We start from the raw sequence: 119,134 nt of genomic DNA on the forward strand, positions 1-119,134 counted from the left end.
ACAACGTTCCACACGCACTCTATCACACATTCGTGGTGGTTTTACGGGATTGTAAGGTTTGAATTTATGGACATTTTATTGTACAGTATAAAAGTTGTACTATGTTTGATCCCAATTAAAGATGTTCCTTGAGGTTCCTAATATGTTCCTTGAGGTTTACTTATAATTGTAAATAAAGTTTTCTGTGCACAAAAAAAATCACATATATATGCAGAAAAAAATTATTTTAAACTTCATTTTGAGCCTCTGTCTGAAATGATCCATTTTTAAGGTGCGGCTCCTTTAAGGCTTGTCAGTAAACGGCCACTGTTATGATTGGCTAACGTCTTTGCATAGGAAACAGTATCAACGCCCACTCACTATTATATACGAGTAAGTGTTTTGAAAACATTATCCATATAAAACCATAATTTACAGACGAAGCATTATGAAATCATTTACTTATAGTTTGTGATGCTCTCAGATCCAGTAGACATTATCCAGTAGAGTTGGCTGCTTCGTCTTTCAACAGAAGTTTCTTTGCGAACTCTCCATTACAGTGTGCCTCACTGACAAAACAAAATGCTCCAAACAAACATATAATCCTCCAATGTGATCCAGTGTACGCAAATGTCAGCTGTTAAGCAACTGAATGCCAGTGGGCAGGGCCTATGGTGAGATGATGTATAACTATTCGTCGACGTCTTGCTCTGGAGGTGGTCATATGCAAATGTATTTTCCCGTGTGTAATAGATGTGCTGATTGACTGGGATGTTAAGCCACGCCCATTTGGTATGCACATGAGTTCTCTGTATGTGAACACTCAGTAAAAGCAAGTGAACATGCAAAGCGTGTGTCTGTCGTTCATCTCTACGATCCAGCCTCAGATCCAAATATATTACAGTGGCGACGAGGATTAAGAGTATATTTAGAGACTGTTAGTTGATGAGAAACACCGTTGCACTTGTCGTAAAAGAAACTAAAAAGAAAGGAACAAGGCACGAGTGAAAAGTTGCTAACAACGTAGCTAACATGGCAGCGATACAGTTTGGCCGTGTAGAAGAGTACAAGGAATCGAAGGAGGATTTCGAGTCGTACATTGAGCGTTTTGAACAGTGGCTGCTGGCAAATGACATTGCAAGTGAGAAAAAGGTTAGTGTATTTCTCTCCGTGATCGGGGCAGAGACATATGGATTGTTAAAGAATCTAGTCACACCAACGAAGCCGAGTGCAATGTCATATAACGATCTGAAAGCAGCGTTGCTAGCGCATTACAGACCGCAACCACTAGAGATCGTGGAGCGTTTTAAATTTCAGAAACGCAACCAAAAGGAAGGTGAATCCGTGGCGGATTACATCGTGTCTTTGAGACAGCTATCAGTGAGCTTTGAATTTGGACAATATTTGAGTGATGCGCTCAGAGACAGATTTGTAAGTGGACTAAACTCGGAGTCGATGCAACGCAAATTGCTGAGTCAGAAGGATCTGATGTTTAACCAGCTTGCGAAATTGCGTCATCTATGGAGCTGGCCTCGAGAAACACGCTGGAAATTGCGGGTAAGACCAAGGATTTACAGTCAGTGAATGCCGTGAACAAAGCTAAACTTTTTCAAAAGAAAGGAAAAGGAAAGTTTAAAGGGAGAGATGATTCTGAAAAAGGAAAATACCAGAAGAGCGAACAGAGAAAAGAAGAAAGCAATAAATGCTACAGATGTGCTGGGAAACACTCTGCTAGAGACTGCAGGTTTAAGAATGAGAAGTGTCATGTGTGTAACAAAATTGGACACATTGCAAGGGCCTGTAGGAATAAGAGAACAGCCGGACAGACACAGTATGTGGAGGCAGAGTGTTCTAATGAAAGAAAAGAGGATGAATCAGAGTTATTTGGAGTGTATACAGTGTACACGACCTCAAACGGAAAGAAAGGAATTGTGGTAAATGTGAATTTGGATGGAAAGTGCATGGACATGCAGCTGGACACGGGGGCAGCGGTGAAAACCAGAACCTAGAGGAGGAAACATATCCGCTGCCCAACACAAAAGATTTGTTCGCTAAGTTGGCAGGCGGAACATTGTTTAGCAAATTGGACTTGGCGCATGCATATCAGCAATTAAAATTGGACCAGCACTCAGAAAAATACCTCACCATCAATACTCACTGTGGCCTGTACAAGTACCATCGTCTCAGTTATGAAGTGGCTACTGCTCCTTCTATTTTCCAGGCTGTCATGGATCAAATCCTGCAAGGGCTAGATCATGTCACCTGTTTCCTGGATGACATCCTTATCACTGCCAGTACAAAAGAGGAGCATGTTAGGAGACTGGATGAAGTGCTTTCCAGATTAGAGAGTTATGGACTTAGAGTAAAACTTTCCAAGTGTCAGTTCATGCAAGGCAGTGTTGAGTATTTAGGCCACCGTATCGACAAAGAGGGTCTACATCCAACTGAGGAAAAGATTGCAGCGATTGTTAACGCCCCAAAACCAAACAATGTCACAGAGCTACGGTCGTTTTTAGGCCTGTTGAACTACTATGGTCGGTTTTTGAAGAATCTCTCCAGCCGGCTGCAGCCTTTACACAATTTGCTAAAACAGAAGCAACCTTGGAGCTGGACTTCAGCGTGTGACACAGCTTTTGAGGAAGCTAAACAGCTGCTGCTCAGTAGTACAGTGCTGGTACATTATGATGGGACCCGACCCCTGAAATTAGCATGCGATGCCTCACCTTATGGGGTGGGCGCTGTGATCTCGCACATTATGGACAATGGTGAAGAGCGCCCAATAGCTTTTGCATCCCGCACACTGACTGAAACCGAGAAAAAGTATGCCCAAATAGAACGTGAAGCCTTGTCCATCATCTACGGGGTTAAAAAGTTCCACAAATATATCTATGGACGGAAGTTCACACTCATAACCGACCACAAGCCTCTGCTGGCGATACTTGGACCGAAGGCAGCAATACCAACCTTGGCAGCCCTTAGAATGCAGCGCTGGGCTTTAGTGCTGATGGCTTATAATTATGACATTGAGTACCACAAATCAGCTGACCACATGAATGCTGATGCAATGTCCAGACTACCAACTATGGGCAAAGACTGTATCGGGGAAGAAGGAAGTGTGTTCTACTTTTCCCAGGTGGATGAGCTCCCTGTGTCTGCTAAGGACATAGCACAAGCAACACGGAACGATCCAACACTATGCAAAGTGTGGAATTACATTGTGAATGGCTGGCCAAACTATGTGTCAGAGGAGAGTCTGAAACCATACTTCACACGCCGACATGAATTGTCAGAGGACCAAGGGTGTGTGTTGTGGGGTATGCGTGTCATAATTCCACCCAAATACAGATCCAGATTACTAGACGAGCTACACCATGAGCATCCGGGAATTTGCCGTATGAAGGCCCTAGCTCGCAGCTACCTGTGGTAGCCGGGATTAGATGGCTGCATTGAAGAAAGAGTGCAGAGCTGTAGCTGTTGCATGTCAGTTCAAAAGTCACCTGCAGTGGCACCCCTTCACCCGTGGAGATGGCCTGAGCGGCCATGGCAGAGAATGCACATTGATTTCGCAGAAAAAGACAAGCAGTTTTTTCTAGTAGTGATCGACAGCCATTCAAAATGGCTAGAGGTAGTGCCAATGTCATCAATCACCTCCTCGCTCACCATTGATGCACTCCGAGGTTTGTTCGCGGCTTATGGATTACTAGAGGAGGTGGTCTCTGATAATGGGCCGCAGCTGGTGTCTGCCGATTGAGGAAGAGCCAGTACGAGTCCGAAACTTCAGAGGAGGGCAGGAGAAATGGTTGAGCGCAACTGTGATCGAGCGGAAGGGTCCTGTAAGTTATCTAGTACAGGAAGGTCAAAGAAGGCGCACTGTGCATGTGGACCATATTCTGCCGGGAAATGTTGCAGAAGGATCTCCTTTGCATGGCGTGTTAAAGATCCCAAATCCAGTTGTCAATGTTGATGACATTGGAGCCATGAACATTCCTTCTGTCAGTGACAACCCTATGCCAGTTTTTGAGCCAGAGATTACTGGAAATACAGAGAAGTACTGCTCCAAAAAGATTAGATTTATAAGTATTTGTTTTCTACTACTAGTGGTTTTCAGTGCAATAGTTTTTTGATGTTGAAGGATGTAATGTGTAATATCGTTACCTGAAAATTTGTATGTATATATATATATATATATATATAAAAGTTTCTTTCTAAACTGTTTTGAAAAAAAAAAAAGATGTTTGAATCTTAAGAGGAAGGAGTGTAATAGATGTGCTGATTGACTGGGATGTTAAGCCACACCCATTTGGTATGCACATGAGTTCTCCGTATGTGAACACTCAGTAAAAGCAAGTGAACATGCAAAGCGTGTGTCTGTCGTTCATCTCTACGATCCAGCCTCAGATCCAAATATATTACACCGTGTGACGCCACAGATCACAGATATCCAAACAAGCCATTTTTGGAGTTTCATCAAATGCTTATAATGAGGAGGACATTTTAAACTATGAAACTTGTAGGATGTTTTAATGGTACAAAGACCAAGATCAAGGCAAATTTTGATTTCTCATGTCGTGACCTCTTTAAATCTGTCAATTAGAACCACTGAACTGGGTAACAGGGCTTTCGATGGGGGAAAAAAAAAACAGGAACATCGTCTCTGGCCCTGTGACGAGGTCTTTAAGAGTCCACCCATAGAGATTTTGTCCCAGGCCCGGTGAATTGAAGCAATAGTTCGTGTTCCCAGTCTGTTTTTTATTGGCAGTCCATCCGTGAGCGTAACTGATGACACCACAGTGAGTCACATGCTCAGTTACTCACTGTTCCACTCCTACACTGAAAAAAAATATTTGGTGTATAAATAATTTTCACTCAAAAATTTCTAGTAAATTTCACAATCAATAAATGGCAATTAACAGAACAGAAATAGTATTTTCTTGTAAAACAATAATCCTTTATGTTATTTAAAACTTCGGAATATTTTTTTGTACAGTGTAGAGCGTGCAAGGCACGTCCAAGTTTTGGGTGCTGGATCTCCAACTAAAAAGAACAGGGACAAAACTCTTTCATTGTCTCCCAGAGCATTAGTTCCAGTGAAATCTGGTACACAACACCGTAACAAACTTTACCCATGACTAAAACTGGCTTCCAAATCAGTTGGATGACTGTAATGAGGGAAGAAATCGAGCTCCACGCCGTGGATGAATTGAAAAGATAAATCGCAGATGCGACAAAGCCCTCTTTGGATGTTTTATTTGGAGTGCTAGTGTAATCTGTACCATTATGTCAGTGAAAGAGTTTAGTTCTTCCCTTTTTCATCCTTAGCATGGAAACAGATGTGAGAAATATGCTTTACGGGGAACAGGTTTAGATGAAGCATCAAAGAGGTTTTAAGCCATCAGATAAATCCTGAAAACATAGCGAACTGCTCAAAACTCAAGTCAGATTTGATCAATTTTCGTCCATACGATTTCAATTGTCCCATAGAAGCTGCTAGAATAGATTCAAGCTTTGATTGCAACATCAAACGTTCAGTGTGTGCACTCGTGGGGAAACGTACACTGCAGGCTGTATACCGCAAGTAGAGCTTGGCAATGAGTTCATAATAACAAAAGTGTTACTCAGACAATTGCAGGTTTACACCTAAAACAATGAAGAGTATTTCTGGCAGGTATGTTTAGAATGATGTTGATTTTCTCTTATGAAGACAAATCAGTAGCCTAGAAAAAAAGCTTTTAATAAACATGAGGGTGGGTCTGTAATAGCTTGAGAAATCTGTTAGCATTTCAGTGGCAGTTGCTTGGCTGGCACAGGACTCCCTAGAGGGAATCTGACATCTTTGCTCACAGACACAGTTATTTTGAAGCATGACATTGACTGCATGTACATGTGCACCAATAATGCATTTATTTTTTACAATACTCAGATTAAGGACTTAATCGCTGTAAGATGTTTACATGACATGACTCTGCACTCCTGTTTACATGCAATTTTCATTATTCTGATTATTTGCTAAGAAGTGTGATAAGTTTTACTGTCATTCTTCAATGCGCAGCACGAATGATGACCTCACATACTGTAGGTGTGTTACTGGCCACTGTTTTAATCCACTTACTTTAATGCGAAACACATTTCTATGGACATATATGGATATTATTCGGCACTGTGATGAACATAGTAATGCAGCTGTAACTGAGTCTGCCTACGCTCCATCTTCACACGTCTCTGGAGGAAGATAAGACTGCACGGCGAGTTCTGATGACAGAGTTCAGTGATTCGGAGTGGAGGAAAAACTTCGGAGTAATGTCACGGAGTTCATTCATGATGTTGTGTGAACAACACGTCATCCGTGTACATCTGAGCACATGCGCACCTTGTTCAGAGTGGTAATAATGCAATTAAGGAGTTTACATGCCTGTTTATTGCGATGAAAATCGGCTATGCCATATTTAATAGGGCTGGGTAAAAAATATCGATTTTAATCAATTCTCATTTTTACGAACCGATATCGATTCTTAAATCCCAAGAATCGATTAGTCTAGTCTGTTTTCAGTTGATGAATGAACAGAACATGTAGCGTGCCTCCCATCCAATAAATCGCAATAATCTTTGTGCTTTGTTCATTTTGATATGAAGCAAAGTCTAAGATTTCAAATGACAAATCTTATTATGAGATTCAAAAAATAAATACTGTTTTGGCGCTGTTTAATGTGGCGTGACAGATCGCCGTAGCGCCTCAATTAAAGAGAAGCGGCAGCACAGATCGCATGTGGACATCCTCTCCTCCGCTTTATTACCAGTTACAGTGCAAAATAAACATGAATAAACATCTGAAGGTATGTTAAAATATACAGTACAACTTACAGAAATCCGTATCATGTCTCGTGTAATAGCTCAATCAGTGTTTCAACCTCGGACAGACAACAATAAAACAGCTTGTAAACAATGTCACGTAACGTCACATTTACCTCAGAAAAACATATTCAGTGACCATAAACTCATTAGTCAGCTAGAAAAATGAGTCATTTTCTAGAAAGTCAGCTATCTGAAAAATATATGCACCGTTACATATTCATTGTAATTTTTAATGTTCTTCAATATTTAATGCATGTTTGAATAAATCAGTTATGACAGCCACAATTTAAATGTTTATATTTCAAAAAAATGAATTGGAGTAGAAATATGATTATGTAATTCTAAACTTTAGTTATTATAAAAAAATCATTGAGTGTAATTTAAGCGTTTGTATATAAATAAGTTAATTATAAATAAGTTAATTTTAACAATATTATAGCAATATTATAGTACCAACTGACTCCCATGTGTAGTAGACAGCATTATAAAATAATCGAATCGAAATCGTAATCGAATCGAATCGCAAGCATGTGAATAGAAATCGAATCGAATCGTAAAAAATTGTGTCAATACCCAGCCCTAATATTTAATTTGATTATGGTTACTATACGATTATGAGCTTAATTGCATTAGTTTAATTAAATTAGGTAAAGTTTAATCACAATATTACCAAAATTCCATTATAATCACATTATGCATGTAAACGTACAATGTAAAAAAAAATCTGTTGAATTTACGGTAGAAAAACAGCAGCCGTGGTTGCCAGAAATTTTCCGTAAAAATACAGTCGAAACATTTTAGGTTTTACAGATTTAACTTAAATTTACAGTTAAATTTACAGTTAAATTTATAAACATGAAATTTTAAAAATGCAATTAACATTAATTTAACAACATTAGACCCTAATGTACATAACTGATTAGTAGAAATTAGTTATTTCAATGAAAATACATCAAATGTGAAGTGTCACGCAGGGAATTCTAGGAATGTCAATTTTTTCACTGAAAATAATACATTGACTTGTTCTTTTTCAGTTCCAAAAGCTGTAAATTTAATGATATTTTACTGTAAAATTACATTAAATGTACCGTTGGATCTATTACAGTTATTCACTGTATATAGTATGGAAACTTTCTGTTAACCAATTAACTGTTTTTTGTTTTTTTTTACTGTAGCATTTTTACAGTATTTTACCGTTAAAATCACGATCAGCTGATTGGTGCAGGCACAAGTGTGAGCTGTGAAGTCAAAGGCAGCAGAATACTAATCACTTCATATCTGCAGTTTTTGGTTACGGGTGACAAACAAATTTGGAATTCCCCAACACAATTTGTAATAATGGACCTCTACATTACAGTACAATGTGTTCACCTGTTCATCCTTTCAAAAAGCTCTTTTTTTTCGATCCTGTCAAGCATTATGTGGAAGTCCAGCTGTTTTTGAAAAACCTAATAAAAATGTAACTTTCTATGTCCACCACATCACAGATTGACCATAACATTCTGCATAGTTTGCTTTTGGATTTTTGGATTACTTCACTAGAACACTGAGTGTTAACACATTTTGACATTGATACATCTGGACAGATGTTTTAATGTGCTTCTAGATGTATCGCTTGGAATTTTTAATTGCACCATGGAGGGATCCTGGCTCGCTCCGCACAAAGTACAAATCAAATGAGTTCAAAAAGGTTTAAGATATATTTCAGCACTCCGTTTACAGGAGCGAAGTGAAAAATGAAATAAACAGCTGCTGACGGCTAGGGTGTGAAAAAGTAACTCTCTATAGAAAAGGTCTTTTCCTGATCATGCTAAACTATTTAGACCAAATATTAATCAGCCGGCCAGCTTTAACTTCAAAATAATATACTGCCCTCTTAGAATGAAATGTAGAGCGCAGCTCAACTGCATCCGCACTTTGCTGAGTGTGAACCACCAAATTCACTGATGGAGACTGAAAGTATCAGAGAGTAGTGGCACAGAGAATTCCATGGAAAATCCCTTCTCAACTCCAGTATGCAGTGAAAACATACAAGCATGAGAGGGAAAGTAAACAATGCGGAAAACGTGAACCCTTCCACATGGGAAGTGAGGTAATATTTTTGTCTGCCTGCCCTTTTTGAAAGGACTCTTGTCTGTGCTGCCATGGCTTTACTCTCAATACACAATGCTGAAAGGCCACAGACACATGGAACCTTTGATCTATCAATGTAACTAGATTTGCATTACCTAACACACAGCCTATACTAAATGTTTTTGGGTAGTTGTAAACTTTAAAGTTTTCAAGAAATTTAAGACTAATCTCCCACTCACTCTGCATTCAGAATGTAACCAACAGTGTTGATTAAATGTAATCAGTCTCCTCTTCCTTGCCTCTATTTAACCAAATAGCTACCTTTACTGTGCAAAAAAATGATGTAGCATTAGTAGTCTGCACGTTTTCAAGAAAAAGAAAAAGAAAAAAGTTGAGTCAAAGAAATAAAATAGGTAAAACTCTATTTGGATAGTCCAATTTAGGCATATTATATTAACTGTGAGTAAATTTGCACCTACATGTCAACTATTGAGTTTGAGTAGACGGTCTGCTTAATATCTGCTAACACTTTATTTTGATGCTCCCAACGGATATTCTCCTGACTATAAGTAACTTTACAACTGTATGTCAACTTATTCTACTAACCCTGACAGTCTACTAATACTCTAATGAGAGCTAGTGGACATGTAGTTGCAAAGTTACTTATAGTTACTAGAACATCTGAAGTAGATCATCAAAATAAAGTGTTACCATAATTAATGTTAATTTCCCAGTAGGAATAGATAGGAATGCAATGTTAGTAGCATTAATGTCTAAATGAATCTTAAATCATGCTCATGACAGTGTACTGTATATATTATAAATAACTGTATGCTATAATATACAGTACACTATGTGTATACATTAATGCACAGTAGCCCAATAAAGCTTAAATAATTGATTAATTGCAGATACATAGAGTCAAGGATTAAACAAACCGGATGAAACAAACCGAATATCAATATATTGCTACTGCTTGTAATTCTTTTTATAAAACAGATTTGATAAAACGTTGTAAAATGCAAATCAACACATGCCTGTTACCACATATCTTTATTATTAGACTTGTTGTATAGCAACATTAACAGCATACAGATAGACTAACACATTTGTTAGTAAAAAAAAGTTGTTATTTAGGAGTAGCATTGCTTTTTGAATTATTAAAATTAATAAATTCAATTATGTATTGAAGATTAGTATCTTTTATTATATTGCAGTTGACGCTGTTTTATAAAAGCATTAAACCACTCAAGGCTGTGTGTTACAGTGATTATACCACATTTGTAGGGTTATTTGCCTTTGATTGAATCACTTTAACACACAGCCTGGCTCATTGCTTTAGGTGAACACAGTGCAATCCAGAAACACTCTGGCAGTCATTGGGAATCAGAGGATCAAAGGAGATGGCGAATGCATTCGAGTACAGGTGTTCCTTTTTACACAGATTGAATAAGACTTCTGGGGTCAAATGTAGTCTTCTCTCGCCTCCTTCACACCAAAACAAGCATGCGCACACACACATACAAATAACATTTGACTCAGAACACATCCTCTGTATTCTGAGCCGTGACCTTGTCCTGGTAACTAGCGTGTAAAAAATGTGACCCAGATGGTTGACTTGCTCAGGGACGTCTGATTGAGCTGTAATAAGGCTCTACAGCCCACCCACTAAACCCAAATTGGGAAAAGGGTATGTGGAAAGATGAAGAAAGTAAACTGGAAAACATTTTGATTAGATCGAGTTTCAGCAGCGTCGTGGGCCGACTGCAAGCGGACACTTTCAAAATAAACTATGAGGCCAGAGAAAAGAAAAGAAAAATGTTCTAGCTTACGATAGGATAAAGTAATGGGAGAAGAATTTCACAAATAAATATGACAACGTTGATACTTTATGATAGTGATTGACATTTTATTTATTTGTGTCAGCAGTTTGTTTGTTTTCATTAATTGTCCACAAACAGAACAAGAAAAGTAATTTTTTACTGTGTAAAATCACAAGCAAAATAAAACAAACTTTTCCCTGCCTTAAGGTATTTCACATATTTCAACTAATGTCACATGGGTTTAAAAAAATCATGTGTTTTCCATTCATTTAAACAAAACTGCGCACGTGTGGAGATTGTGTTCTCTTGGGGTGTAGTGTCCTAAATATTTACCTAACTAGATAAAACACACCCCTAATCATTTTAATATGTGTCTCTTTCCATGTACGGGACAACAGAACTGCATTTTAGCAGCGTCCGGTGTGTAGTCCACTGTGGTTTCATTTCAAGCATACCAACGTTTATTACAATGTAACATGGATATGATTGACAATCACCCCAACACAAAACAACAAGCATATGAAGTTCATTACTACAATGAACTCAAAAAGTAGAAACAGCGTTGCAATTTGAGCAAGAATCGAACCGTATGAGGCACAGATTTGTGGTGCGGTGGGTATCCCCTGGTTTTATGGTTCAAAAAATGTAAAATCCAAACTCTGTGAACAATTTCAACAAGCATGTTTACACGCACAGCATTTTCTGATTAAGTTCCATAGTCTGGTTAAGTCTTTAATCTGGGGAAAAAAGTAAAAGAATCTGCTCTAAAAATGACCTGGATCTGTGATTTTTCACAGACATGCACAGATTTAAATGAACAATGGATATTCTGCTAACACTTTTCAATAGGGACTCGTTTGATAACATTAATGCATTAGCTAACAATGAGCAATATATTCGGTAACACTTTTATTTCGATAGTCCACTTTAGACATATTCTGCTAGCTCTAAGTAACTTTGCAACTACATGTTAACTAGCAGCCAGGCTTAATATCTGCTAACACTTTATTTTGATGCTCTTATTTGCAACTTATTCTACTAACCCAAACTCTAACACCCAATAACCAAACAGTCTACTACAGTCTACTAATACTCTGAGAGTTAGGTGAAAAGTTACTTAGTTTGTAGAATGTCTAAAGTAGACCATTTAAAGAAAGTGTAACCACATTTTTTTTTTCATTATCTTTGTTAATGTTAGCATAAATATTATTGTTCATTGTTTGTTCATGTTAGTTCACAGTGCATTAATTAATGTTAACAAATACAACGTTTGATTTTAATAATGTATTAGTAAATGTTGAAATTGACATTAACTTAAATAAATGCTGTAGAAGTATTGTTCATTGTAAGTTCATGTCAATTGTCACCAGAATATCCTTTGTTTATTTAAATCTGCATGTACAAACAAAAGTAATTATTACACTAGTTATTGATATTCATTGACATGTTTACATGACACGAAATTTTAATTCACATAAGCTTATGCCAGCTCTTGGTTAGAATACTAGAGACCATAATATTGTCTTAATCGGGTTAGGGCAATTGGGAGTGAATTATTTAAACTGCATTTATCAGCATGGGCATGGAATGTACATATGCTTGATTTTGGCGTAGGAGATCTGCTACACTGCTGGGCAAATACAAGAATTTGTTCAGCTCAGTTAAATAACACGCATAAAGGGCATGCTGCTGCTGAATATATTAAACCCCCATAGCAGATCTCTACAGGTGGTGCTGGGGAGGAGGAGGGCTAAACAGAAGTTTCATAATCGCGCAGCGGGTTAATCGCAGGCTAGGGAACAACTATATGGTTTTATGGATTAGGAAGTATGTCTAGTTGGCTAATGCCATGGCATTAGAGGAACCAATCAGCGTTAGGATAGAGTTTCATGACTAAACTATGGATTTACATATATACATCATGTAAACATTGTCATTTAGATTGAGTGTGAAGATCAGTGTCCAAAGACCTGAAGAGCCCCAGACTGATCAATCATGTGCATATGTGTGCTGCGCTCTGCAGGGAACGGGACAGTAAATTCATCTGTACTCACTATGGCAAATTATCTTTTTCCCCTTTCATGTGGCTACAGGGCTTATACTAAGAGAGAGCCTGCTCACTGCTGGCACAGAATTCCCTAAAATAGCAGCATTCATACTGGGCCTGGTGTTGTAGAAAGGAAGACATTTAGTGGAATTGGACGGAATCCATGATATTAAACAGTAGATGGGATTGTGAAGCAGCAGGAGTAATCATGCAGGGCAGCAGGCCGCAGGAATGCAAATCATCCACACCGCTAGAAGTGAAGTTAGCAGGTGGCCTCCGCTATTCATTGGATGTCAACACTCTTTTTAGATCGGGACCACATAACATCTGGGTACCCTGACCACTGGTTTGAATTAAGTCAAATACAGTCACCCAGTTTTCTGGCATTCAACAAAAATATACTTCATAAAAATCTTGTGATCAGATAAGGTCAGTAGATTTGCATGCAAACATCTGTCTAAACTAATCCATTTGTTTGCCAATATTTTTCGAAACAAGGGCACATTTAAGCCTAAATGCAGTAATATAGCAAAACAAAAAGAAAAAGAAAAAAATAGTCAATAATAAAGTTTTGGTAACACTTTAGGATCCAATTCTCACTATTAATTAGTTTCTTATTAGCATGCATGTTGGATAATGGCTATTTATTAGCACATATTAATGCCTTATTCTGCATGACAATATTCTACATCCCTTAATCCTACCCAATACCTAAACTTAACAACTACCTTACTAACTATTAATAGGCAGTAATTAGGAGCTCACTGAGGCAAAAGTCATAGTTAATAGCTAGAGAATAGTGAGAATTGGACACTCATCTAAAGTATGACGAAAGTCCCCCAACCCCAGCAAATTCATGTAAATCATGCAAAAAACATGATGTTGAGTCAACTGTGGTAGAGACAGACACAGAAAAATATATTTGAAAATAGATTTAATGACATACAAACATGGTTCTAAAATAATAAATGCAATATTTTCCAAAAAATATATATTACTCAGAGTACTAATACAAGTGTATATAAGGAGGAAGAATATTTGCTCAGAAAAATCAACCTTAATTTTGTATATCCATCCACTGATATCTAAAGCAAACTAATATAAATCAGCAATTGTGGTCTGCAATGCTTTGGGATATTTGAGAAAATAACTCAGTGCTTTTACAACAACACTCATTTTATTAACAAAGAATTATTATTATTATTATTATTTGTTTATTTTTTGCTAAATCCAATATGGCTGTTCTTTTTTTTTTTTTTACCAACATCAAAAAAAAAAAAAAAAAAAAAAAAAAATGTAAATAGGTGACTAGGGTTTAAGGCCTTTACATTTCTTTTGTAAAATAGCAGCAGTTCTGTTTTGGAGTGGTTGCTTATGAACTTATAACATGTAATCGAAAGAAAGTAAATTATATTTGATCATCTAGTCTACGACTCTCTCTAACTGGTCTAACTCATAAACATATTCTCGGAGAAAGAGCAATCAGCCATGGATCTGTGGTAAAGTGGTAACTTTTAACTGATCTACATCACACATATAAAAACGTTATTACAAAACAAAGCCAAATAAATAAGAGGAATTATGAGCTAATATATACATAATACTGTACATCAAATGTCAAAAACTATTTCTTTTGATATGTTATTTATTCCAGCAATATGACAGAGGATGCTCCTCTGCCCTCAATGACAACCACAGGACCTCACCACCATATTCCTGTACTTCTTCAGAATTACATTTGAGCTGTCATCAAAATACAGCACTGATATGGCATTCAGTTTGGTTGGTGCACAGCAAGGCTTTGGCACATTATCAGGAAACATTAGATGGACCTGTGATGGAAAAAAATCAAAGAAATTTATGATATGTTGGATGAAAACCAGTGGTTTTTGACTGGACAAAAAAGGTGGTTTATCATACATTAAGTAAATAAAAATATCCTTCAAACCTAACACACACATTTATTAATCTTAGTTCATGTTAATTTCAACATTTACTAATACATTATTTAAAAAAAAATGTGTATATGTTATATTATTTAAGGTGTCTAAGCTAATATAAACTAATAATGAACAGTTGTATTTTTATTAACTAGAGCTAACAAATATGAATAAATACTGTAACAAATGTATTGCTCATTGTTAGTTAATGTTAGTGTAACAGTTATATTATTTGTGTGGACTCTTATGTTGTTTTTCCTTTGGTTCCTATCTTTCCTTCCTGTGTTTAGATCCTGTTCCCTTTGTTCCCATTGCTGGTTTCTATAGTTAGTCATTAGTTAATTGATTACGATCATCTGAATCATTTGGTTTCTGTTTTTTGGGGAAGGAGCAAATTTATTATGGCTCTCTGGTCTTACCACACATGAAAAATCTAACATGGAGAGAAGTCATTTTCCTTTGTTTGGAGTGTGCCTACCCATTGTTGATTGTCCTCGACCATGACTACCCAAAAACAGAGCCCATCCAACCCCTCCACATGCCCACCAAAGACTCAGAGCCAAAGCCAGCTAAGCCTGACCAGCTGTGTCCATCAAGGAGCTCAAGCCTGAGCATTTTTCATCCTGGAGCCCGAACCTGCACTTTCTAAGTGCATGAACAACAAACCAGAGCCCACCGCAGACCCAAAGCCCAAGCCTGCTAAGTCTGATCAGATGTGTCCGGTGATTATCTATGTTCACCCCTGAGAGCGTGCTGGTGGAGTTGGACATCGTGGAGCAGAGTTCTATTCATCCTCCCAGCCCTGAAAACGATTCCTCTCTGTGTGAACTCCTGGATTCCCTGATCCCCTCCTACTTTTAATCCCTGTCTCCGCCGCTGGTCCTGCTGTTCCTTTTGTCGCAGTTGGTCCTGCCTAGCCTCCCACTCCTCTGCCAATTCCATCCAGTTCCTCAGCCCCACCTCTGCTGGCTCACTTCAGTCATCAGCTCCTCCTTCGGTGGCCCCGTCCAGCTACTTGGATTTGCCTTGGGTTTCCCAGTCTCCAAGTCCACTATGGTGTGAGGATCCCCTAGCTCCACCTCAGGCCTCTGAGAACAGGACTCCACCTAGGCCTGTCGATGCATCGTCTCCACCTTGGCTCCACACTTTCTCAGCTCCACGGTGGTTCGTCATCTCTCAGGCTCCACCTTGGTCAGTCGTCAGCCTGGTTGCGCCAAGAACATCCGGGCATTTAGCACACCTCATCTCTACATCCCTTTGGTTCCACCGGGCACCTCCTTCCCTCTGGCTCCTTTGTCCTTAAACCCACCCGCACCGCCCCGGTCTGCTGAGCCTCCGTCTTGCAAGGCTGCGATTCCACCTTGGCCCTCCAGTCTAATGGTGTCACCCTGGGTCTTTGTCTCCTCGGGTCTGCCTGGGTCTCCACCTCTCACAGCTCTCACAGTCGGAAGTATCCTTGATTCCGCCTGGATTCACCTCAAAGGCTTCACCCTGGCTCCTCCCTCCAGCATCTACTCTCTGGCTCTTCCCTCCATCGTCTCCTCCTTGGTCTCTCCCTTTACCGACTCCTCCAAGTCTCTGTCCACCGCCAAACCCCCTGCCCTACCTCCACTGTTGGCCTGTCTGTTACGCTTGAAGATGCACCTTCCGGGAGGGGGGGTACTGTAATGTGTCATGTGTGGACTCTTATGATTTTTCTTTGGTTCTTGTGTTTAGATCCTCTTCCCTTTGTTCCTGTTGCTAGTTGGTTTCTATGGCTACTCATTGATTAATTGATTATGAGTTTTGCTTGGTTCCTTATTTAGCCAGGTTTTAAGCCCTCAGTTTGGTTCTTCTCCTGGTCCAATATTGTCTTTACATGTGTAAAGCTGTTACGCTTATTTTTGCCTTCTGGAATGACTTTGTCTGTGTTTTTTTTTGTTAATGAACTAACTGTCACAGATTTAGTTGATCTATTAACCGACATTATTTAGAGAAACCTTATTGTAAATCTTTACCTTTATACCTTATTTGCATTTATTTGCACAAAACTTGGCTCATATTTAGGTCTTATTTTTTAGAACCACTACTACAAACAGTTCTTAAATGATGAAACAATGGACACTTACCAAGGTCTGCACAATCGCATGGTTTGTCGCATTCATATGTGCGTTCAGTGGAAATGAACATTCTCCATCACAATAAAAGGCTGCATAGCCCTCTGGAGCAATAATCCAATCCTAAAATGAGACAGAGACAGTGATGTATTTTCTGGTTGAATGGAGCAATCCCATTGTGCAGTCAAGTCAAGTCAAGTCACCTTTATTTATATAGCGCTTTTTTTACAGTCCTGTAATTGATGTCTTGCGAGTCGTCACATGCGCTTACCTGCCATCCTAAGTCGCGGAAGCTCACGTAAAGTTCATGCTTCTTGCAGGCTTGCCTCTGTTCACTGGTGTTCTGATCTAGATAACAGCAACAAAAACGGACGTTGAGCCTTCAAACACTGAAGTAGTCGTGTTGTTTAGTCTAGGAGTGTGTGTGGGCTCAATGTGCTCTATGTTTGCAGCTGGCAGGATGATTTTGTATATAGACTCTGAATGCCATAAATACTCAGTGATTTGATTGAGCCCTACATTCAGAAAACATCAGGTAAGCTCAACAGGCATTCTTCAAGTGAGTCATCTATGAAGGACAGAAATGTGGATTAAAACAACTGCTATGTATTACATGCAAATTAAAGATGCAGTAGGTGACTTTTTAATAGAATAGTTTGCAGAAAATATCCCTCTAAAATCACAGATATCATTGAACCCTAAGAAATCACACCTGTCTGTGGAGGCCACAGGCTTTGTAAATAGCAAAAAATTCACAGCAGTATGATATTGTTGAGCTTCTTCAAGATTGTTGAGTGAAATATAGAGCCACAGGCTTTGGTTGTTCAGTTTTCATCACTATATCTGGAACATGCTACCAAATAACATTAGACAGTGTCCAACTTTTGTTACATCTGTAAATATGGTTGAGGAGATGAGGCAAAACATGTAGTCATTGAACATCTTGCATTCTAGTAACCTGTTATATTGTTGAGCACTTTTTAATTTAGCAGTTTTTTTTATTTTTTATTATTATTATTATTTACACCCATGTCTTTTAGATGTAATATCATTTATCATAGTGCAACTTACTTTTGTACTTTTGTACAACTTACTATTGTTTTTTTTTTTTACTACTTGCAATGTTTTTAAATATCATGAGTGATGTTTTAAATTTTATGTCAATGAATGTTTTAACTATGCCGAATGTTCCCTCTTTTCCTGCCTGGGACTGCAGATGAGATTTAGCTCTGATTCTGGGGCAGTCACATACTGTCCATTGTCATTTATATTAAAAAAATAAAAATTGTTAGAGACGCTAACCAGCTGCATTCAGACGACCTTGATGTGCTCTCTACCTGTCAGTCATTTTGAGCATTTTGGTTTGCTGACTTTGTCAGACTTTTGACTATCAGCATAATGTCTGCATTTGCAGCTTATTCAGGCCAAGTACTGCCCACTTAGAAACCATCTGACTTTTACCATGATTTATCTGAAAGACTTGATAGCACTATATTCAACTGGTGTGGAAAAACAAATCAAATAATGGTGCAAAATTGTCCACAGACAGTTATACAGAATGCACCAAATAAATAAATAAATAAATAAATACAGGAACATGTATGGTGAATAAGAATGATTTAGAAGCACCTAACCCTGGTTGTAGGCCTAAACCTAACATAAACTGTAAACTTGTTCCTCAAATATGATTTCTTTCACTGAAATCTGGTTGATTGGAATGTTGTTCCAGGATCAACAAAGAAGCTAACAATCAGACAAGAGTTTGTGAGATCGAAAAACTGCTTTCCAGTATTTTGTGTACGATGTATCAGATGCAAGTGAGTGAACTGTAGCTGGTTTGTTTGGTGGAAGTTAGAGAAATGTCTAACTTTGCTTACAGCACCCGTAAGGAGCAACTCTGGATGTTTTGAACTTTTGAAAACTGCACTGTACCTCCACTTTTGAGAGCTGGTGAAGATTTCTGTTGTGCTTTGCTTTTGTTTCTATTGTTGCTCTTCTTCTTGCCTCCTGTTGCTCTTACAGAACGGAGCAGAACCTCACTGGCTTTGAAAAAAGCCACCAGGAATGGCTGTTTGGACTGAGGTCCGTTCCTTCCGATGATGCCAGCAGATTTCATGTTGATGCTTCTACCTGAAAATCAAACAGATGCATGCATCCGATTACAGAGATCAACGCTAGACAAACAGCCATGATTAAGACACGAAAACCTCGTCCTGGGTGGCAAAATCACCACAACTATGTATGACAGTTTCTATGGTCCACACAGATACTGTAGTGATTGTCTGCATGTCAAACTGAGAGGGAGAGGGCTGAAAACTGATCCTAAAGCACTGACAAACTTTATGGCATCAGGTTCCCATTTAAGAAAGAGGAAAAACTGGGTGTAGTCGTGACTCAAAGATGATACTTTTGTGGAGTCTCACATTGGTAAACGTGTCTGTTTTTAAGCTAATGTAATGACTCTGTGAATGGAAATGAAACCAGCTGCATTTCATGGTCCTTATTTCCAGTAAAAAGGGAATGCAACAATAATTGAAAACAACAAAGCGCTGTCTGCAGGAAAGAACACTAAAATATGACAGCGCTATTAAAGTGACCAGTGAAGGTTATTATTTAATAAATTCCCCAACAAATGAATAACATAGAATAACATGAACCTGGCAGACATCCATTGTAAAGTACCACTAAATACAAAACACATCTCACTTTCACAGTTCCACATATTCAAACTTGTGGTGTGTTTCCTGTACAACGATGCAACTCCGTTTAACCTCCATAGTATGATTCATCGTTGGGGAAATCAACTAGTCCTAAAACCATAGTAACTAAATTGTCGCATATCCGTCATTCAAACCACACTGGTTCAACAATATACAACTGTTGTTAATGACTAATAACAACTCCTAAATAATCGGTTTGAAATTTAATTCATGCCAGATTATTGCTGTAAATAATGAACATCTGAGGACTACTTTGTTACTTTTGTTCTTCATTGTTTTGCTTTATTTCCAGATGTTTGATTCAATTGCAGGTCCCAACTCTTCATAAATGACATTATAATTCTCTTGACAACTAAAAGACGTAGAATGAAGTTTATATATGGAATGAAAGATATAGATTGTACTGCATGTTAGCTTGCTTATTATGCCCAAGAGTATGATCTATTTAAGTCCACGTCATACTAACAAGAAACTATGTTTCTTGCCACAGGTCGAGAGCTGCAGTTCCAAAAATAAAGATTCTATTTCGGCATCTATGGTTCCATAACGGAACTTTACCATCCATAGAACCGTTCCACCGCACAAAAAATTGAAAAAAGTGGAAAAAGGTTCTTCAGATTATTAAGATGTTCTTCACACTAAGAAAAAAGGTTGACTGAAAGGTTCTTTGAGGAACCAAAAATGGTTCTTCTATGGCATTGTCATGAAAACCCCCTTTTGGAAACTTTAATTTTAAGAGTGTACACAACTTTGCGATGATCTTTGCAAATGTTGGAAATATGGTTTCGGAAGACACCAAATCATCAAACTATATTAGTAATGATGGAACTTGCGATCATAGTTGGCTAACAATGCTTTTGGAAAACACAGCCCTGGTTTAGAGACACTCATGAACAATAGCACCATTGAGCTCAAAGCCGGATCGGCCCATCTTCACACAGTTTGAAGGTGTGCGAGCGTAAATTTAGCGGATAGGAAGATGTTTGATTAACTTACATTTTGGTCTGTTCCTTACGGAGTCTCTAAAGGGACATGGTGATGGAAAAAATGAGATGGGTGGAAAAAAATATTTCAATGCTTTTGCGTTCCCTCGCAAAATCTTTTTTGCGAGCGAACACAAAGTTTCTCGGGGGAACGCAAAACATTTGCGAGAGAATGCAAAAGCATTGACACAATATTTCCTCCCATCTCATAGTTTTTTCCATCACCATGTCCCTTTAGGGTCCCCGTAGTTCCTCACACAAAAACCTGAACTGAACCTAAGAGCTTAGAACCCAAGAGGCGACACTTTGATACTTTTTGTGTAACAGCCACTAGATGGCGCTCCGGTAGCGCGGCCGCCATTATGGGCTGAAAATACTAACTGGACCATAGAATCCTTCACATCTTACGCACCCAAAATCGGCGAATTTCACTGCCAAATCAGAAGCGCATTAGAACAGTTTTTTAAATTAAGTCACCAGTAAATTGTATGGCTCCTACAGTAAATGTTTTATTGTCTCATATATGTTTTATTTTACCAGTTGTGGAATCCAACCATTCAACCATCTGAAGTAACGTAGTTAGCCTACTTTATTGAGTATTTCCATTTTATGCAACTTTACACATTTATTAATAGTAAATTAATAATTAATAAATTTAAGATCATCATGTTTGCAGCAAACAATATATTTTAGACCTAGTGGAATAATAGTAATAGTATCTAGGTCTGAATTGAAATAGGCTATATTGTACGTTTTAATGGATCACGCTACAAACATAATGATCTTATAATACATGATGCATTGCTGTGTCCGTTATCGCATCAACTTTTGCTTTAACGGACATTAGACAACACTGCAAAATCAAGCTGTTATATTCATACATTTATTGTCCAACATTCCCAATTTTTCTGATGCATGTCCTTAATTTAATTTCATATGTGGGTAATAATTCAGTGTTTATAAGCCTTTTAAAGAATTTGAACCCAAACTGACTGGGTTTCTAGAGAGCAAAGGTTTTATGAAAAAAGTGGAAGACTTAAACACAAAGTGTGTAAAATAAACTGTTAAAAGGATTTGATGATCACTAGTGATAGTATTTTATTCTGTGTTGTCATCATTCAGGTTGGATTTCAGCTTTAATGTACGTTTTATTTAACAAAGCAGCTGATATTGCCATAGAAACTAGTGGACTGCCGACTCGCTTTCACCCCAAAATGGTGGAAACGCAGAGCCGCTGCTGGGCGCCGGTGTTTCAATGGAACGTTCTATTGAGTGTCGCTTCTTGTTAGTGTATATTCTTTGACTGAACTGAGCTGGATGATAACACTATTGTCTTCTGTAGAGCTGCTTTATAGCTAAATCAAATTTGTTTCATATTTAATGAATTTTGCAACATCGGCACTGTTATTGAACTGAATTGAATCAACATTGAATTAACTCGAGCTGAATAATGATACTATTGTCTTTTTAAGAGCTACTTTACAACAACACACTTTGACCATGTGACAATTTCACAAGCATGTCTATTAGTCGAAGGCTCAGATTTCTCAAACATAATATGTGGAGTGGCTCCAGTTTCCAGTGCCATCCTCATGTGAACAGTGGACTGACGTGCATCTGAGCAGCACAGCGCTCTTGATTAAAGCGCTGATGTCACTCTCTTACCGTCAGTGGTCTCCACGCAGAGCTGAAGGCCCATGTTCTGCTGCGGGTTCAGGAGCCAGTGATTACTGGTGGCTGTGATGTCAAACACCAGCCACCCCCCATCAGTAGCGCGGATCTTTTTCGAGTCCAAGAGAAACGTTTCAGCATCCCTAATGAGAAAATAAGAATGCACTATGACAATGTGATTTACATTATATTTTTGAATATAATATTTCACTGTCCCACACAAATAGATGAATGTTAAACTGTAACGACATGTTTAACATCCGAGACGAATGAGTTGGATTTTGCTAATTGCAGTCAATCTGCATCTTAATTAGCACTGTTGATTATAACATACAAAAACAAATATTGAAATGAGCGCAACCAAATTCTCTCTCAACTCTTCCTTTTCATCTCGACCACAATTTTGTCAACAAGCCATTCCTGTTCATCTACTTAACTGATGTTCCAAAACAGCACATGGGCCACACAGTGAGACAGCGGCCCTGATCTCACAGACAGAAAAATGATCAGACACAGTGGCACGTCCCAGCATGCCACAGTGAGGGCGAGCGCGCCACACCACAGTCTTCTGCGTCCCTGTGACATCTCAGTATTCTCATTTTCTTTTCAACTTCAGCGTGAGCAACTGAATACAACTGACATAAAGTAGACTCTCTGTGTGTCATACACACTGTTCAGAGAAATACAAAACAGGTCTTGACGGATGTTATTAGAACTTTCCAAAAAGGACCATGGTATCCTTTGAAGTACCTTGGAGTACCATGTGAATTCCATGGCTAATGGTAAATCATTCAGTTCCATGGTGTATATCAAAGTACCGTGATGTTATTCCAGTGATTCTTTTAGTACTTCAGGAAGAGCAATCCCAACCCATAATAATTTGTCCTCAACCAAATATTCTAAGCCAAAACGTATGGTATTTTTTTCTATATTTCATTTAATTAGAGCAGAATCTGTTGTGTCAAAAACCTTGTTTATCTTCAATGACACTTGTGAACAACCAGTCTGTAATAGAGTGCATTATTGCCCATCCAGCACTGGTTCCCGAAGAATTCATTTCTCCCATAGGGATTTCAAAAAAGTCTTCATTAATGCGCTATAAGCCACGAACCAATCCAACCATCTACGAGGTGAATCATAACATTACAAACTTTGATTTGAAGGAAAAATCGGACAAAAACTTTTTTGATCCACTGCAAATGTTGACTATATATATTTTTATATATAATCAAATATCTAAGCATTTTGAGAGCGTATGACTATTATGTCATTTGCATTGCTTCACAGGACTGGATAGAGCTAATGAGATCTTTTGGCGTGTTTTGCTTGTTCTGACTTTGATTGGTTGAATTTTCTGTATAGCATCATGGGTAATGTAGTTTATCATCACAAATTCTGCTGTTAAACATGGTTATTTTAAAATTAAATTGAAATAAATTCACACAAGATAAAATGATCTGGTTCATTTGAGTCATTCACTTGTGAATTGGGCTACATCGAACTGCAAACAACCAGTGAGGACAATAGAGCAGAAACATGTGTTATCTATTTATTGTGTCATGGCACAAATTAAATTCAGATTTTCCATTGCCATGATGCTTGTAGATACAGTAGCATCACATCACAAAACTGAACCAGATCTGAATAAGAATTGGTTCTCTATTTCCAATCCCATTACGGTTTCACAGTACCTCCACAATACTGTTTTGTAAAGGTGTCGTTTACTGCCATGCCATTAACACTCACTGTGGGCATGTTTTGGCAGGCTATATGAAGTGGGTGCTAACCTGTGAAACACTAAATTCTATTAAATCACAGTTCGGACACAGGAGTAGGACGTGGATGCCTCATAAACACAGCCATGAGTTCCAGGGCCTCTGATGGCAGAATCCATTTTAAACCCCTGTTTCATTGCCCCAGGAGAGCCATATCTCCTGTTAAATGTTTCAGCTGCATTCATTCATGGTGAGAAAAGGCCCTGTCTATGATGTGCCCATGTATGACTCAAGATAAGTCACGGGTCTCCATCTAGATTAGAGGGCCATTAGAAGCGTGAAGAGGCAGGTGGGCACACTCACTTTTAGGAAGCTCTGGAAGTCTCTTGACGCAGAGGCCCTCTATTAAGGCCAGATGGCCCTGTCTCGGGTGCAAGCGCTCTGACAAGCTGCCGAGATATGCAAGGAGTGATAACTGATGGACTTTCAAGACTTTCATAAGTGCTGGAACTTGCAAATGAGCTGTTAATGGAAAGCTTTATCCATGGCCATTACCAGCAAGTATATCTGGTGAGACTGAGGAAGAACAGGTTTGCTTTGGTTCGGGTGGGCTCTGGTTAAGAGAAATTATTCCTAGCGGACAAGAGGTGGAACAGAGCTGACCTGATGTCATGATGTCATGGTCTTTTAGTTGAGCCCAGCTGGCTATACCCTAAAAAAATCAGCAAGACTGAGGTAGTTTTCTTAGGAAAACTGTTCCCATACTTCATTCCACAATGGCTATGCAATCTTTATTATCTGCATTAACTGAACAGGTTGGACCTCCCGTACTTTCGAGAAGGACCTTATTGAGTTACATTGACACAAGCAAAGCAACACTGAAAACAATATGAAAGCTTTATGAATTCTTTTTTATCAACACTTGAATGTGGGTAAGTTATTCATTAAAAAAACAACATTTTGAACATTTAAATTTTTTGTCAAAGACTTCGTCTGGATGGGATTCAGAGAGATGATCAAAACACAGATGGAGTAGATCAAGTCCATCAACACCCTCAAAGCTTTACAGTCATTTCCTCTTCATGGTTTCCCCTTCAGCCATGGTTCAACATTTCATTCAGTAACGTTAGGCAGTGTTGATTTATATGTTGTTTAAAGGGGTGGTTGATTATGATTTCACTTTTTTCACTTTAGTTAGTGTGTAATGTTGCTGTTAGAGCATAAACAACATCTGCAAAGTTACGACACTCAAAGTTCAATGCAAAGGGAGATATTTTCTTTTACAGAAATCTCTATTTAAGGACTACAACAAACGGCTGGTAGGGACTACAACAAGCTTGTTCCCGGGTTGGTGACATCACAAATGACAAAATTTACATAAACCCCGCCCCCAAGAACACACAACAAAGGGGGTGAGGCCATGTTGGGATTTGCACAAAAGATTAACATGACGGCACATGCTAGTGGATGAGTTGAATCAACTCCACAGCAACTACATAAATTTATCCACTAACCATTCAGAAACGTCCAGTTTCATTCTAAAAGTTGTAACTTCTTCCTGAGTCTCTCCATCAGTGTCGACTCCGGTTTGAACAATGTAAGGCTGAACACCGTTACTGACAATCCTCATTTTGGCTGCGTGAGATTCACCAGCTTTGTTGTTGTTGAGCAACCAAAGCACGAGCTGTTAAAGCTCCGCCCTCTTAACACATAAAAACTGTGTGTTTTTGCTCACACCCAAATAGGGGCAAATTTGACAAGCTATAATAAATGATCTGTGGGGGATTTTGAGCTGAAACTTCACAGACACATTCTGGGGACACCAGAGACATCTTGTAAAAGGGGCATTATAGGTCCCCTTTAATGTTGATGATCGTGTTATTTTACATGTGCATCAGTAATTTTGACCTGTGTTTTGATCCGGAGATTCTGTACTCTTTCAGAAGATGCATAATAGCGCCCATATAACAGTGAAAACATGGAGAAAAATCCAGAAAATTCCATCGGGGGGGGGGGGCAACAAAAATATTTTTTATGGGTTAAATCAGGTAGAAATCACACTATTGCAGGTTACCACTTTTTACAGTCCAGTTTGGATGTCTATAATATAATCAGTAACACTTTACAATAAGGTTCCATTTGTTAACATCAGTTAATGCACTAACATTAACAATGAGCAATACATTTGTTACAGTATGTATTAATCTTTGTTAACAGTTCATTGTTGGTTCACGTTAGCTCCATTAAATACTATTAACAAATACAACTTTTGATTTTAAGAATGTAAATATTAATATTAATTAAATTATTAATATTAAAATGTTAATATTAATAATGTAAATATTAGTAAATGTTGCAATTAACATTAACTAAGATTAATACATTCTTTAAAAGTATTTTCCATTGTTAGTACATTTTAACTAATGTTAACAAATGAATATAATCTTGCTTCCCATACCTTTTGAACAATGAATTTCCATGACAACTGTTTATGAATTATGATTAATGGATATTTTTTTCTTTTTTTTCCAAAATCATTTTGCAGAGGTTGAGCAATTTCTAGTCAATGTAATATTTTAGAGTTGAGATCTTAACACTTAGGAAAACTAAATCATACAGAAGTTTTCTTCTGATATTTCACAAGTTCATATAATACTTGAGTATAATAAAGACAAACAGAATTGGCTTGCTGTTCAAAATAGAGCTCAAGTTGAAGACTCGACTGGACTGTGTAATAACAGCATGTGTAATGAAGAGATAGATTTAAGGCAGGAGACGGGTGGTGGAGGGATGCTGGAAGAATCATCATGGATGAGCTGCGCAGATGTTTATATACTCTTGCGTAATGATTGACAGGATCAGATGAACAAACTCCTCCCCAACCTTGGTTTTAAAACTCCATAAAGTAAATCTTCTTTGTGGAATACTCAGAATGATAAAGATACTAGTCTGGCATCTGGATATTTTACATTCATCAAAAGCAATGCTGTTAGTTACATATTAATAGATCCTGTAGTAAATATGATATGAAAGCACTGTGTTCCTGAAAAATGTTACATAAGATAATCCTTGGAACAAGTACCAAAATATGTTATATTAATATCAGCCAAATGTATTTAACTTTATCCGCATATTTTCTGTAACTGTATGATGGATAATCCAATGCAGTGTGTGCCATTGTCAGTTTTTCAATGGTGACAAATTACAATCTTAAAACATCCTGACGCATGCAGTTTAATCGTCACAAGGGAAACCTCCAGACAGACTCCAGACTCACTCGTGTAAACAGGATGTCCTTTTATTTTCCGCTTGATTGCCTGCCTAAAGTGTTTCACAGACCAGGCGCAGCTTTAAGAGACTGTCCTACAGGTTTAATTGGAAGTCAGGTTTCATTTAAACTCACCGTGTTCCTCTAGGGCAAAAACAGCTGCTGATGCTTTGTTCAGCTTTAAAAGTGTTTTATCAGCACAATCTCATTACTATGCATAGATAATCTTACAATCAAGTGTGACTTATTTTATATAGATGTACTGACAGTATTTCATTTTATGAATGTAATTTAGAGACGTACAAATGTTTACAAATCCTCTGAGATTCACAGAAAATATTCCAATTAATTTAGTCCCATTTAGATTTAGTTCATAAATAAATTTGCCATCAAAAGGGTCTCTCTCTGATAAAGTAACTCCAACATTTGATAAAAGTCTCGCTTGGTCAAAGGTTTAGGGACAATTTCAGACAAGTACAGATTTGTACATTACAGTTTAATATGAAATGTATGCTACAATAACAATAAAGTCATCAAAACAATGAAACTGTCACAGGCTGGTTGCAGTAATGAGATGCAGGATCTATTTGTTTCACAACTTCAGTCAAAACAACAAACACAGGAGCACAGGAAAACACAGGAGAAAAGCAAACCAATGAAACAGCTACATGGACAAAGAATGACTCAAATAGAGACTATATATTATAGAAGCTTGTTTCTGCCACTGAATAAATAAGGTAATTGCGACTTTTTATCTCACAATTCTGACTTTTTTCTCACAATTAATTTTGACTTTATAACTCGCAATTGCAAGTTTATTTCACGGAATTCTGAGAAAAGAAGTCAGAATTGCAAAAAAAAAAGAAAAAGAAAAAAAAGAATTGCGAGATATATACTTGCAATTGTGAGAAAAAAAGTCAGAACTGTGAGTTAAAAAAGTCGAAATTATCTTTTAAATAGTTTTATTTTGTATTTTTGTTATTCTGTGGAGGAAACAAGCTCCCAAAATATATACACACAAGCTGACTGAGGAGAAAACAAGAGACAGGTGGGACTAATCAATCAAACAACGGGTAACTATGACAACAAATGAGAAGCAGGAACAAAGGCACATGGAAAACAAGACAATACAAACATAGACCTAACACATACTTACTATTTGAGCTTCTTCAAAGAAGCCACTCTTTGCCTATTTTCTAGCTCTGCAAACTATTCATTCTCTCAACCAGCTTCATGAGGTTTATTCTGGGATGCTTTTTAAACAGATTTGAAGTAGTTCATATGTGCTGGACACTTATTGGCTGCTTTTCCTTCACTATCTGCTCCAACTCATCCAGACATTTTTGAATAAAATGTTGTTGGGAAATTCACTTAGAATTAATTATAGCCAAAAGGGGGCCAAAATCTGTGCTGAAAGCAGTCATTCGCAATTGCAATTATTTGGAATCGGCTCCATGAAAAGCCAAAAGTGCTCGACTGTAGGTGAAAATGCACACAAATTTCTATTTTAATTTAGTTCTGTAAAGAAATCCAGGCATTCTACAAAACTAATGTTAAGAACGGGATCATGAGAAACATTAATTCGCTCTAACTTTTAGTGTAAAATGGGGAAAAGTCTCACCTGTTTGGATACTCTTTGATGACTTGGTATATGGTGACCTTGAGTGTGATGTTCTCGTATCTGACGGGACTTTGATCCTTATAAATCCTGAACTCAGCGGCGGTCACTGCCTCGCCTTCCGGAATCTGAGTCAGGTCGAAGCGAAACTCCCTGTAGTGTCGTCTGTGATGGGAGAAGTCCTTATCCCTCTCGACTGCACGGAAACACAAAGCACACAATGAGAAGCTGCACAGGACTCATTTGTTTCGCGCTGCAGGACGGAGGAAGACTATCGCACACATGTTAAGTGTCAGGAGCTGCTTTCTTTAAAAAGTCATTCATCAAAATGGTCAACATTCCACGCCTAGTCCAAACATTTGGACGACCAACAAAAGCAATATCCAGTCCATTAAATCAGCCATCTAAGCACAGGTAGCAGCCGCTGCACAGGCCCTTCCCTGTGTCCTCCATCCATGATGAATGGGCTGTCAGGTTAGAAAAACAGCCCTTCGCTAATACACACTGCGTTAGCAGAGAAAAGCTGACAGGACACAAATTTCATGTTTTTGTGAACAAGTTTTCTAGTCAGATATTCTGACCTCCCAAGATTCTTATTTCTAATCTGCAGAAAATACCATGTGGGTGAGAGGTTATCACTGTCAGAAATGTAGTACTACCTCTTAAACATGTCCTAAATGGTAGAAACCTTAACAAGAAAACGTATTTGATATATAGGAAGTACCTAGGAGATAAGGCTTTCTCAATATATCTAGAAACTGCTGTGCCAGATGGCTATCAAACTTTGCATTCAATGTGTTTTAACCCTTGAACAGGCCTCAGTAAAGCACCATTCATACCGTATTCAATCTGATTGTGGCATCTCTACAATTCTGAATCACAAAATAGTTACTACTAGTTATCAGTGCAGTTTTCAAGATTACATCATTTTCATTCCAGGTTGTAATCAGCAGTGAAACAAATCATTACATGAACATTTAGCACGTTTGCTGAGCAGATACCAAAAAAAAAAAAAAGTGGTAACACTTTAGTATAGGGAACATGTATTCACTATTAACTACGACTTTTCCCTCAATAAACTCCTAATTTACTGCTTATTAATAGTTAGTAAGTTAGTTGTTAAGTTTAGGTATTGGGTAGGATTAAGAATGTAGAATATGGTCATGCAGAATAAGGCATTAATATGTTCTTATTAATTACTAATAAGCAGCTAATATTCTAGTAATATGCATGCTAATAAGCAACTAGTTAAAATACCCTAAAATAAAGTGTTACCAAAAAAGTATCTCTAAAAGTAAAAGTAAAAGTATCTCTCCCAACTAATGCTGTAAACTACACAGGGAACTCTCTCATTTTGTACATTACTATAATATTGGAGGTTAAAATTAATGACTGAGCCCAAACTATTATATTCCACTGCTATTTATTTTCAGATATAATAATTACACTCAAATAAAAACTGAAATGTTTGTATACAACTCATAAGCACTTGTCTTCATGGCAAAATTTATTCAAACATATATGGATAATTAATGGTAAATAATCTCCTCTCTAGTGTTTTTATGGCTAACTAACGAACTGCGAACATCGGATAACTTTCCTGAGGTAAATGTAACATTAAATGACACGTATCTCAAGCTGTTTTATTGACGTCTTTCTGCGGTTGAAACACTGATTGAGCAATTAGACATGATACACTTCAGTAAGTTGTACTGTATCTTTCAACATACCTTTTGATATTCATACATGTTTTTTCATGCTGTAACTTAAAAATGGAAGAAAAGACTCACACTGCCACTTGAACTGAGGGTCTGTATACAGTGATCTGTCACGTCACATTTAAGAGTGTCAAAATGCCATTTATTGTTTGAATTTCATGATAAAATGGACAGAATTTGAAAGCTGAGACTTTTTTTCTTATCACAAAGCTCTCTGTGATTATTGGATGGTAGACACTTCAAATAATGTTTGGTGTAGGAAAAAAACGCAGACCTGGCAACCCTGGCTTGAACTACAGGTGATTCAAATAGATCCTGCTTTTATGAAGCTATTTTTTAACTGTTAATGCATTATTGTCACGGTAACTTGCCCTAAATTCAACACAAAAGAGATTTTCTTCACACACAGTATGAGTTGCAGTCTGACATGTTTTTCCACCCCCTTTTGATTGACAGGATATAATCGGCCCTGATTCATCGGCTGTTTTTAAATAATCGTGAATATAATTGCTTTTATCGGCAGATACCAATTAGTGGCCGATACATCGGTGCATCCCTAGAAAAAAGAAATAGTTTCTGCACCATAAATTGCCTTCTTATGATTCATTTTTACAATATACATTATTAATATGTTCCTACATAAGCCTGTTTTTAATATTGAAAGATGTATGTTTGAGGGGGGAAAGGCAGTTTAATTAAAAGACAGAACAGATTGATTGAAAAATGTACTTTTAACATTAAAGGACATCTCAGTTTGGTAGAGATGAAACTGAACACTGATAGTTGTTATTACTAAACTTTAACATGCAAAGGAACAAAAGGGTTAAAGAAGAACGGTCTTCTTGTAGAGCTGATTCCATGTAGTCTGCGGTCCATATCTTTGAAGCCTCAACTAAAGAGTTACATTCATAGTGATGTACAGCACTGCTCATGAATCGCCGTGTGAAGCGGCAGAGCTGAAGTGTGTTTGCATTGTGGTGCCGGTGAAATAGCGCAGCTCGGCCTCTCTGATAGTTTATCTACAGTGAAAGTCTGTAGTTACTTAACACGGTGAGGTCAGAGGGCAGGCCACGGTTACAGCAGCTGGCCAGACTCAACTTCAGCATCCTGGCGGCTAATTAAGAACAGAGGATGAGGATATAGTGCTTTCCGGGCAATAGAGAGATATTGTTTAATTAATTCAGTGCAAGAGATCATTTAAAGTAAAAGTGTATTTTGAGTGCATGGCAGTGATCCAGCTTATGATCCAGCTTATTTTTATTGTAATTTGTGTACTTTCTGATCATTCTATCTTAGACAAGCTCCTTTTTTTAACCCATGAACTACAACATCAACACCTTTTGTATTGAAATGCAAGGCAACAATTTATCCAGAATCCGTTTAGCGCTTGAGTCTGATTGTACCTGGAAAGAGCTGCAGACGCTGTGCATGAGTGGAAACACATGGAGCACAGTTCAGGTGATGATGAAGACTCTATACCTTTACACACACGTTTATTTACTCTGAGGCCCAAACTGTGTTTATACTGAACTCCCTTTTGTATTTATCTGTCAAATCCATAAAAACAACAAATTCATACAAGGTTTTTGTGATTCATTCTTGTGTAGGATTCTATCCTGTCAATAAACAGAACAATGACCTTTAATGGAAGAACGAGCCAAAACATGGCTAAACCAGCGTCTAACGCATAAATTAGATCTGCAAAGCAAGAAAGGAAAAAAAAAAGCCACTAGCTACTGGCACCAGATTAGCAGATTTCGAGCAAAAGCGGCCCTTTCTTCAAGCTCTTTCCTCTGCTTAACAACAGGAAGTAATTAAGGCAAATTATCCTCAGGTCAGACAGTCACTTGATAAGTTTACATGAACTGTGAGGTGAGAGGTCACAGCCACTGAAGTTGCACAGTTCAGCGTATACTTATCATCTTATCACAGCATTCTTCAAATAACAGCAAAAAGCAGTTATTACTAACGACAGGATATTAACAAACCCCGCATGTAAACGCCTTTCGTAATTTGCTTCACTTCACTACGGTATGTGCGTGCATGTGTATTCTGATATAATGACACTCTTTATAGCCACATTTTTATTTTCTCTCCAGAACCTGCAATTGCCTCAGAGTTTCCAGTAACCATACAGTCCTATATATACACCGTTTATAGAGTTTTCAAGGACAGCGTAGATGTGGAGGACTATATTCCAGTAATATGGGGGGAAAAAAACACCTGCTATTTTAACATTCATAGGAATTCATTCAATAACATTCCCTGGAATCACAAGAAGGCTCTAGATTTGAGATCAAACGAGATATTAATAGCTAAGAAATAGATGATTTCAAGAACCTATTGTGAAAGTGTTTAACAACAGAAGACTAACTTGCTATAATAGTATAATAAAAATGTACAATCCCTTAAGTGCATGACATCATCAAATGAAGTCATATTGATTGCATTTTTATAGCATTATTGTTGAAAGATAAAGCAATCTAGCATTTTTTATTTTTCCAATAAGCTGTTTTCACTTCAACATCCCGCAAATGAAGTTTTTTTCCCCCTCCAATTTCGTTTTTGTTTAAGAAAACCTAAGAAGTTTGTTTACTCAGCTCAGCCCTTAGACTCCCATGTGTCTGCTAAATCCAACAGGTTATAATTTTACATTTTATAAACCTGAAGCACTAAATCTGTAATACTGTGACAAACAAAAAACGGTAGCTGGCAATTATCAATAATGAGCATTTTAAATCAGGCGCTAGGCTGTAATTGCATTCCTTCTTTGAACGAGCACATATTTAAGGTTTAACCTTCGTTTTCTGGGGTCTGAGAGACAAAAAGCATCAGACTGGTATTTCTTTTTCTCTAATTTCCTTAATTTTATAAAAAACAAAACTTCACATCCAGCCTGCATGGAAAAAAAAAAAAAAAAAAAAAAAAAAAAACCTGTGAGACCCCAGATATAATAAAACAAATAAATGCAATGAATTTGAACATTCTCTGACTGGCAGAAACACTGTAGAAATGTACTCCTGCTGAATGTTTATTTGGATTTGTTTTACTTTATTTTTCTACAATGCGACTCCAAATAAAAGCAGTGTCACTGGATAACAATCGCCTTTCTGATAAATGCATACAATTATAGAATTAAGTATAAAACTATGGGAATACATAAGCTATTAATTTTTTTGAAAAAATAGATTTTTTTTTTTTTTTTTGGTAACACTTCAGTATAGGGAACACATATTCACTATTAACTACGACTTTTCCCTCAATAAACTCCTAATTTACTAGTTATTGATAGTTAGTAAGTTTAGGTATTGGGTAGGATTAAGGGATATTATTCTGATGATTCAGAATAAAGCATTAATATGCGCTTTATAAGTACTAATAAACAGCCAATATTCTAGTAATATGCATGCTAATAAGCAACTAGTTAAAAGACCCTAAAATAAAGTGTTACCATTTTTTTTAATTAGGTCAGAGCACCAAATTACAAGTAGCCAATTTGAACTGATATATAGTAAAATAAATAAATAAATAAATAAAAATAAGCTACTAGTATTATTTTATACATATACTGACATTCAGCGTTGAGGTGAATTAAACAGAACACATAAAGAGCTACCTACCTAGATTGACAAAACTCATCACCATATCCGCGTCATTCAGAAAGTTGGTGTCGTGCGCGGTGGCCAAAGGCGGACTCTGACTGGTCAACGGCGCCGCGCGGTACGGCTGCTGCGGGGCGCGCGAGTATCCATGTGGAACTCCAGAGGCGCTTTTACGCGCTTTCCCAGCGAGCGCCTTCCCGAGTATCGCGTCCTCCTCGTCGGTCGTCATCGCGTTGTACAGGTCCAGCATGAAGAGCGGTGCCGACGACGCTTGTTTGCCCGGGGAGAAGGGCCGGGGACGGTGGGGCAAGCCCAGGATGGAGAGGATTTCTCTCTGGATCTCTCGCCGCTCGTGGTTACGCAACCGCCTGTAAATAAAGCTCGAATGCACATGGTTGTCTCCTAAACCGCACTGAACGCCGTGAAGAAAACCGAGACAGCTCCACAGAAGTCCAAATGTTGGCGCTCTCATCTTTATCTCTCAGGATGATGCTTTCACCAAGCGAGTGCTGCTGGGTTGATGATGGCGCTCTCCATGGTGCACCATTAATAACTTTCTTTCAGTTTCTTTATTAACCTAATCAAGTCTTTATCCCGTATGTTTTGGAATTAACTCCTTCTTAGACTTCAAAGTGATGCTTCAGTGTGCCACATCCTCACAACTGCCATTCAGTTGCATTTCGAACTGTTTAACATCAATCAAATAATGTTAAAAGAGAGACAAAGAAACAACTTACAACCTGTGCGTTTTCTGAAAACAGCACCAGCAGCCTAGGAGCGGGAGCGCGCAGCCTCAGGAGTCAGTGCATGAACTAGCTCAAGTTGTGCGTGCACCAACACAAGACTGCATCCCTGGAAAAGTGTTGAAAGCAGTAGTCCGTCCCACACTCTGGAGGGTTTGCATCAACCTCTAGCGGTCGTATATAAAACATGACCTGAGGCATGAATGCAAGCTCACCGTGAAATGAGAGACACTTGATATATGAGACCTTTCGTGATTACTCAAAGGAAAAGTCCAGGCGGGCAAACACCTGTCAGCTTTATTTCAGCGCTGCTCGCTCTGCTGACTTATATTCGAGCTCACAACTATTGAGTGCGCTTCTGCGGTGCGCAGTGCCATTATCTGTAAAATTGTGAGACTTCTGCGAGTTTGCAAACTAAAATCTCGCAAACGCTAGGCTTTAATATATAGGCTACATAACTAGTACTGAAGTATTATGATCGGATTATATAGGCCTACATTATACCCACGTATTCATTTCTTTACAAAACTAAAACTTTTTTTTTTCTTACTTTGAGCATATAGGCCTACATATGCAATCTAAGCTAAGGCTGGCTGCATGTTTTGGTGACTGTATACTTTCCATACTTCTTTTGAAAAATGGAAAGAATTCAGTTGATAATGTTATGGCGTAGCCTACTGTACTTGATAACTTACTGTCTAAACAACTTTTGACTGGTAGTGTAAAAATCCAGTGAATATCAGCTCCTCGTAAGGGCACTTAAATATCTGAAGGTGAATCTTCTGAGGTTCAGATGAAGACCGAGAGGTAAGTCTTGTCAGGGAACATCCTAGATGTTAGAAAGAGTAACAGCGCCATCTAGGACTGGATCTGAGGCTGAGCGCAATTACAAGAGAGCAGCGTTTTGAACAGTAAAGGTTTTTAGCAGCATTTTAGCTTTAAAGTCCCCCTGAAATCAAAATTGAAGTTTTTTAGCTTTTAGTATGAATATGTTAGCCTTAAGGTTATGAATAAGCTGGTGTGCTCCACAACAATGACAAAATTCGCATTTAGGAGATATAAGCATTCAAAACTTACATCTTCTCACTTCTGCTAAAATGGATCATGGATTTTCATGACATTACTGCGAACTTCAGCTTCTCATCAGATCTCCTGTCCAATCAAATGCTTTCTAGAATCTGAAGTCCCACCCCCTACATAATAAATAGACACTGAAGCTGTGGCTAAAATTGGTCACTTGTTCACACATTTACTGTTTTCTGCATGGTGAATGGCACGTAGTGCACTATATAGAGGATATGGAACAATTCAGACGGTGTAAATATGCTTTCCATTGAGGCGAATGAAGTCTAGTTTCACGTTAGTGTCACGTGAACCGCTGCAGTGTGAGCACAGTCTGCTCCGGTCCAGAGACACGAGAGCACAGAGAGGATCATATGTGCTATATTTTAAAGCGTTATGGAGGAGATTAGGAAGGTAAACAGTTAGAGATTAGAAGGAAACTGAGGTTTTACAAAACGCTATTGGCTATTTTAAAAAAGTCGAGGAGCTGTTTGATATGTCCTGCCGTCTTCCTGTTTTAGTTGAAATTACTTCAACACATTGAATAATGCTGCGCGTTCCAAGGCACTTCAGTGGGCCTTTAATGCTGAATGTATGAGGTCATATATCTTCTAACCATAAAAACATACCCTGTGTCATGTATTATTTCACATAAACAGATCAAACATATTTGGAATAATTTGATTAGATTACCTGTTACCTATTAATTCACCATAAACATATTTCATGCTATTATATATTAGTAGCGTAGAATGTTAAAAAAATATGTCAGTTACAAATAAAAAAGTGATCAGGGCAGAGATAGAAATCCAACAGCGTTTTTTTTTTTTTTTTATTTGCTCCTCACATTTAGATTTTCAGGGTTTCAATTATGACCCTGTCATGGGACACTATAAGAATTGGGCTAATCACCTGCTGGAAACTATATAGTACACATTCCCCACATCATAAATAATATTATATTTATAACAAAACATTAAGAAACAACAGCAACACAAAATAATAAAAAAAAACTTTTAATTAATATTATTAAAAGTCATTCAAACACATGACTGTTATAAAAAAATAATCACTGCAAAAATAAGGAAGCACTCTCACAGGAGAAGCTGTAACTGATATCAGTTCTTATAAATAACAAAAAATTATACATTTATGTGAAAGTGTGATTTATTACACACCCTTTATCAACCAAGGGAAAAAACGACAATTTGCTGTAGAGGAAGGTGGGTTAAAATGTATGTGATAAATTTGTTCAATTTACCATTTAATATAGATATTATCTAACCACACTCACATTTGCAATCTGAAGACTATGGAAAGCCTGGAAAATATAGGAGAATTATAAAATTGTAATCCCAGGCCTGGAAAAGGTGTGGAAATGAATAAAATCTTAAACATTCATGAAAAAGTCCTGGACATTTCTATAGTGAATATATACTTTTTCTGCTCTAAAATATAAAAAAAAAAAAAAAAAAATTAAAATAGATTTTTTAAATGTTTCCTGTAATCACAAATGCCTGGAAAAGTCATGAAAATTCATTGGTCACAAGATGTGGGAACCCTAGTAGCAATATCTAAAGGGACGAGAATGATCATGGATGTCTGAGAGATGTCAATATTGTGACGAAGGCAAGAAGCGTTGCAGAAGAACTCCCATAACTTGCAAGCTGCAAAAGAAACATCCGACAACAAAGAAACACAAATGCGAAATGGACAGTAAATCTGGCATCATAAATACAACGAGATGATTGGCTGGTGATGGTTGAACGCCACTTGGGGGAGCAAGAGAGTGAGGAAACGAGTAAACGTCTAGGTAGAATTTCCACTGCGAGAGTTGCAGAGCTCCTCACACTGGATGCTTTTCACAAGTGTTTGGCTGATGCGTTTCATTCCTCGTGAATAAATCATGGCACATCTCAGCTTATGACAGTAAAACAAGTGTTGAATCGAGTCGTGGACAATCGCTGGTGTTAATGTAGGCAGCGTCATCTTATTATTTACACTTTAAGAGGTACTTCATGTGTCCATGAGTGTGAGACACTCTTGATCATCCTGAGATTGGAAAGATTCGCTGTTACTGTTTTCTTTCATTCACCGAGCAGCACCGCATCCAGACTGTCTTGCATTCTAGCCAAAGCTCTTTCAATAGTTTGGCCCTTTACTGAAAGGATCTCTTCGCAACATCGCGCTGTAGCACATGGACGGATGGCACTCGCCTGGCTGGCCGGGATCACCAGGGTGCCCTCTCTTCCCCTCCTCGCCGGTGTGACCAGGTGGGCCCGGCTTTCCTGGCTGACCTGGTTTTCCCACCCCTGCCGGACCCATTGGACCTGGAGCCAAAGTGAGATTCTGCATCAAAGTGATATTCTGACAGTTTCTATGATAAATATAAGCATTCAAGCTCTTGCGTGTTCATCTTAATCTACTGTCCACCATGTAAATAATTATGCCCTGATTATTTAATACAGATGTCATTTCATTAATCAAATTTAGTTTGATGTACTATGAAGTAGGGGTTTGATGATATATTGTGGATATTGTCATGGATGTTAAAAATTAATCACAAGATGCATTTTTAGTGATTTGATCACAAGTGGTCAGCCGAGGCGCATTACAGTTTCCACCTGGTACTAACATCTATTTCAAATGTGTCTCCTGTGACCTCTTGTTTTTTGGATTTCGTTGCAATCTACATCATTGGTCGCGGGAGCTCAGAGTGTGCAGCACAAATACTACTGAATGAATGACCTAAGTTACGCACATGCATGTTAATATCATGTGAAAACTATTGAACTACTATACTGTATATAATGCTGAATATATTGTGGGGAATTGTGGCTTTGTTTAAAGTATCATGAGAGTATCGCATTGTGAGATCAATATTGTGTTTTGAACTGAATCATGACACAAGTGTATTGTTACACCTCTACTATGAAGACATATTGTAACCTTCCTTTGCGAAGAGACTTCTACTGAAAGATGATGCAGTTCTGATTTATTAGACCCGTTGTTGCTCATTTCATGGCAGTTAAGGCCAGACTGGGTGGAAAATTATCTTTGTAAAACTGTATTTACTGGGGAAAAAAACTTTACTAACATTCTATAATGTGATCTCAGGGTGAAAATAAAATTAAAAAAAATTTATACAGTATGACTCATTTAATTCACACATGAATGTCCAAGTTAATAATTAGTGTTAGTAGTGGTGCTGCATCTGCTCACCTGGTGGTCCTGGGAGACCTGGGTCTCCAATTCCTGACCGTCCTTGATTTCCTTTATCACCCTTTTCTCCTGGATCACCTGAACATAGCCAGAAAAAAATCAGTGTGTGTGCTTCAAAACAAACAAACTAAATTAATATATGTAAATATATGCTGATACAGATTTTACTTTGGAAGCTTATTAAAGGGATAGTTCACCCAAAAATGAAAATTTTGTCATCATTTACTCACCCTCATGTTTTTTTCAAACCTGTACTTTCGTTCATCTTGGAAACACATTTTCGTGTTGCCCGTTATGCAGCCCGTTTGAGCTTCAGCAAGAACCAATGAGGTTCATTCTCGTGTTACGCAGCACGTTTGAGCTTCAGCAAGAACCAATGAGGTTCGTTCTCGTGTTACGCAGCACGTTTGGGCTTCAGCGAGAACCAATGAGGTTCATTCTCGTGTTACGCAGCACGTTTGAGCTTCAGCAAGAACCAATGAGGTTCATTCTCGTGTTACGCAGCACGTTTGAGCTTCAGCAAGAACCAATGAGGTTCGTTCTCGTGTTACGCAGCACGTTTGAGCTTCAGCAAGAACCAATGAGGTTCGTTCTCGTGTTACGCAGCACGTTTGAGCTTCAGCAAGAACCAATGAGGTTCGTTCTCGTGTTACGCAGCACGTTTGGGCTTCAGCGAGAACCAATGAGGTTCGTTCTCGTGTTACGCAGCACGTTTGGGCTTCAGCGAGAACCAATGAGGTTCATTCTCGTGTTACGCAGCACGTTTGAGCTTCAGCAAGAACCAATGAGGTTCGTTCTCGTGTTACGAAGCATGTTTGAGCTTCAGCAAGAACCAATGAGGTTCATTCTCATGTTACGCAGCCCGTTTGAGCTTAAGCAAGAACCAATGAGGTTCGTTCTCGTGTGTTATGCTGCATGTTTGAGCTTCTGCTCTTCATGAACTTTTTGAAGCGTCAAATTTCTAGTTGCGTGGACTGTCAATGGAGGGACAAATCTCTCAGATTTTATTAAAATATCTTAATTTATATTTTGAAGATGAACAAAAGTCTTATACGTTTGGAACGACAAGAGCATGAGTAATTAATGACTGTTTTTCTTTTTTGGGTGAACTAACAAGGAACAGGTGCAGTGAATCAATTAACCAATGGATAACCATAGCAACCAATGAACAGGGACAAAGGAAACATGAACTAATGAACATGAACCGACTAGAATGTTTTGTGGGCATTCAGGGAACTGTCCTCAGTTGGTTTAAATCATATTTAACGAATGGAAGTTTCTCTGTTAGATTGGGTAATTTTTCTTCCGTTCCAGCTCAACTCTCCTGTGGAGTGCCGCAGGGTTCAATTCTCGCACCCATTCTTTTTCTCTGTATTTACTTCCTCTGGGCTCCATTTTCAGAAAGCATGGTTTATCATTTCACTGCTATGCAGATGATACCCAAATTTATTTACCTCTAAAACGCAACATACATGCTACTCCGAAATCTCTTTTTGCATGCCTAGATGAAGTGAAAGTGTGGTCCTTTCAAAATTTCTTATTTCTGAATGAATCAAAGATCGAGGTTATAGTCTTTGGCCCCCATGAAAGCTCTGGGAGCAGAAGCATTTACCTGGACTACCTTGCTCCTTTTACCTCATCCTGCATTAAAAACGTAGGTGTTTTTTGGGATCAGAACATCAAATTGAAAAACAAATAAATGCGGTGATTAGTTCTTGCTTTTTTTAGCTACGTCATCTCTCTAAGATTAAATCCTCTCTTTCTGAGAAAACCTTAGAGATTAGTATCCATGCACTCATTACGTCTCGCTTGGATTACTTCAACTCTCTTTACTATGGCATGTCCAAATCCTCTATCGCTCGTCTCCAATTAGTGCAAAATACCGCTGCAAAATTCCTTAAAAGAAAACGCAAATCTGATCACGTTACTCCAATTTGAAATCGCTGCATTGGTTACCTTTGCATTTTAGAACTGAATTTAAAATTCTTCTATATGTTTTTAAATCCTTAAATAACCAGGCACCGAGCTATTTGTCTGAGCTACTCTATCCATACAATCCCACACGAAATCTAAGGTCCAGTGATAAGAGACTTCTCTCTGTCCCCAGATCGCGATTAAAGCATAGCAGAGATAGAGCCTTTGCTATTGCTGGCCCTAGGCTGTGGAACAGCCTTCCGGATTATATCAGATCGGCACAGTCTTTAACTGTTTTTAATCTTCTATTAAAACCTATTTTTTCCCTTGGCTTTCAATTCATTGTGAGCTTTTGTCATGAATGTGTGGTTTGCTCTGTTTCTCTTTGCCTTGTTTTCTTCAGCACTTTGGTCAGCCATGTTTGCTGTTTTTAAATGTGCTATATAAATAAAATAACCTTGAACCTTGAACTAACGCAGGTAAACTTAGGGGCCATTTACCCAAAACCATTTTCAACTAAAAACAAAACTTTTTATGCTTTTTATGCCTGCCTCCTGCCTGAAAATGCAAATTTTTTTGAAAATGATACCATTATTGTTTCTGTGTAAACTACAAAAAAAAAAAAAAAACAGTGAAAACAGTGGCACATGCGTATTACTTGTTACATTTTCCCGGATCCCATGAATGAGGATCATTTTGACAAACGTTGTCATCTATACACGAAAAATGCAAAGGAAAAGCTTTTCTGTTTTTAGCACATCGTTGTCGAGTAAACGTACCCTTAGAAGTACAAACTAAAAGTTCACATGACACAGCACATGACACATCTAGAGAAAACACAATCCCCCCTCTGTAATTAACACGGAGATGTTACTCCTGTTTGAATCGGTACGTAAAATCACAGACATGGAGTGATAAGAACTGTGACTCAAATGTCGTTCAGAAAACTCTCGTCCGGCTAAAGGGAAATTTGTTCTTGTCGTTTTTGCTTGTAGTAGATATTCATGCAGCTACTATAATGAATGATTCTGATTGCCTCAGAATTAAAGGTTACATTGAAGTTAGTTCAATACAATGTTATTCAATTGAAATATTACTACTATTTGATATTGTGTCTACACCAGACATGAGTGGCACACTGCGACGATACTAGATTGCTCCCTTTATATCAGTGCAGCTGTCTACATTGATACAACACACCTTTAGCTGACGGACACCCAGTTTCTACAGCTGCTACAGCCACTTTATGAAATCAAATTATTTTATTAACAAATTTCAAAATATATGAAAACATGACTGGATTTTATTATATATTTTAATAAGTTATTTTACAATAAAACCAGCTCGTCATGTTAGTCTGTCTACAAATAATCTTTTTTCTAATGATGTATGCAGTTGTAGCAATACAAATGGTATAACAATTATATAAACCAGCTGATATAAATACATTTTTTTATACTAATGGATATCTGTGAACATTCTGAGATAATGTACAGCCCTGTAGACAGTGTGATATGTGTGTAGCATGTCTGTACCTTTCATGCCAGCAACACCAGGCCGCCCAGGTAAACCCCGCTGCCCTTGCAGGCCGTTAGAACCAGATAAACCTGGGAATCCTCGAGAGCCATGAGGGCCTGGTGGTCCTGGAGGCCCTGGGGGTCCCACACGTGTGTAGCAGTGCTCACAGCTTCTGTGATGATTGTGCTGGCTACTCAATAGAAGAGCAGGAATCTCAGCTGTAACCCAAAAAAATAATAATAATAAGGCCTCTGCCTCAACTTATGAACATTACATTCAGTACATTCAGGGATTAAAATGAACTTTTCACTCACCAGCCAATTTGGCTACTACATTTACTTACCAGCCATTCAGAACTTCTACTAGCCAAAACAGAAATATCAGAAATAAATGGTATCAAAATGACTGCTTGAATTTAAATATATTTATTATTAAATCAGATTCTGAATCATTGAATATATTTTAATTTTATTACAGTAAATCCCTGTTTGCGGATACCATAAAAATAAAATAGAAATATATATATATATATATATATATATATATATATATATATATATATATATATATATAAATAACAATAAAAAAATACTCACATCGAAGGATGTCTCTGCAAATCTGTTGAATGTGTTGCTCAGAAAACTCTCTGCCCTGCAAAAACACACGCCATCACAGGAACAAGAGTTTCTGTTCAACTGTCCATGCAATATTATATCCTCCATTGACTAGATTATCTTACTGGAGAGGAAGGCATACAGTGCAACACTTAACAGTACAGTTATTTGGAAACATTATACGTACAGGCCGTCCCTCGGGTCCAGGTGGTCCCGGGGGGCCTATTTCTCCGCTCTGTCCTCTGGGCCCTGAGGGTCCCATCTGTCCTCGCTGTCCAGGAAGCCCCTGGTGGCCATTCGAACCACTCTGCCCGGGCTCTCCTGCTGTCCCTTTCTGACATGCACACAAACACAACTCAACACACTCACAGTAGAGCTAATGGTGATTGTACATTCAGATCAAAGATGTGCCCACCTCTCCTTTCTGCCCAGCTGGCCCAGGTAAACCCTGTGTAGAGAGAAGTCACATATAGGAATTGTGTTATTAACAGCTCCATAACAATAAAGCAACAACAATAGCTTTTACAAAGCAACCTTTATGATATGGTAAAAGTATGTGATGCTAGTTCTTGTTAGAACTGCCAGGAAGTTAGTCTATGATTAAACATCTCTATATATATTTAAAATGCCGCAAGTTCACTAGATGGCCATCTATAGATAACCATATAAACAAGTGCATTTCTAAATGGACTGTCTGTCTATCTATCTATCTATGTTTAGTGTGCACTCTGTAAAGCACTCTGTTACTATCAAGAAAAACTACTCCACCTTGTGGTTAATTCTACAATTTCAGATACAGAAATTAATGTTACTTATTATTAAAGCGTTTATTGAAAGAAAAAAAAAAAAAAAATCTCTCCATCCAGTTGTGTAATTCCTAAATGTGTAAAATTGAATGTGCTGTAGGTTTTATTAAAAAAAAGTTGCTGGTCAAAGGTACATTTTGCTATAAATATATGTGTGCATATTTTATATATATACAGGTGCTGGTCATATAATTAGAATATCATCAAAAAGTTGATTTATTTCACTAATTCCATTCAAAAAGTGAAACTTGTATATTATATTCATTCATTACACACAGACTGATATATTTCAAATGTTTATTTCTTTTAATTTTGATGATTATAACTGACAACTAAGGAAAATCCCAAATTCAGTATCTCAGAAAATTAGAATATTACTAATGACCAATACAAAGAAAGCATTTTTAGAAATCTTGGCCAACTGAAAAGTATGAACATGAAAAGTATGAGCATGTACAGCACTCAATACTTAGTTGGGGCTCCTTTTGCCTGAATTACTGCAGCAATGCGGCGTGGCATAGAGTCGATCAGTCTGTGGCACTGCTCAGGTGTTATTAGAGCCCAGGTTGCTCTGATAGTGGCCTTCAGCTCTTCTGCATTGTTGGGTCTGGCATATCGCATCTTCCTCTTCACAATACCCCATAGATTTTCTTTGGGGTTAAGGTCAGGCGAGTTTGCTGGCCAATTAAGAACAGGGATACCATGGTCCTTAAACCAGGTACTGGTAGCTTTGGCACTGTGTGCAGGTGCCAAGTCCTGTTGGAAAATGAAATCTGCATCTCCATAAAGTTGGTCAGCAGCAGGAAGCATGAAGTGCTCTAAAACTTCCTGGTATACGGCTACGTTGACCTTGGACCTCAGAAAACACAGTGGACCAACACCAGCAGATGACATGGCACCCCAAACCATCACTGACCGTGGAAACTTTACACTGGACCTCAAGCAACGTGGATTGTGTGCCTCTCCTCTCTTCCTGCAGACTCTGGGACCTTGATTTCCAAAGGAAATGCAAAATTTACTTTCATCAGAGAACATAACTTTGGACCACTCAGCAGCAGTCCAGTCCTTTTTGTCTTTATCCCAGGCGAGATGCTTCTGACGCTGTCTGTTGTTCAAGAGTGGCTTGACACAACAGCTGAAACCCATGTCTTGCATACGTCTGTGCGTAGTGGTTCTTGAAGCACTGACTCCAGCTGCAGTCCACTCTTTGTGAATCTCCCCCACATTTTTGAATGGGTTTTGTTTCACAATCCTCTCCAGGGTGCGGTTATCCCTATTGCTTGTACACTTTTTTCTACCACATCTTTTCCTTCCCTTCGCCTCTCTATTAATGTGCTTGGACACAGAGCTCTGTGAACAGCCAGCCTCTTTTGCAATGACCTTTTGTGTCTTGCCCTCCTTGTGCAAGGTGTCAATGGTCGTCTTTTGGACAACTGTCAAGTCAGCAGTCTTCCCCATGATTGTGTAGCCTACAGAACTAGACTGAGAGACCATTTAAAGGCCTTTGCAGGTGTTTTAAGTTAATTAGCTGATTAGAGTGTGGCACCAGGTGTCTTCAAAGTTGAACCTTTTCACAATATTCTAATTTTCTGAGATACTGAATTTGGGATTTTCCTTAGTTGTCAGTTATAATCATCAAAATTAAAAGAAATAAACATTTGAAATATATCAGTCTGTGTGTAATGAATGAATATAATATACAAGTTTCACTTTTTGAATGGAATTAGTGAAATAAATCAACTTTTTGATGATATTCTAATTATATGACCAGCACCTGTATATATATATATATATATATATATATATATATATACACACACACACACACACACACACACTTACATGAACACCGGGTCTCCCAGAGTCTCCTTTTTCACCTTTCATCCCCTGTTTCAATTGCAAAAACAAAATTTATTAACAGATACATATAAATATGTAGACCTATTGGACTCCTAGAACATCTTAGGTTCGTGAACATGTAAGCAGATATTTTGTTCCAAGAAATAATAAAATGTACAAATGTACATCTTTCTTCTCACAGAGATCAGATAATTACATGGTTATACAACATTTTCAAGATATATTAGGTCCCTATGAAATGAGTTTTATTTTTCCCAAATTCCAAATTTTCTCTGTTCCATTTTGAATGGGTTAATTAAATAAATAAAAAAAAAAAATCAAAGATTATTTCTAATCAATTGAATTAATAAAACTTCAACAATTTATTAAAATGTTAATAATAATAATAATAATAATAATAATAATAATAATAGGGCCCTACGAAATGTGTTTTATTTTTTCAGAAATCCTGTGTTGTCTTTTTAATTTTTTCTGGATTCTGTATTTTATTATTAATTTAATACAAATTCATTATTAAAAGTGGTAATTAAACGAAACCATACATCTTCAAAAATGTAATTAATCTTTTCATATTCATATTTAAATAGCAGTCTTTATGATTTGATTAAGTCTACAGCCCTACATTTGATTTATTCATCCAAATTTTGCCAAATTCCGTGACATTCTGCGTTATACAGTAAATTCCATTTTTATGACTGGATTCTGCGATTCCACCCATGTTTTCCACATTGTGGAAATCAATGGACCTCACTATAGTGACAAAAACAACATCTTAGACATGGCATGTCACTGTAAGTATACTGTGATTAAATCTGACAAACGTTTACATTTATGCATTTTAGCTGCGCTTTTACAATACAATGTAGAACCTGCAAAATGGCCACATTTTCCACTGGAATACAAGCCAAAATACATTTGCCTACATTTACTAGTGATCACATGTAATAGAAAAAAAAAAAAAAAAATTAAGATTATTATTTTTTATCACCAAAAATTGAGTTGTCTTAAGAGGAGGACTGAAAAGTTTCAGTTAGAAGAGAAGGTTCCCTTTTAGTCTAATAACTGAGCGATAAGAAACATTTCCACCAAAATCCTTATCATTAGCTCTAGCAATTATTAGCAATTATTTCTTTTTTTTTTTTTTCTCTTCTCTTCAGTGAACCACAATTGTAAATGGTTAACTTACATCTGCTCCTCTTTCACCAGCATCTCCTCTTTGACCCTGTAAAAAACATTTCACAGTAAGGTTTGTAGAAAAACTGTGCAAATATAGTAACAACTGAAAATTGAATTCCTATAACTAGATAAAGAGAATCCAAATAAACAAATCATTCTATTATTTTACATATTTATTGACATATATCTTTGTTGGAGAAAAGTGTGTGAATCTCTAAAGTCATCAGTTGAATTAAAGAGGTAATTCAAGTCGGAAGTTAGGGCTGCACAACGATTCATCGTTTGCAAAATAAAAGTCATTGTTTACGTAATATGTGTGTATGTTCTGTGTATAATAATTATGTATATATAAATACACACACACACACATGCATGTATATATTTAAGAAAAATGTTATATTTATAAAATATTTATATTTATATGTAATATAAAATATATATATATATATATATATATATATAAATATATATTTATTTATACATGCATATATTTCTTAAAGTTATACATGTGTGTGTATTTATATATACATAATTATTATACACAGAACATACACACATATTACGTAAACACAGACTTTTATTTTGCAAACGATTAATCGTGATTAATCGTTGTGCAGCCCTAAATGGGATAAAAGTCAGGAGTGTGTTTATCAAGCCCTGCCCTAATGAAAGAACAGAAACCTGGTAAATGTCTGGACCTTCCCTCACCATGCTTCAAACAAAAGAGATTTCTGAGGACTTCCCAAAGAAGTTGCTACAGTTTGGTGGATTTTATGTTCCCATAAAATGTTAATCAACTTTATTTCTAAATTAACAATTTTGCTTAACTATGTCTTAATTAGCAATATTGAGTATTAGTATGGACAAAAGTATTGGGACACACCTCTTAATTATTGAATTCGGGTGTTTCAATCAGACCCATTGCTATAGTGTATAATATCAAGCACCTATCCATGCAGTCTGCATTTACAAACATTTGTGAGAAAATAATGGGTCGTTTCTGAAGAGCTCAATGAATTCAAGCATGGTGCTCTGATAGGATGCCACCTTTGCAATAAGTCAGTTCGTGAAATTTCATTCCTGCTAGATAATCCACAGTCAACTGTAAGAGGTATTATTGGAAAGTGGAAGCATTTAGGAACAGCAGCAACTCAGCCACGAAGCGGAAGACCACGTAAAGTTACAGAGCGAACCAGTCACCGAGTGCTGAGGCCATGGCGCGTAAAAGTCGCCAATTCCATAGCTGTGGAGTTCAAACATCCACTGGCATATCAGCACAAAAACTGTGGCGGGAGCTTCATGGAATGGGTTTTCATGGCCGAGCAGCTACATACAAGCCTCACATCACCAAGTACAATGCCAAGCGTCTGATGGAGTGGCGTAAAGCACGCCGCCACTGGACTCTAGAACCTTGGAAACGTGTTCTGTGGGGTGACGAATCACGCCTCTATGTTTGATAGTCTGATAGGCAAGTCTGGGTTTGGTGGATGCCAGGAGAACGTTATCTGCCTGACTGCATTGTGCCAACTGTAAAGTTAGGTGGAGGAGGGATGAAGGTATGTAGCTTCCTGTGAAGGGAAAACGCTTCAGCCTACCAAGACATTTTGGACAATGCTATGCTTCCAACTTTGTGGGAACAGTTTGGGGAAGGCCCTTTTCTATTCCAGCATGACTGTGCCTCAGTGCACAAAGCAAAGTCCATGGTTGGATGAGTTTGGTGTGGAGGAACATAACAGGCCCTCACAAAGCCCTAACCCCATCCAACACCTTTGATGAACTGGAAAGGAGATTGCGAGCTAGGTCTTCTCGTCCTGACCTCACAAATGCTTTACTGAATGAATGGGCAAAAATGAACAAAGAAACAGAGGGGGGTCAAAATGACAATTTTGACCTGAGATTTAGAGCCAGATTTCAGGGAGGTAAAAATTATTTTAAAAAGATGGCAGCAGGTCTGTAAGTAAAATCTGCTGACTTTCGCAGTCTTTGTTGCATTATATGCCAACGGTGACAGTTCAAAAATGGTAAAAAGCAGTCTTCAAATCTACTTTTTTCTTCAAAAGAGGAACAGCTAAAGAACAAATAATGTTCTATTAGTGGTATTAAAATCTCAAATTCAACATGGGAAAACTGAAGTTACGTTATTAGGACCACCAGCTCTGAAATGAGCTTTTAGGTTGAAGGTGTTCTTTTCAAACTCTTTGAAAAAGTTCACAATCTGAGTGTCTTATTTGACCAATCTAATATTTCTAATACCTAATATTTGAAGCCCATATTAACTCCCTTGTTCTCCGCTGTTTACTGTGATCTTCCACCCTCTCAACATTGCATGTCACCACCCACTTTTAAGCCCAAAAGACACTGAAACTCTGCTCCATGTATTCATAAGCTCTTGCCTCAACTAATAAAGTAATTATTTACCTATTACCTATGCACCAGGAGGAAACCCATGCAGACACATGGAGATCATGCAAAACCACACAGAAAGGTCTCCTGGCTCAGCTGAGGACAAAACCCACTGAGCTACTGTGCTGGGCCCGTTTTTTTTTCTTTTTTCTTTCATCTCCAAAACATTAAAACATTCTGACATTATGGTAAATATTTACATTCAAATTACTATGCAGGTAATTTGTAATGAACAATATTGTATTATTGCACAGTGGCTAGAGGTTTTAAAATTTTAGACCAAACTATACTTGTGTTTTATGTATACTGTATCTGTACACTTGCGTCATAAATCACTGAATTAAATTGAAACTGAAAACCCTCTCCAAAGATGAAGTGAGCTTCTATGATGAGTATCATGTGTAAAGTACCATGTGTGAGGCAGTTACTGCTACCGTTTTACCATCTTTGAGATTATTTTCAAAAGGCTGTACAAAAATTTTGAATGATAGATTCATAACAAAATTGCCACTTCTAACAGAGAGCAAACCCATAGTAATTAAGATTTAGCATTACATTTAAAAACAGCTGTCAATAATTCATGTAGTTTCACTGAAAGCAGCCAATGCTTGTAAACCACAAGCAACATTTTCATGAATGCTTTTCTTGTTTGCCATGGTAGAAATGATCATTACCTTACTGAAGTTAATAGAGCTACACTTGGAAAATCTGCTCACCATAAAGTGGGCTTGCGCCTCCAAGACTGACCAAAAATGCAATGTCAGAGTTTTCTTTCTCATTAAATCAGAAGAAATAAATGCAATTTGGATGCAGTATCAAAATCATTTTCAGAAAGTTTAATAAATGTATGAGACATCCAAACTCCAGATAAAATGTGATGTGGAATCTTTATGAAGTGGTTATTAATTAATTATTCACCTTCTGTCCCTGTGATCCTGGCATTCCTGGATGTCCTGGCTGGCCAGCGATCCCAGGTTCTCCAGGCTTACCCTTCATTAAAAAGCATGATAAATAAAAGGTAAAACATGTAAAGTTTGAACATCAAAAACATCAAGTTTGTTTCCTCTTCCTTCAAGCATCTGATAAGGTTTAATTTGAATAGAATATTTTACCTCGTGCCCTGGAAGTCCTTGTTGACCGGCCTCTCCACTTTCCCCCTTAGTGCCCTAATATTGGAAATATAAGTTTGTGAGTCAAAGTTAGGGAGTAAGAACTTTTATTAAATATCCCATGAAAAGGCTTGACGAGTGCGGTTCTCTTTCATGTATTGGTGTATTTTTGAAACAGGAAGAAGTCTGGACGGGACCAATCAAAGTCTTTTGCTTGCGTCACAGCTGTGGATTTGCTATCTGGTAATGATACAGGGAAAGACTTTCTCGTTCTAGAGAGCATTTATTGGACTAAATACAAGATAAGTATCCATATCTGGCCTGTGTAAATCTGAGACTATGTCTACCCTACTTCGGATACATTTAAAAATGGTGTTTTCATTTCAAAACGCTCTCCCATGCACACTAGTGTTTTCCAAAACTTTCTCGTCCACACTGAAACATCCACACTGCGAATGAGTAAAATGTAATAAAAGCTCCCGGAGATGATACAGAGAAACCAGACATAATAAAGTTCTCACGCCATTCTTCTGGCACGATAATTTTAGAAACAAAATCTTTCACCACTTACTGGTGCGTTCAGGTGAAACTCAATCGCCACTCATTGTAAGGTCTAAAATGCAATTACTCTCATATTTTGATGCAGGACAGCAAATGCAAGTAAATTTTCTGTAATTTGCTGGAATGTAATATAAAGATTGTACAAAGTAACATGCAACTTTAGCAGTCTGTGAAAGTGAAGAGCACATAGCAAGCACACACCAGTATAAACATATGGTAACTATGGGTTCAATATGCATCACATGGCTAACATGCATCATCGTTTTCAAATACCTCCGTTTTCACAGCCCACACTACAACGCCAAAACAGTGTTTTCAAATTTATCCACCATCTTCAAAAATCTAACTTTTTGCTGGACAAAAACAGCATATAAGTGTGGATGGAAGGCCAACATGCAGCATGCACAACACAGTTTTTAACTATAAACACAAAACTTTTTATGTGTTTTTGTCATTCTTTCACACGACAACAATGTTTTGGGGGCCTGAAAACACAAACTTTTGAAAATGGGATTCAAAGTGCAAGTTTTTGAAAATTATACTGTTATCATCTCTGTGTAAACTACAAAAACATGAATATGTGAAAACGGTGATGTGTATTACGTGTTCAGGTGCGTAGTGTTTCTTTACAAAGTGACATCGCTATCTACTGGCCTGGGAGCGTTTTTGTGGTTCCCTTTCAGTCGGTCACGTTCGACGTTACATCAGAACAGTACCGACGAATGGGGTCTCGCCCGAGAGCCCAATCACCTTAGAATGGTAACAAAACGAGCCAACGGTATGCCGAGTAACTTGGTCTGCGGAATTTGCATCGCGATCTCCGCCCTGCTCTGTGGGTATATAAGGAGCAGTGCGAGCATACTCGCATTCAAGCTTTTGCTTCGGAGCCGAGCACTTCATTGTTGCTGTCCTTTCACCAGAGTGTGTATTTACGAGCCTTCAGTTCATGTTGGTGTGACGGCACGTTCCAGCGGAGATCGTTTAAAGCTTCCTGCTGTTGATTCCAGTCTCCGCTTCTCCCCTGGGCACTTCAGCACTAGTGAAAGAGCTTTTTTCTCTCTTTTCTCTACTGAAAAAGCATTCACGGGTGTGAGTTTGTGTCTTTTTAAAGATGTCATTCTGTCTGTGTGTTTCTGGGTGTGGTCGATATCTAGCTCCATCTAACAGTCACGAACCCTGTCTCACGTGTCTGGGCTTTCAGTACGCTGAGGCTGAGTTTGTGGATGACTCATTCCAACTGCAGGAATATGACCATCACAGTGTTAAGATCGAGACTCACTTACCTCAAACGAGATAGAGTCCCCTCTGCCACACTCCAATCTAGCTCCTCTTCTGGTGGTGGCCAAGGTGATCTGAGGGTGACGGTGTGGGCTTCTCTGACGAGACAGCCTCCTCAGGCCACACCCCAATCACAAACACCGCAAGCTATGTTGCTTCTGGTTGAGTTTGCTGGTCCCTTTCGTCAGGGTCCCAGCTTCTCATTCGGGGGTCCGGCGGATGACCAAATGTCGATCGCTGCATCACAAGGCGGGCTTGTGTCCTCAGGAGATGAGGATTCGGCTGCGGTGCCTCCCTCTGGGATGCCAGCGTTGCCAGAGTCTGATCCTGAGCTGATGGCCGTGCTTTCCCAGGCAGCTGAGAGCATCAGGCTCGAGTGGAACCTTTCACTGTGTCCCGAGTGCTAGAGGCTGGACGATTGGTTCCTGGGGGCTGCACGCGCTGATCGCCAGCGCCCCCCACCGGTTCCATTCTTCCCGGAGGTGCATCAGGAAGTCACCAGTTCATGGAAGGCACCTTTAACTGCCCGAAATCGTTCTGGGGCTACCTCCGCCTTCACTGCCCTTGATGGGGGAGAGGTCGAAGGGTATTCGGGGATCCCTCCAGTGGAGCGCTCTGTTGCAATGCAGCTGTGTCCTCAGAGCGTCTCCACCTGCCGTGGCGATCCCAAGCACCCTTCCAAGGCCTGTAAGTCCTCATCCATGCTTGTGGGCAAAGCTTATAGAGCTGCAGGTCAGGCCACTTCCGCCTTGCACGCCATGGCCATCCTGCAAGTACACCAGGCCAAAGTGCTCAAACAGCTGCACAAGAGCAGTGCTGAACGGGACTGATGCAGGAGGTGTGCACTGCTACCGATCTACGGGCGACGAAGGTCACTGCGCGGTCCCTTGGTCAGGTGATGTCCACTTTGGTGGTCCAGGAGCGCCACCTTTGGCTAAACCTGGCAGACATGAGGGAGTCTGATCGGACGCAGCTCCTCAACTCCCCGGTCTCCCAGGCTGGCCTCTTCGGCGACGCGGTCAAGAGTTTTGCCCAGCAATTCTCGGCCGCTCAGAAGCAGTCTGAGGCGATTAAACATTCTGCTCTGGCGGCCTGCTGCTGCCTCCACACCACCACTGGCTTAGCCGCCTCAGCCTGCTCGTCACCCAGGGCGGCCTCCTCTACTCCTGCTCAGCCATAGGAGCAGCCTCCACCCAAGCCACAGCGAGGAGATGGATGCAGGAGGGTGGCACAGCCCGTCTCTGCCCCTAAACCTGCCAAGTGGCAGTCCAAGCGGCGCTCCTAAAACGGGCGACCCGGAGATGGAGATGTCAGCTCTACAGGAGATGGTGGCAGGACCACTCCTTCCCCCGGAGAAGGGCCGGGGGAGAATCCTTTATTCTTCTTTTCTTTTTGTTCCCAAAGCTTTCAATAAAAGATCTGTTTCCTCTACCTCCGAGTCCCAAGAGGCCGCGGATGACAGTAGGCAACGTAACACCTCGCCACACTCGTCCCCATCTTCCTTTGCCAGTTACCAGTCAGAGCCGGCCCGAGAACGCTCAGCCTTCTCATGCCCCCATGCCATTATTCGGAATCAGAAGAGTGCATGCACTCCGCCCTCGCTAAGGGATGGTACGCCTCACAGCAGCTGTTATACCGCTCAGTTTGCTTCATATGAGACCGCTTCAGCACTGGCTTCATGGCCGAGTCCCAAGATGGGCATGGCAACAAGGCACGCACGAAGTGACCATCACTCCGGCCTGCTGCCAAACCTTCACCCCGTGGTTGGACCTCTTGTTTCTACGGGCTGGTGTTCCCCTAGAACCAGTTTCCAGGCATGTTGTTGTTCACATCCTGGGCAGGCTCAATCGTGCAGCTGACGAGCTCTCATGACAGCAGTCTCGCCCCGGGGAATGTAGACTCCATCCCCAGACCGTCCAGCTGATTTGGGAATGCTTCGGAGACGCTCAGGTTGACCTGTTTGCCTCTCCAGACACTTCCCACTGCCAGTTGTTTTACTCCCTGACCGAGGGCACTCTTGGCACGGATGCTCTGGCACACAGCTGGCTGCGCCACCTACACAAGTATGGGTTTCCCCCAGTAAACCTTCTCGCAAATGCAAGATCAGGGAGGACAAGGAAACCTCTTCATCACTTGGTGTTCTTCTTGTCAGAAAGACCCCTGGAAATGCCAGATCGGGTTGGTGTTCTCCTTCCTTCAAGAAGGATTGGAACAAAGGCTGTCTCCTTCCACCCTGAAGTTCTATGTGGCTGCCATTGCGGTTCACCACGATCTTGTTGATGGTAAGTCTGTTGGGAAGCACGACCTGATCATTAGGTTCCTGAGAAGGGCTAGGAGGCTCACTCTCGCATCTTTAAAAACTGGGCTCCTGAGGGCTTTGGCTTCAGTTAAGAGGGTCGGGGATTTGCAGGCATTTTCAGTTGACGAAGCGTGCCTGGAATTTGGGTCGGCCAACTCTCACATTATCTTGAGACCCCAGCCTGGATATGTGCCCAAAGTTCTCACCACTCCTTTTAGAGATCAGGTGGTGAACTTGCAAGTGCTGCCCTTGGAGGAGGCAGACCCAGCCCTGGCGCTGCTCTGTCCAGTACGTGCTCTCCGCACTTACGTAGACAGAACTCAGTGCTTCAGGACCTCAGACCAGCTCTTTGTTTGTTACGGAGGCTAGCAGAAGGGAAAGGCTGTCTCCAAGCAGAGATTGTCCCACTGGATAGTGGATGCTATTGTATTGGGTTATTAGGTTCAAGCCCTGCCATGCCCCCTACCCAGTGCATTCTGTGTTAAGTGTAGCCCTTTGTTCGTGCTGGGCCTCACAATGGGGTGCTATTGCTTACGCAGGTCACTGGAAGACAGCCAATTTAGGCTTTTGGAAGGTAGCCCATTCGTCAGTACTGACATAACGTTGAACGTGACCGACTGAAAGGGAATGTCTAGGATACGTATGTAACCCTCGTTCCCTGAAGGAGGGAACAAAGACGTTATTTCCCTTTGCCACAATTGCTGTACCACTGAATGGCTGGATCACACAGCTCTGCTCCTCAGGGAAGATTTGAATGTGAGTATGCTCGCGCTGCTCCTTATATACCCACAGAGCGGGGCGGAGATCACAATGCAAATTCCGCAGACCAAGGTACTCGGCGTATAAAAAACATAAAAAATAAATGTTACCGTAATTAAAAAAAAAAAAAAAAAAAAACACTTTGTTTTGATCACTGAGAGAGTTTCAGAGATTAACTTTCTGCTGTCTTAATGATTAACTGGAAAAATATTTAATCAGATTAAAAATTATTTATTCACTTAAAAAAAAATCATAATCAAGGAGTTTATATGCTTATATGTTTGTGGGATATGCCAACTGAAGATAAAAATATAATCTGTGAACCAGTTTAAAGGGTTAGTTCACCCAAAAAGAAGTCATCAATTACTCACCCTCATGTCGTTCCACACCCATAAGAATTTCATTCACCTTCAAAACACAACTGAAGATATTTAAAATAAAATCTGAGAGATTTCTGTCCCTACCATAAAGAGAACATCTTACTCCATATGAATCAAGCAGTTTATTCCAAATTTTCTGAAGAGACACGATCACTTTATATGATGAACAGGCTGAATTTAGGCTTTTATTCACATATAAACATTGAACAGCGAGCATAAACAGAAGCTCAACCGAACCTGCTTGACGTGAATGAATAAACCTCATGAACCTCATTGGTTCTTGCTGAAGCTCAAACGTGCTGCGTAACATGAGAATGAACCTCACTGGTTCTCGCACGTGTCAAGCAAGCATCATAGAGCTTCTGTTTACCATATCCGATGTGTGCGTTGATTAATGTTTATATGTGAATAAAAGCCTAAATTAAATCTGTTCATCATATAAAGCAATTGTGTCTCTTCTGAAAATGTGGACTGAATCGCTCGATTCAAATAGATTAGTTTGACGATCTCTTTATGAACTTTTTGAAGCGTCAAATTGGTAGTTGCGTGGACTGTCAATGGAGGGACAGAAATCTCTCCGATTTCATTAAAGACCCCCTGTGGTGAATATTAAGTTTTTATTTATATAATATTATGTTGTTTATACACCATTGCTGAGTATTTTCTCCTTAAAGGGGACCTATTATGCAAAATTCACACTTTTATAATGTGTTTGAACACAGATGTGTGTCCACAACTAGCCTATAATGGTAAAAATCCACCCACTCCTTTTTTATAATCCCCATAAATCATAAACAGTCTCTCTAAACGAGCGGTTCCATATTTCCCCTCTATATTATATATTAAGCCCCACCCACGACTGGCACGGATTCTGCCCTTCCACTCAAAAATGGGCATTTACAACATGGTATAATACATGATCTGTGGGTTATATTGAGCTGAAACTTCACAGACACATTCTGGGGACACCTGAGACTTATATTACATCTTGTAAATTAATTACTAACAGTAATATTAATTACTGTTATGTGTCAGATGTTGTAGAGAGCGATACATAAAACACATTACCATTCTGATACAAGGACTTGTAGACGAGCCTGTATAATTCACTCTTCTACTTCTTCTGAATCAGTTTCTGCTTCAAACATATATAGCTGAATTAAACCAGTATTGTGTAGCATTTACCACAGTAAAGTTGAGCTGGTGTGAGTGAGTGGAGGCGGGGCTAATGTGCATATTCATGGATCCGCGTATACTAAATGAAGCAAGGGTGTAGTTAAATTCAAAGTATTTTAAGACATGAATAAAAAGAAATTCACAGAAAAAAACATTTAAATATGTTATTTTGGTGATCAAAGGTGAGTTTTAAGGGATAAAATGATTGATTACAGTGGGACTTTAAAATATGTTCATTTGTATTTCAAAGATGAGCGAAAGTCTTACGGGTTTGATCAAATAAATGTAGCCTTAATGAACAGAAGAGACTTCTTTCAAAAACATTAACAAATCTTACAGACACCAAACCGAGTAAAAATCTCTCTTTGGAAGTCACTCAAGTTTTCAGATTATTTAGTACACATCATAACAGTGTGCACATATTTCTGCTCTCTGCTGTCATTTTTTTATTATTTTTTTTTTATGAAAAATGTCCATTTTGTCTCATAAAGTGTTTAATAAGTCATGAAGAAAAGCGTTGTTGGCTAGCTCTGAAGTTTGAAGATAACTGCACTAGAGATTTGAAATCTGGACATGCTTTGTTGTCTCTTTCCTTGGACACAATCTAAAAAACATGATTTGAAGCGGAACAAGTTTGAAGGATCACAACCATTTATAAGCTATGGCTTTTGTTCTGCACAATTACACATCACATGTAGCAATCCACATGCATGTCTATACAGATGATGAAAGGCGACTGAGAAAAATGGTGCAGACAGAACAAAGGGATTTTGCCATCTGTCTTGCAATTGCTTTGAAATCACTATAATTATGTAATAGAGACTCCAACTCAGTAATCAATACCTATAATGTTTTCCATATGAATTCAACATTATAAAAGGCAAAAACATGCATTGCGACCTTAGGGCCAGGTTGTCCACTTGAACCAGGCACTCCAGGCGATCCCATCTCGCCCTGTAGAAAGACAAACACAATCAAATAGATGTTCTTAACTTTACAGCAGTTAACTTGCAATCAAAATTCACTGTATTTTGTGTGATTCTTTTTATTTTTTTATTTTTGTCTTTGTAATCTTGTCTTTGCAAAATTTGTTGCTCTGCTTGTGAAACAGAGTCCTTTTTTTCTTTTCGGCTAACGTCCAACCGCGATATGGAATGCCCACTTTTCATGATCCAATCAATTCCTGATTGATAAAACCTAGTCCCGCCCTGATTTTTTTTGTTGTTGTTGTTGCATATCCTTTTTCACTTGGAAATGGGTCAGTTTGGTATATCCTCATCAAACATTAAGGCATATTTTACTTTCACGCCACATGATTTTCCATGCATAGATGTACCCCATCAACAAAACAAAAAAAATCATTATAAAGGTTACATATACATTTCTAAATTAACAATTTTGACAATTAGTATACATAATCTCTATGACATACAATACAATTTATTGTGATAGACTTTTTTTAATGTGTAAAATCATTAAATTTGAGTCTACCCTGTGATAGTGGTGCTACTTGCCCTATAAAATCACATGACTCACTAGAAGTGACATTTCATCAGAGGGAAAGCAACTCTACCCTTACGAAAAAGAAATATACTTCAAGTTCATTTTATCAAGTATACTTAAGTAAAGTTCAAGTATATATTTTTAAGTATACTTTATGTAGAAAGTATACTAGTATCAATGTACTAGTAGTAAACTTGTAGGTGTACTATTTTAATACCGCTTGGGACTAAATTGGCCCAAATGAAGTACACATTGAAGTGTACTATAAGTGTACTATAACAGTAGTAAACTTTAATTACACAACTAGTTCACAGCTACGTTTCTCATTTTGTACTGCATCTGTACTACAAGTACAGATGCAGTACAACATTTTATTCTAACATTTTATTCTAGCTTCATGAACACTTCTTCAACACTTAAATGTGGGTAAGTTTCATTTTTAAAAAAGGCAACATTTTAAACAAAAAGCTGAGAAAATTGCATTTTTGTCAAAGACCATGTCTGGATGGAATTCAGAACGATGATCAAACACAAGTGGAGTAGATCAAGTCTATAAACACCCCTAAAGCTTCATAGTCCTCATTCAGCAACGTTAGGCAGTTTTGATTTACATGCTGTTTAATGTTTGATGATCGCTTTATTTTACATTTGCGTGAGTTTTCTATCACTTGTTTCAGCTGCTTCTCCTGCATTTTGATCTGGAGATTCAGTACTCTTTCAGAAAATGCATAACAGCGCCCCCTACCGTGTAGCCTGAAAATTCAGTCAATGGTGAGGAAAGAGTGAAGTAGATTTGAAGTAAATTCCTATGTACACTACCAGTGCACTAGCCTACACAAAAATTCAGATACTCAGAATTAGGAATATATCTGTTTTCTTTATAAATCAATATTTTCAAACAATGTACTTTTATACTATACTTTTATAAATATATTTTTAAGTATATCTCGACCAAAAGACTGAGTCCAAGTAAGGCCAAATATACTTAGACATTTTTTTTTGTCAGTATAAGTCAAGTATACTTAAGTGCAATTTTAAGTATATTTCTCAGAAGTACATAAAGTATATTTCTGAGAAGTGTATAAAAAGTAGACTGAAAGTATACTTTCTTATTTTTAGTTTAAAAGAAGTATACTAATAGCACACTTGAATAAACTTCTTTTTTTGAAAGGGTAAGGGTGAATTCCAAACTGCATTTTTGCACACTTGAAGGGCATGTCAGGAAGGGGACGCCATTTGTTGGGGCGTTCCAAATGTGAATGGTCACTTCAAGTAATTCATTTTAGCGTTTATGGTCATGTGACCCAGGGTGTCGAATCCTTGCAATTCAAGTTGTTTTGTTATGTTTCACTCAGTGCATTCCAAACGGCTACATTATAACACGCAAGTGCCCTGCTACTTCCAAAGTCCCCACTTCAAGGGTTCTGCCCTTCGGAGTGAGTAGGGCAAAAGGATGCTCACTTTTGATTGGAATTTGCTGCAAGAACAAAGTAAACTTTTCTCGCCTTTCCTCATTTTCAGAAGACTTATATAATAGCGAAAAATATTCTGTTCTACGTTGGCTTAAATAAAAATTGTTGTCTTAAATCATCTCCAATACATCCATTAAAACAAGTCTTTACTAAGGTCAATTCCAAACTTACACTGTTTTCACACCTCGTTCAAAAGCTTGGTCCAAACATAAGAACGATTCCAAATCCCCTTGCCTTTGCAGGTCTGTTTCACATTGAGCTCCAAACTGGGGTATGTTTGTGCCATCAAAGAGAGTATCACCATGAGTACTAGCAGCAGCTGTTTACCACTGTAGCTAGGTAACGACTCAGGAGAAGTTGCCAAATGTTTTTACTGCCATTTTGGTCCTTTTGTCCAAAACTTAATGCACACAGAACACTACCAACCAAAGGTACAGTACAGTTAAGGGGCTAAAAATGTTTTATTGTTTGCTGATGGTTTCATTCACCATCTTGGCTGATTTTCACAGAACTTGTCACTATGCATTGAACTAATATCCTTATACATACTATGCCCTTTTACAAAATCTTCATTTTATTTTTGGGGGATTTACTAGAATAGGTTTTTTTATGCTTTAACGTTTTTGTCACATTATTTTCCTCATTTTCTCTATTGTTGCAGCTCCTCTCTTCCCAGTCTGTCGGTAACACTCTGTTTAGTTCCTGACTACAATGGAGGCGTTTCAGGGAGTTCAGAAACAGTTACACTGCTATAGAGAAGAACTTTTTCATGCTCAAACAGCAACATTACACACTGAAGAATGATGAACATAGAAAAAAGCATAATAGGTCCTTTTTAAATATTAGGTGCAGGTATACTAGATTTGAGCACGTGCAGTTACCCTGTAATGGATTTCTAGGGCTTCTGTTTTCAATAACTAATAAATCAGAAATTACAGGTAAATTCAAAATGTAAAATATTCTGTGTTTTGAGCCAAGAGGTCAATATGTGACATTTGCATTGTCTACTGGTAAAACATGTTTTCACCACACTGTATGAATTCACAGGTCAGAGTTCAGCCAACATCGGTACGCATCGAAAACTAAACCTCTTCACATGTGCTCGTGTTTCCCCTCTCTCTCATGTTTGCATGCCTACGAATGGAAGCGATTTGAGCACCAGTGTCACCACAATCCAACTAACTTGCTCATTGTCCACTGAGAACAGTCCTATTGTCTACAGCATTTGCACAACAAATAATGCGATTGCCTCATTTGTTAAATATTTCTCTCTCAGTGATGTTCTTAAAAGGAAAACATAAATGTATTGCCTTATAAATGGATATGATAAAATCAGTGGACTTGCAGTGGACATAATCATAAGCATATTAAAAGTTACACTCACTTTTGTATCATGATTTTTCAAGTGTTTACTATATGTTTAGATTTACTTACAGGGTCTCCAGGTATACCTTTGGCTCCTTTTGGTCCTGGAAGGCCATCTTCACCCTTTAAAGAAACCAACAAATGTACATTTTCAATATGTTTGGGGTAGCTTACAAACCATAAAAAATACAGTGGTTGCAAAATTGTATTTGGACACTTCTCAAGAAAAGTTTCCACAAAAAGAAGTGTCTTAGAATGAAAAAAACATGTATTTACTGTAATTAAGGTAATTAATTATAAACAGGCCATCACATTATATTTAGAATTAATAGAATTAAGTTGCCTACAGGTACAATCATAGTGTTGGACGTGCACTCATCGTGCCTTAAAATGCTGTCTGTGCATGCAGCACACTGAAGTTTGTAAGAGAGCAAGAAGCATAACCTCTAGACAACAACAAATGAGAAACAAACTGTCCACATGAGCAAAAAAAGGGAAAACATCACCTTAATTCCACTCTGACCATCATTTCCAGGTATACCAGGCATGCCCTGAAAAACAAAAAACAAAAAAGGATTTAAAAAACAAACTTGCTCAGTTCTTGTTTAACAATGAACTCATTAAAAAAATCATGAAAATTCCCAGGAGACTTATAACATTCATTAACGGCTTTAGCGTTGTTAAAGCTGTTAAAGCCCTGTTACTGAATGTAGTCTGAGGTACATGGTGAACACAGTGCTGTGTGGGTTTTCTTGGCCTCTGATGAAGCTAACATGCATAGGATGTCTGGATTAATCACTTATGAAATGCGTCCCTCCTGGCATCTTGAATCTTTGTCAGCCAGAGAAAATAATAGTTTTAACAGGACGTTGTTAAATTCGGATACTACTGTAATATAGGGAGCAGCTCCACCGGAGATAACATCAGGTCAGCAAACCTACACAATCTGTAGGAGGATTAAGATTTAAATCTCAAGGTACTGCAACTTTATCTTTCCTGTTATAACAATTAAAGTGCTAGTATTTAATATAACATTACAATAATATATAAAATAACAATAACATTATTGTTTTAAAAAAATATACCTGACTATTTAGAGAAATGAATGTGCACAAATTGGCATTTGTTGAATAACTATAACCACTACGTTTTTTTCAAAGGACATCCTGGGATTTTTTATTATCAGGACCTCGGTTTAACGTGTCATCCGAAGGACAGTGCTTTTTGACGGTATAGTGTCCCCATCACAATACTGGGGCTCACTAACACATCTTCCAGCAGCTACCTAGTTTTCCCAGGAGGTCTCCCATCCAGGTACTGACCAGGCTCAACCCTGCTTAGCTTCAGTGGGCGATCAGCCTTGGGCTACAGAGTCATAGCTCCCAGCTAAAATGATATTCTAATATCGATCTAGCTTACTGCAGTGTGCAACAAATGCCTCACCCCAGTCACCGAGCGAACGCACAGAGTAACGTTATAACATAACTTTCAACACACTCAAATGGATTTTTAGTATGATTGTTTTGACCAAGTAAAACAGTGCTGTGTTACCCCACAATTTTAATTTGTCAAAAACTGACCTGTATGAGTAGTAGTTCAGCACTCGCAGCGGTTTCATTAGAATGAAATAAAATTATGTGAATTTAAGTGATCAAACGTAACTGTAACAAAGTTCAGGGAAGGAGGAGGCGGACGTTAAACGTAACTTTAATCGTAAAATAAACTTAAACAACAAAACGAACAGAGTGGCAGTGGGCGACTGCGGCATAAGCATTATAGAAACAGCAATGTAAAATGTCTCGGCTCCAACCAGTTTCATACTACAGTAACATTAATAAAACTTTAATACATTAGCTCATCCATGAACATGATTTCTGCCTGAGTCCCTTTGGATTGCTTTCCAACGGCTGTGGAGGTGAAGACGACAACTCCCACGATTCCACACTCATTCGAGCTGTCATTAACCTATGCCTGTTATTGTTTTGAATAAGCAATCTCTACTGTGCCTTTAAATCGTAATGTACTGCAGTACATTGCTATTCAATCTTACGTTTTATTTCTAGGCAAATGTTACTTAAGGATTTAAAGCAGTGTTTCCCAACACTGTTCCTGGAGACACACCAACACCACACATGTACAAACTCTTCCTAATCAAACACACCTGATTCAACTCATTAGCTCGTTAGTAGAGACTGAAATAGATGAGTCGGATAAGAGACATCTAAAATGTGTACTGCTGGTGTGCCTCCAAGAACAGGGTTGGGAAACACGTTTACATGGAGACTTTTTGTTTCAGTCGGAATAAAAACAAATCAGATTTGATCTTTTGACATGCTCACACTGAACAAATATACAGAGTTTCCCACTGTGTGTGCGTACTTGTCAGGCTCTTCCCATTGCTTCTTTTCTTTACTTTAAAAAGCAGACTTAATATTTACTCAATTAGGAGATAACAAGCACATGAAGCCATTGCTTATGTTTATCAAGCAGTAAAAACATCCCTTCCTGCACCCAAAACCAGCCATCTGTGGATGAGAGTCCAAAGCAACATCCTACACCACTTCACGGACCATGAGTGAATATTTTAGAATTAAAATCTTTCCTTTAGCAACAACAAATGCTTATTTCGTGTTTAATACATCGTTGCGCCACTTTTACGTCATTGCACATGCGCAGAACTTTGACTGAATTGCATCAATAAGCTCTTGTAATAATAAAGTATGGAGTTAGTTACAAATAAGCTAGTAGTTACTAAGCCTATAAAGTGGACCTTACATTCCAGTTTAAGTAAGAGATGACCCTTGGGACACACTTCTCTTCACATTATACGTCTTCCTTATCTAACACACCTGATTCAGATCATCAGACTCTATGGGACTTTTACACCTGGTCACTTCATGCGTTTTCTCTATTCGGATATTTATCTGATCGTGAAAAGATCAGGTGTAAATGCCCGAAACGCTTTCAAGACGGATTTAAATCTGATCACTCAAACCACTTCAGGAGGTGGTCTGAGACCCATTCCAGTTGAAACTGGACAAGTGTAAATGTATCTGGGTGTTGAAACCACACATCGATTTTAGCACACCTTAGCAACCACAGAGTAATAATCTGGCAACCACTCAGTTCACCCTAGCATCGTATTGCCAAGTTGGGCCAACATATGTATGTAATAGTGCAAGTGGCCTCACCAGTAAAATACAGTGCAAACAAACCATCATTTCCAGATGAGCCCCCAATCGACACAGGTGAGTGACCTCTCTCTCTGTGTATTCCTAGCTGACACATTCACATACAACCATGCACCTTGTTAGGACTGACTCCCACATCATTTTGCAACATGTAGGAACAGATTTCATGTTATCATTATGAACACACACTCGGGTTGGCCTGTTTCCCCTGGAAAATGTGTTTGTATTATGTTTTACTGGCCAAGGGTCCGTGATGATACAAATAGAACCAAAAAAAAATAAAGAACATCAAACTCAAAATCCAAAATACAGACCATTGCACAGATTGATGGCTCCGATTTCTACTTTTAGAAAGCGTAACGTTTTAGATCTCTGGAAAGTTAAGTTTAACTGCAGAACATGCCAAGATGTGCCAAGATTTGTCATTTTATCGTTTTAAAGCATCTCTGTGGTCATGCACATTTCCTCTTTGAATGCTTCCTCTTCATGATGTATGTGCTTCCATGTAATCTGCAGAAAACATTTCCTTCACTTCGAAGTTTGCCAAGAGTTCAAGCTCTGCATGCTATTTTTGTATCAGTGTGCAAAAAAAAAAAAAAAAAAAAAAACCCAGCAATGAATGAGCCTTTTAAAAATAATCAGGACGGTAGACAAGAACACTTGCATTTGTCAACAGCCAATAAACTATTCAAATCTGGACTAGCAATGCCTTATTCACAAAAGCATGCAAAGCTGAGTACTCGAGAACTGTGATGAATCACCAATAATTTTCATTACTAATCTCATAATGACCATATGTAATGCCATGTGGCATGAATTACTGTGGTTAAGACCATATCTGCAGATGGGTAGTTGACATGAAATAGTAGTTCGTTGAATTCATTTTGGGAGCGACGACAATGTATTTTTAGTCAAATGCCTGTATATAAGATTAGTATTGGCAAAGTTCAGAGGCTGTCATATATGTGAATCAACTGTTGTGTATTTTCAATATGAAAAATAACTTTTATATTGATGGATTAATTGCATTTTGAAAAAAAAATGTGCCATGGATTTATTGCATTTTGGGGGAAAAAATAATCCGTTTTTATAATAAACCTTTATAATAAACAAAATGTAGATTTGACTTTTTAATGTTTTTATAACCAAAAGATGCTATGTGAAATTTTGAAACAGAAAATAGTGGTTTTCATCTTGCCACTTTCTTGGTAAAGAAAACAGCTTTTTACTCAAATGAATCAAAATGGAGTTATAGCGTTTTGGAACCAAACTCTTCAAAATTTAATAATCCAAAATGTAAAAATATACAATCTACTCCACTTGACTGCAAAAAGTTTGCGTCTCTTAATTCAGCAGGTCATGCTGTGATGTATCGATTTTCTATTGGTCACACGTCTTCACACGATACGAATTCGCTGGTCAGAGTTCACCCAACTTGAACTTCAGAAGGCAGCGAAACCCAAAACTTCTACCCATGAGCTTGTGGTTTCCAGTCTTCTGCATTTGCATGCATTTGAATGCAAGTCAAAAAACAAAAAGTATACTGTGAACAGTGGGGTTTATTAAGTGCTAACAACTGTTTTGTTGTATATTATCCCTTATATACAGTAGTTAAGGAAAAAAGGTGATTAACAAAAAAAAGTTAACCAAAAATCTTGTTGTTAAAAGTTCATGAAGATGCTACTTCAACTACCTGGATATTTAAAATAGTTATCATCCTAGCACATTCCAACTGGGTGAATTGCCAAATGAGTTACTATAACTGTATATATCAAGGGTCTTCAACTGGGGCGGTACTGTGGGGGTCTGCCAATTAATGTTTGATCACAAATAATGTTAAAAAATTTTAAAATGAGTAAAAAATTAAAAACAAAATCAAATGCTAAGCACCCTCAAATGAAAGCAAGAACACCCTGATACTGTAATAATATTTCATTGGCGAAACAGATCTGGCAAACGCTGAACATTGTATTTGTGTTCGTGCTCTGGAGAACGTCAAATGTTTCTACTTACAATGTGTTTTTGCAGCGGTGAGAAATGTAGCGAATCACAGACATGTCTGTTGATCTCTTGAACACAATGGCCAATCAGAGGTGTTTAAGTTAGTCAGAATCCACTCACCGCTCAAAACGGCAGAGTTCCCTTTCGAATGGGAACTCGCACTGCGTCCGAAGACACTTCGGGGAACGCCTCGGCATGACGATGTCTGAAGTATGAGTAAAAACACGACAATGTCATTGGCCTGCGACAACCCCTGACATCACTCTAGTGCGACCGTGAGTACAAAGAGCACCTGGAGTACACATCATCAGCTTTTTTGTGTTCAGGTGACCCTTTGTTTGAAGTGTGTGTAGGTGATTATCACTACGGATTCCTCTTCTTACAAGCACTTCAGGAAGTATGTTCCCCCGTATCCGTGCTACCTGACACCTGATGATACACACGAGATGTGCGTTTTTTGTCTTGGAGAGGATCATGCGCGTTCTGATCTCAAGGGAGCAGAATGCACAGATTGCGACGGCTTTTCCATGAAAAAGCTCCGATCACGCCTGGCCCTTTTCTTGAGGGAATCAGGACAGGCGTCGGTGCCCAAGGGATCAAGGCCTGCTGCAGCTGAGACACATTATAAAAGACTAGTGATGCACCGAAATTTCAGCTACCAAACATTTTCATCCGAAACAGCTATTTTCGGTTTTGGGTCAAAATGGTTTTGGAGGGCTGAAATGAGTGACCAAAACAGACATTTAATTAGTGCTTTTCCGGTGACAAAGACTGTGTTCAGCGTGTATTTCGTGCACACATCGTGGATAAGCTACAGTAGTTAAACATGTCAGCTGTGTGGACACCAGCTCTGGATTAATTTCTTGATTCTAATCAGTAATGATATGGTTTCTCAAATCTAAAACCTTTTTTCTGTTGATGCGCAGCATGAACAAAACTTCACTTATCATTATGCCATCCCATAATCACGCAAAGCTTTGTACTTGGTTACTTTTAATATGAAGCAAAGTGTCAACTTTAAAATTCTGATAATTTTATAATGAAATTCAAACAATAAATGTCATTTTGGCGCTCTTAAACATGGTGTGATAGATCGCTGAAAAAATGCCCTTAAAAATGTTGAAGACCCCTGGTATATATCTTGTAAAAGAACACCTCCCACCAACACTTTTTGAACTAGCGATGTTCTTATTATCTGCATCTCTTTCTTTATATGTCGTTTCTTTGTGTGCTGTAGGTCTGTAAGAAACTGAGAAACAGCTGTCTTGATTTCATCTGCCAGGATTCTGGCAGTACCTTCTTAACATTATCTTACTGAAGCGAAAGAAGAATCAATGCATAAACGTTTTAAGCAACTTTTGCCAAGTACAATGTTTAGACGTCAGTACCACAAATGATGATGCTGTAAATTGTTATTGGCAGGCACTTCTTGAGCAGGGCATAGAGCATTATCCACAGAGGGAAAATATAACATATACAGTGCAGTGGCCCCAAACGTATTTAGACACTTAACACACTGCCATTCATTTTAAAGCTAGAACAACAACACTTTTCAAAGTACTTTCAAAGGTTTCAAAGTAGTAGGTTTTAATATTTGGACACTTTTTGTTTGTTAAAAGTTAGTGGAACATGTCCAAATTTAATGTGATGAACTACACCTGTCGTTACCCTGCTAGGACACCTGTGTGAACTTGAGGGGAAACTGCATTTACATAAACTAAAAATCACACTGACACCATTTGGATAAGTCATTGCAAAAACCGCTTAGAAAAGTTAGTTCAGAGAAAAGATCTAGCCTCACGCAGTGTAAACTGTCTGTATGTGCCCGACATGGCAAAAAGCACAATTATGCTTCTTTCTCCCACACATACGCAAAGACATATTCCTGTCAAAATGACAGAATTAGTTTGGAAATAAAGCTTTTAAGACTAAGGAGAAGCCACTGCTGGCTAAGTCTGGCAAGTACACAATAAATGACTAGCCAATAGTGATTCTATTGCCAATGTGTGTGTACAGGGTTGTCATTTGCTTATTGTTTGTTTTATAATTTGTCATTGAATACAACGAAATTATTAAGTGAGTAAATGTTTAATTATCCGGTAACAATTTCCAATAAGGTTCAATTAGGTAATGCATAAGATATCATGAACCAACAAAAAGTATTACCAATTTTTATCATTCTTTTTGGGGCCATTGCATGTTTAAGATTCATTGTTTAAAGACTAATGGTAGTAATCATTTAAATATCCTCTTGAGAGGCTGAATAGGAAAGCAACATTTGGTGGTTTATGAATGAAAAGCAAAATAAACAATGTTTTACAATTTTAGCATATCCAACAAAGCCACCTTGGTGCATTTTCCATGATAAGCGGAAGCAGATGTTTGGTCTGAGTTTGCTCTGCAGGGACCAGTAAAAGAACATGGAAACTTGTTGCAAAAAGTACCCTCCATTGCTTTAAGGACATAAATTCTCACGTCACTGAAAATGACCTTGAAAAAGAATAGTACAAGAGGTAAAAACTAAACTTGGCTAACAATGAGTGTTAATGCATATATACACTCCTGAGCAAAAAAAGGGCCAAGCCAAAAATGGCAAAATATTTAGTGGTCTTTTAATGGTCTTAACCATTTTAATTACAAATCACTGGTCAGGAAATTATCAAGAACTGCACAAATGCTGTAGATAAAATAACTTAGCATGGGATATCCTTCCCCAACAGACAGCTTTTTACAGGAAGAAGAGTCAGTGTTGTTCCACTCAATGTCGATGACTTCAAACGGTTCATGAGTAGTTGAAAAGTGTCTCCCAGTTAGTTTGAGTTTAATGTGAGACCAAATATTCACTCTAGGGTTCAAATCTGGACTCTGACCAGGCCAAAACATGAACCTGATGGAGTTCTTGGTCATCTTTGCAGTGTGTGCAGGATCATTGTCTTGTTGAAAAATAACATCTGATCATTCCTCTTTAGATAACAACTTTTCATTTGTGGGAAGCAAGCCATTCTGCAATATTCTCCTACACTCCAAAGCATTAAATGACTTTTCACAGTGAAGCAGCTCACCAATACCAGCAGCTGAAATGGCACTCTTCCTCCATGCTTCACTGTGGTAGACATGCATTTATTACTATATTTCTCAGCAGATTTTCGAAGACGCCGCTCTGGAGCATCACCATGCAACTCGTGTTTCATTGTGATTCATCATTCCACACACAACTTTCCATTTTCTGCCAAAAACTTAATTCTGCCTTTGATGTTTTTCTGAGACAGCAATGGCTTTTTAAGGAGCGCATTTGCTTAAATTTTGCTAATTTCCTAACCAGTAATTTGGGGTTAAGACAATTAAAAGCTTAGTGTTTAGTCATTTTGGGCTTGGCCCCCCTTTTTTTTTTTTGCCCAATAACATCTAACATAATAATACCAAACACGCCACACATGCAATGAAGGCGAGCCATTCCTTAAAGGGATAGTTCACCCAAAAATAAAAATTCTGTCATTAATTACTCACCCTCATGTCTTTCCAAACCTGTAAGACTTTCGTTCATCTTCGGAAACGTCTCGGGTTACGTCTGTAACCCTGGTTCCCTGAATAGGGAACGAGACGCTGCTTTGAGCGCTTTGGGAACACCTCTGTGTGATTGCGTCGTGAAGCACTTGTGAAATCGAACCAATAGGGTGACGGGACATCAGAGCGTGTGACGTCACTGACCAGGAAACTATAAAGCACTCCTGAGAACAAAAAACGCCAGCTTCTGATTGGCTGAAGCAAGATGCTCACAGGCTTGCAGGGAGTATGGCTAGGCGACGCAGCTTCTCGTTCCCTATTCAGGGAACCAGGGTTACAGACGTAACCTGAGACGTTCCCTTTCATGGGAACATCGACGCTGCATCGAGCGCTTTGGGAACCCTATCCCAACTACGCCATAATTCCAAGTGCCTGTCTGCTATCCTTAAGACGAGAGCACCGAGAACCCCGGAGTGGAGCCCAAGTCAAGGTTGTAAAACCTAATAAATGTATGCTGAGAGGAGCACCCAGCCGCATCACATATCTCGTGGAGGGGGACCCCCGAGATCAAAGCCTTTGAGGCAGCCATACCCCTAGTAGAGTGAGCCCGGACAGCCAAAGGTGAAGGTTGTCCGGCCGACTCATAAGCGAGTGAGATGGCCTCGACCACCCACTTGCTCATCTTCTGCTTAGACGCAGGGCCCCCTTTCTTAGGAGACCCGTAACAGACAAACAATTGTTCAGTCTTTCACCACAGGGCAGCTCTGTGGACGTAAGTGTCTAGTGCCCTAACTGGGCAAAGCAGATTAAGCTTTTCCTGACCCGGATTAGAAAAGGGGGGGAGGACAGAAGGCCTGCAGTACAATTGGTCCTGGGATGTTGGTGGGGACCTTGGGTATATACCCAGGTCTAGGATGAAGGAACACCTTGACCATACCAGGCGCAAATTCCAAACATGAGGGAGCAACCGAAAGTGCTTGAAGATCTCCAATTCTTGATGAGATTGCCAACAAGAAAATCGTTTTAAGAGTGAGGAATCTCTCAGACACCTCCTCTAAGGGTTCGAAGGGAGCCTCAGCTAGCCCTTCCAACACAATAGCCAGGTCCCAGGCCAGAGTTCTTGTACGCACAGCAGGCCTCAGCCTCTGGGTACCACGGAGAAAGCGTATAAATAGGGGGTCTCTTCCCACAGAAGAGTCCCCTACAGGAGCATGGTAAGCGGAAATAGCCACTATATAGACCTTCAAGGTAGAAGGAGATAAACCATCCGAGAATCTTTCTTGGAGAAATTGCAGCACAAGACTGATAGAAGAGTGGAACGGGTCTGACTGACGTTGTCTACACCAGGTAGAAAACAACTTCCATTTGTTTGCGTATAGCTATCTCGTGGAGGGAGCTCTGGAGTGGAGTATGGTCTTCACAACCTCGGTTGGGAGACCGGATTCTATGAGCCTAGCCCCCTCAGAGGCCAGGCCCACAGTTTCCACAACTCCGGGCGAGGATGAATTATCATGCCGCCCGCTTGAGACAGAAGGTTCTGTCTGATCGGAAGCTCCAGTGGGGAGCCGTGTAGAAGAGACATTATGTCTGAAAATCACACTCGGGTCGGCCAGAACGGGGCTATCAATATGAGACGGACCCGGTCCTGGCGAACCCTCTCCAGAACTCCTGGGAGCAGAGCAATTGGGGGAAATGCGACAGAGAGTACCACAGTGGGCAGTGAGATGTTTCTTTTGAAGCAAACAGGTCGACTTCTGCACGACTGAAATTCTTCCAGATGAGCTCCACCACCTCAGGGTGAAGTCTCCATTCCCCGGGCCTCGGCCCCTGCCTCGACAGGATGTCTGCCCCCACATTTTGATGCCCGGGGATATGAGCTGCTCTCAGTGAGAGGAGCTTCCCCTGGGCCCACAGGAGGATCCGATGGGCTAACTTGCACAACTGGCGAGACCTCAGACCCCCCGGTGCCTGATATAGGAGACCCCCGACATGTTGTCCGTGCGGGCCAACACGTGATGGCCCCTCAGGTCTGGGAGGAAGTATATGAGAGCTTGAAATACCACCATCATTTTCCAGCCGATTTATGTGCCAGGAAAGAAGATGGTCCTCCCAAAGACCCTGAGCCGAGCGACCACTCATGATCGCTCCCCAGCCTGTGAGGGAGGCATCCGTCGTTAGCATTACGCGACGACAAGGAGCCCCCAACACAGGTCCCTGAGACAAGAACCAAGGCTTCTTCCACATGACTAAGGCACGAAGGCATCGCTGCATGACCTTGATCATGCGAAAATGATTTCCCCTCAGAGAAAACCCCTTGGTCGTGAGCCACCACTGTAAGGGTCTCATGTGCAGCGGGCCAAAAGGTATCACGTTGGGCGCAGCTGCCATCAGACCCAACAGTCTCTGAAACTGTTACAGTGAGTGACTGGCCTAATTTCACCCCATTCGCGGCTGAGAGAATGGAATCCACACAAGCAGAAGACAGGTGTGCCTGCATCGTGGCGGAATCCCAGACTACCCCTAGATAGTTGGTAGTTTGAGCTGGAAGAAGCACACTCTTCTTGGCATTGAGTCTCAGCCCTAACCTTCTCGTGTGGGACAGAACAACATCTCGATGTTGAACTGCCAATTGCTCGGATTGAGCTAGAATCAACCAATCGTCGATATATTTCAACACGCGGATGCCCTGGAGTCTCAGAGGAGCCAGAGCTGCATCCACGCATTTCGTGAAGGTGCGGGGTGAAAGAGCTAGGCCGAAAGGAAGAACCCTGTATTGATAAGCTTCGCCCCCGAAAGCAAATCTAAAGAACTTCCTGTGATGAGGATGGATGGATACATGAAAGTAAGCATCTTTCAGATCTATTGTCACAAACCAGTCCTCGGATCTGATCTGTGTGGTGATCTGTTTGAGTGTAAGCATCTTGAACTTGAGCTTTTGCACAGAGAGATTTAGCGTGCGTAAATCTAGAATAGGATGCAGCCCTCCATCCTTCTTTGGACCGCTGCGCCCTGAAGCACACGAGGTGGCAGGGTTGGCAGACCGCCCCCCAGAGGGCACCAAAGAGGGACGGGTACCATGTAATGTGATACAGGACCCTCTGTACTGTACCACTGGCGTCAGGACCTCTTCGAAGCCTTCTTCGCGATATCGACAGTCCTTAGATCTGTCTTACCCTTAGAAGGCTTTGATTGTGTCGCCCGCCCGTCCCCAGGCTCTTTGCAGGGGATCTTGGCTCTTTGAGGCTGCCATAGAACGGCTGATTGTTTTTGCCGTCTCCTTGGTGGCCCGGAGAGAGAGATCAGTGGACTTCCTGAGCTCCTGAATGGCTTCGAAGGTTGCTTCCCCACTCTCATCAATTTCCCCCAGCAGGGCAGCCTGGTAAGCTTGCAAGATCGATATCGTATGAAGGCAAGCTGCAGCCTGACCTGCTGCCGTGTAAGCTTTGCCCACCAGCGCTGATGTAGTCTTTAGCGGTCTGGTGGGCAGTGTCGGGGTTTTGAGGGACGATGCAGACTCGGGCGAGAGATAACTCGCAAGCGTCTCTTCAACCCAAGGCATCGCCCCATAGCCATGCTGTTTTTCACAATACTGCACAGGTCTCTGCCATGACCTTGACACCTCGGAGTGGAGGTCGGGAAAGAACGGCAGTCCCCGACGCTGAGGCAGTGACCGGGCGGGCAGAGAGCGCTCATCCAGTTTACTTTTGTGACGCGCTTCACTTTTTTCTGCTGGCCGTTCGAGTTTTAATTTTTCTACCGCCCTAGTCACCACCTCAAGCAGCTCCTCATATGCTGGGGATGAGGATGGCAAGTCCTCATCACCAGCATCGACGCTCACCAGATCCACCTCCTCAGAGCTGGATAGATAAAGAGCCGGTGCCTCTCTCCTGGGGGAAGAAACCACAGCGCGTGCTTCCGCCGCCAGAGGAGAGACACTGAATCTGGCAGGTGAAGGCAGAGAAAGGGCTTGGCCCGTCTCTAACCCCTCTGTCAGATCCATCTGTGAACCCCACGAATGAAGCCGCTGCTCTGCCTCGGCAGAAGCGGGACCCGATCCGCGGGGAACACTGGCTGAGGCGCCCTCCTCAAAGAGCGAGAATGGAGTGTACGGAGCGTTAACTTCTCACAATGCACACAGACAGCTCCCTCAAGAGCTGCTTGGGCATGCTCCACTCCTAAGCAAACAACACACATCTCATGTGTATCCCCACCCATGATAAAACGAGGGCAGGGATGAACACACTTGACAAATTGCTGTTTGCTTGCCATTTTGTGTCTTATATATATATATATATATATATATATATAATATGTTGAAATATATGCTTATGGTGTGAAAATACTCTTGTCCTCAGACGAAGAGATATTTTGAACTGTATACGTAGCTGACAGACAACACCAAATAAAACACATGATAACACAGAGCGCTTGCTGAAGACACAGAAGCTGGCATTCTTTGTTCTCAGGAGTGCTTTATAGTTTCCTGGTCCGTGACGTCACCCACTCTGACGTCCCGTCACCCTATTGGTTCAATTTCACAAGTGCTTCACAACGCAATCACACAGAGGCGTTCTCAAAGTGCTCGGCGCAGCGTTGATGTTCCCATGAAAGGGAACTATTTGTTAGTTCGCACATCAAGCGGGTTTGGTTGAGCTTCTGTTTATGTTCACCGATCAATGTTTATATGTGAATAAAAGCCTAAATTCAATCTGTTCATCATATGAAGTGATCAAGAAAATTTGGACTAAACCATCTCTTTATGAACTTTTTGAAGCGTCAAAGTAATAGTTGCGTAGCTGTCAATGGATGGACAGAAATCTCTCAGATTTCGTAAAAAATATCTTCATTTGTGTTCCGAAGATGAATAAAAGTCTTATGGGGCATTCACACCAGACGCGACTTGCGCGAATAAATCGTTCAAGCGTCCAACTACGCGCGAATAGCACATTTTGAGTTTACTCGCTTCATTCACGTGTAAAATTCGCTTCATTCGCGCGTGAAATTCGCTCGTGAAAAAATTACTTCACAACAGACGCGAATTCGCGTCATGAGAGGGGCTTCTGCCAGGCGGCTCCAGTCTCGTTTCTGCACACTTCCTCTGAATAAACACATCAACTCGTCAGCGAGAAAGTAGTTATAAAATACGGCGAATAAGCTCAATTTGCCGGCTTTAGCTAGCTTGTAGTCTCAATATGTGTATATATATAGCTCAAATTGAGTAAAGAGCATTTTTTACAACTTACCAGATTGTCCGACCTCCTCATTCACTTTCTTCCAAGCAAGATCCTTTTTATTCCAGTTTCTATAAAAGTATGAAGATGTATCGTACAGCGACAACGAGTTTCAGATTTCTGCCTCCTCTCGCTACGTCGTAATCACGTCACTATTAGAGCAAGCTCCTGATTGGAGTTCAGATTTTTCAACTCGCGCGATTGGCGCCGCAGGATGTCGTTTCGCGTCTTTGCATTGACCTAACATGTAAATCACTCGCGCTTAAGGCTTCATTCGCTTCTGGTGTGAACGGACCATTACGGGTTTGGAACAACAAGAGGGTGAGTAATTAATGACAGAATTTTCATTTCGTTTTTGGGTAAACTAACCCTTTAATTCAAATGAAAACCTTATCGCACTGAATGATTAATTCGCAAATCGGACTGATCTGATTGCAGCTGTTCTTGAATCATCTCATTGATTCAACAATCCAGTCAAAATGAGCCAAGAACTGGGATATCACTGGAGGAGAATGAACGTGCGCATGACTGCTGCGGAAAGTAGGTTACTAATTCTGAGTTTTAGTACTGATTATTGTAAATGAAAATCATATTTAGGTTATTTGTGAAGTAAATCTGCTGTAAAAGGGCGAGCTGTTTAACGCTGCGTTCACACCATGTTGTAATACTGTAGTCTTGAGATGACAACGTGGTTATTAAACCAAATAAATATTAATAACTGGTTAAATTGTAGACATCTCTTTTTGCCACTACTGTATATAGGAACAAAGCTGAGCAACATTAGCAAAGGAATGCATGAAATTAGCATGAGATTACCTATTGCTGATGATTATTGGATAATTCTATAAATTAGATTTTGTACTGTGCTGGGTTAACCACTTTATGTTCAATGTAAAATCTGGATCCTGAAGCAAATGCTAAGAATTAACTAGATCATTTAAAATGAGAGACAATGTATTGTATAAATTTAGTCTGTTTGCTGTTTGTCCCAAGACCAGCTAGATGGCTCCAGTTAGCACACTTTCATTATACTCGAAACCTTCTCCCAGTAGAGCCACAAAACTATGGCTCTTAGACCTATTTTTCTAAAGAAGAGTTCAGCTGCCAGCGCTAATCTGCTAAACTGCATTGCTGAGTCACTCACAGTTTTTCCTCAGGCTACATAGAAATCTTTTTCTGCCCAGTCCAGGTGCAAAGCCTTAACCACCAATAAGACTTCAAATCATGTCAATTCAGTCAGCCAAACTGGAACACTGTATTAGATGCAGTAAAAAAAGTTGCATTTCTCACAAGTTTCTATGCTCAAATGCTGTCCGGTATTATTCAACAGCCTGCACTTCAATGCGTCCACCCACTAAAACACCTGGCAATGATCTTAGCTGCTTTAAGATATACTCACAGGATGTCCCTCTCTTCCATCCACTCCAGGAATTCCAGGAGGTCCTGGATCTCCCTGAAGAGACAAAGATCACATAGTTAGAATAAAAGTTCAACTTTTTATATGAGTGGGGATGTGGGTGGATAGGAGTGCTCGAAATTTATTGGAAAGTAGCCATTATTTTTGTATTTCTGTTTGGTGATGCAGACAATACACACACATTTAAGTTGCCGACCTCTGAATTTGGGTGCAACAATTGTTCATATAAATAACACTGAGCACATTTTTCATGCACACAATACTGAGAACATAACATTTCACATGCATCTATTTTTATTATTATAAACAAGATGCTGGAAAAAATGACATGCCACTGAATCTGCTGGGAATAAAATCAAGCGCCAGTGTGTTTTTGCGAATACGCCAGATCTTGGTGTCTCTTGATTGTGAGAACATGAGGCACTGAAAAACATTAATGATGTCTCTTAAAGGGATAGTTCACCCAAAAATGAAAATTATCCCATAATTTACTCAACCTCAAGCCATCCTAGGTGTATATGACTTTCTTCTTTCAGCCAAACACAATCAGAGTTATATTAAAAAATATCCTGGCTTTTCCAAGGTTTATAATGAGAGTGAATAGTCTTAGTATTAGTCCATACGACTCCAGGGGGTTAATAAAGGCCTTCTGAAGTGAAGCGATGCATTGTTGTACGAAAAATATCCATAATTATAACTTTATTAACTGTAATCACTAGCTTCCAGTAACGTCCATCCGCACGTTCACAAGAGAGTCGAGATTCGGCGTATGACGTAGGATGTAGGAGTAGCGTAAGCTCTTCAGAAGGCCTTTATTAACCCCCTGGAGTCGTATGGATTACTTTTATGATGGATAGATGCAGTTTTTTTGGGCTTCAAAATCTCAGTTACTATTCACTCCAATTATAAAGCTTGGAAGAGCCAATATAATATATATAATTTTCAATATAACTCCGATTGTGTTTGGCTGAAAGAAGTAACACCTAGAATGGCTTGAGGGCGAGTAAATTATGGGATAATTTTCATTTTTGGGTGAACTAACCCTTTAAAACAAGGGATATGTTAGACAAGAAGGTGTGTAAGAAAGGAATGTTTAAGCATGGCAATTTTGTTAACATAATGATTATTGATTATGGAAAGACATTGTTAAGCTGCCCATGATGCCTATATTGCTTTTCTCTGGCTGCACTTTAATGGAGTAGTGCATGTTTAAAGAAGATCTGAAACCAAGCATATAATCCAGAATTTATCATATATGCAACCACCAAGATGTAGACGAACAGCTTGGTTTAATAAAAGCCATCTGTAAGCCTGGAAAAAGACAGTGTAGATCAGCATGAAAGAGGAAATGATGGTGCAAACCTTTTATGGCTTTCCATATGAAGATTCTGTCCTACCATATTTTTTTCATGCAATTCTGTCAAATAATACGGCATCTTGCATAGCCTCCTCGAAGTGGGCTTGCCAAATATTCTCAATGGTCCATGTTCACAGTTCAAGGAAGCCAATAAACTTGTTGAGTTTATTACAGCGAGAAGAACTAGATCAGTACACACCTTGAGACCAATTCCTCCCGGAATTCCGTCTTTTCCATCCCTGCCAGGTGCTCCCTTGATAAACACACACACGCACACACACACACACACACACACACACACACACACACACACACACACACACACAAAGGCATTAAAGCATAATTACTGACCACTTAAAAAAATGAAGTGGAGAAGTGATATACATACAGGCTCTCCTGGATATCCAGGTGGACCATCAAGGCCTCTACTCCCTTTTTCTCCCTAAGATAGACAGTATGACGGTTAATGCAGAAAAAGAGTATTGGAACAAAACAAACGGATGAGGTTGCAATGCTGTTCAAGTCATTAACAGATTTGTTTTGTGAAAGATATTGTTATATTTATCCATACCAACATCTCCCTAAACATGTAATACATCATGTTTCGTTCCAACATTATATCAGTACTTTTCAGGACAGGGACTAATTTAATAACCAAGATCCTGCAAGGAAAGCCCCAACTGTTCATTAGCTAGTATCCCAGAAAAATTATAGATATGAGGAGGGCTAAGAAAACATTCAATAAAGAGCTGAGGCATAGTACAAATTCGAAGTCAGTGTTTACACAAACAAGACCACAAGCATTACGGGTCAGGCGGTGACATGGAGAAGCATTGACCACATTTGTCCTGAATATTAAGTGCAAATTTTCATGTCAACAGGCCTAAAGAAAACTGTCTTTGAGAGCTGAGAGACCTGGAAATAAAAAGGGGAAGATCTAAGAAAATTAAGAGGAAAGTATCCATACCACTTGCCCATCTTTGCCTGGTGGTCCATGCATGCCTTGATGACCAGCAGATCCCTAGAGAGAAAACACAGTGTAATGTAAAACGTATATATGTTTTCAGTGAAAATATATGAAAATAAATTATCTGGGTGACGTTAAAGGCACAATATGTAATTTTGTGCCTTTATTATAAACAAAGGCGTAGCTTGATGACGCTGTGAAGGAGCGTGGAATCATGGGAGTTTTCGTCTTCACCTCCACAGCTGATGGAAAGCGTTCCAATGGGACTCAAGCAGAAATCATGTTCATGGATGAGCTAATGTATTAAAGTTTTATTAACGTTTTGTGGTATGAAGCAGGGCGGGCCAAGAGCTTTGGGAGTCCAGCTGAGATTTTATTATGCTTATGCTGCAGTCGGCCACTTCTGCTCTTTGTGTTACGTATGTGGGGTAACACAGCACTATTCTACATGGTTAAAACAATCATACTAAATACGTTTGAATGTGTTGAAAGTTGTTATAACGTTACTCTGAGCGTTCACTCTGTAGCTGGTATAAGAGACTTGTTGCACACTGCAGTAATCTAGATTGATATTAGAATGTCATATTAATAAAAACTCGATGACTTGTGTTGCTAAATGACATGCAATTAATTAAATATATATATTGTATGATAGAAAAAAGCTCTTTCTTTCTTTCAAGCCATCATGTTCATGGAAGAAATCATGTTCATGGATGTGATTATTAACGTTATTGTAGTATGAATCAGAGCAGGACCAAGTGTTGTGGGAGCTGAACGAGGGAACTTTTATTATGCCACAGTCGCTGGCGCCACTTCCGCTTTTCCGGTCATGATGAGGTAGGCTACCGTAGCTCTGTTTATCATATTAGATACATTTGAGTGTGTTGGAAATGATGTTATAACATTACTCTGTGCGTTCGCTCGGTGGTTGCTGTGAGACACACTGCAGTAAGATAGATCGATTTTAGAATATCATATTAAATGCTGGATGGCTTGTGTTGATAAATGGCATGCAATTAATTTTAAAACGTATTGTATGATGGAGAAAATGCTGTATTACTGTTACTAAAAATAAAGCTGCATCTGATCATGCTATGTTTGCTACTTGACAAAATAGTGTTTTTCTCTGAGGCATGGTAAAGCATGGTACTCGCAAAAAAATCAAGAAAATTAGATTTAAACAATAAGACTAAACGTGTTGAGCTATATAACAACAATTAGTTTTCTGTCTATAAATGTAACCAAACAGTTGTTCCCTTGCCTATTAAAACATGTAAATATTAAAGCGTCTTTGATGTTTCCATGGTTTCTACAAAATAAAACTGGAAACCGAGGGTAACGCAGGTATGACGCAATTGACAGGTGACTCCTTACACGTCTCGGAGCCTTGTTAAAATCACGATTTTCTAACGATTTACAAATAGTTGGAAACATTTGGGATATTGTAAGTAGGCCTACTCAAGTGAACAAAATATATAACACTGGCCTAGTGGTTTTTGGATATTTTACTGCAAGACTCTTACATATTGCACCTTTAACCTGTCTAATAAAACATTATATCTTAAAGCGTCTTTGGTGTTTACATGGTTTCTGCAGAAGTAAAACTGGAAATTGAGGGTAACTTTTTAAAATGTTAAACGTTTAATATAAATAAATAGCGCTCATAAACGGCCGTCGCGATGGCATTCTCAAGTGAAACGAGTCGAGGCTACCATTGAACAAATGTCTATCTTTTTTTACCTGATCTCTGATCAGTTTTATACATTTTTAGACGTTTTAACGAGACATTAAAAAGGCGGGGGATGGGGGAGGGATTGTGGATCACGCCACTAAAACAGAAACATGCAGTAGCGACTCAAGATGAATTTTAGCCAATCAGAAACGTTCTTTGCCTGTCAATTAGTGTACGCGTTAGGGTTTATCGACACCGGGTTGGCTGACCTGTCTTTGGAATGTGGGTTTTTGCAGAGAGGGCCTGTGCAGCGGTTTAATTCAGAAATCTAATCGCAAACATAATCTTTTTTGGCAAACATGTGAGTGTTTCAAAGTTTTCCATAGCAGCTGTTAAACAGAAAATTAGTTCTTTACATAGGCCTATTGCGTTTTAAAAAACGTCTGTCATCAAATAACCTGCCTGCTTTGATTATACTTGGCGCGAACGTGTGGTTATTGGCCTACATCCCACATAATGATGAACAACCTCAGTAATCAGTGAAGGATGCTCCAAGCTTGTCCAAAAGCACTGAAAGTGTTGATGCCCCTTACAAAACGCTAATTGATGGCAGACCTCTGGCACTCCTAGTTTGATTAACTTTTTGCAAACATGCAGACTCATCCATCACACTAAAAAAAGGTAAGGGTCGTCTAATTATTCCTTTTTTTTTTTTTTTTTTTTTTTTTTTTTTTTTTAGAATTAATTTAGAATTGATTAATTAATCTAAACATTTTCTGATATACAAATTGTTTTATATAACTAACAAGGGCCCGGTGTTACTGTTTTTGTTAATGAACATAAATTTACATCTGCATCCCAACTACTGCTTCTGTCGCTCAACTTAAGATAACTGTCAAATGTGCATTTCTAAAACACAAAACGTGTTATATTAATTTGTGAAATGTTCACCTGTTTGGCAAGTGTTTATGTTCTGATGATTTATTTAATTAATTTAATTTATTTGTATTTATTTGAAATGGGGCCATGTACAGTTTTTAACATAAATGTTTCCATTTCATGAATTGCTCCGGATTTAGCAGAAGGATAATTTTCATCCACATTCCCCTGACAGGTTATCACTACACAGATGATAAAATAATACAAACAGTTTAAAAATAAAATAAATCATACATATACGCACATCCTATCAGGGCTATATATCAATGCTTACAAAGTTGAGTCGATTTTAAAAAAGATTTTAGCTTCAATTTAAAAAGACCCATTGATGTACACTTCTTTATATCCTCTGATAAAACCACAATTACCTGTTCAGATTCTACAACTTTCACTCAGGAGCAAAAATCTGCTTTTAAAAAGATTTAAGATTTGAAAGAAATAAAGGTTTGACATTTATTGTGATAATTATCAATATCGGTTGATATGAAAAAATGTATCGTGATAATATTTTTGGCCATATCGCCAAGCCCTAAAAGCACCATAATTCATTGCTGAACAATAATATGTCCAAGATCAAGAAACATGAAAGATCCGCACACGAGAATAAAGCCAAAAAAGCTCAAACGAATTTATTTTCCAGAGGCCACAAAAAGTGCAAAAATAAATTTGTTTGAGCTTTTTTGGCTTTATTCTCATGTGCGGATCTTTCATGTTTTTTTTTTTGATCTTGGAGTTATCTTTAGATCTACACATCACCAGAAGCTGTGTATGAGTATTTGTTCGGACTGTGATCTGGCGCTACGCTTTTCCGGTTTCCCTGAACATTAATATGTACCATGGCCCTTTGATCTCTCATAACAAATATCAAATATCGAATCATTTCAAAATGATCAAATTACCGTGATATTATCAACTCATACTATCCCCCACCATATTTGTAAAGGATAGCATTATTGTTTTGCATTATTATGATTAATGTAATTTTGGTAAATTGTGAAATTTGTGAAAACAAGTTTGGGAACCACGTTAAACAAAAGCTGAATTATTTCATGTATGACCTGTGTTTTATTCTGTGCCACAAGGCATGTATAAGTAAACTACCATCTCTGAAGATAATGGCCAGGTCCACACAGAATCAGTTCAGTACCCATACATTTCCACTCCTTACATGTTAGATTATTACACGTTTTCTAATTTAATCATCGTTGAGCTGGAATTAAGAGTGTAGTGCTCTTAGCTCCATTTAGCACACTTTAAATCCATTCCACAGGAATTCCCCAAAGTTTACCCACAGATTTTCCTGCAAAAATCTGCAGAAAATTTAAATGAAACCAGGTTCCATATGTGTCTGATTATGGCCAATTTTAAGAATTGCATAGGCATCTTGGAACATTGATGTAGCAGAAATAGAAAAACATTTTTAAAACTGACCTTTTCACCTGGTTTGCCAGGTGGCCCGGGTAAACCTGGGATGCCGCTCTCACCCTAAAGACAAACACATACACACTGAAAAAAATTCATTTTAGTAAATTCTGCAAAAAGGTTGTACAGCCATTGCTGCTTCAGAATTTGTAGATTTTTTTCACATTTCTATACTTGAAAACAATAAGCATTTCTTGAGTTTTAAGTAAGGGATAATGTACATCCAGCCGGTTGTTATCTCAGAATAAACCCCGACAGGGTGATCAGGACCCCGACACGGCTACGTTCCACATAAGTAAATAATTAGACATGAAATATTGATCTGAATCGATCCGAGTCCGCTTCCGTGGAGAGAGCAGTTGCTCGTGCAGCAAATTCAAACTAGACAGAAACACACTTAAGAGATACGGTACAGTCATACAACATATTTACATGGCATTTCTCCACATAAATAATTATGGGGATAAGAGATATTGATCTGAGATTAAACTGATTTAAAATCGTACCTATTTGTTATCTTATCCATTACAGTGAACAAAACAATAGTCGCAAAATAGCAGCAGCTGCGTTTGTATGAAAGGAGAGAGTGAGTCCGTGATACTGGATGACATAATTAAATAACTACACAAAATTTGATTGCTTTTTAATATTTTATTAGCTCAGCAAAGGCAAAACTTCCAAGAGGAAAAAACGTTCCTAGCAAGCATATAGCGCTGCAGACTTCAGTAACCCGGATGAGCTTGTGTTAACTGTTTTTAGCGGTTGTTATCGGGGAATAACATACCGCTGAATGGCGCCATTGACCAATCAGAATCAAGTACTCCACAGAGCCGTGTAATAAAAGCTTTTATTGGCAAAAACATTCAATATATGCAAAATGTCAATAATTACAGTGTTGGCCCTTCTTCATAACCCCTGCAATTCACTCTGGCATGCTGGATATCAGCTTCTGGACCAAATCCTGACTGATGGCCATCCATTCTTGCCTTATTAGTGCTCGGAGACTTCTGCTTGTCCACTCGCCTTTGACCACAAGTTCTCTATGGGATTAAGATCCGGGGGGTTGCCTGGCCATGGATCCAAAATTTCAATGTAATGATCTCCATGTCACTTCATTAACTTGCCTTGTGACATGGTGCTCCATCATGCTGGAAAATGCATGGATCATCAAAAGAAATGCTCCTGGATTGTTGGGATAAGTTGCTCTTGCAGGATGTTTTGATGCCATTCTTTATTCATGGCAGTGTTGTTGAGCAGAATTGAGAGAGACAAAGCCTTGGATGAAAAGCAACCCCACACACGGTCTCAGGATGCTTCACTCTTGGTACGACACCGGAGTGGTAGCAATCACCTTTTCTTCTCCAGATAATCAGTTTTCCAGATATTTTCCCAAACAGTCGGAAGGGGGCTTCATCAGAGAAAATATCTTTGCACCAGTCTTCTGCTGTCCAATCCTTGTACTTCCTGCAGAATTTCAGTCTGTCCTTGATGTTTTTCTTGGAGAGAAGTGGCTTCTTTGCTGCCCTTCTTGACACCAGGCCGTTGTCCAAAGTCTTGGCCTCACTGTGCAGATGCATTTTGGCAGCTCCTGCTGCAAAAACTGATCAAGCTCTGCACTAGTGGTGACACGATTCCGTAGCTGATTCCTCAGGAGGAGACGGCCCTGGCACTTGCTGAACACTAGGACGTCCTGAATCTTTTGTAGGAAACTTTTTCCTCGTCAAAGCAGAGACCAGGAGACGTTGGGATATCTTTCAAGCAGAAGTTACTCTTTATTGAGAAACGCGCTGTGCGTCGCTGTAGTCATCCAAGTCTAACTAAGGCAGTGTACATTGTAGTTTATATACATTCAAGGGGGGGATACATACAGTAGAGGTGGAGACAATCTAAACAAAGCATGCAAATGCAGTGTAGGAATTAGCCCGTTACCGGCATTTCCCCAGCCCTGATCTAATCAAATGCATAGGTGCTAATCCAATCAGTCTGACAGTATTGGCCATACCTTCACATTATCATAGAGACAAAGGCAGAGCTGTGTCTTGAGCTTGTCATGCCAAATGGTCAGGAAGTGCATAAAGACACCTGGGCTGCCTGACTTGATTTTCTTAGAAAGTCATCCTTTTTACCTTAAAATGCTAAATACAATGTACTTCACCATAGTATTTCATGTGATGTTATGTCAGGATGTAGGATCAGCAGATCTTAAACAGATTCTTAAATTTGTAATCCCACACCTTCTTCACTGCAGCTGAATCTCTCTCCTTGAAGTTCTTGATGATCCGGTAAAGGCTCTTTGGTTTTCAATATTCTTTGCAGCAATTTTCTTGCATCTGAGGCCATTTTGATGCAAAGCGATGATGGCTGCACACCTTTCTTTGGAGGTAACCATTGCTAACACAAGTCTGCTCTAATAATCCAATCAGAATGATAAAGTGGAAGCGGAAGCGTTCAGCCCTCGTGTTCAGCCTCCTCATGTGAAGACCGACTCTGGTAAAGACCTGCAACTCTCACCAAGCAAGGACACCGGTAAGGCACTTCAGCATCTTCCTTTCCCTTTTCTTTACCCTTCTTTTTCTTCATTTTCAACATGTGCTTTCAATACATTGTTGTTGTCTCTCAGCAACGCTCCACTATCACCATAGAAGGCAGCGCAATACTGCTAACCTGCGTCCTATCTACTCCTCTTCTAATACACCTCTCTCTCTGTTTCTGTGGGTCTATGGAATTGTCAGTCAGCAGTTAACAAAGCTGACTTCATTCCAGTCTTGCTACTAAATCTACTCTCAATATCTTGGACTTGACTGAAAACTGGATTTATCCAGAGGACTCGGCAACCCCACTGCTCGCTCTAACAACTTCGCATTCTCTCATACCCCTCGCCAGTCTGGGAGGGGTGTGGGTACTGGTCTTCTTATTTCTAACAATTGGAACGACTCAACTCACTCTTCTCTATGCAATAACAATACTTTTGAGTTTCATGCTATTCCAATTACAACTCAAATTTCGTATTGTATTAATTTATTGCCCCCCCAGGCCAACTGGGTACCTTTGTAGAGGAACTAGACATGCTGCTGTCCTCATTCTCAGAGGATGGCAGTCCACTTGTATTCTTTGGCGATTTCAACATTCATCTAGAGAAGCCTTATGCTTCAGACTTTCCTCTCTCTTCTAGCCTCATTTGATCTCAAACGGCTAATCACCACAAGTACCCACAAATCTGGCAACCAACTTGACCTAATTTACACCTAATTTACATTTAACTTCTTCTCTAAACTGTATCTGTCCTCTCTCATCCAGGCCAGCATGTGCTACTCCCTGTAACCCCTGGTTATCTGATGTTCTTTGTGAACACTGGACCAAACTCAGGGCTGCAGAGAAAATGGCACAAATCCAAAGACCCATCTGACCTAGGTAGGTATCACTCTCCTCTCCTCTCATCCTTTTCTGATGATGTTCATGCTGCTAAATCTTCATATTTCCACAACAAGATCAACAGTGCTTCAAACACACGCACAGTTTTCAAATCATTCAACTCTCTCCTCTGTCCCCCTCCACCACCACCCACAACCTCTTTAACTGCTGATGATTTTGCTAATTTCTTCACTGACAAAACATCAACCATCAGCAGTCAGTTCTCGGCTCCACATACACAGGAACTTGGACCATCCACAGCCACAAATCTTTTCTCTTCCTTCTTTTCCCTCACTGAGGTGGAAATATCTAAACTTCTCCTCTCCAGTCATCCTACCACCTGCCCTCTAGATCCCATCCCCTCACACCTTCTACAAGCCATCTCTCCTGCACATTTACCAGCACTCACACACTTTATAAACACATCTCTCCACACTGGCATTTTCCCTACCACTTTCAAGCAGGCTCGGGTAACCCCACTGCTTAAAAAAAAAAAAAAAAAAAAAAACACATTAAACACATCACTTGTAGACAGTTACAGACCTGTCTCTCTCCTACCATTCATAGCAAAAACACTTAAACGGGTCGTGTTCAGCCAGGTTTCATGTTTCCTCTCACAGAATAACCAGCTGGATGTCAACCAGTCTGGTTACAAGAGTGGCCATTCACCCAAGATTGCACTACTGCCGGTCACTGAATCTCTGCGGATTGCGAAGACTGATTCCAAATCATCAGTTCTCATTCTGCTGGATCTGTCTGCTGCCTTTGACACTGTGAATCATCTGATCCTTCTGTCCACCCTGTCATCACTGGGCATCACAGAAATTCCACTTCACTTGTTTGAATCCTATCTCACAGGTAGGTCTTTCAGGGTTGCCTGGAGAGGGGAGGTATCCAAAGCACATCAACTGATCACAGGGCTTTCTCAGGGTTCAGTTCTTGGACCTCTCCTCTTCTCTCTCTTCTCTATATATATACACTACATCACTGGGTCCCATCATACAGGCACATGGTTTCTCATACCATTGCTGTGCTGATGACACACAGATCTTCTTTTCATTTCATCCAGATGATCCCACAGTAGCTGCATGAATCTCAAGCTGTCTGGCGGACAGAGCTTCTCGTCTTCCCTGCCAATCCGACTCTACAGCACGATTTCACCATCCAGCTAGGTACATCATTGATAACTCCAAGATTTCTGGCTGACCTTTATGGGGTAATCTTTGATGACCAACTGACCTTCAAAGAACACATTCCAAAGACAATTCGGTCATGTAGATTTGCATTACACAACATCAGGAAGATCAGGCCTTTTCTAATAGAACATGCAACACAACTTCTCGTCCAGGCCCTGTTCATTTCGAGGCTTGATTACAGCAATGCTCTTCTGACTGGACTGCCATCATGCATAATCAAACCTCTACAAATGATTCAGAATACTGCAGCATGTCTTGTCTTTAATGAGCCCAAAAGGGCGCATGTCACGCCTCTCTTCATCTGTATGCACTGGCTACCACTTGCTGCTCCCATCAAGCTCAAGGCATTGACGCTTGCTTACAGATCTACCACAGGCTCAGCACCCTCCTACTTCCACTCACTCTACATGCCTACCAGAAGCCTGTGATTGCTAAATGAGCGCAGGCTCGTGGTACCATCACAGAGAGGCACTCTGTAAAATCGCTCTGCAGAACATTTTCGTTCACTTTTCCTTGCTGGTGGAATGATCTCCCCGCCTTCATCCGGAATGCAGAATCCCAGGCAATATTCAAAAGACAGCTGAAAACTCATCTCTTTCGAGAGCACTAAACCTCATCTTAAAAAAAAAAAGAAAGAAAAAAAATCTATGCTTTCGCTTCCTTTAATCCCTCCCTATTCTAGCTTATGCTACTCTAAGCAATGTCTGAAACTTGTGTATTGTGAGCACTTTGTGTGTCTATTTGCCTCCTCACGGTGAATCGCTTCCTCACTTGTAAGACACTTTGGATAAAAGCGTCTGCAAAATGAATAAATGTAAATTAGTGAAATGATGTTACCTGGACATGTTTTGGCTCATGCAGGCACAAAAGTGAGATTTGTGTTTTTTGTGATAACGTTCATTTTTTGGGGCAATGAAGCTTTTTGCAATTATTTAAAATGCACCTGATCACTCTCCACAATAATCTAGAAACAATGTGAATCAACCCAACAACTAAAACAGCAAACTTTGCAAAACACAAAATTTATGACACTGCCAATACTTTTAGCCACAGCTGTATTGTGCAAGTTTAAAAGTGAACTTAATTATCAGTCACAAATATTGACTCCGACATTTTAAAGAAAAAAAAAAAAACTTGCAATATATATATATATATATATATATATATATATATATAGAAACTGTCTTTGTGTAGGCAAGACGTAGAAAGATTTGGACCTAATCTGAAATTATGTAGATTAATTTTCTGTAATTCATATTAATTTTGAAGTAGACTTTATTTAATTTTATACTTGCAAAAGTGAATATATGATGAATAAATATCTTGCCATAATGAAAATAGTACATAAATTTATAGCTCCTTACTGCTTCCCCAGGACTTCCCTTTTCCCCCTTATGTCCATCAGCTCCATGTGGGCCCTGATCAAACAGAGACAGAAAAGTAGTGTCATCAAGTATTGCATGAAGTTTTATTGGGTATGTCCATTTCTGACACTTGCACTCATACCTCCATGCCAGGAGAGCCTTGAATGCCAGGACTTCCTCTAGAACCTGGGACACCCTTTAATAAAGAAAGAGTCATGTATTAGTCTGACCCACAGTCATACAAATGAATATCAAGGTCAAATTGGAAGAAAAAAAAAAAAGATCACAGCTTATGATCTTTCCCCGCATAATTATAACTCATAGTCCTTTTAAGTCCAAAATGTGCATTTATTGAAACTACTCTAAGCCAAAAATGACTTTTCACCAAGTGGTACGGTTCAGTACAGTACAGTACGGTACGCAATTTTTGGTGTTTTTATTTGCAAAAGTTGTGAATTGTACCCTAATTTCGAACCGTACTGTACCACTTTTTTGGGACCCTTTCGTTGGACTACCTAGCACAATAGTACCGGTACCAAAAGGGTGGAGCTACACGCACTGCAGGACGTTGATTGGTTGACAGAGAATCGTCACTTGCGCGTGCTACAAGGTGAAGGACAGCACAATACTGTTGCAACACAATGTGTTGCTCAAACAAAGCTGCTGTATGTCCTCCATTGTTGTTTACTTTCTTCTTCAAGCGAGAATGGCGTCGATCGCTACTTACCGCTATACACCACCCCTATCAAGTAAGAGTAGTGTTGGCAGTGGAAACGCAAGCCGGATCAGGGTTTACCGTCCCGAATCATACTGTACTGTACTGAAGTGAACTGTGTTGTTCGGTGGAAACAAAACAAGTTTCTTACCTAAACCTATTGTATGACTTGAGATGACTATGTGATGACTATATGAATATAAGGGGCTTTTTGCAGCTTAACCCTTAATCAGTCCTTGGGGTCCAGCTAACCCCTTTGAAAGATTCCTTCATTTTTAAAAAGTGTTCCCTTCATCTCAGGGTCATGAGACTCTGTGACTTTTCCTAAATAATCTATCTAAACACGCACAAAAAAAAGTCTGGGCTTGATTTGGTTGTTCTAAAGGTGTGTAAAAAGGGGAAAAAAAAAAAAAAATACCATTAAAGGTCATTGGGGTCAGATTGACCCAACATTGAAAATGAATGGGGAAAATTTGTCAAAAAAAAAAAAAAAAAAAAAAAAAAGTAAATCCAGTATAAATCTGAACATTTCTGCATTTAAATAAAGGTCTGGTCCTAGACCATAAACACAAAGTGGAACAAACTTTCTATCTCACACACACACACACACACACACACACACACACACACACACACACACACACACACACACACATACATATAGGTGTCTGGGGCATTTTTTAGATTTTGGCAAATAAAATCAGACATAAATGCACAACAGTGTGAAGGGGTAGACATAACACACCACACCACACACACGCACACACAGAAAGAGGGAAAAGGGCAGATAAAAGAAAGATGAAAGGCAGCTAACCTTAAATAACCTTGCATTCTGAGAAAGTTTACTGTTTGATGAACGCTCCTGTTCATTACTGTTTATTGGTGCTGTTGTTTTGTATTGTGTTGGTTTTATTTACTTTTTTAAAATTAATCTCTTGTTCTAAAAAAATAATTATATATATATATATATATATTTAAAAAAAATATATATATGTTTAAATGTATATTCACAAAATATATATCATAAAGTTGTGAGGAGAAGTTGAAGCATCAAGAAAAATTAAGTGAAAATGAAATGAGTCCCTATTGACCTCTACTGGATATACAGGTGCTGGTCATATAATTAGAATATCATCAAAAAGTTGATTTATTTCACTAATTCCATTCAAAAAGTGAAACTTGTATATTATATTCATTCATTACACACAGACTGATATATTTCAAATGTTTATTTCTTTTAATTTTGATGATTATAACTGACAACTAAGGAAAATCCCAAATTCAGTATCTCAGAAAATTAGAATATTACTTAAGACCAATACAAAGAAAGGATTTTTAGAAATCTTGGCCAACTGAAAAGTATGAACATGAAAAGTATGAGCATGTACAGCACTCAATACTTAGTTGGGGCTCCTTTTGCCTGAATTACTGCAGCAATGCGGCGTGGCATGGAGTTGATCAGTCTGTGGCACTGCTCAGGTGTTATAAGAGCCCAGGTTGCTCTGATAGTGGCCTTCAGCTCTTCTGCATTGTTGGGTCTGGCATATCGCATCTTCCTCTTCACAATACCCCATAGATTTTCTATGGGGTTAAGGTCAGGCGAGCTTGCTGGCCAATTAAGAACAGGGATACCATGGTCCTTAAACCAGGTACTGGTAGCTTTGGCACTGTGTGCAGGTGCCAAGTCCTGTTGGAAAATGAAATCTGCATCTCCATAAAGTTGGTCAGCAGCAGGAAGCGTGAAGTGCTCTAAAACTTCCTGGTATACGGCTGCGTTGACCTTGGACCTCAGAAAACACAGTGGACCAACACCAGCAGATGACATGGCACCCCAAACCATCACTGACTGTGGAAACTTTACACTGGACCTCAAGCAACGTGGATTGTGTGCCTCTCCTCTCTTCCTCCAGACTCTGGGACCCAGATTTCCAAAGGAAATGCAAAATTTACTTTCATCAGAGAACATAACTTTGGACCACTCCGCAGCAGTCCAGTCCTTTTTGTCTTTAGCCCAGGCGAGACGCTTCTGACGCTGTCTGTTGTTCAAGAGTGGCTTGACACAAGGAATGCGACAGCTGAAACCCATGTCTTGCATACGTCTGTGTGTAGTGGTTCTTGAAGCACTGACTCCAGCTGCAGTCCACTCTTTGTGAATCTTCCCCACATTTTTGAATGGGTTTTGTTTCACAATCCTCTCCAGAGTGCGGTTATCCCTATTGCTTGTACACTTTTTTTTTTTCTACCACATCTTTTCCTTCCCTTCACCTCTTTATTAATGTGCTTGGACACAGAGCTCTGTGAACAGCCAGCCTCTTTTGCAATGACCTTTTGTGCCTTGCCCTCCTTGTGCAAGGTGTCAATAGTCGCCTTTTGGACAACTGTCAAGTCAGCAGTCTTCCCAATGATTGTGTAGCCTACAGAACTAGACTGAGAGACCATTTAAAGGCCTTTGCAGGTGTTTTGAGTTAATTAGCTGATTAGAGTGTGGCACCAGGTGTGTTCAATATTGAACCTTTTCACAATATTCTAATTTTCTGAGATACTGAATTTGGGATTTTCCTTAGTTGTCAGTTATAATCATCAAAATTAAAAGAAATAAACATTTGAAATATATCAGTCTGTGTGTAATGAATTCACTTTTTGAATGGAATTAGTGAAATAAATCAACTTTTTGATGATATTCTAATTATATGACCAGCACCTGTATGTGGTCATTGCACTTTCTTTCTTTAACTATAATTCCTAAAGTTTTTCCACAAACCTGTAGATGCAGTATTCTATCCCTAACACATAGAGCAATGTCCAAATACAATTTAGATTTAATTAAGATCATCATTAAAGTGATTTTTTTTTTTTTTTTTTTTTCATTAAACATCAATTTTTCATAAGCCAATTTATGGTGTCGTTAAGTAATTGTGCAGTAAATAGGTAAAAAACTGCCAAATATCCACAAAAACACAGCATAAATGCATGGTTGAGAAGTACATAAAAAAATGACACATTTTTTATATGATAAACTATATATTTCTCTTTCGAGGAAACTCGCACTGTGTCCGTCAGGACACTTTGGGAACGCCCTCTGTGTGATTGCCACTGATGCACGTATGTCAACTAGTCCAATGGCGAGAGTGAACATCACAGGCGGGTGACGTCACGACCAGGAAAGGATAAATATACATCCGGCAAGACCGGCTTCAGCTTTTGTGCCTTAGCAAAGCGCTTTGTTTCTGTCTATTTATTGTTGTTTGTCCTCAAGCATTATATATATATATATATATATATATATATATATATATATATATATATATATATATATATACTAGACAGGAGTTTATTGGCAAGCAAATAGCAACTTGAGTCGTGTGTGCCTCCCTGCCCTCGCTATTATTACGAGTGGGGATATACGCAATTCATGTGTTGTTTGTTTGAGAGCAGAGCATGCACGTCTTGTATTGGGATCTGACAGTGTTCATTTATAAATTTGCAGATGTGATGCACTATCGAGACTTTTAGCTCTGCTCCTCTTGGCTTTTTTCTCGAGGGAATAAAGTCTTAAGCAATAAAGAATCTAGTGGCTTGGATCTCGCGTTTGCCGAGGCGATGCATAGATTACGGGTCTGCAAACTGCAATAAAGAATCTAGTGGCTCTGATCTCGCGTTTGCCGAGGCAATTAAGAGTGTGCAGATGGCAGTATATTTAAAACTATTATGAATATTCAACCTATCATTCAGACCGTGTACACTTGTCTGGTGGTTTATGGATGCATTTAATTTGAGGAATTAAATGCAATATTTGCCTGGTTTTTAAAAGCTATATCTGTCTGCATTAATTCTCTATATTTAGCCTTTCATCCAGACCGTTTTTTCCTGTCTGGTTGATATGCGGCTGCATTTAATTTTGAGACATTAAATGTTACTAGATGTGTATATACTGTGTGTGTGTGTGTGTGTGTGTGTGTGTGTATATATATATATATATATATATATTCAGCATTTCTTTCAGACCATATTTACTTGTCTGATATATCAATCAGACATAACTTGTCTGATTGATCTTTTGCTGCATTTAATTTTGTGGAATTAAATGGACAGTTGGCTGTATTTAATTTTGAGGAATTAAAATAATACATATTTATCTGACTTTGAGTAGTTAGATTCATGTATTAGTTTAACCTTTCATGTAGATCCTGATGCCAGTGGTGTTTGTGCCCTTCGGTGCCCGTGCCACTTCGTTGCCCTCAGGGGACCGTTCTGCCAACCCCGTCACCCTCGGTGCTTCGGGGTGCAGCGGTTTCCAGTGAGCCCATGACTCAGCATTCACACGATGTTGCGTCAGGCTCACACCCTCTGAAAAGAAATCTGAGGGCAGCCCCACAAGGGATAGAGCGGTGTACACCTCAATATACGGTGCCCGCCCCACTTCATTGTCCTCAGGGGGCCGTTCAACCAACCCCAGCACCCTCTGTGCTTCGCGGCGCAGCGGTTTCCAGCGAGCTTATGACTCAGCATTCACACGATTCAAGCTCGCACCCTCTGAGGAGGGTTGAAAAGCAGTTAAATCGGTCATTTCCTGACAGTGTGTTTTAGGTCACCGAAGTGGCTGCTCTAAGTATACCAGAGACCAGCCTCGATTTTGTTCCAAAGAAGAATGGAGGGTTGCATCCTATATTAGATCATCATTTGAATCATTCGGTCAGGAGACTCAGGTTCAAAATTTTTTTTGGGTTTGTCAAGATAGTTCTAAAGAATGCATACTTCCATGTTTCCATCCTTCCACAACACAGGAAGTTCCTCAGGTTTGCTTTTGGGGGGCGAAGCATACCAATATTAGGTTCTTTCATTTAGTCTAGGTCTATCACCCCGCACGTTCACGAAATGCGTAGCTGCAGCTCTAGCCCCGCTCAGGCTGCAGGGCATACGCATTCTGAACTAATTAGATGAATGGCTAATATTAGAAAATCGAGATGTCGTTCTCGCTCATATAAAAAAAATTGGAGTTGAGGCTGAACACCAAGAAGAGTGTGCTTTCTCCATTACAGAGAACCACCTTCCTGGGCATGGTATGGGATTCGGTGCCGTTCTGTCACCCACTCGTATTGCTGCAATCTTTTCAGTCACACAGGAGATAAAGCTAGGCCAGTGACTCACTGTAAAACTGTTTTTTTTTTTTTTTTTTTTTAAACTGTTGGGTCTGATGGCAGCTGCGTCCACCTTTTGGCCTGCTGTACATGAGACCCTTACAGTGGTGGCTCAGGACCAAAGGGTTTTCCCAGAGGGGAAACCCACTTCGTATGATCAAGATCATGCGGCGGTGTCTCCGCGCCTTGGTTATATGGAAGAAAAGTTGGTTCCTGTCCCAGGGCCCTGTGTTAGAAGCTCATTGTCACCGAGTTACTCTCATGATAGACGCTTCTCTCACAGGCTGGGGAGCGGTTATGGAAGGCTGGTCAGTTCAAGGGCTATGGAGGAGTCATCATCTTTCGTGGCACATCAATTGCCTGGAGATGATGGCGGTCTTCAATGTGTTGAAGTTCTTCCTCCCAGACCCGAGAGGCCATCATGTGCTTGTCCGGCAGACAACACACCGGTGGTCTCTTATTTAAATCGACAGGAGGTTCTGCGTTCGCGTCCACTATGCAAACTGGCACACCAGATCCTCCTGTGGTCCCTGGGGAAGATGCTCTCCTTGAGAGCAATCTATATTCCGGGGACCCAAAATATAGGAGCAGATATCCTGTCGAGACAGGATCTGAGGCCAGGGGAATGAAGATTTCAGGCGGTGGAGCTCATATGGGAGATTTATGGCCAAGCGGAAGTGGATTTGTTTGCGTCTCAGGATATGACGCACTGTCCACTTTTGACCTTCTATTTTAGGTGGGAGGCATGATATTTCACCCCCGCCCAGAAATGTGGAACCTGTGGGTTTGGCCTCTGAGGGGGCCCAACTCATAGAATCTGGTCTCTCAACCGAGGTTGTGGAGACCATACTTCACTCCAGAGCTCCAGCCACAAGGAAACTTTATGCCCTGAAGTGGAAACTTTCATTCCTTGGTGTGATGTGCGACAGCTAGATCCAGTTAACTGCTCAATTGGTACAGTTCTAGAGTTCTTGCAAGATCGTTTTTCATCAGGGCTATCCTCGTCCACCCTAAAGGTCTACGTATCAGCTATTTCTGCATACCATGTTCCTGTGGATGGTACAATTGTGGGGAAGAACTCTTTGATGTATTGTTTCCTTCGTGGCACTCTGAGGCTGAGGCCTGCAACATGCACTAGGGTTCCTGGTTGGGATTTGGCCATTGTGTTGGAAGGCTTATCTGCAGCTCTATTTGAGTCTCTTGATTCTATCTCAGAAAAATTTCTGGCATTGAAAACTGTTTTCCTCCTTGCCATTTCTTCCCTAAAAAGAGTAGGAGACCTTCAGGCCCTGTCTGTATCCCCTACGTGCCTTGAGTTTGCACCAGGGAATGGTCAAAGCGTTCCTTTACCCTAAACCGGGTTATATACCTAAGGTTCTGACCAATATTCCACGCAAGCATTTTGTCCTCCTCTGTTTCCAGACCAGAAAAAGTTGAATCTTTTCCTATGTCCACAGGAGCTGCCCTGTGGAGATTCAGATCAACTATTTGTTTGTTTTGGACCACACAATAGGGGTCACCCTGCGTCCAAACAAACAGTTAGCAAGTGGATAGTTGAGGCTATAACACTTGCTTATGATGTCTCTGGTCAGCAGTCTCCACTTTCTGTCAGAGCTCACTCTAAGAGGAGTATGCCGGCCTCAAAGGCTTTACTGTCGGGGGTTTCCCTCAAAGAGGTCTGTGATGCGGCGGGTTGGTCCTCGCCACTCACTTTTGTCAGATACTATGATCTCGACCTGGACGCAGCTCCAGGCTCATCAGTGCTCTCGTCTTAGTGTGCCATAGTTTCACACGGACAGGCATTTAGGAAGTAAGGCGTTTTGGTATATCGTTCCCAAAGGGTCCTGACGGATGCAGCGTGAGTTCCCTCGAAAGGGAACGTCTCAGGTTATGACTATAACCATAGTTCCCTGAGAAGGGAACGAGACGCTGCATCACGTTGCCATACTCCCTGCATCCCTGTGATTGATTTGCTTTGGCAACCTGCCCGTGATGTTCACTCTCGCCATTGGACTAGTTGACATACGTGCATCACACGCAATCACGCTGAGGGCGTTCCCAAAGTGTCCTGACGGACACAGCGTCTCGTTCCCTTCTCAGGGAACTATGGTTATAGTCAAAACCTGAGTAGATTTCCTTATGCAATCGCTCTGTAAATGTTTGGGGTCTATCTGACCCCAAGGATCTTAAACGTAAACCCTACTTAAGGGACGATTAAGGGTTAAACAACATTTCCCATCCACTGCTATTTTATGGGACAGGTTTATTGTTGCTAGCGGGTTACCAAATGTTTGCTTACTGGCATGTTTAAAATGAACCGAAAGTTGATGAAAGTAAAACTTTCATTCTTGTGAGTTAGGTTAACTGATCTGAGGTGTGTTTCCCATACAACAATCTAATTTGCCTCTTAACTACCATCGTACAATGCATAATTGGAGAAATTAACTAGTCACAACTGTTTCCCAAAACCTAAGAATAAGAATACAGTTCAAAAGTACAGAATTGTCATTAACAATGTCATGCAAGTGGTGAAGTAATAACTTTTGCCAGTTAATCAGTTTAAGATTTAATTAATTTTGTATTATTGCTATTAATAACGATCATGGCATCCGAGGACTACTTTGCTATTTTTGTTCTCTGTTGTTGTTTTTTTTTCTTGGGTTTTTTTTTTTTTTTTTTTTCAAAAATATATTTATTGCCATTTGTTTGAACATTAAAACAATAAAATAAATAAATAATAAAGAAAAAAAAAAAAAAAAACACACACACAGGAAACCTAGAACAAAACTTAAACATAAAATAAAATAAGTAAAAATACATTTATATACATCACATTCCACAGCCTTTCATTATGTAGTTTAACTTTGCTACTTTACCAGAGTTATTGGTTGTTTTGCTGGAATACAAGAACTGCATTATATATTGGACATGTCCATTACAAAAGAGGTGGGTATAGTTCAGTCATCACTGGTTATCTGATCCACTTGGTTGCAGTAGTGCAGAAATGGAGTCCAAATTTTATAAAAGTCTTTTAGTTTCCCTCTAAATATATGCCAGTTTTTCCAAGGCAAGGTTGTTAGTCATTTCTTTAAACCATTGATTAGGGGAGGGTCCTTGGGTTTCCTTCTATTTTAAAGCAATAACACGCTTGGCCTGAAGCAAACTAAAATCAATTAGTTTGAGATTTCTTGCATTCACCTCCAAATTTGGATATATATGAAATAGACAAAATTTGGGAGCAAGAGGGACATTTTCTTCAGTCAATTTACCAATCATAAGAACAATCTCCTTCCAGAATCCTTGAATTTCATTGCACTCCCATATACAGTGATAAAGGGTACCAATTTCTTGTTTGCATTTTAAACAACTGTCTGAAATATTGGGATTAAATTTATGTAATTTGACTGGGGTAATGTAGGTACGAAGAAGCCATTTATATTGCAGCAATTTACACCTATGTTCTCTGTTGTTTTGCTTTATTTTCAGATGTTTGATTTAATTGCAGATTCCCTCTTCATACTTCAGGGTTTCCCGAGGCTTCTATCACACTATACACACATGTGTAATCTTCAAAAACAGTGCTTTCATTCTCTCTCATACATTTGCATGTATAGAATGACACTGATGTAGATTGTACTGCATGTTAGCTTGCTTATTTAGCTTGATCTATTGATAAGACTATTTCAATAGCTTACTTTAGACCTTCTACTAACTATGGGTAACTTTGCAACTTTACATGTCAACTAGCTGTCATTATAGTATTAGTAGACTGTCTTCTTAATATCTGCTAGCACTTTATTTTGATGGTCCACTAACAGACATTCTACTGACTATAAGTAACTTTGCAAGTATTTGTCAACTGCATATGTAACAGTCTACTAATACTCTAATGAGACTCAGTTGACATGTAGTTGGGAAGTTACTTCTAGTTATTAGAATGTCTAAAATGGACTATCAAAATAAAGTATAACAGATCTATATCACACTAACAAGAAACGATTCATGTTGAGAACTGTAGTTTGAACCACATAACTTGCTGTTTGTGAATGTTCGTTGGAACTACGGTTTTCAGGAAGCATTGAATTGTTGAACTATGTTGGTAACTGATGAACGTGATCGTGGTTCGCTAACGCTGTAAAATTTCTTTTGAAAAGGACATTGTTTTTACACACAAAGACAAGAACTAAAACAGCAAGTTCATGAGACAAAGTTCATGTGAAGTTTTCAGAGGTCTGGAAGATGTGTGTCATGAGTATTATTTATTATTAGTGCGAGCAGTCTGTTCGCGCCTACGTGAAACACTTATGCAGACTCCAGCTGGACGATGACACTTATGTCTTTGTTTTTGAGACATAAAATACATCAAAAATATTGTTGACGTGAGAATGTTGCACGATTATCTGAGAAGACTGTATGCAGTTGCCAAGATTGAAAGGGCACTATATTCATTAGGTTCTTCTCAATAGAACTCTTTTATTTATTTAAACAGTTAGCCTCACAGTGACTTGACCTTAGACATTTACACAAAAGAGGGTGAAAAGGTTTATCCACAAACATGTAGCCTACTGTGTCCCTTGACTTGTTTTTAGAAGCATTAGAGGCAGAAAAAAATGTTTATGATATGTTCAACAAATTATTTTTAACATAAAACATATTAACATAAAATTTGATTTCTCATTGTTTAGTAATAAGTTGAAGAATTTCAGGCCCTATTTTCTACCTTATTTAAACAAGCCGTATTTTCACTCTTCATATATATTACGATTTGGACAGTTTGCAAAGAAATATTGGTAAATACTATTTGTATAATGAAAATACATGAGGTGAAATATGGTTTGCCTCACAAAAACCTACAGTTTATTGAACAAGCAGGCATATGTGCAAAATGTGGACAACTATTCATAAAGACTGCAAGTATGGCATCCAGGTGTTGTGTTATTGCACGTCCAGCTAACTTTTAGAGCTCTTCTGAGGGTCATTCATCATTCATGCTCAACATTTTATTTTTTTTTTTTTCTTCAGTCAAACTAATTAATGCTGAGAAAAACTGCAGCTGCAGACAAAATTGCAAGGGAGGCATTGGATAAGAAAATAATTTCAAAATAAAACAAAAAAATAAAGCAAATATTACAAAATACAACATTAAAAAGTGTATAAATCACACGATTTTCTGATGTAACACTGTCCAACAGCGACACCAGCAGGTAAAAATGCGCATTTTGGGATATCGCATAAAAAAAAAAGGCTGGATGGAAACACCAAGATGCGCATACATTCTAAAAATGCGCATACAAAACTTATGTGCCCAAATGAGTAGGATACATTTTTTATGCGACACGAAAACATGAGCATAAACTACGATGGAAACACTTTTACCGAATATATTCCATCAAAAGAGACATGTGACTTTGCAATGTAACAGCATAACTGGACCAACCAGCGGACCGATCTCGTTGCACAGCATCTGAAATGTTGTTTTTAGTCATTCTGTAATGCCTGAGCAAAGTCTGTTGTTAAAGTGGTTTGGTTTAATTCCCTCCCAGAAGCGCCTCACACGATTGCGTTCACAAATACCAGGAATTTGAATGCAAGATAACATGACAGCTTTTATTGTGTTTCATCTGCACGCTCTGAGGTGCAAATAATTTATTATATATGAAAATTATTATATACAATGGCTTCTATTGCAGAAACTTCAATTTTTCTTAGTGATATTTAGCGCCAGTGTATCAGGATGTGATGTTTTTGTTCTCTTTGAATCACTGGATGGAAACTGCTTTATTCGCAAATGTTTTCTGCGATATTCAAAATTTGCGCATAAGTTAAATACGCAACTTTGGATGGAAACCTAGCTTGTGTCTCTCTTGCCTCCCCTGGGCCCATTGAGTTTTAACCCCCAAAGCATGCTGTGGGTTTGGTGGGGGGTAATTAATGATGAATGGTGGAAAGTCACGTGAGAGGAGGCAATGCCTCCATTGTTCTATGATTGGACATGATTAGTTTGTGAAATAAACCCTGCCTCTTTTTTTCGTGCATGTTCCCGAATCATCAAAATTATGCATCTAATTGGAAGACTAATTAAAAAATAAGTAAACAACTCAGCCACTTGGATATCACCATTTTATATAAAAATCAAACTTGGAATGACCTGAAAACATGAAGAATGCAGGGGTTTTCAGTGAGCAATCAGCTTGGTGTAATTAAAGGTACATCTTCGTGTCTGTGAGAATTTTAATTACATACATTTTCATGAAATGAAAAATAATCTATGTCAGAACAGATCATAAAACATAGTGCTCAGAACTATTTTATATTTATATGTAAAAAAAAAAAAAAAAAGTCACTGAGTGACTGATTTGAAAAGTTAGTAATTAAATGAACAACAAAGTAACATTCGTCGCAAATGAATTCTATATGCAATGCTGTAGTAAATATAAATGACTACACTCTGCTTTGTGCCTAACAGACACTAGAAGAAGCTTTTTTTCTCATCATGTTTTTGAATACATTTGTTCTGTATTTTTACAGTTCATCATGTTTCTATCATGTATATCATGAAACAGTCCTTCCAGCCTTACTTTAAGGTCTTGTTTTAGTGTAGGCTCCAATACATCAACAAACTTGCTTAGTGTACAATACGGTGGACAGAAGATATCTGTTTTCCAATCACTGGAAAATTCCAAAATGTTCTTCCTAAAAGGCATTGCACAATACATGTTGACAGCCAATTTTCCTTGCATTTTCTTGAATTTGTGAAAAACTTGTGTGAAAACATTTTCCACACTCAGCAAGAATAGGCTGGGCAGTATGATGGTATATATCGTGGCGACAGTCTAAAATGTGTATAGTTAGAGATTTTGCTATATCGTGTATATCACAGTATGTAAATATATACGCATTGCACAGCACTATTGACACTTTAGTGTGATGAAACGCATGAATGAGACAAAAAAGAGCTATAAGTAACTTTGCACCTATATGTCAACTAACACTTATTAGAGTATTAGTAGACTGTCTGCTTAATATCTGCTAAAACTTTATTTTAATGCTCCTCAACAGACATTCTACTGACTATAAGTAACTTTACAACTACATGTCAACTACTAACCCGAACCCTAACCTATCAGTCTACTAATACTCTGAGATTTAGTAGACATGTAATTGCAACGTTACTTATAGTCAACAAAATGTTTGAAGTGCGCCATCAAAATAAGGTGTATCCAAAAAAAATTTTTTTTTTATGACAAAGTGAATATGAAATGTTTAATATTTTGATTAGGTCATTAGTCACATTTCAGCTTTATTTTTTAATTCACTAAAGCAAAATGGGGACACGTTTCTAACGATATACTACTATATATATATATATATATATGTATATAGCACATATTACCAGAACTACTGTCTTGTCGAATGAGAATACCAGAATACTCATAAAGTGAATGCCATTTACAGTTCTATCCAAACACACTTGTGGGGATGTTAATGCATGTTGCAGTTCTGGATACTGCATTGAACACGACACGTGCTCAAGGTAATTTGAGGTTGTATTAAACTATGTAGTACTCACAGGCTTACCATCAGCACCAGCCGGACCAGGTTGACCCGGATCTCCTGTTCTGCCCTGGTCTCCCTAGAGAATGTACAAGTGATGCATTGTAAATAGTATTTACATAATTTAATTAAAAAATATTTATCAAAGAACACAAAGGCTTATCTAACTATTTGTATCTTTGCCAATGGGTAACAGCTAGTTTTTAATAAATAAATACAATTTCAAGGGCACTGTTAAAAGCATTATCAACATATATTTATTCATTAATGCTTTGCTTATATTTATTAGTCTCTTGATTGAGAAAATGATAAACAGTATAATTATAATTCTGAATAGATTAATCATAAATTCTAGCACAGCAATTTACTAAATCTGTCTGTAGAATTCTGTTTAGGGCCATTTTACGGTGATCACCTGCTGAAAAGCAGCATGTGTTTTCAAGCATAGGCTTGACCTTATAAACTTCAAACTTGCCTTGTGGAGACTTTTATGTGCAGTGCAATGACTTGATGCAATGAAGAGATTATATAAGCTGTTCTGTTGTATAAAGCCATAAAGGGGTTGGGAGATAGGCTATCGTACCTTCATTCCTGGGGTACCAGGCGGCCCAGGAGGACAGATGCAGGGCTCTGGGGTTGGATCAATGTCACCTGGTCCGTTAGCACACTAAAAAAAACAGCAAAACATTGTTTACTATGCCGCATTTCATAAAACCTAAAGTGTCAGACAATATTTCCTGTTCGTGGCATAAGCTAAACTTTGTGGCAAAAGCCAAAACAGCATACAACTTATTTTGCAGCATTTTTTTTTTTTTTTTTCGGTCATTCAGCAGTACGGCCCAGTAGTTCAGAAACAGCAAAATGACAATAATAGAGATACAGCACAAAACAATTGTTGAACCTGTTTCACAACATTAGCCATTTTAAAGTCACCATGAAATCAAAAAATGACAATATACGTATAATGACAATTCTTATTTTTATGGAATATTAGAATATTGTTTACTTTATATGATTTATCTGTGCATATCAGTTTTTTTTTTTTTTTTTTTTTTTTCAGAGTGTCTTGTTGGCAAAGGCTATTTACACTAACTCTACCCACCAATGGTTGGGCCACACAAGATTAAAAACGACGCGCGCTATTCATCATCTGCAGTGGTGTAGGCAGTAGGGAGTATGATGCGTGGAAGTTGCTTTTGATGCGATCAAACCAAGTTCGAATCCGCCTTTTGCCGAACTCACTCTTCACCCTTTTCCCATCACATATCAAATCAGAAAGGCATTTATTTTCAATAAAAATGAAGAAAATATTTGAAAAGTGGAAATAAAGTGTCTAAAAATGTTAAATAATAAAGTATTTTTGGGTTAGGGGTAGGTGTAAGGAGGGCTTTATTGTCCCAATAAGGCGGCATCCATTTAATAATTTTAATAAATATAATCATTTACACTTTTCGTCATGTTAATGTACAACAATACTGAGGTGCAAATGGTATCTGCCACTATTTATAAGTATAAATGGCATCTAACAACTATTTGCACTTATTGCAAAGAACTGCTATTTTTATATAGTGTAAATAGCATATCGCTAAGAAAATGCTGCTATTGTCACTTAGTGTAAATAGCATCTATCGCTGGCAAATAGCCACTGCCTTTTTTAATTAATGTGCTCTCGTAATCTTTAATGAAAATGACGTCCCCTTCCCCTCGCAATGACATCCCTTTTGATGGTGTGTGCACTGATGTGAAGACGGGACAATAATCCCTGTCCTCTAGCAACCTGTCACTCACATGAGTCCTACCTATAACAACAATCCAGTCAATTCCTGATGGTCCCGTCCTACATTTATTCTTGTTGGCCATTTCATACGTACAGTATATCTCAGATATACATTGCAATAAGGAAGAAAATACTGTCGCAACTTCCATTTCATGCTGACTTTAAGTGACCATGTTATACACCAAAAAGTACAAAGATTTTTTTGGACATGGTACTGTACCATGACTATGATATTTTTTTTAAAGTACATTGGAGTACCATGGTACTGCCACAGTACTTTATGCAAGCAGTTTAGCTTTCGTCAGTGAGAAGGTTCATACCAGCTTCATTCAGCCATACATTCCCAAAGCTGCTGACAGTCCTTTGAAAGATTTTTCCAGCTATGACAATACTTACACACTCCAAAAGAACATGAGGCAAATCTTACCTCTGCAATTCAAAATGAGATAAGCAGTTACTTTTGAAAGCGAGCAAAGCCATCTTCAAAAGTACATACCTCTCCATCCTAAAAATGAAAGGAGTGAAAATACATGAAGGGGCTGGGGCAAAAACCATAACTTTGCAAGACGCAAGGCATTACATGCGCAAGCAGAAAAGGAAAATGATGTGAAATAAAGTGTTTGCCACAGGGTTTATGAATGCCCTACATCTCTAAACAGTGAGTCTGAAAGAGGTTGGGAAATAGTGCCAGGTCAGGCAAACTGAGAACAATGACAAAACCAGTGATCGACTTTCTAATAAATGGTTCTGAGTAAATATCACACTGTTTGAAACTGAGAAGATGCTTTTATTTTGTAAGTGAAATTGAACAGATTAGATTAGATTAGTACATTAAACACATTCGAAAACACATTGGGCTGGAATTACTGGATTTACAAAAGTAAATAAAATGAACAAAGTTCTTTGTTTTACTTCTCAGTTTTTAAAGACTTTTTAAAGAATTGTCTGGTAATAAGATAAAATATTTCAAATATCAAGTCACTCCTAATCTGATATGACATTAATAGGTGGAATTTATTTCAATGGGCCAAAACAGAAACATCCAAGATTCTGGTACTCACAACTCCAGGTATTTCACAGGCTGTTTCCCTGTTATTCTGCTCAGGGTCGCAGTAGATTCTGAGTTTCTGAATTTCAAACTGAGAGAGAGAGAGAGAGAGAGACAGAGAGAGAGAGAGAGAGAGAGAGAGTACAAAATACAGGTAGTTATAGAAAAGTCTAGGCCTGGGGCAGTAGGAAAGGGGAAAGGTGCTCCCTGTTGCATATAAAACACATTTGGTGTCAACATGACATGGTGTCTGCTTTTCCACAGGAACACTGCTGTGTTGCACATGTTGAAAATGTTCCATGTTCTGTTTATTCTTTGGCAAAAGATCACAAACACACACACACACACACATATTCCAATAACTTCCAATATTCCTTCATAAAATTATATAATATGCTTTGTCATCATTTTATTAACTGCAAACATCTTAAATATTAAAACCAATATCATGTGTTTTTATGTTTCCTTGTATTTTTGATTGATCTATATTAGGGATGGAGATTTTGAGTGAAGTTTGTAGTCCAAAAAAAAAAGAGTAAACAAATAATCAAAGTAAAATTTAAGTTGTGACACATGTCGCTGCTGAGAGCCACATTTAGATAAATATGTAAATATGTGCTGCGCACTTTCTTCTCAATTACAAAATAAACACAACAAAAATGACAGCTGTGCGAAAACAGCAGTTCAGAAAGCATCTGATTGTAGCGACTAGCTCTGCAATTCCACCCACATCATGTTGACAGATGAGGTCTTTAAAATGACAGTTATGATAGTTTGATTATAAAGTATATTTGAAACTATGTGATTCTATAGTTTGAATTAATCCCTTTTTTTTGCATGACACATTGACTTTACAGTACAGAATAACTCTTTCGGCATTATCCTGAACATAAGCATTCATTTCATGTGTCCTTAAATCATGTGCGTAACCGTCACATCCTTTTGATTTTCCCAGCAAAAACATCCTGAGCACTTAAAAATCAGTCTACAGGCTTTCATAGACGAGCAAGAAAGTCAGGGAAGGTCTTGTTTTTTAAGTTTTGTTACAATCTGTTCACACACATTCAATAAAAAGCAACTTATACATGAAAATTCATATATATAGGCCCTTTAATGTTAGGCTTCCTTTATAATAGTGTTAGAATAAGCTAACTTCAACAATCAAAATCCAAACAAAAAACAATAAAACTCTAAATGCTCAGAATCTTGAATGCACGCCTGAATGGACAGGCATCACCTCAACATCACATCTCCACAGCACCAGCTAGTGTATTCAGTGAGAGATTCATTAAGAAAGTATATTTTATTGGTGCTCAGGGCTTGACATTAACTTTTTTGCTCACCAGCCACTGTGGCTAGTGGTTTTTCCAGTTACTAGCCACTCAACATTTTCACTGGCCACAATTTTGCTGTTGGAAAATTACATTTTATATGATTAAAGTTGACTTTGGAATGCTAAAATGACTTGGTTTTGAGTCATTTTACTTGATTAGCTAGATTTAAAAACCCTTTCAAACTTTCAAATGCAGATTGACCACCCAAATCAAGACTAGGCCTACATGGTATATCAGCTGGTATGTACGGGTGGGCAAGGGGTGGTTAATATGACCATAATATGATACATTTTATAAGTTATTTCTGTTAGACTATATAAAAAGAACAAAGAAGCAAATTACAAATACACTAGTAAATTAAATAGCCTAAACTCTTTTTTTCAGAGACAGTAGGTTTATTTAACATGTATACATTTATTTAACATCTTTTGTTTTTTGATTTACATTAATGACAGACAGGTATTTAATTGGGCTGCTGAATGCATGGACGTAATATACTGACACATAGCCAGTTTTTACCCACCTGTTTACGTCCACTTGAGCCATAACCGACTATTCAGGCGCAAGGAGATCTGATCACGCGAGCGACACACAGAGAGAGCGCGCTTCTTTGTTGTGTAATTTAGCGTGATTCCGCCTATCCTGCTTTCACTAACTGCAAGTTAATTGATAACGAATTGTGATCAGATTGTAATTTTCTGCTGTGACGAGCTTGGCTACCTTTGATTTGGCTGTAGGCTGAAATTATATTCAACCCGCCAGTGGCTAGTGGGAGTGGCTGTCTTACCCGCCACAGCTGAAATCTACCCGCATTTGGCAGGTTGGCGGGTGTTAATGTCAAGCCCTGCTGGTGCTTATGGCAGGCAAAAATTTTAGTTTGAGAATTTGATTGATATTTGTCATTTAGTAATTCAATATAATGTCATACAATTTATAGAAGTTTAAGCAAGTCTAATATAACCATAGAGTGCTTCACTAACAAAAACAATATAATAACAGTAACAACAGAGTAACTACATCACAGTAAAAGTCTGTAAAATGAGATCCAAGAAGTCATTGACATACTTACCGGTACAGTTGTTTCTTTGGTGACGTACTTCCCAACCTGTGTTTTACCGTTAATAAAAATACCATCAGGAGGCTCCAGTGCCAATGTTTCAATTTCCAGATCATCAACATACAGAGTGACGTCTTCCTCTGTTATTAAAAGACGAAGCTGATGCCATTTTTCATCAAATAGTTTCTGTAAAATACATAAAACAAAGCAGAATGCAGATGGTGTTTTACATTCAATTTTTACATTAGTACATTTAGTTTATATACCATAAATGTGATTATATGTGGAGAATAGGAACGTCCTAGTAAACTGTTTCTCAGTAGCACTGGCATCATAAAAGGAGCATTTATGTGAACATTAAATAATAAACCTACTGTGTCACTGAACTTTGGGTGCTCATAATTCAAATACTAAGGAATCATTCCATAAAGTGTATCAGAGAGAATATACACTAAACGGAAAAGATCAAGTTTATGATGTATAAAAATCCATTCAGTGTTGCTTTTCCAAATTCCACCAACTTTTTATCTATATGGGGACTAGTAAGTCTGGTATCCTATTTACTGCCATGGGCAGTGAGTCCATTGTCAAGGGATGTTTTGTATGAAATTTGTCTGACATTTTAGTATCCCTGCTAAAAACAGCTTAGGCACACATTGATTTTCAGGCTGGATTAGTGCTGATTGCTTGTGGACCAAAACACCATTTTTGGTGAAGCTAGTGAAGCAGAACCATTGAGACAGCAGCACATCAATTAAGGATCCCAAGCTGGATCCTTACAACATGTATTTTCATGGAAATTTGAACTGATGGAGAATGAACAGTTACACTTTATTTGGATGGTCCACTTTAGACATTCTACTAACTATAAGTAACTTCGAAACTGCATGTCAACTAACATTCATTAGAGTATTAGTAGACTGTAGTTTACTGTTAGGTTAGGGTTATGTGTTAGGGTTCGGTTTAGTAGAATAAGTTGACATGTAGTTGCTTACAGTCAGGAGAATATCTGTTGGGGAGCATAAAAATAAAGTTTTAGCAGATATTAAGCAGACAGTCTACTAATACTCTAATGACTGCTAGTTGACATGTACTGTAGTTGCGAAGTTGCTTAAAGGTAGTGGAATGTCTAAAGTGGATCATCAGAATAAAGTGTTACTGAATTAACTGACAGATTTGACCAATAAGCATGCAGAGTTTTGAATTTGTTTCAGTGTTCTTCTCTCATGCTTTGTATTTACCTTAGCAGGTGATTTTGTGAAAATCACAGTTTGAATTCCGCTTGATGTACTGCTGGTGGTGGTGGTGAACATCACTGTTCTGTCCAGACCATTTAGAGTAACTGCCATTTGAGGCTTTTCATCCTTGGTCTGTATCCGCCATAGATCCCACTCCTCCATAACCACAGAGCCTTTGTACTTCAGCGTGGCCACAAAAACATAGGATGGTGGAAGTCCGCCTGGAAATAACATCCTACGGACATTAAGATGAAGACGCTGTTTCAAATCAAACAGAGTATACTTGCAAGGACAGATAAGCTTGATACCATAAATACCTTTACCTAGTGCTCTCACTCAGGTCAACTCGGGACGTCACCTGGTAGGCTGTGCTGCCGTAAAAGGATCCTTTTGTGTTTTTGGCTTTTTTAGCCAAGTTAAGATAGAGGAGAATGTCAAATCCTTTCTCATCCCGAGAATTGATTGGAATCTTTGCTGGACATACAGTCTCTATGGTACATTAAATAGAGAAAACAAGGTAAAATGCCACACTACAACAAATAATGCATTAATCGGAATTTAGCTAACTAAGCAATACCCTTTCATTCCTCTGCCTAGAATTAGCTTTAATACTAATATCAAAACAATATGTGCACGGTGAGAAAAAATGGCTGAAAAGGGTTAAATATTTATGGAATGTAGTGGCTTGGAGACTAGTCTAAAAAAATTGTAGGAAGACATTGGAGTGGAACACTGGACATTGTGCAAATATGCAGTCCGACTAAAGAATGTCCCTGCCATTGCAAATACCAGACAAAAGATGACCTCTTCTATCATAAAGTGTCTTAATCATTAACTTTTCCAGTGTCCGGAAAGACGTTCTATCATGAGCTTCAGGAGTCTTAGCAAACTGTTATAGAGGCCAGTTTTTCCAACCTAATGGCTATATTGCACTCCAGCACTCGCTTTTTAACAAGTCTGTCTGGAGTTGTTGCTGAGTAATCAATTGTAAGAAGAAAAAAGTGACTTGGGAAATATGCTTCATCCCCATTTCAAGGCTTTCGGATGATCAAGTGCCATTTGATCACTTCTTTTTCACCATTGTTGCACTTAATATTGTGCTCCTTTTCAACAGACTATACTGCAAATCCAACTCATACCTTGCAGTAATTAAATCATTTTGGTTGGAGGGAACTATACAAACTTGACATTTGCTTCTGCCAAATTTAGATTAACAGTTTATAAACATCTCAGAATTACTGGCCTTTTGCAGAACTTTCAAACAATCAGACTGGCTTGTTTGTAAGCTTGTTAGAAATTGATGTCACAATCTCTGAAACATGCTCTGCAATGCATGATCCTGATTTTACACTTTTGGACAATTTACAGCCACCTTGGTGAACTCAGAACACCTGGATGTTGTAGGACATAAATCAAACTGTAATCCGTGCATTGAGGCGAGAGGCACCAAATTATGCATGCAGCTCAAACGTGGAGATTCCATAAACCTGTCTCCACTGGTACATGACATGGTAAAGCAACATAGTCATGCTCCCCTGAGGAAGCTCGTGGCCATAAAACTGCATAATTTCATTGTGACACATGTGAAAAATATTACACAAATGAATTTGAAAATGTAGCTACTAAGAAATGAAAGCCTAGAGACATAGAGGAACATGGAGGCTTACCTTCGCACAGCTTCTGCCTAATAACTTCACGGATCTTTGCGATAGCTTTATAGTCTTCCACAGAAAAAACATAGGTTGAGGATGGTTTGTTGGCAATGGCCCTGAGCTCTGCCTCCTCGGTCTCAGACCCGACGCCAATTGCGAAGAGAATTATCCCCTTTTTCCTCGCAGCTTCTGCAGCTGCCAGCACTTCATCTTGTGACTTCCCGTCCGTCAGAACCACAGCAATTTTTGCAATGCCATTCGGACCTCGCTCAGACAGGGCAAAGAGTTTGTCGTTGGCGAACTTGATAGCCTTCCCTGTATTTGTGTTCCCACCCATGTACTCTATGGACTCCATGGCCTTGATGAGGTCATTGCTTGAGAAATGTTTTCCCAGGGGTATATGTAAGAAGGGGTCATCGCTATATTGCACCACCCCAACTTGGGTGAATTTCTGACCAATGTTGAAGCTCATGGTGATATTCACCAGCCACCGTTTGACGATCTCAAAGTTTATGTCATCCACACTCCATGATCCATCGAGTATGAATACTAAATCACTTGGCGCTGTCCTACAACCTGAAATTGAGGAACGAAGACAAGATTTTGCACAGCATGAGTTGACCATTTGACCCGCTCACACTACAAGGCACATTTTGGACACTTTACTCCAAAGTTCTGTCTTTATTGTTTCTATGTTTGTGGTAATGGTTCTGCTATCACAGTATTGACAATCTGCCCTGTGCTCCCAATTGGATGACCAATTGCTGTAAAGAAGTTGCAGAAATTGTTGCATTTGCTCTGTATTAAGACAGCCACAATGAACACTGCATCATTAGGTCATGTTATCTGAGTCAATAGTCGTCATGCAACACACACTAATGAAGATGGGAGAAGCACGCTTACTTAATCTCATGTCTTCATCTTGTGCTGTGCAAAACAAGTGAAGGAGCATGAAGTAAAGACACCAAAACACAAAATGCATGGATCTCATTTTGCAACCCATGTTCCTGAAGTACCAAGCTCCAGTTTAGCACCTGAAGAGAAATGAAGATAAGACATGCATTTCTTAGAAGTCTTCACATGAATGCCATTGGATTTGCAGATGTTTAGTTTTATATAGTTTTGTTAAATGAATAACATGCTTTTTGAAATCAATGTAAACATCTCAACCAAAACAGTTGAGCTGCAGTATTTTTGGATTTGTTGCACACAGGATACAATGCAGTTAATTCGATCCATGCTAACAAAGATGGTTGTGCATTTCTAGGCATGGGAATGAAAACCACAGAATGGAAATGATGGTAGTGTGTAACCTGTTTGTGTAACTGGAATGAGAAACAGGCATATTATGCAATACATAATCATTTGAACATCTAAATTCAATTAATGACATCACTGAAATTGTGGAAAATTCAAAAAGCAAAAATCAAGCTTATGGTAAGACAATGGATTTTGGAGCAAATGTGAAGTTTTTGGAGCTTATAAAAGCACTTTTATTCATTCTTCTGTTAAAACTGGTTTATTACATGAGTTGTAAGGTTCTTTATGTTCATTTTACAGTTTTGGGAGTCATGTTATCAAGGCAACAAAGTTGTAAAAATGCATAGAACTTTACAATGACTGGATTCCTCATGACGTCATAAAATCTGAAGCCATCATGCCGCCATATTGGTATTCCCTAGTAGGGGAGAGCGGCGTAAGTTGTCACACTTGTCACACTGTCTAACATTTACTGAGCACCATACATCACAATGGTATAAATGTCATACCAAATGAAAGAAGGAAGTCTTGGGCACATATGTTGTATTCATTACATTTTCATATCTCATTACAGAGTTGTAGACTGTTGAATAGAGAATGTGCACTTGTGACAATTTGCCCCATCGGCGGGTAAGTTGTCACACACTAGATTATCTAAAAATAAGAACACAACTACTTAATTGTGATTATTGATTTTAATTTTTAAATTCAAACCAGAACTGGAAATATAAACAATCATGCCTAGAGAATTTGGAAAAAACTATTTTCAATCCAAACACATTAAGTGGCAAGACCACTTTACTTTGAACTTTAAACTCAAACGTTCTCTGGCTTGTACATAGATCTATGATAACTAAATGGAATACTGCAGATAACTCACTTAGCATGTTTAACCTCTGAAACAAAACAGATGCCCTGTATCTGACTAATCAGACTCATCTTCAGAGTCACAATTCTGGCACACATAAATTGCCTGGCCTGAGGTGCAAGCATCATGGGCCCATTTTTTGCATTTTACACATTTTACCCAGGTCTCTTTTGGACGACTGTTTGAAAATGGCTCCACACAGACAAGGCAGAATCACTCTTCATCATCTGATGATGACTCTTGTATGATTTTTCTTCTTTTAGCCGCCTTTTTCTTTGTAGGTCCAGATTTTGAAACCGCTTTTTGCTAGATTCAGCCTTATTCTTTGTGAGAGTTGGTGCTGGGGCCTGGCAGGGCAGAGTTGGTGCTGGGGCCTGGCAGGGCAGAGTTGGTGCTGGGACCTGGCAGGGCAGAGTTGGTGCTGGGGCCTGGCAGAGCAGAGTTGGTGCTGGGGCCTGGCAGGGCAGAGTTGGTGCTGGGGCCTGGCAGAGCAGAGTTGGTGCTGGGACCTGGCAGGGCAGAGTTGGTGCTGGGGCCTGGCAGGGCAGAGTTGGTGCTGGGGCCTGGCAGAGCAGAGTTGGTGCTGGGGCCTGGCAGGGCAGAGTTGGTGCTGGGACCTGGCAGAGCAGAGTTGGTGCTGGGGCCTGGCAGGGCAGAGTTGGTGCTGGGGCCTGGCAGGGGCCTGGCAGAGCAGAGTTGGTGCTGGGGCCTGGCAGGGCAGAGTTGGTGCTGGGACCTGGCAGAGCAGAGTTGGTGCTGGGGCCTGGCAGGGCAGACTTGGTGCTGGGACCTGGCAGAGCAGAGTTGGTGTTGGGGCCTGGCAGAGCAGGGCAGAGTTGGTGCTGGGGCCTGGCAGAGCAGGGCAGAGTTGGTGCTGGGACCTGGCAGAGCAGAGTTGGTGCTGGGACCTGGCAGAGCAGAGTTGGTGCAGGGGCCTGGCAGGGGCCTGGCAGGGCAGAGTTGGTGCTGGGGCCTGGCAGGGGCCTGGCAGAGCAGAGTTGGTGTTGGGGCCTGGCAGAGCAGGGCAGAGTTGGTGCTGGGACCTGGCAGAGCAGAGTTGGTGCTGGGACCTGGCAGAGCAGAGTTGGTGCTGGGACCTGGCAGAGCAGAGTTGGTGCTGGGGCCTGGCAGAGCAGAGTTGGTGCTGGGGCCTGGCAGGGCAGAGTTGGTGCTGGGGCCTGGCAGGGCAGAGTTGGTGCTGGGGCCTGGCAGGGCAGAGTTGGTGCTGGGGCCTGGCAGGGGCCTGGCAGAGCAGAGTTGGTGCTGGGACCTGGCAGAGCAGAGTTGGTGCTGGGGCCTGGCAGGGGCCTGGCAGAGCAGAGTTGGTGCTGGGACCTGGCAGAGCAGAGTTGGTGCTGGGGCCTGGCAGGGCAGAGTTGGTGCTGGGACCTGGCAGAGCAGAGTTGGTGCTGGGACCTGGCAGGGCAGAGTTGGTGCTGGGACCTGGCAGAGCAGAGTTGGTGCTGGGACCTGGCAGGGCAGAGTTGGTGCTGGGACCTGGCAGAGCAGAGTTGGTGCTGGGACCTGGCAGAGCAGAGTTGGTGCTGGGGCCTGGCAGGGTTTTGAATGGGGCGATCTGTGACATAGGATGGTGCAAACTCGGTTTCCAGAAATACATCTCTGTTGTAAGGTTGAACCCCAGCCACCCTAAAGCCAGCCTGAATGATCAAGGGGGTTGCAGCCAGAGGATAGGGAGTTGCCACAATCCCAGGAATGTCATAAATTGACATTGTCTTCCCGGGGTTGTTCCTCATCCAGGCATCACACGCGCTGTTGATGTGCCTCTTTAGTGGCAAATAAATTACAATATCACAATGTTTTCTGAGTATGTTCTATGTGTTTATTTGTACTGGGGCAAGTTGTCACATGTGATGACTTGCCCCAAGGTCATTGAGACAACTTGCCCCAAACTGACATGTGTGCTAATGTTGGCTAAATCTCAAGGTTAGCTCAACATAGCACGTCAGCTAAGGTATCAAAAGACACGTTATTGTCTCCTCTATTTTGTGCAAAATAACAATTTTTAACATTCATACCTAACAAAGTTGTATTGCATAAAATTTAAAGTGCAAATTTTTTACTTTTTAAGCCAAAAAATAAGAAAATTGTGCTAACCTCAGATTAGAGCGAACTTGACCACATGTGAACAGGAAGTTGACTATAGAAGAAGAAGTCGCACAAAGTGGCTATTTGATTTTTGAGATAGAGCCTCTAGTGTTGGAGTTATGAACAGTGTGACAACTTACCCATGGGACAACTTACCCCGCTCTCCCCTATTCCTTCACATCTGTTGAATTAATTGGAAATCATCTTATTTTAATGTGAAAACATTACCTAATGAGTCAGCTTTTTTAGATCTGAAGTCTCCCTGTACAGTCTTAAAATGCAAACATTTAAATGGTTATTTTTGTTTAAAGTCTGAAATTTTCCATGCTTATTAACAGTTACGTTCATCTTCATTACAGTAGCGAATATCAGATCAGCTGACAGACGAGACATCTCAGTATTAATGTCACAATGATTCTTCTGAAATCTAAATATAGTAGTATCAGTTAAAGGATTAGTTCACTTTGAAATGAAAATTAGCCCAAGCTGTACTCAGCCTCAAGCCATCCTAGGTGTATATGACTTTCTTCTTTCTGATGAACATAATCGCAGAAATATTAATAAATATCCTGATGCATCTGAGCTTTGTAATGGTAGTGATAGGGATCAATAAGTATGAGCTGAAGAAATTGCATCATAAATCATAAATATGTACTCCACATGGCTCCGGAGGGTTAATAAAGGCCTTCTGAAGTGAAGCGATGGGTTTGTGTAAAAACAAAAAATCCATATTTAACAAGTTATAAAGTAAAATATCTTGCTTCTGCATGAACCGCCTTCTGTATTCAGCATATGCAGAAAGTATAAAACTTTTGCAGTTCACAAAGCTTACATTACGTCCTACGCCTTCCTTATTCAACTTACGGAAAAAGTGTAACTGACGTGATTGACAGTTTGCACTTTCTTTGTAACATCAATACAGAAGGCAGTCTGGCGGAAGCTGCATATTTTACTTCATAACTTGTTTAAATATGGATATTTTTTTCCAGAAACGCATCGCTTTCACTTCAGAAGGCCTTTATTAACCTCCCGGAGCCGTGTGGAGCACATATTTATGATGGATGGATGTGGATGGATGCACTTTCTTCAGCTCATACTCATTGATCCCTATCACTGCCATTATAAAGCTCGGATGCGTCAGGCTATTTATTAATATTTCTGCGATTATGCTCAGCAGAAAGAAGAAAGTCATATACACCTAGGATGGCTTGAGGGTGAGTAAAGCTTGGGCTAATTTTCATTTCAAAGTGAACTAATCCTTTAATGTACATACATGCATGTATCTTAAAAACTATTCATGTGCGACGGATACTCTGCAATTAAGGTGATTTTACGTCAATGTTTTGGCTATAAGTCAATGATGCCCTCTGTCAGTAGGGAATCCTAAGATGGCAGCTCGAACACTTCCGGTGGCTGACACAACCTGATGGCAGTTTAGAACGCAATGAGCAATCCAGTCATTTATATACAGATCAGTGTTAGTAACTGATTATTCTCACTAAAATCATGTCAATGTGCATATTGTTTACATTTTGTGGCTATGCTTTTGTGAAAATCAAAATTGTTTTTTGTGGTAATCAACATTATGCCACAAGTGCTGTCGATTGAGCTTAACTTGTATTGAACACTGAATAGTCTTGTTGAGTGAATTTATTATTATTATCATCATCATCATCATCATCAACGTAGCATAACAATCTCACTAAGTAGAATCATGTCATGTTTTGAAATAGTTCTTCATATAACTCTGGCTCCTGTTGGAAACTATGTGCTGTTTCCAGCAAGAGAAAGAACTGCAGACATTATAAAAAAAACACCGTAATAAATGAAGACCAGATATGCTCCCTTTGGAAGGGGTGGGGGTGTTTTTGGCCTACTGATTGCTGCGGTCAAACAAAGATTCCCAATGCAAGTTACCATCGTCACCAGCTGAGAGATCATGAGCATGACTGGAACACGAGTGAAACTTTTATACATCCTTCACCTTGACTAGTTATATGACTGGGGTTTTCCAGTATTTGACCTGGAGGTGTATCATAAGACAGCCATGGTAGAACTAGCCCTCACTCCAGTGCTTTGCAGAGCCCAGCACAAGGGGAGGTATGTGGAATGCTCCATTATTTTCATGAGCATGTCTGCATGCTAAGCACTCAAACCCCCCCCCCCCCCCCCCCCCCCCCCCCCCCCCCCCCACACACACACACACACACACACACACACACACATACACACACACTATTCTTTGGAACTGGACATCTTTCTGCCAGGGAAATTATAGTTCTGGACAATGACCAAGCTCATGTTCATGTGACAAAGCCAAAGCAACTTTAGACCAAAAAAGACAGCACAGAACAAATTTGAATTGACTATTTGGTAATGCACCATTACAGTCGTGGAATTAATGACTACAGGTCTTGCACAAAAACTGGAAAGACATGTGTGTCTGCCAGTCTCAACCTCTAGCCATATGGCTTTTCTCTGCACCATGACCTTCTCATTGACCTTGGAAGTTATTGGAGACCTCCAGACAGTTTATGGTTCCCTAGGTCAAGATGAAGGAGTCTTTGGAACGGTAATGTAGCTGGAATGCAACATGTTTAAACATTCTCCACTACCAAAAGGAATTGCCCCCTTAAATTTAGCCGAATGTATCCTCCGCATGCATCTTCCAAAACATGACATTTAAATCTCAGTGGAATTTTAGCACAGTAATTTGTAGTGATACTTGTTTAAGATTTATTTCAGGTTGATGGGTTTTGTCCAACTGGATGTGGGAGGCAGGAAACTCTTGTTGAACAGCTGATTCTTCCCTGTCCACCAGATGAGGCATTAACCTCTCCATATCCTAAGTGGGAACGGTGCCAAATATGTATGCTTTATTTAGTCAGTTTCCCAGGAAAGGCATGTTTCATGTAGCTCTAATTTCGCTCCACATCTGCAGTTACTCTTGATTTATTGTGTATGGCTTGTCTTGGATCAGTTATCTTCATGTTTTCTAACTGGCAGCCATTGTCTTAGTAAAGCTTTTCTGCCTGTTTTCCATTGCATAGCTATAAATGTGCTATTGTAATCCAGTGGTTTTCAATACCAAAATCAACAACTGCTGTAGGGCATGTTCAATTAGTTTGCCAACATGAGGGGAAAATAAATGGGGGGCCAAGTTCCTCAGGCACCAATGGAATAGCCAAAACATTATATCAGAGAGACCACTGAAACTATTTCATATAATCAAGACCGTAAAAGCAACAGTCTACCGAGGACAGAGCTGTTACGAGGGAGTTTCCACCAAGTTACGTACATGATCAACATGTCTTACTCACAAACAATTTGTTGGAGAATCCCCCTTTTGAGCCCTTCCAGCTCTTCTCTGCAGCCTTTTTTAATCACTGCTGTTAACCAAACAAGGAAACACAACTCTTATGAGTTAAAGAAGGCTACATTGTTCCTTCAGTTGGAGTGAATAACTTGTTCACATTTACCCGTGAACTGGGTGCCGGACAAAGCCCTGTTAAATAATTCCATTCATTCCTCACCTGTGACAGTGGCACAAGTCAGGAACTGATAACAGTTTCAAATAAATTCACCATGCACGATCAAAGATTTGCAAAGCTGTCAGAAAGGACAACGCGTGTGAGGTTCTACGCACGTGCAGTTTTCTCTTGCATCTTTTTACATGTTTTCAAAAGGGAACGCATCAACTCAACCCTCCATAGACAATAACGCGCACCACCATCAAATAAAAAAAAATAAAATTAAGTTTTCAAGAAGCGCTGGATGAATTTCAAACAAGCCTTTATTTATTTATTTATTTTACAGTTGACCTAATCTGTTGGGGTAGCCTTAAGATAATGAGATGTGAAACAGTATCTTCTACATGCTGGTTGCAGCCAGAGGAAAAACTGCAAATACCACAACAGTAAAGAGAATCAATGCATCATAACAGTTAAAGAGAGAAAAGACAAAGAGTTTACCAGAGTTTGATGTGCACGGAGCTGGAGTCTTATTGAATAAAATCCCCCTTACTCACTCTGTCTGGTGTCCCATGGTCAGGGTTGTGCAAAGCGCAGAGTTGGAGGAGGTGGGTTTGAGGAGGCTGCAGAGTTGCAGATGTGAGCCTGCCCTCTTCATTCACCTTCCAACTCTCTCTCTCTCTCTCTCTCTCTCTCTCCCTCTTGGTTACAGAGGTTGAAATAAGACACAGATAAGGAGAACTTCACTCAATAGAAGAGAGAAGGAGTCAGCCCCCTTTTTGTTCAAGCAAAAGGAAAATTATAGTAATTCCAATATTTTTCCAAGTATCGGATTGTGTATGACAGCTGAGAGGATAAATATTGTGTGTGGGGGGGGTTGAGGGGGGCTGGTATAGTTAGGAATGAGCCAGAAGATTAGATAA

General features: G+C 39.3%; 2 protein-coding genes across 4 annotated transcripts; both read right to left on the bottom strand.

Moving 5' to 3' along the window:
• Positions 1–13,688: 13,688 nt before the first annotated feature.
• Positions 13,689–35,281, bottom strand: bmp5 (bone morphogenetic protein 5). The gene is made up of 7 exons (XM_051916352.1): positions 34,121–35,281; positions 28,786–28,978; positions 22,176–22,324; positions 18,740–18,937; positions 17,079–17,155; positions 16,820–16,930; positions 13,689–14,603 (listed from the first exon to the last, which is right to left on the bottom strand). Exons 1-7 carry the CDS (start codon positions 34,572–34,574, stop codon positions 14,454–14,456), a joined length of 1,332 nt encoding a protein of 443 aa, XP_051772312.1. The 5' UTR covers positions 34,575–35,281; the 3' UTR covers positions 13,689–14,453.
• A 1,626-nt stretch (positions 35,282–36,907) lies between these two features.
• col21a1 (collagen, type XXI, alpha 1) lies at positions 36,908–118,903 on the bottom strand. Of its 3 annotated transcripts, none has more exons than XM_051916344.1 (29): positions 118,769–118,903; positions 111,411–111,541; positions 110,523–111,083; positions 109,179–109,344; positions 108,859–109,090; positions 107,630–107,803; positions 105,240–105,317; positions 102,985–103,068; positions 102,418–102,480; positions 89,137–89,190; positions 88,995–89,048; positions 83,033–83,086; positions 78,991–79,044; positions 78,412–78,465; positions 78,223–78,276; positions 76,649–76,702; positions 61,829–61,873; positions 61,392–61,445; positions 57,883–57,936; positions 50,533–50,586; positions 50,339–50,410; positions 47,028–47,063; positions 45,824–45,868; positions 43,591–43,623; positions 43,363–43,509; positions 43,158–43,212; positions 42,579–42,779; positions 39,130–39,207; positions 36,908–38,237 (listed from the first exon to the last, which is right to left on the bottom strand). In XM_051916344.1, the coding sequence occupies exons 2-29, from the start codon at positions 111,508–111,510 to the stop codon at positions 38,050–38,052; spliced, it is 2,898 nt and encodes a 965-aa protein (XP_051772304.1). In that variant the 5' UTR covers positions 111,511–111,541; positions 118,769–118,903; the 3' UTR covers positions 36,908–38,049. The 3 variants fall into 3 exon arrangements, with proteins under 3 accessions (XP_051772304.1, XP_051772302.1, XP_051772305.1); XM_051916342.1 differs by having other exon boundaries at positions 118,713–118,879; XM_051916345.1 differs by lacking the exon at positions 111,411–111,541 and having other exon boundaries at positions 118,713–118,824.
• Positions 118,904–119,134: the final 231 nt, after the last annotated feature.

The sequence above is a fragment of the Ctenopharyngodon idella genome, chromosome 13 (genome assembly GCF_019924925.1).
Source record: "Ctenopharyngodon idella isolate HZGC_01 chromosome 13, HZGC01, whole genome shotgun sequence".
Taxonomy (NCBI): domain Eukaryota; kingdom Metazoa; phylum Chordata; class Actinopteri; order Cypriniformes; family Xenocyprididae; genus Ctenopharyngodon; species Ctenopharyngodon idella.

What these genes read in the sequence shown, in the direction of transcription:
- bmp5 (XM_051916352.1), bottom strand. Translation starts at nt 34,574, where the DNA reads ATGAGAGCGCCAACATTTGGACTTCTGTGGAGCTGTCTCGGTTTTCTT. An exon ending in ATCAAAGAGTATCCAAACAG is followed by an intron (nt 22,325 to 28,785) that starts GTGAGACTTTTC and finishes TTTTCTCATTAG; the next exon opens with GGATGCTGAAACGTTTCTCT. An exon ending in CTGCGTGGAGACCACTGACG is followed by an intron (nt 18,938 to 22,175) that starts GTAAGAGAGTGA and finishes TTTGATTTTCAG; the next exon opens with GTAGAAGCATCAACATGAAA.
- col21a1 (XM_051916344.1), bottom strand. Translation starts at nt 111,510, where the DNA reads ATGGGTTGCAAAATGAGATCCATGCATTTTGTGTTTTGGTGTCTTTAC. An exon ending in CGGGAGGAATTGGTCTCAAG is followed by an intron (nt 76,703 to 78,222) that starts GTGTGTACTGAT and finishes TTGTCTCTTCAG; the next exon opens with GGAGATCCAGGACCTCCTGG. An exon ending in CTGGACCCGAGGGACGGCCT is followed by an intron (nt 43,213 to 43,362) that starts GTACGTATAATG and finishes GTGTTTTTGCAG; the next exon opens with GGCAGAGAGTTTTCTGAGCA.